This window comes from Ictalurus punctatus, chromosome 16 (assembly GCF_001660625.3).
Source record: "Ictalurus punctatus breed USDA103 chromosome 16, Coco_2.0, whole genome shotgun sequence".
Taxonomy (NCBI): Eukaryota; Metazoa; Chordata; class Actinopteri; order Siluriformes; family Ictaluridae; genus Ictalurus; species Ictalurus punctatus.
The window spans coordinates 1443547-1576243 of record NC_030431.2 but is presented as its reverse complement, the minus strand read 5'-3'; the positions used below and the strand labels follow the sequence as shown (position 1 = coordinate 1576243).

At 45.0% G+C, this 132697-nt stretch overlaps 6 protein-coding genes and 1 pseudogene across 17 annotated transcripts; 4 read left to right on the top strand and 3 right to left on the bottom strand.

Moving 5' to 3' along the window:
- The first annotated feature begins 5685 nt into the window (after positions 1-5685).
- nipblb (NIPBL cohesin loading factor b) lies at positions 5686-39324 on the top strand. Of its 6 annotated transcripts, none has more exons than XM_053687044.1 (47): positions 5686-6069; positions 16196-16344; positions 19381-19546; positions 20085-20215; positions 21364-21475; positions 21586-21734; positions 21907-22055; positions 22509-22599; positions 23044-23535; positions 23666-24919; positions 25162-25332; positions 25461-25643; positions 25750-25821; positions 25908-25997; positions 26144-26250; positions 26557-26643; positions 26731-26962; positions 27267-27418; positions 27509-27589; positions 27688-27788; positions 27875-28007; positions 28093-28175; positions 28276-28408; positions 28882-29025; positions 29125-29211; positions 29404-29624; positions 29718-29820; positions 29995-30093; positions 30246-30392; positions 30793-30927; positions 31485-31583; positions 32204-32257; positions 32377-32488; positions 32597-32733; positions 32870-33010; positions 34404-34497; positions 34721-34875; positions 34959-35049; positions 35223-35396; positions 35491-35681; positions 35801-35908; positions 35996-36196; positions 36424-36570; positions 36698-37062; positions 37155-37329; positions 37734-38006; positions 38107-38244. In XM_053687044.1, the coding sequence occupies exons 2-46, from the start codon at positions 16281-16283 to the stop codon at positions 37956-37958; spliced, it is 7638 nt and encodes a 2545-aa protein (XP_053543019.1). In that variant the 5' UTR covers positions 5686-6069; positions 16196-16280; the 3' UTR covers positions 37959-38006; positions 38107-38244. The 6 variants fall into 6 exon arrangements, with proteins under 6 accessions (XP_053543019.1, XP_053543015.1, XP_053543018.1 ...); XM_053687040.1 differs by having other exon boundaries at positions 5687-6069; positions 16199-16344; positions 37734-37910; positions 38107-39324; XM_053687043.1 differs by having other exon boundaries at positions 5687-6069; positions 20085-20185; positions 37734-37910; positions 38107-39324.
- A 2118-nt stretch (positions 39325-41442) lies between these two features.
- On the top strand, positions 41443-54989 carry nup155 (nucleoporin 155). 2 transcript variants are annotated; one of them, XM_017489154.3, is made up of 35 exons: positions 41443-41538; positions 42414-42581; positions 42734-42871; positions 43048-43144; positions 43226-43296; positions 43424-43516; positions 43701-43964; positions 44092-44165; positions 44255-44346; positions 44446-44543; positions 44643-44810; positions 45069-45169; positions 45681-45851; positions 45967-46077; positions 46197-46291; positions 46423-46508; positions 46652-46714; positions 47041-47191; positions 47286-47352; positions 47595-47710; positions 47803-47906; positions 48022-48155; positions 48780-48971; positions 49050-49188; positions 49343-49478; positions 49578-49731; positions 50482-50586; positions 51103-51257; positions 51383-51512; positions 51605-51718; positions 51816-51936; positions 52625-52735; positions 53079-53215; positions 53957-54063; positions 54153-54989. In XM_017489154.3, the coding sequence occupies exons 2-35, from the start codon at positions 42440-42442 to the stop codon at positions 54289-54291; spliced, it is 4176 nt and encodes a 1391-aa protein (XP_017344643.1). In that variant the 5' UTR covers positions 41443-41538; positions 42414-42439; the 3' UTR covers positions 54292-54989. The 2 variants fall into 2 exon arrangements, with proteins under 2 accessions (XP_017344643.1, XP_017344644.1); XM_017489155.3 differs by lacking the exon at positions 46652-46714.
- Positions 54990-55423: 434 nt separating this feature from the next.
- Positions 55424-56143, bottom strand: LOC128635228 (uncharacterized; annotated as a pseudogene).
- Positions 56144-56623: 480 nt separating this feature from the next.
- Positions 56624-60894, bottom strand: LOC108276963 (formyl peptide receptor-related sequence 7). Its single transcript, XM_047161046.2, has 2 exons — positions 60669-60894; positions 56624-59640 (listed from the first exon to the last, which is right to left on the bottom strand). Exon 2 carries the CDS (start codon positions 58084-58086, stop codon positions 57142-57144), a length of 945 nt encoding a protein of 314 aa, XP_047017002.2. The 5' UTR covers positions 58087-59640; positions 60669-60894; the 3' UTR covers positions 56624-57141.
- Positions 60895-60989: 95 nt separating this feature from the next.
- Positions 60990-81473, top strand: cplane1 (ciliogenesis and planar polarity effector 1). Of its 3 annotated transcripts, none has more exons than XM_017489153.3 (54): positions 60990-61283; positions 61582-61738; positions 61896-62031; positions 62198-62317; positions 62445-62677; positions 62799-62899; positions 62993-63149; positions 63256-63359; positions 63448-63630; positions 64290-64539; positions 64667-64819; positions 65077-65756; positions 65883-66073; positions 66252-66332; positions 66448-66588; positions 66824-67003; positions 67098-67326; positions 67468-67598; positions 67702-67919; positions 68082-68246; positions 68767-68890; positions 68979-69088; positions 69163-69309; positions 69422-69551; positions 69995-70316; positions 70510-71386; positions 72047-72204; positions 72308-72447; positions 72655-72755; positions 72853-72911; positions 73201-73263; positions 73654-73843; positions 73956-74261; positions 74347-74937; positions 75171-75340; positions 75613-75694; positions 75981-76032; positions 76284-76418; positions 76511-76582; positions 76682-76812; positions 76945-77128; positions 77577-77824; positions 77974-78067; positions 78306-78479; positions 78589-78624; positions 78731-78764; positions 78980-79108; positions 79212-79377; positions 79522-79577; positions 79740-79877; positions 79980-80131; positions 80260-80355; positions 80468-80664; positions 80907-81043. In XM_017489153.3, the coding sequence occupies exons 2-53, from the start codon at positions 61658-61660 to the stop codon at positions 80635-80637; spliced, it is 9171 nt and encodes a 3056-aa protein (XP_017344642.1). In that variant the 5' UTR covers positions 60990-61283; positions 61582-61657; the 3' UTR covers positions 80638-80664; positions 80907-81043. The 3 variants fall into 3 exon arrangements, with proteins under 3 accessions (XP_017344642.1, XP_017344641.2, XP_017344640.2); XM_017489152.3 differs by having other exon boundaries at positions 60991-61283; positions 79215-79377; positions 80468-80631; positions 80907-81473; XM_017489151.3 differs by having other exon boundaries at positions 60991-61283; positions 80468-80631; positions 80907-81473.
- A 1043-nt stretch (positions 81474-82516) lies between these two features.
- LOC108276964 (WD repeat-containing protein 70) lies at positions 82517-119194 on the top strand. Of its 4 annotated transcripts, none has more exons than XM_017489159.3 (18): positions 82518-82585; positions 83674-83718; positions 83807-83890; positions 84431-84527; positions 84644-84872; positions 85908-85967; positions 86520-86653; positions 88987-89140; positions 91807-91883; positions 97395-97569; positions 106904-107003; positions 107797-107881; positions 108014-108152; positions 112568-112668; positions 113323-113402; positions 114447-114563; positions 115227-115389; positions 118854-119194. In XM_017489159.3, the coding sequence occupies exons 1-18, from the start codon at positions 82540-82542 to the stop codon at positions 118939-118941; spliced, it is 1974 nt and encodes a 657-aa protein (XP_017344648.1). In that variant the 5' UTR covers positions 82518-82539; the 3' UTR covers positions 118942-119194. The 4 variants fall into 4 exon arrangements, with proteins under 4 accessions (XP_017344651.1, XP_017344648.1, XP_017344647.1 ...); XM_017489158.3 differs by having other exon boundaries at positions 84641-84872; XM_017489160.3 differs by having other exon boundaries at positions 82565-82623; positions 84641-84872.
- A 4561-nt stretch (positions 119195-123755) lies between these two features.
- On the bottom strand, positions 123756-130047 carry gdnfa (glial cell derived neurotrophic factor a). Its single transcript, XM_017488353.3, has 3 exons — positions 129444-130047; positions 127892-128113; positions 123756-124873 (listed from the first exon to the last, which is right to left on the bottom strand). Exons 1-3 carry the CDS (start codon positions 129580-129582, stop codon positions 124347-124349), a joined length of 888 nt encoding a protein of 295 aa, XP_017343842.2. The 5' UTR covers positions 129583-130047; the 3' UTR covers positions 123756-124346.
- Positions 130048-132697: the final 2650 nt, after the last annotated feature.

The window sequence follows — 132697 nt, the reverse complement described above, 5'->3', positions numbered from 1 at the left end:
TATGATCTGCCATTACTACAAATATTTCCCAGGATACTACGTGTAAAACACATTCATTATGTGTGGTACGTTTGAAGACACGTTTATAGACATATTTTCCAGTGCTGTGATACAGGTTTCAAAGAACAGCATCAGACATGTATTTACAGACGATGAAGATGATAAGGGAAATAACTAGACAAGTGCGAGACTAGACTCTATTGAGACCTGAGCTTCCAGTACCACTGTCGAGAGGACACCAAGAGGCAGAAAAGATTATATGATGTGCGAGAAGAAATATGACTGGGCTAGAAAGAAATCAGCCCCTTCATCACTTCTGGTATACAGTATACATTTATACCAGACATTCCTTGGTCTGTTACATACATACAATAAATATGCGAAGGATAATAATCAGGTGTGTGGATTTGTTTATTAACTGGAAAGGGTTATTGTCTAGAGGAGACGTCTGCGAACCAAATGTAGGCTTTTACTGCCACCTTGTGGACGATCTGATCCAATAGCAATAGCATTGCCAATTCATAAAACATTGAGGATGATCACAGTCATCTTCCTACACCCTAACCCCACATCAGCACATTTCTTCTGAAGGTATGCTTCAAGTTTAATAAAGCATTGAATGTTTTTGTACAAGGCAATGATCAGTAGGTTTTGGTCACTCAAAACAGTTTGGTTGATAATCTGCGTTTTCCTGAATTCATATCTGTTATAGATTCATTTATTGCCTGGTTGAGACCGGTGAAGATATTGTGTTTGGAAAAGTGTTGAAATATGATACAATATTTTAAAGAGTAATCTTGCCTCTGAGCAGAAGTCAATGAACGGTTAAGGAGATCACTATGAAGCAACCAAAGGCCAAAGGTAACTCTGAAGGAGCTGGAACGATCCACAGCTCTGATGGGAGAAGGTGTTCACAGGACAGCCATACCAAAGACAGTTCACAAAGCTGGGCTCAAGAAAGGTCCTCTGGTCTGGTGAAACCCAAGCTGAACATTGGCACAAAGCGCTAGATTTGGCAGGAATCCCTCACCATTATCTTGGTGAAGCATGATGGTGGTAGAATGGGGGTATGGTTATACTTTCAGCAGCAGAGCTTGGAAAACAAGTCAGGGTTGATGGAGCCAAATACAGTAAGAAAACCTGTTCTCGTCTGCACGAGATTTGTGATTGGGACGTTGTGAGAGTGTATACTTAAAACGGTTATATTTCATAGTACAGTTTATAATGCTACGAATTCATCAGTGCCTTCTCTTCTAATAAACAACAAACAACAATTTAGAATATTTCAATGAAGAAACTGAATAATTTAACATTGTTTGAAATGTTTATACCAGAATGTGGGATTATGATATTCCTGGTACACTTTAGGTTGCAGTTTATCAGTGGTACTTATGTATCCAATGCAAAAAAAATTAATAATAATAAGAAAAATCATCCTATAGTCAGATATATTCTATCAGACTATATTCAAGATATTTTCACCTGCTGAGATGTTTTTTTTTTGTAGGGTTCCTAAACGTAGAGCCATTTTTGGAAGCTAAGAACTTTAGTTAGTCAGTGCAAACGTCTCACGTATCTATAAGCCTGAATATCTGCGTTATTACGAACACACACCTTGAATATATCCCTCATGTTTTTTTACCTTTAAAATTCCAAATGCTACCATTTGAGTGCTTAGGAGCTTGAGAAGTGAACATTAACTCATTTAATCGCATTCACAGTTGTGACTGAAAGTTGTTTTTGTTTTACTCATGTTTAAAATGAAGTTATATAGATTATTAATATAAATTGTCCTGATTTCATATGGAAATGTTCGTGCGGATGATATCATTTATCACATGACTAAGGCCATGTGTGGTATGTCTAATCTTGTAAGGATCTATTATGAATATTTTTCTATTCGTTTTAGAATGTATTGACGCATTTATATGGGGGTGTAAACATGTAATATAAGGTTATATTATAATATCACAGAGGGATCCAAGCAAAACAGCTTTAGGTTCATTAAAAAAACCATTCAATGAACACTTGAGCAACCCATTTTCCCCTCACATTAAAAAAATGCTATTAATTCAGGAAATTCTGTTTTTAATTTTTAATTGTTGCTTGAAAAGAACCGTAGCTTATCCGCAACAATCGTGAGCTAGTCTGGGAAAATGTGCAATAAAATGGATTCATTCTCTGACTAAAGCTGTCCAAATCATCTCACAACAAAGTGTTAAAAGTTACATCTTGTAAATGTTAAATTCCTAGTAGTAGAACTTTTAAATGTCACTTTGTTCACACTGTGCATTCTCAGTAGCCCTTGATGAAGGATTTTCACCTGAATGAAGAACCAATACACTAATAAATTAGTAAATATTTTTTTGTAATTTTTAAAGTCAGATATTGTTCTGTACGTTGGTGTGCATTGTGTATTTGTTGGTCGTTAGTTCTGACGTGGACAATGTCAATCACTTCCTGATCTGTGTTTACAGTACGTTGATATGTGCTGCAATTTCAGCTTTCAACCGCAAGAGGGCGGCCGCGAGCTGTTTACAAAATAAATAAATAAATGTAAACCTAAAAAGAAATTTCAATATTTCAAAACAAAGTTACAAACTGAAGTTACTTTTAAACTCTGAAAGAGTCACACCTTTAAACTCAGGATATACCAACATCACTTTTAAACAATTTACATTTCTATACATTATTTCTAAACGTTTTTATTAATATTACACATTATTATAATGAATGTTATTGCTTATTGCGTTATTATTTAATAGTCATTTTCTATAACTTTATGATTGATGGTTTTCTTTTTAAAGAACAAACACACCAAAAGCTAAAGGTGATCCTTTTAATATATCTGTTTTAATAAATATTATAGAAGGCTTTTAGTTCAATCACAACAGTGATATTATATTGTGCTATTATTATTATTATTATTATTATAGTGAATTATACCTCAAATTATTGTAAATGTAAAGTGTCACAGGAGGGTGACGTTTGAGAAAGCTAATAAAAGTTTAAGTGATGAATTGTATGCAAACTCCATTCATCATTAGTGTGTATTATGATTATGATTATTGTGAATTATTATATAAATATGAAATATACCTGGTACTTTTTGATACTTTTAACAAATATTATAACAGGTTTGCTAATACAAATTTTTAAACCGATGTTCTTATATACATATACATATTTATATATATATATATATATATATATATATATATATATATATATATATATATATATATATATATATATATATATATATATATAAATATATAGGGTTAGTGTACATTGAATATTACACATCATTCTAATCCTGGTTACTTAATGTGTTTTATACAAGCAGAGAAAACATGGAAATGGTTAAGGGAAGCGTCACAGATGGGCGGTTTTTGCAGAAGGCTAGTAATAGTCTATGTAATAAACGATACAAAAACTGCATTTGTCATTAGTGTGTATGAATTCATTAGAAAGGATGCAGAGATCCTCTTTTTTTTTTTTTGCAATGATAGAAATATCGAATCTGTACAGTACATTCTGCAAAACATCGCAGGTAATCAAATCCAATTAGGTACCAATCCAGTGTTTCAGAGCAATACTCTGCATCTCTAGATAGACACTTTTTTAAAAATAAACTATCCAATGCAGAGTTTGTTAAAGTAACACTTTACTTGACGTAGTAACATTTATAATAATATCAAATATGTCAAAGTGTTTTGCAAAGCATCGAACTATCTGGTATGCTTAGGTTGGAAAAACTCAGAACACAAAGAATTCATAGATCGAATTCCACACTGGACGTTTTGCAAATCTTTGAAAAGCGATCAGAGAGCCACAGCTCCGTCATTGCATTGAGCGTGGACTGAATTCTGAGACATTTTTCTCTCACTCTGGACAAAAGCGTCTGCAAAAATAAATGAATGTAAAAGGTTTTGACAACATGGAAGATTTGTCCGATTATTTGTGGCAAGCGGTTAAGCTTAAGCTTGTGATTTCTAGTCTACAATCCCAAAAGCCACATCTTTAAAATGATTGAACAGCGGTGACAAAGGCCTAGACTGCTCCAGAATAAAGAATAAAAGTTGCAGACTCTTACCACATACAGATATATAGAAAATGTATTACCAATGCAGATTGAGTGATTAAAAAAAAAAGAAAAAAAAAAGTGGGCATTAAAATTTTTAAAGAGCTTTTAATGTTAGTTGTGAGTTGTATGGCAACACTTAGAGAGACATTTTCTCCATACATGAGTGTCATTATAGTAGTTTTAAATATTGAATACTTCATGAAGAAAAGCAGAAAATACTTTAATACATATGTATGGTATGTATATGATATGATTTCATTTTCATTATTTTTATGCATGAAAGGCATTCATTAATCAATGCTTGCTTCAATAATGATGCTTAAATACTTAAAGTCAGCACTTTCATCACGTTTCATCGCTCCACCAAACTGAGCAGCAAAGGAATTCACTTTTTATCATCACTTTCCAAAACTGTCTTTAAAATTTTTTTTTTTTTTATTTATTGTTGTTGCCATTTTGAACAAAAACAAAATCAGTAAGGTGTTGTTACGATCTTAAGATCGTTCTAAAAGGCAAGGCGGTGATTAGCTTGTATTTAAGACGTTATACTGGTGCACTATACCACTATGACACTATACATAATGTTCTAGTTCATTAAGTATGTCAATCTAGTAATTAATAAATGATCAATTAAGGCAAATATGCTTAAAAGTCATCGGGGATAAAACAGTGGTTGGGTGTACATCAGTTTTAATGTGTACACGAGCACATGACTGACTTAACTATTACTGATATTCCACTGAATGCCAATTTTTTTGTAAAAAAAAAATCTTCCAAGAAGTCTCCAAGAAGCGTATTTATTTATTTATTATTCTCTTTAATTGTATGATCACATAAAATGATAACTGGAAATTTGCACGAGACAAGCTGTTTGTAAATGATATCCTTTTTTTTTAAAATTATTTTTTATTTTTACTTCTTTTATCTGCAATACCAATCCTTCTCTACGCCTGATTATATTTAACAAGCAAGATTTTCATCACTGTCAACAAACAAAATCCAAAATGACAGAAGCCTTAGGTATATGAAGAAAACTCATACTTGCTGCAGAATTTTAATCTCGGTACTGATGTGGTTTGTAAAAGTTAAAAAAAAAACCAACAACAACAACAAAACAAATCAAAGTAACATTTTTATGATGAATAGAATGGAATAGAATTTAAACAGCTGCAAATAGGCATATCAGTTCTTGTAGATTTACAGATATTAAGGTAAAAAATAAATAAAACACATAATTCAACCTGTAAAAGTAGCATGTGTAAAGATAACCTGCTATGCCTAACTTTAACACTGGGAAAAAAAAGGAAAAGGATTGTCCATAGGTTTGTTACCAATAACGATTCTCTAGACCACTGTAGAATTAGTAGTAGGAAAGAAAGCATGCAGAAAAAAAACAGCGGAAGTAGAATGCGGCTGAATCCCAAATAACTCCCTGCTCCCTTTATACACGCACTATCTCTGACAGGAAGTAGTGGCCTCTACGGAGCACTCTTAGGTCCAAAATGGAGTCGTTTGGGATTCGGCCCGAGTTGCTGCTGGTCGGTTTGGCGCCGGTGGAGGGAGTCATTCCCGCAGCGGTGCTTCCGGTCGGCATTTTGTTCTGCCAGAGAGAGAGAGAGAGAAGGGGGGGGGAGAGTCTGAGTGGATCTCTTTTATCACCGCGTCAATAGTCTTTCGGGGTTTTTTTTTCCGCCGCTAAATATTTCCCTGAAATCGCTTGGAGATTTACAACCATCTTTAATCGGCGCTGGAGTGTAAAACCGTGCGAAAATCCACCGGTTGAAAGGAATGTTGTTTACCTCCCTCAAGGCTTCATGTTTGCAGTGAGAAGGAAGAAGAACGAACCCTCCCGACCCGGATTATTGTTGTTATATTACTCGGAGTAGCTGCAAAGAGCGACACAGGAACGGAGAGGGGAGCTCAAGAGGCTGATCCGAAACGTTTGCTACAATTTCTTTTTGTTAAAACACCCAAGTCCTGAGGTAAATAACCAACGCACACGATCGCTCCATTTATCCGCGGGCGATCAAAGAGAATCGCCTGAAATACCCGATAACATACCCGGGGCCGTGCGAAACTTCAATGTTATTCATCGCTCGCTCGGATTGGGTTAGCCTAAGCTAAGCTAGCTCCGCTGGCTTCTCGTTCTCTCCGGTGCACGTTGGCTTGTGTGGCCGCTCCGCGGCGACGGGGCCACGGGCAGGTGACCTTAGGCGAGTCCGCGGTTCGTGGTTTTGTTAGCTAGCTACAAGGCCACGCTGGTCAAATGAAAGCAAAAAAAAGCCCAAATTCGACCTCATGGTCAGTCTTGTTTGAAACCCGGACATGTTTTGAACGCCGTAGCAAAATAAAAGAACTTTAGCTCATTATCTTAGCAAGCTAAAACGCTGCTTAAAAACGAGAACAAGAAAAGGCCTGGTTAGCTTGGTAGTTAGCTTAGCCAGTTAGCATTGTTTACACTGACTCGCCTACAGAGCTAGCTGGCAAATTAGCTGGTTTAGCTCAGTCAGTAGGCGAGTCGCTGTAAACATTCATCTTTTTATTTTTTAGCCGTCATGTAAGTTTGCAGGCTGCATGTTTATTTCGCAAGTTTTGCTTAATCTGAGTATAGTTATAATGGCTTCAGATTTGCTTCCTAGCTAACAGTGTATTTCTTTTAGTACTGTGTTTTCTTAGACTGGCAATGTATAGCACATTTAAATGTGTTTTTTTTTCGCCCCCTCCTCGTTCTTTACCACATGAAGACTTAAATCGCTTTAACAGGTTAAAGTTATGTTTAGGATCAGGGAAGCAGTCAGAAAATATCCAAGAGACTCCAAAGTTATTGTTTTTTTTTAACGACTGGGACACACTGGTTAAGAAAACACCAGTGAAGTCCGACTATGTTTTGCTTGAGATCTGCTCAAATCCTCGAAAGCGAACGCGCTCTTTCTTTCTAGACATTTCCTGTCGTCCAGGTGGATTAAAAAATACGCCGTGAACACTTTTTTTTTATTATTTAAATTGATTTAATTCCATTTCACTTCTCCAGGCGCAGTAGTTATCTAATTACCAAACTGTGGAGTATGTAAGAAAGTCGCAGTGAAATAGAAACGAACTGGATACTTCATGAAGTCGTTTTCTTGTCGGATTTTCATGGCATTTCGGAGACTTTTCACATAAACAAGCTCCCGTTTCTAAATTTCCACAAGTCACCGGGTTTTAATTGGAAGCTTATGTGTGACACCACGAATGTCTAGTTGTTGTTATAATGTCGGTGGTGTTAATAACGCTCCGCCAAACACAGACACACACACACACACACACATACATACACGCAATGCTTGGTTGAAATAATTTAAACCGTATTGGATTATGATTAAATTCGAGAATTTCTGGGTAAATTATGCGGTTTGCGGATGCCACCGTGAGGCATAGTTTCGGTTAAAACTTGCTATAGTTAGCGTTAGCATAGACCGCGGTTCGAAAATATCATCTCAAAGTTAAAGTTGACTCCCGGAAACGACGTTGAAATGTGACTTTTTGGTATTTAATTAACTCTTATGTATAACTCTCGGGGATTTTACTCCAAAGCATCTTAGGTTAATTAATTAGTTCATTAATAGAAGCGCGTTAGCTGGCTAAAATAAAGCTCGTGCGTGTTATTAGCCTCTAACCCGCTGACTGACTCAACTGGCGAGCTAGCGAACTTTTAACTGTAATTACCGCCCCTTTTTAAGCATAATTAACACCTACTAAAGGTAATTATGCTTTTTTTGTGTGTTGGTCAGGTTTAAGTAGTGGCATTTTTTTTTAAAGCTAATGTAAACCGTGTACAGCTAAAAGGTTAGTGTTGTTAGCTGACGCTGTGTTTGTGACAGAATGAAGGCTAGCGAAAAGAAGAGGAAAATAGTTTAGATAGTTAGCATGGCGCTGCTATGAGTATAGCTGGTTAGTTAGCCGTTCCGTGGAAACAATGCAAGAAAAAGCTATCGGTATGGACAGAAATCTTTCTCGTTTTGAACTTGTTTGGAAAATCTGTTGATAGTTTTGTGGTGTTTTAATTTTGCTAGCACGATGATTAGCTGGCTAGTTGCGACGTTATTTTGAAATAAGAAATAAACTCGTGTTCGTTTGGATAATTGTTTTGAGGTTTTTTTTTGTGTGTGTGTGTGGGGGGGGGGGGGGTTCTTTGCAAATTTGGATTTTTTTTCTAAATATAGTAGTGAGTAGGGTTTTTTTCATGTACATGGCCAGAGTTAAAGCGATGGTGCGTCAAGAAATATTGGAATAAGTTTAGCCCCTGCTTTTGCTGTGTTTATGCACTCTGAATCAAGAAAGTGAATTATATTTTGCTCCAAGATAATATGTGGTGTGGTGTAGTGGAGGTAGTTGTCGCGTCACATTGTGATGCTAACACAGGAAACTAGCAAGCAGGACGACCAGTCCTGTCAGTCTGGGGTTTTGTTTTGTGCTTTTCAGTGTTGGGAAAGTGTTTATAATGGTTTTGTTGGGAAGTTGTTTATAATGGTTTTGTTGGGAAGTTGTTTATAATGGTTTTGTTGGGAAGTTGTTTATAATGGTTTTGTTGGGAAGTTGTTTATAATGGTTTGTTTTTGTTGGGAAGGTGTTTGTATTGGTTTGTTTTCGTTGCTTCAATACACACACGGAGCGTGATGTGAAATCTGGGTATGTAATGTGGTGATAAACACTCAAGTCTCCCAGCGGCCGGGCGGCTATCTTCTTCCTCCCTCGCCATCTCTCTCTGTCCCTGTCGGCCTGTCTCTCTCTGTCCCTGTCGGCCTGTCTCTCTCTGTCCCTGTCGGCCTGTCTCTCTCTGTCCCTGTCGGCCTGTCTCTCTCTGTCCCTGTCGGCCTGTCTCTCTCTGTCCCTGTCGGCCTGTCTCTCTCTGTCCCTGTCGGCCTGTCTCTCTCTGTCCCTGTCGGCCTGTCTCTCTCTGTCCCTGTCGGCCTGTCTCTCTCTGTCCCTGTCGGCCTGTCTCTCTCTGTCCCTGTCGGCCTGTCTCTCTCTGTCCCTGTCGGCCTGTCTCTCTCTGTCCCTGTCGGCCTGTCTCTCTCTGTCCCTGTCGGCCTGTCTGTCCCTGTCTCTCTCTCTCTCTCCCTCTCCCTGTCGGCCTGTCTCTCTCTCTCTACCTGTCTATCGGTCTCCCTCGGTCTGTCTTTCTGTCTGTCGGCCTCCTCTGTCCGTCTCTCTTTCTGGCGGTCTCCCTGTCGGCCTGTCTCTCCCTGTCGGCCTGTCTCTCCCTGTCGGCCTGTCTCTCCCTGTTGGCCTGTCTCTCTCTCTCTCTCTCTCTCTCTCTCTCTCTCTCTCTCTACCTGTCTATCGGTCTCCCTCAGTCTGTCTTTCTGTCTGTTGGTCTCCCTCGGTCTGTCTCTCTGTCTGTCGGTCTCCCTCTCCTTTCCTCGGTCTGTCTCTCTGTCTGTCAGCCTCCCTACTTCTGTCCGTCTCTCTGTCTGTCGGCCTCCTCTGTCCGTCTCTCTTTCTGGCGGTCTCGCTCCCTCTGTCTCTCTCCCTGTTGACCTGTCTCTCTCTCTCTCTCTCTCCTCTCTGCTCTCTGACCGGTCTCCCTCCCTCGGTCTGTCTGTCTGTCGGTCTCCCTCCCTCGGTCTGTCTGTCTGTCGGTCTCCCTCCCTCGGTCTGTCTTTGTCTGTCGGTCTCCCTCCCTCGGTCTGTCTTTGTCTGTCGGTCTCTCTCCCTCGGTCTGTCTTTGTCTGTCGTTCTCCCTCTCCCTCCCTCGGTCTGTCTTTGTCTTCGTTCTCCCTCCCTCGGTCTGTCTTTGTCTGTCGTTCTCCCTTCCTCGGTCTGTCTTTGTCTGTCGTTCTCCCTTCCTCGGTCTGTCTTTGTCTGTCGTTCTCCCTCCCTCGGTCTGTCTTTGTCTGTCGTTCTCCCTCCCTCGGTCTGTCTTTGTCTGTCATTGTCCCTCCCTCGGTCTGTCTTTGTCTGTCGTTCTCCCTCCCTCGGTCTGTCTTTGTCTGTCGTTCTCCCTCCCTCGGTCTGTCTTTGTCTGTCGTTCTCCCTCCCTCGGTCTGTCTTTGTCTGTCGTTCTCCCTCCCTCGGTCTGTCTTTGTCTGTCGTTCTCCCTCCCTTGGTCTGTCTTTGTCTGTCGTTCTCCCTCCCTTGGTCTGTCTGTCGGTCTGTCTCTCTGTCTGTCGGTCTCCCTCGGTCTGTCTCTCTGTCTGTCGGTCTCCCTCGGTCTGTCTCTCTCTGTCTGTCGGTCTCCCTCGGTCGGTCTCCCTCGGTCTGTCGGTCTCCCTCGGTCTGTCGGTCTCCCTCGGTCTGTCGGTCTCCCTCGGTCTGTCTCTCTGTCTGTCGGTCTCCCTCGGTCTGTCTCTCTGTCTGTCGGTCTCCCTCGGTCTGTCTGTCGGTCTCCCTCCCTCGGTCTGTCTCTCTGTCTGTCAGTCTCCCTCGATCTGTCTCTCTGTCTGTCGGTCTCCGTCTCCCTCCCTCGGTCTGTTGGTCTCCCTCTTTCTGTCCGTTTCTATTTCTGGCGGTCTCCCTCCCTGTCGACCTGTCTCTCTCCCTCCCTGTCGACCTGTCTCTCTCTCTCTCTCTCTCTCTCTCCCCCTCTCCCTGTCTCTCTCTCTCGACCTGCCGACCTATCATTTTCTATGTCTCTCCCTGTCGACCTGTCTTGCGCTCTCTCTCTCTCTCTCCCTCTGTCTGTGTCTCTCTGTCTGTGTCTCTCTGTCTGTGTCTCTCTGTCGGTCTCCCTCTCTTTGTCAGCCTCTCTTTGATGGTCTCCCTTTCCCTCCCTTTGTCGGTCTCCCTCCCTCCCCCTGTCTGTCTCTCTTCCTGATTGTCTCTCTCTGTCTGTCTCTCTTTCTGATGGTCTCCCTCCCTCGGGCTGTCTCTCTTTCTGATGGTCTCCATCCCTCTGTCTGTCTCTCTTTCTGATGGTCTCCCTCCCTCTGTCAGTCTCCCTCTCCCTCCCTCGGTCTGTCTCTCTCTGTCAGTCTCCCTCGCCATCCCTCGGTCTGTCTGTCGGTCTCCCTCCCTCGGTCTGTCTGTCGGTCCCCCTCCCTCGGTCTGTCTGTCGGTCTCCCTCCCTCGGTCTGTCTGTCGGTCTCCCTCCCTCGGTCTGTCTGTCGGTCTGTCTGTCGGTCTCCCTCCCTCGGTCTGTCTGTCGGTCTGTCTGTCGGTCTCCCTCCCTCGGTCTGTCTGTCGGTCTGTCTGTCGGTCTCCCTCCCTCGGTCTGTCTGTCGGTCTGTCTGTCGGTCTCCCTCCCTCGGTCTGTCTGTCGGTCTGTCTGTCGGTCTCCCTCCCTCGGTCTGTCTGTCGGTCTGTCTGTAGGTGTCCCTCCCTCGGTCTGTCTGTCGGTCTGTCTGTAGGTGTCCCTCCCTCGGTCTGTCTGTCGGTCTGTCTGTAGGTGTCCCTCCCTCGGTCTGTCTGTCGGTCTGTCTGTAGGTGTCCCTCCCTCGGTCTGTCTGTCGGTCTGTCTGTAGGTGTCCCTCCCTCGGTCTGTCTGTCGGTCTGTCTGTAGGTGTCCCTCCCTCGGTCTGTCTGTCGGTCTGTCTGTAGGTGTCCCTCCCTCGGTCTGTCTGTAGGTGTCCCTCCCTCGGTCTGTCTGTCGGTCTCCCTCCCTCGGTCTGTCTCTCCGTCTGTCGGTCTCCCTCCCTCGGTCCGTCTCTCCGTCTGTCGGTCTCCCTCCCTCGGTCCGTCTCTCCGTCTGTCGGTCTCCCTCCCTCGGTCCGTCTCTCCGTTTGTCGGTCCGTCTCTCCGTCTGTCGGTCCGTCTCTCCGTCTGTCGGTCCGTCTCTCCCTCCCTCGGTCCGTCTCTCCGTCTGTCGGTCTCCCTCCCTCGGTCCGTCTCTCCGTCTGTCGGTCTCCCTCCCTCGGTCCGTCTCTCCGTCTGTCGGTCTCCCTCCCTCGGTCCGTCTCTCCGTCTGTCGGTCTCCCTCCCTCGGTCCGTCTCTCCGTCTGTCGGTCTCCCTCCCTCGGTCCGTCTCTCCGTCTGTCGGTCTCCCTCCCTCGGTCCGTCTGTCGGTCTCTCTCTCGGTCTGGCTCTCGGTCTCCCTCTCCCTCCCTTGGTCTGGCTGTCGGTCTCCCTCCCTCTGTCCGTCTCTCTGGCTGTCGGTCTCCCTCCCTCTGTCCGTCTCTCTTTCTGGCGGGCTCCCTCTCTCTGTCTGTTTGTCTCTCTGTTTCCTTCTCCTTCCCTCGGTCTGAGTGTCTCTGTCTCACTCCTTCTGTCTCCCTTTACCTCCCTCTATCTCTCTCTCTCGCTCTCTCTCTCTCTCTCTCTCTCTCTGTGTGTGTGTCTCTGTGTGTGTGTACTTTTCACTCTCTCTATTCTATCTGCTAATCCTTTGTGCGTGTTGCGCTTCTCCCTCCCTCCCTGAGCAGTGTGGTTCTGCTGGAGGTCGCTGTGGGGGGCGTTATCTGTAATCCGAGATCTCCTGTTTATTTATTTGATCCCCACCCCTTAAAGCAATAGATTCATGAATGAGAGTGATCTGACTTTGGGATTCTTTTGGCTCTCGAATGGTGCAACCGATCGTTAGTTCTGTGTCTACTCACATTGTACCGCTGATTAAAAAAAAAAAAAAGTTAACACACAGAAAACTACGACATTGTCAAGGCACTGAAACATCTCTGCGGCTTTTCTTCTTTGCTCCAAATTCGGTCTGGTGTGGTGCCACAAAATCTACATCTTTTTTACCTTTGGCATGTCTTTTTACTTTTAATATTAATTTCTTGCATTTGTCGTAAATTTGTAAATTGCAGCTCTGGAGTCTTTACGGTGCATAAGTAGCCCTTATGAACCTTTTTATAGCGTAGTAAGAGTACACCATACACACTTTCCCAGGTAAAAGATCTCTCATAAACGTGCAAAAGCTGCCTACACCTTCATGGTGCCACCCCAGTTACAAGGAGAAGTACCTTTTATTTATTTGTGACACATTTGAGTGCAAAATTTAGCATCCCCTATGATTTATTTATTATTCTTTTTAGAGACAGCAGGGGTTCTCAAACAATTCAAGAATATGCACGTCATTTAAATGCGCGCAGTAGTATTTTGCCTGGCATGGAGCTACAGGAATAACCTGAATTCCAGGATGTTAAAAAGCGAAACAGTGCAACAGGACGAAAAGTCGAGGCAAGTGAAAGACGTTTTCTTTCCCCATGAACATCTCAGCCTTTAGATTTTATTAGAAGAAGGCAGTCCGTGGCATTTGGTAGGGTTTTAAAAGATGTGTCAAAAAGACATATTCAGTCTGCTGGAGTTAGAGCAGATGAGTCGGAGAACGAGCAGCGTATATTACAACGGAGAGGATTCAAAAGCTCCTCAGAGGATATGCCGAGAGGTTGAAGGCAGCTTTGTATATAAAGGGAGGTGAGCAAGAACTTTTTCTCTGCCAAGTGGTATGCATTTTTTAAAATTTTATTTATTTATTTGAGTAGGTTCACGTTTTAACATCAGTGTAGGCTGTTTCGTGTTTAACATCACCGTGGATTTTCTGCAGATTTGGGCCAAGACGCATCACGTGACATCAGCCGAAGCCCTCTTTGATTCACGTGTACCGAACACAAGCACAGCTAAAAAGTTTACTTGTTTCATGTAGCTGCAGTTTCTCCCATTCAAGTAGTTTTCTGCAAACAAAAAAAAGCACAATATCGAGCGTGTTTTTTTTTTTTGCGCAAAAAACTTAGCTAAATGTTGTACAGACTGATTAATAGTGTCAGTTAACTATATTTATTAGGAATGCCACCAAAAATGTTTAAAAGCAGCATATTTTTAGCCAAAAGATCTAGATGTGCCAGTCGGGGAAGACGCTGCTTTCAGACCTTTTTAGTGGTAGCAATCGGAATGCACGTGTATACGAGGTTTTACGGTGATCTGTTTTATCTAAGCGGTATACACTGGAAAAGTTTATAAACATGCATACTACAACAGACCAGCAAAAGCCCCCCCCCCCCCCCCCCCCCCCAAGTGCCTGGTGGTTACCGTAAAACCCTACATATACACACACACACACACTACTGCATAAATGATCTGATTTCCAGTTTAGTTAGAGGTTAATAGCGTTTTTTTGCGTTGTGATGACACTCAGCTGGATGGTTTCACTGAAACGTAACTTGTTGTATTGAATTTCTTTTACGCCGACATTAGAAAGGTGTATCCGATGTTCTAGAGCATTAAACGTCGCCTGAAAGGTTCTGGCACGTATACGCCATGTGATTGACACCTGTGATGTGTCATGACTCTGGAGTCCTCTTTGCTGATAGTTTTCGCATCACACTCTGCCACAGACAGATGAACCCCCTGTCACGGTGTTAGGGATGCAGACGAAGCCTATATCCGACAGAGCAGCGTTGCTTATTAGTGCACACCATGCACACTTAGCACCTGTGTCCTGCTTTTCCCTCCTGTTTTATAAGCTAGACTTATTTTGTGGACGGTTGCAAAGTTGTCATGTGATGTGTGGCTTCTTATGTCGGTTATGTAGGTCACTAGCTCTCTTAGTCCAGGGTTCACCTTTTTGCTGTGGCTGTATCTTTAATGTGTATTGACTCTAGTTTCATTGCAGATGTAAACAGATGCATTTTGCGTGTCGTATTGCGTAATCGAAATTAGTACAGACCTGATTCACTTACAAAGCATGACGCATCAGTGAATCGAGCTAGGATGTTTTTAGGGCTGTTTTTGCATACGGCGGTGGACGACGTGAATTGCTTGTGTCGTGTATGTTGGTTCAACAAAACCCCATTCTTGATGTTTCTAGTTGACGCCTTCTCACTGAGAATCCAACATGACGCCAAGGCAACTGAATAACGGCTTTCCCTAGATGCTTGTCCGAAGCGACGGACAGGAGACCGCCTGAAGTGCAGGCATGCTTTCGTCAGGTCTTAGATTTACTTCTCATTACTTTACTTCACTTTGGGACAGATTTGTAGAGCACTTCAGTGACCCGTTTAACCTGTTGAACTGTTAGAAATCGCTCGATATCATTGGTTGATGTGCACTGTTGTTTTTTTTTTTTTTTTTTTCTTTTTTTTTCCTCCCTTGAAATTCTGTGTTATGTATCGGGGATGCGTATATTTCCGAGTATTCTATTTTCAGGACACTATTTAGTAGAAGTCGACAGATGGTGGATTTTTCCGACAGCGATAGCTAAGTCGGGCGGTACGTACCTGCCAATAACCGATTAATCAACCCGATAGTTTTAAAAATCGATTCTGAACAAAAACGTAACACTCAAATTAGATTACTGCTGAACTTTATTATGAAAATAAACAGTCCTGACTGTACCATGAAAATGTACTGTACTTATTAAAATAGCTAATAAATGTACAAATATTATTTAGTAACTATTTATAGACGCAACCTAAAGCGAAAAAAGTAACGTTACAAATAGTACAACAAAATTTGTCGGTCGTAGTATTTCACTTCTTGAGGCCTCTCTCGCGTTGTATAAGGACACCGGACCCTTCTCAGCCGCTCCTGCAACTGACTCAGTCGGGAAAACTATCGGTGTGAGTTTTTGCCGATAACGACGGTTCCGGTTATCGGTGCCGAATAATCTGCAAAACCTGTTAAACAATTTAGGCATCGTAAATGCTGACGGATAAGATCAGGTCTTGCTTTTTTTGTTTAGGTACAATTTATAAAATTTTCTTCAACCCAAGTTGGATCCAGTCGACCCAAACGAGACCCACAAGAGACCGTGACGTGTATCCGCAGGGTACTGGACTGTATATAAGCTGATGCGCAGTGTTTCAGATCTACATGTACTGTAGATCCAGCTTGACTAAATTAACACCATGCTACATATTTTATCAGTAGCTCTCAAAATTCAATCCGTGCTGAGAAATCGTTTCACTCTAAGGAGTCGAAACATTTGAAAATTTTTTTTTTGCACTTATTTATATATTTTTTTGGCTCTAATAGGATGACTCCCAGCGGAAGCCGTTTGCAAAACCAGTCGATGTAATGCAGGATGAGGTTTCGAGTCGTCCTCGTGTGCTACGTGACACTTTCTGAAAGCGGGAGGCGATTTAATAATAATAATAACTGTGTAAAGTTACGCCGTTTCTGCTTTGCGAGAAAAGCATCTAATCGATGGCGCCGAGTTTGTTGAGTTCGCTCATTCCGCTTTTCTTTTTCTTTCAGCAGAAGGGAGATGTGAAGGCTGGTCGGATAGCAGCGACACTGAGCATCCTGCACATCAACACGACCCCCCACCCCCATCTTCAGCATGAATGGGGATATGCCTCATGTTCCCATTACCACTCTTGCTGGGATTGCTAGCCTCACTGACTGTAAGTAACACACTCCCACATTACGCATGTTATCGAAGTCTCTTTAACATCATGGAATTTTTTTACTCTCTAGCAGTCCTGCTCGTGTTCGCCGGGATCTTGTCGCTTTGGATAGTGAATACATGTTAAAAATTCCCACACAAGGGCGTTCCGATCTTTTTCCCGGTGCTGGTTCGTTGTTAAAGCCCGAGAGTCGAGATGAAGAAAAGGCTTCACTCGTGCAGCGATATATAAAGCCGTTTTAGTTTAATTTCGTCTCGTAGGCTCCCGCTGGTAAAATACGCACTGGTTGTGATGTGGAGGTGTGCCCTCCTGCCGTCCATGCCAGGGGATTCCAGAGGGAACGCAGTTGGCTTCAGAGTTGCAGAGACAGCGCCGACTTCCTGGCACGGACGGCAGGAGCGCTTCCTCCTCTCTTTCTTTCTCGTAAAAAGACTCTGAGCGGTTCAGCTTTAGCAACTTGCGAGACAAGCGGTTGTGGGAAAAAATAATGACAACGATGCATCACACACCTCGAGGTGTTACTGGGAGAAGAATTATCGGAGAGTCTGAGGTGATTGATCATGGGTTAAATTCAAAACGCATGGAAAATAGTGTTCGCTACCATTTGATCTCTTATCTATCAATCTATATATATATATTTATTTCATTTTTGTTTGCTTAATTATGTCATGACACTTTTATGGGCTATTGTGGATATTATCTTTTTTACATTTTTTTTTTAATTTTGTAAAAAAAAAAAAAAAAGACCACCTTACGAATTGACATGAAGCAGCTGAGTTGATTATCTGCTTAAGCTTTCTTTTTATATAAATGAAATATAATTTTCATCAGTATAGAAATTAAAGAATTTTTGTAGACATTTAAATATCAAGTATCAACCTCCCTTTTTTTTTCCTTTTTTTTTTTTTTACGCAGTGCTACAACTTTACTGGCGGTTTATTTATTTATTTAGTCTTCTAAGCAAACCCATGTATATCGTTGTACGTAGCGTATCGCAGAAACGTCTTTTGAGAATCGTTATGTTATTTTAGGCATCTCGCCCACCCTGCTTACATGCTGAACGTCGTCCCGTCATGGCGCACGTTTACGAAGTGGCGTTACCTTGGCAAACGGTGTGTGGTTCAGGGTCTAGAATTGTACCACCGGTAACATGGCATTTTCTCAGGATTCTTATAAACGTCTCTCTCGCCGACGAGGACGATTTTTAGACATGTCTGTTTCGCCCAGACTCGAACAGCCGCTTAGAGCACAGGACAACGCAACAAGTACACCGGTCTAATAACAATTAACGTGTGATGACCGTCCTCGCGTGCCGACCATCTTCGTGATCGTTTGACGAGATTCTGATGAACTTCCCGCAGCGGTAAATAATCACTCCTTCCCACTTGGGCAATTTTTACACTCGTGGATTTGCAAACTCTGTGAGCCGGTGGGACACGAAGAGAGTCGACAGACGTGCTCTCTTCCTTCTGTAAAGGAAAAGTAACAAAAACGGAGGGACGCTTTAATCGAGCGAGGACCTCATTACGATTAACGTTTTATCACTTCCTTCTGGATGTGTAGCTCCACTCGCAGAAGACATCACATACAGCATAGATTAGTTTAATAGTGTAGATTGGAAGAGAGATAGTTGTCTTCTGCTCTCTGCAGTTTAATCGGTTATAACGAATAGAAGTTTGAACGACACCATGTACACCACTCTTCTTCTTCTTCATCTACTTGTGGCAGTCTGGGTAGCGTTATTGCCTCTCAGCTCCCTGGCTCCATCTTGATCTCGGATTACCGTCTGTGTGGAGTCTCTCCATCTCTGTGTGGGTGTCCTCTGGGTTTCCTCCCACGTCCCAAAACATGATATGTGGATTGGATAGTCTAAATTGCTCTTCAGTGTGTGTGTGTGTGTGTGTGTGTGTGTGTGTGCGCACACGCGCATGGTTCCCTGCAATGTACTGACGTCTCATCTAGGGTGTTTTTCCATCCGGGATAGGCTTACTGAAGATGAATGAATGAATGAATGAATCAATGCTATAATTATTATTATTATTATTGAGTGGTTATTATTGTTGTTTATATTATTATGCTTTAATTTTAATAATGGTTTCATTATGCAACCATTTTTCTATTTAAGTGCAACTCGGTTGAAAGCAGGAAAGCGATACAAAGACAGAAACGAGGTAGTTTTGGAACGAAGACTTCTTTAAAAAAAAAAAATCAAATGAGTGCAATTTAATTGTGGTGTAAAGTGAAGAATCCATTTTATTTATTTGTTTATTTTTAGGTTTGGCTGCAACACAGATTAAAATACATTTAAACAAGCAAAACACTGGGAAATTTATGAATACTTGAGTCGATGTGATGTGTTCCTACTGCTGTATCAAGTCAGAACAAAAAAATAAATAAATAAAACAGCCCTGTCTGCACTCACACACTCGAAAATGTCTGTTAGGACAGTCGGTGGAATAAAACTGATGAGGGGCTTGCTTCTGTGTCTCTGCTCCTTTCTGTAAGTCATTTCTAAAGCTGTCGCTGGTGTTAAAACGGCGTGGCTTCTTTTTTAAAAACACCGTTGACTGACAGCGTAAGATGGCATCCTTCACGTTTTTCGATTCGAACCTACGTGATCCGAGTGAACTAATATCACTTCCAAACCAGAGTGCAGACGTTTGCCCTTCTAGGACGGCCTTCTTTCCTGAATCACGTTTTTCACTTCATGCTGGCATCGAAACAAAAGCGTTTCGGTTTATTTATTTGGTGCCAGCGTGCTGCTCGGCCACCTGCTTGGCTACCGTTCCAGCTTACTGTCACTTTTTTTTTTTAACAGCTACTTAACTAAGGCAAAACGCCAATATACTTAAAATATATATCTAAAATTAAAAGCATCACAACTTTCAGCGTCTATCCGGTCCGCTTTAAAAAAACAACCCTGTTTTGCCTATTTATTGATTTGTTGTTTAGTGTATTTTTTCCAAACCAGGCACTGTGGGAATCCATGTTGAAGAAAGTATCTCTCATGTGTTTTTATTTATTTTTTTGCAGTGTTAAACCAGCTGCCCTTGCCTTCCCCTCTCCCTGCCACCACCACTAAGAGCCTGCTGTACAATGGGAGGATCGCCGAGGAGGTCAACTGTCTCTTGGCCCGCAGGGACGACAACCTTGTCTCCCAGCTGGTCCACAGCCTTAACCAGGTCTCCACCGAGCACATGTGCGTAACTCTGCTGTCTCAACCTCTTTAAAAAAAAAAAAAAATCTATATATATATATATATTTTTTTAAACCTGCCATGATTGCGTTTGGCGCTTTTGTTTTGGGCGTAGATCAAATTTGATCGGTATAACGACTGTATAAGGTTAAAATGAGCAAACTATTTCAGCAGCTATTAACCAAGTCATTTGGAAAAAATATTCACACGATTGCTGAAAGTGACGCCAGCCTCGGACAGGTTTTGCGAATTACCAACCACCGTTATTTATTTATTTATTTATTTATTTTGTTATAAATATGAAATACACTAGAGGTGTCTGAAATAACAGTTCGTGGGCCTGGAACTGGCCCAATAAAGGTTTTAATCTGGCTCACCGAAAAATATCTAGAATTCGTATTTTTTATATATATATATATTTTAATAATTAAGAGAAAATAGAGCAGTAAAGTCAGGGCCATAAATTTTTTTCTATGCCTTTTCTACTGTATGACGGAATGAACTGCTCCACTCACTCTCACCATGTCGCTCTTCATGGCAGAGAGCTGAAGGACAACCTGGGCAGCGATGACCCGGAGGGCGACATGCCGGTGCTGCTGCAGACGGTGCTGTCCAGGAACCCCAACATCTTCAGGGAGAAAAGTATGCCCACCCGATTCGGGGTTCAGGGCGGTAAGGAGAAGACATGGAGACATTGCCCTTGACTCCGAACCCAATGGAGCACAGCGCGAGGCCTGGCGCGGCTCCGGCTGCCTTCCGCAGCCGAGCCTTTTATAGCTCCATCTGTCTTTAAAGGTTTCTCAGATCAGGAGTCTGAAACGTGGGCTTTCGTGCAGCGATGATGAACTATTAATAGTGGTGTGGTCACAGTTGCTTGATTTTTAGTGTACCGTGCGTACGGCTCGTGTTTGGCTCAGCAAGACCATTTAGTACATAAACAGTTTAGTTGGGCATGCAGTTCCAGTTCCACCATCATACTCTGGACCACGCCTCCTTGTACAGAGTGATACCAGACGATATTGTGAGGAAATAATTCAGTTTAAGATGCCTTGTTTTTATAGATAATCATCACACATTTTCAGAAACCACAAAGGGAAGCATGAGGTCATTTAAGATCTTGATGTAGGGTCGATTTAGCCATGCAGTTTGCATGGTAATAGTAAGATTCTCTCGCACGCTAGAAACATTCGACTTGTTGGTCCAGTGCAACGCTAAAGAAGCACACTTTGGACACGTGAACGTGTTTTAGCTGCATTTAATTTTAGTCATGCCGTTATTAACCCCTGCTACTCTGATCCGCTGACGAAAAGGCCGAACGAGGACGACTCATAATAAGTGGAACGCTCATCATCAGACCTACCGATTACCTTAAGCGAAGGCCCAACGAGGCGTTTCCGATCCACGGAGACGTCTCCGTCGTAGCGCGCCCGTGCAGCGCCGTGCTCCTTGTGTTCCCTTGTTGTCTTCAACAACGAATCAATAAGCAATGTGCGAATTGTACTCCGATGTACATTCTAACATATTTCATGTCCTTGTCCTAAAACCCCCTAAACTTGTCTGTCTGTCTGTCATGTTGTTAAACTTTGTGTTGTAACCAGTGGTGCTTCACCACACCCACGCGCGCTCGACGGAATGACACGAATGACCTTTCACTGCATCCTGAAGTTAGACTGACTAATGACGAATTGCTCTTTGTTTCTTGCATACGATTAAGGCTGTGTATACTAATCTCGCTGGTAAAACTAACCTGGTGGTTAAATTACACTTCTTATGACGTTCTTGTATAATAGATGATCGATGGTTTTGTTTTGTAATTGAAGGTATAATGCAACAGCCAATGATGCCGCCATACAAGATGCCTCAAAATTCCATGCACGGCAGCCCGGCATCCACAAACTACCAGCAAACCCCTGTTACTCCCAGCCCTCCTAGGTATTCTGCAAGGTTTTTTATTTATTTATTTATTTTTTAAAATGCAATTTTCATGGTATTTACTTGCAAACACCTAGTGTAGGCTGACAAGTTCTTTTCTGTGCCTCTAGTCGCTTTGTTCAGCCTCAGACGGGCTCCGGGGCCCGGTTCATACCCCAGCAAAACAGCCCTGTGCCCAGCCCGTATGCCCCTCAGAGCCCTGCCGGTTACATGCAGTACCCTCATCCACCCACCTACTCTCAGCATCAACAGATCCAAGGTGAGTTCACGTGCTGTTGTTTAAGAATCGTGTCCGAATTGTAATTTTAACGCTGCTGTAAGATTAATCTTTTTTTTTTTTTCTTTTTTTCTTTTCCTTATTTCTCACACCACCAGTTTGCCAAAACTTATCTAGAAGTTTATTCATTTTTATTTTGAAATTTTTTTTTCAGTCTCTGTGGCTAGTCCCATGGTGCCTGGTATGAGAAACATCCACGACAACAAGGTCTCCGGGCAAATGTCAAGTAACTCAGCCAATCACAACGCACGGCATTGCTCCAATGAAGAGTACATGAACATAGTCCACAGACTGGGAAATGAGGTGCGCAGATGCACCACATAATTTATGCACTTCCCAAGGGTGTCTTTTTTTCTATCATCATGCCTCCTTGGTCAAACACATTTATTTATTTATTTGTTTGTTTGTTTATTTTTAACCTCACCAGCCCCAGGATAGAAATGTGTATTTGTCATTTTTGAGTTCTTTAATTCCCAGGGGCTGTTCCTGATTTTATTAAGGCATGACATGTTTGCACATTCATTAGCAAAGTCTCTGTCAGTTAGCTGTGTGTGTGTGTGTGTGTGTGTGTGTGTGTGTGTGTCGCAAGAGTGCATCAACAAACCTCTTCATTCAATGAGTGAGTGAGTTATGAGTCGCGAGCGGTGTGAATTAAAAAGCTTACACTGCACAGGAAACGAAGATTATGACTCCACATTTATGGAATGATTCTTTTCTTTGTTTTTTTTTTTTTGTCCCCCCCCCCCTTTCTTCTAGGAGAGCGATCCTTCTATTAGAAACGCCTCCTTCCCCCTCCGATCGCCCCAATCCGTGTGCTCGCCTGCTGGAAGCGAAGGGACCCCAAAAGGTAGATACAAACCACTTGCAAGAAATATCGCATCGTAGTCAAATCGTTTGCTGTTTCGTTTACGATAAATTATACGCACCCGGTGTGTTACTTTGGTTTGAAATGCATCTGAGTAGTCTTGTGCAGGTGAAAGTTTAAAAAATAAATAAATAAAAACGTTCTTTTGCTGTTCAGACTTCAGAAAGTCTTTCTTTCTGATCATATTGGATTTGCAAAAAAATCCCATTTGAGCTATTTGACTATAGACAAGTCCCCTCCCCCTCCCATTTGAAAGCCGGTGTTGAAGGGTAATTGCGTGTGTGTGGTGGGAAATCGGGTATCTGTTGCTGTACAGTCGGACTGGGAATAGAATCACTTACTTGGGTGAACCTGAAGTAATCCTGCTGTTTTAAATGGTGCTTGTGGATATCCGCGCAACTGTTTTTGCAACGTTTTTGCTTCTAGTTGGATCACGGCCGCCTCTGATCCTCCAGTCCCCGCCCCCGTACACCTCACCGCGAGACGCCGCTCCTGACCTCCTCATGGACTCGCCTGAGCGTAAGAAAAAGCAGAAGAAAATGATCAAGGAGGAGGGTGAGAAAGGCGCCATGTACGACATAGTCAGCTCACCCTCCAAAGACTCCACCAAGCTGACGCTGAAGCTGTCGCGGGTCAAATCGGCGGAGGCGGAGCAGGCCGGCGAACTCATGTCTGGCGGCATGGAGCAAGGCTCAGACGCAGAGAACGATCTGCCCTGCAACAGCTTTCGGGAACAGTCAGGGTACCAGCAGGTCCCGGTGCTGCAGAACACAGGGGCGCTCGCTGCCAAACAGCCTGGAGCGGTCAGCGGGACGCCCTACGACGAGGCTGAGTTGGACGCCTTGGCTGAGATCGAAAGGATAGAACGCGAATCGGCAATTGAACGGGAGCGCTGCTCTAAGGAGGTTCAGGATAAAGGTAGAGCGGTTTTCCTGATTGTTAGCATTAATCATTTAAAAATTTTCTTAGTTATAAAGTCGAACTGAATCCAGGAATCCGGTTCCTTCTTACATGTTTGAATGACGTCGATTTGTTTTGCTTTGTTTAGACAAACCCCTGAAGAAGCGGAAACAGGACTCTTACCCTCAGGAGCCCGGTGCTGCTGGTACTGCTGGTACTGCTGGAGGCCCTGGCGTAGGCGGTGGGGGCAGTGCAGGGAACAAACCAACTCCTCAGGAGGCTAGTGCTGCCAGCAACGGGGCTAACCGTCCAGCACTTATGGTCAGCATAGACCTGCAGCAGGCAGGAAGAGCCGAGGGGCAGCTCGAATGCCCTGTGCCTGCCCAGGAGGCCCAGCGTTGGGCCGAGGACGGCTCTGACTCGGCCGGGGTACTGCGACTCAAGTCAAAAACGGACGAGGAGTTGCAGAGGGCGGCCGACGGACGGCCCGAGGTTATAAAGCAGCAGAAAACGGCTTCAGACGGCCGCCCCGAGACGCCGAAACACAAGCAGGACAGCCGGCGCGACTCCTCAGGAAAGGTGCAGGGCTCGGACAAGCGGCCGGACCCGTCGAAGCACAGGCACGACGGCAAGCCTGACAAAATCCGTCCCGAGACCCCCCGAAAAGACGGCCGCCCCGAGCTTTCCCGGGACGGCCACAGAGAGGAAAAACACAAAGATAGAGAGCGGGACAGGGAGCGCAGCAGCGACGGCTCCAAAATCCGAAGGCCGGAAACACCAAAATCCTCCAGCAGATTAGAGCAGGAGCGCCCCGGTCGAGACAGGGACAGAGACAAGGACCGAGATAAAGACAGAGACAAAGACCGAGATCGTGAGCGTAAACACCGGTCTGAATCCAGAGATCACCGGGACAGGCGCTCTCCCGAGCACCGCTCCCGGCCTGACAGTCCCCGCGTGAAACAGGAAAGCCGAAGCGGGCCGGATTCGGGTCGGCCCCGCACCGACCTCAAATCTCCCAACAGCAAAGAGGAGAGGCGGAGCGCTGACGGCACTAGAAAAAGTACCGATGGCTCCAAGCTGCCTCCCCCCGACAGCAGAGCTGGAGAGTTTCCCGAATTCCTTCTAAGCAGCAAGTCTAGTGCGCTGAAGAACTTCGTCATTCCCAAGCTGAAACGGGACAAGGACGGGAACGCGGAACCCAGACGACCCGGGGAGATTTGGAGCCAGCCTCGGGTGAAGCTAGAGAGGCTCGGGCTGGTAGAGGACATCAGCAAACGGTCCAAACCCGTCGTGGTGCTTCAGAAGCTCTCCCTCGACGAGGTGCAGAAAATCATCAAGGAGAGGCATGCGACCAGCTCCAAATCCAGCAAGAACAGGCCTTCGTATGGGAAGTCCTCGAAAGGTAAGACGATCGTGACGATCACTCCTGACGGTTCACTTGCGTACTTCAAAAATGTTCGGCGAACACCTGGCGTGGTTTTTTTTTTTTTTTTTTTTTTTTTCTTTTTCTTTCTTTTTTTTTTTGTAAATATAAACAAGATATACGCCGACTTAAAGCTTGAAAGTATTGTGTAAAGACTCGCTCGGAGGGTCGTGATTGAATTAAATAAAGGAGTAACGGTCTTTTTATTAACCTGTTTCAAGGGGCCATCGACGAGTCTGTGCTCAAGGAGCTTCCTCCTCATCTGCTCGCTGAAATCGAGTCCACCATGCCTCTGTGTGAGAGGGTGAAGATGAACAAACGCAAACGCAGCACAGCCAACGACAAGCCCAAGTATGCCGAGGTCAGCTCGGATGATGACAGCGTATCAGAATGTGAGTGAAAATCATCAATTTCTTCATCAACCATGTTGGGGTCAGCAAAGAGGAGAGGGAGAATTCGGTTTCCCAGATTTCAGCGTTGTGATATTTTATATTAAATTTTTTTATTTTTTTTATCGTAGCGGCCCCGAAGCGATCGAAGAAGGAGCGGGATCGGACGTGGGAGTACGAGGACAAAAAAGTTTCAGGAGAGCGCAGGCGTAGCGGAGGCTACAACGAGGGCCGCAGAGGGTCGGGCAGCCGATACCGAGAACACAGTCCAGACGACTCCGGGAACGAGACTCCTCCTCCCAGCATAAGTGACGGTAAGTTTCTAACATGCGCAAAGCGTTTTTATTTTGTTTTCCATCGTGCTTTCCATTCCAACGCGTTTGCATAGCATCCTGTAAGACATCCTCTTTTTCTTATCAGTATTCAAAAAGATGAAGATGAAGGAGAAGCAGAAAAAGAGGAAAGCCTACGAGCCGAAGCTGACTCCGGAAGGTACTCTCGAGTTTTTGAAGTCGATCGGGATGCTGCTGCTGCAATCTTCATACCGTTTACAAAAATGTGTTTTCCTCCCAAAACAGAAATGATGGACTCTTCGACATTCAAGAGGTTCTTGGCAAGTGTGGACAACATTTTAGAAAACTTGGAGGATGTGGACTTCACGTCGTTAAGTATGTAACTTTCAGCGGTCGCGCTGTCGTTTTAATCAGTTTACCGCTAAAGCCAACGTGCAGTGTTTTATTGGTTTGGCTTGTGATGTCAGAGCACGAGCGAGTTGGGGTTTTTATATACCAGAAATCTTGCGTTCCTCTCGCAGACGCAGACGATGACGAGATCCCTCAGGAGCTGCTCCTTGGGAAACACCAGCTGTCGGAGTTGGGCAGCGAATCGGCCAAAATCAAAGCAATGGGCATCACGTACAGGGTACGCTGCTTCTTGGCCTCCGGTCAGCTCGCGACCGGCGATACGCCCGTCACAGTCCGTCTCGTTACGGGCATTAACTGCAACAGCGCGACACAATTTCCCTCATATAAATGCTGATCACGCGAGACGTTTAAACGAGCGGAGTCGGTATAAACCGTGCAATGAGTACAGCGCTTACGCTGAGCGATTGTGTTTTTATTCAAGATGTTAACCTGATGGTTCTGAGCTACTTACTGTATTTGTCAGCCACTTTATTTTGCCAAACGTCGCTTCAATTACAGTCTTTTTTTTTTTTTCGCTTCACAGATTCCATCCGACAAGCTAGTAAAAGTGCTGAGCATACTGGAGAAAAACATACAGGACGGCGCCAAGCTATCCACGCTCATGAACCACGTGAGTGTAGTTTTCACACTCCCATTTACAATTCGGCTGTGGGACGGTTAATAACGGTCAAGAGCGTCGTTCTTGTTTACGCCTTAGGACACCGAGGCAGAGGACGAGGAGCGGTTATGGCGCGACCTCATCATGGAGCGGGTGACCAAATCGGCCGACTCCTGCCTGATGGCTCTCAACATCATGACCTCGTCGCGCATGCCGAAGGCCGTCTACATCGAGGACGTGATTGAGAGGGTGCTGCAGTTCACCAAGTTCCATCTGCAGAACACCTTATACCCTCAGTATGACCCCGTCTACAGAGTGGACCCACACGGAGGTCAGTGACGAGATCTCCTGCAAGAAATTTGACTTTTTTTCATGTCTCATTCATCCTGATAATAATATGGGTGATTTGTTAAATTGTCACCAAACGCTAAAACTGGATTATAGGCAACACTTTTCATAACTTTTTCTTTTTTTATTTGGTAAATTTAAGCCAACATTGCCCTCTAGTGGCATAACTGAAGTTTAGCCATAAAAAGTTGCCAGTGTATCTCATATATATTACTCTTCTCAGCAATATACTGGTGATTCACCATTCTGGGGTTTGTTTATCTATTTGTTTGTTTGTTTTTTGCCAGGTGGCATGTTGAGCTCAAAAGCAAAACGGGCCAAGTGTTCCACACACAAGCAAAGGGTTATCGTGATGCTCTACAACAAAGTGTGCGACATCGTCAGCAACATCTCGGAACTGCTGGAGATCCAGCTACTAACCGACACTACAATCCTGCAGGTGAGCTTCTGCTTCGTCCGCGTCGTCCTTTTAAAAAAAAAAAAAAAAAAAGGAAGTCCGTGCTAACCTCGGTTCCACCTCCTCTTTCAGGTCTCTTCGATGGGGATCACGCCATTCTTCGTGGAGAACGTCAGCGAGCTTCAGCTCTGCGCCATTAAGCTGGTCACCGCTGTAAGTTTCCATCACCTTTTAAGCTCGTCGTCTTAACGCCCTCGTCGGACGCGGTCTTCTTACGTTTCAACACGAACGATCGTGTCTTTCATCCTCAGGTCTTCTCCCGTTATGAGAAACACAGGCAGCTGATTCTCGAGGAGATCTTCACCTCTCTTGCAAGGCTCCCGACCAGTAAGAGAAGCTTGAGGAACTTCAGGTCAGCTGATTATTTCCTTTTCATGAATTTGACCATATTATGCCTTTCTGGTATCATCAATAACCTGTATTTGCTCCGTTTATCAGGTTGAACAGTAGCGACGTCGACGGGGAACCCATGTACATCCAGATGGTGACGGCTCTGGTGCTGCAGCTCATCCAGTGCGTGGTGCATCTTCCCAGCGGGAAGGACCACACAGATGACGAGTACGAGAAGAAAGTAAGAACGGACAGACCAAATACGGTGTAGAGTAACGATCTTACCCAGTTTAAATGTAACCGATGAATTGTGCTGTTGTTTCTAGGTGGACCAGGATGTCCTCATCACAAACTCTTATGAAACCGCAATGAGGACGGCACAGAACTTCCTCTCTGTTTTCCTCAAAAAGTAAGCGCTCGGACTCTCGGGTTTGTCACGACGCTCCAGCGCAGCCAACCTGTTTAATTTCAACCCCGCTTTCTTTTTTTTTTTTTTTCTTCTTTTTCAGATGCGGCAGCAAACAGGGAGAGGAGGACTATCGGCCTTTGTTCGAAAACTTTGTGCAGGACCTTCTCTCGACGGTCAACAAACCGGAGTGGCCCGCTGCCGAGCTGCTGCTCAGTCTCCTCGGCCGGTTACTGGTAAGTGTGTTCTGTCTTCGCGCCGGCAGATTTACGGACAAGTAGGCTTAACCAGAAAAAGAATTTTAAAAAATCCCTGTTATAGACTCTTGCACATGAAGAGTCCGTATAATAATAGAGTACTCCACACGTCGTGATGCGACTCACCTCGAAAGCAAGCGCCAGACTCTGTTAAAATCTCCTGCGTGCGATTATGAGGACGGAACACCAAATCTCATCACCGCAACGTTTTATCGAGTGCACTGACGTCGTGCGAAAATGCTTATTAAGCGCTAATTAGCTCGTCGTGCGTTTATTAATTCGTCATGTTGGCTACCACTTTTTAGCCGGGTTAATAATGGATCTAGTAAGCACACTATGTATACACTGGCGTAATTATTTTCCCAGTAAGCTGGCGAATAAATGTTAAATGTATGATTTTTATCTTTCTTTCTTTGACTGGTCCAAACCACCACCTTGTCTCTTGTGCTCAGGTGCACCAGTTCAGTAACAAACAGACTGAGATGGCACTCAGAGTGGCCTCTTTGGACTACCTGGGAACGGTCGCCGCCCGTCTGCGCAAAGACGCCGTTACTAGCAAAATGGACCAGAGATCTATAGACCGCATCCTCCGAGAGGTTAAACTGTTATTTATTCTGATCCTCGACGAACCTGCTGGATCTTTTCCTTCTTCTGTACGTTCCTTATTAATCGTTATCGCGGTGTTGGTTCTGCAGGTGTCCGGCAACGACGAGACCCAGCAGCTTCAGAAAGCCCTGTTGGATTACCTGGATGAAAACGTGGAGACCGACCCCTCTCTTGTGGTGAGGCCTACGTTCATGATGCATCTCGAATCTTTTCAGAGCGCCCTTAAGAACATACGTAACCGGTTGAGTCTTAAGGCGAGCTAACCCGATCTGAAAAACAAAAGCTCTTTCAGATCGGCTTGTGAGAGAAAATGAATTTTTTTTTTTTGCAAAGGACTGTAACTTAACGGCATTCTTGTGACCTGCCAGTTTGCGAGGAAGTTCTACATCGCGCAGTGGTTCAGAGACACCACTACAGAGACCGAGAAGGCCATGAAGTCTCAGAACCAGAAGGATGACGACACCGCGGAAGGAGCGCACCACGCCAAGGACATAGAGACCACGGGCGAGATCATGCAGAGAGCCGAGAAGCGCAAGCAGTTCCTGCGGTTGATCATCAGGACCACTCCGGCGCAGTTTGGCACGTTGAAGTAAGCTCGGGAGAACGTTTTCTTACTTGATTGTTTGTGCGTGTACGTAATCAGAGTTCAATCTCATATAAAATGCTTCGTCTTCCTCTTCAGAATGAACTCGGACACTGTGGATTACGAAGACGCCTGTTTAGTCGTGCGATATTTGGCCTCTATGAGGCCGTTTGCACAGAGCTTTGATATTTATTTAACGCAGGTAAGAAAGCGTCACCTACATTCACGCTGCACGAGGGGAAACACAGTGATGTGTAATACAGAGATAACCTTTTTAGAGTTTTAAGCTGGTCAGAAAAAAAAAAAAGGATTCCTGTGTGTCTTTCTACAAAAAAAAAAAAAAAAAAAGAGCCTCCTGCTGTTTTGTGTTTCTCAGATCTTGAGAGTGCTGGGAGAGAGTGCTATTGCTGTGAGAACGAAAGCGATGAAGTGTCTGTCAGAGGTGGTGGCTGTGGATCCCAGCATTCTGGCTCGGGTGAGTGCGTTTTCGCAAACGAGGCACAAATACAGAAAGGAAAACGCGTTAAAACGTGTCCCTGGGACAAACTCATGAGAAACGTGACCTTATTTATCAGACGCGCATGATTTTGGGGAGGATTTGACATTTTTGTGTTTGTTCATACGCAGTCGGACATGCAGCGCGGAGTCCACGGTCGACTGATGGATAACTCCACCAGCGTGCGGGAGGCCGCTGTAGAGCTGCTCGGCCGATTCGTGCTGAGTCGTCCTCAGCTGACTGAGCAGTACTACGACATGCTCATTGAAAGGATCCTGGTGCGTTAATATCTTGTCTCTCAATCCGACTGCTTTACTTGCAGATCTCAAAGATAAAGAGGTTAGCACGTGAGTTTAATTTGCTGTGTGATTAGAGCTGTCTGGTAATAGTTTTATAGAATCCTGCATCACAAAGAAATTTACCATGTTACTACCGTATACGTCGGGTATATTTAGACTGTATCGAAGCAGAGTTTATTTTCATGTCAAATAGCTTCCGCAGCAGTCCTGCACAATAAAACGGCTCTGCTGATGACATTATTTCCCCTCCAGATTAAAGTTCATTCAAAGTATGAAAGTTCACCTTGGGTAAATTCGGCTCGTGACACTCTGCTGCCACCTACAGGGTGTAGGAAAATGGTGCATCTTCAAGCGTTCATGCGCGGGTTCTTCTTTGCAGGATACGGGCATCAGTGTGAGAAAGAGGGTGATTAAGATCTTGCGAGACATCTGTCTGGAGCAACCCACCTTCAACAAGATCACCGAGATGTGTGTGAAGATGATCCGAAGGGTCAACGACGAAGAAGGCATTAAGGTATACGTCCCACCTTCTTACCTGCGAATCGCGAATTTTAATTTAGTTTATTTTTCGGTCCGTACACATCGCGTATGCTCGCTTTGGATGCGTAGGATGCTCGGAGATTTTAATGTACGCTTCCGGTCAGTTTATACACGCACGTCGTTTATAATTATTCTAAAATGTGGAAAAAGAAATAAAGTCATCAAAACTCCGGAGTGTAACAAATGGAACTATGGGAGTTATGTTGTTGGGGGGATCCAAAATAATTTAGCATTTTATCATCTTCAAAGTATTTCCAGAAATGTATTCTTGGCATCTTCTCAACCGGTTTCTTGAGGAGTTTCCCTGAGCTGCTTTTTAAACAGTGTTAAAGGAGTTCCCACATGCGCTGGACTCTTATTGAATATGTTGGCAGAATTATATTATAAATTATATTATAAATTTCAGATCAAAAGGTTTTTAAGATCATGAGAAACATTTCAGGCAAATGTCTCCGAACTTTTGACCGGTAGTGTATGTTCTGGCATATGGTCATCTTTCTTTCTTTCTTTCTTTATTTTTATTTTCCATAGAAACTGGTGAATGAAACATTCCAGAAGTTGTGGTTCACTCCGACTCCAAACCACGATAAGGAAACCATGACCAGGAAGATCATCAATATCACTGATGTGGTAAGTTGATAGCAGTGAACCCCCTTCATTTTATTTATTTATTTATTTATTTATTTATTTATTTATTTATTTATTTGGGGGATGTTTTGTTTTCTGTACCGAGAAAATGAGCGAGTAGTTAAGCACTCAAGTTCCTGAGGTGATGATAAATACAGCATTTGTGGTTTTGGTTAACGTTTTAGTTGTTCGCGTTATTCTCTGAACTCTACACGTATCACGCACGGACTCTTTGTTGTAGTCTTTTCTAGAAAGCGTTGTTTGGGTCGGTTTTGTGCGGCGTGTGTCTACACGGCACGATAGACACTGTACTGTGTTTTGCTGAAGTTTATCAGCGTGCCACAGCTCTCTGTTCGTCCTGAGACGATTGATCCGTGCGGCCTTTGTCCGAAATGCCAACGTGACCGCTTATAAAATTGAAGAATGAACTTTCTTGGTGCTAGACTTAAGTCGGTGCGAAACGGCTTTAATAGTTTAATACTTCCGTTAAAGGTTCAATCAGGCTTGTATTGCATTCTCAGTTATTACTCGCGTACTGCTCCCTGTCTGTTAATGCCTGTAGGATTTATTAGCCAGTGTCTCTGTTCGTGCCTGATAAAGCATAAGGGGATTTCTCTCGACAGGTGTCTGCATGCAGGGATTCTGGTTACGACTGGTTCGAACAGCTGCTTCAGAACGTGAGTGACGTCTTCTGTCGTTCATACCGGGATATGATGTAGAGCGGATCGGTTTTGTGTGCGCAACACCGTCCTTTTGCTAGTTTCTCGGTTTGATGTACGTGCTGATGTAATTGCAGTTGTTGAAGACGGAGGAAGACGCCTCCTACAAGCCAACCCGGAAAGCCTGCGTCCAGCTCGTCGACAATCTAGTGGAGCACATCCTCAAATACGAGGAGGAGTCGCTCAGTGGTACTGCTAACACACACACACACACACACACACACAATAAATGTCTAATTAGTGGTCAGTTTTAGTGATTGATAGACTCTGAATGTTGACACGTTTGTTACACTGCAGACTGTGAGAGTAAAGGGGTGAATTCAAACCGATTGGTGTCCTGCATCACCACCCTGTACCTGTTCAGCAAGATCCGAGCGCAGCTGATGGTGAAACACGCCATGACCATGCAGCCCTACCTGACCACCAAGTGCAACGTGAGCATCAAACTCTCCTGTGCTGTTTTGAACATTTTTAAAATCTTTTGGGTTTTTTTTTTTGCCGCCCTCTAGTGGTCGGTTCTCTCAAGTTGAAAATCTTCACGCCCCTTCTGTGCTTTTCTTCCGTTCACAGAACCAGAACGATTTCATGGTCATTTGTAACGTAGCTAAAATCTTAGAGTTGGTGGTGCCTCTGATGGACCATCCCAGCGAGACCTTTCTCACCACCATTGAGGAAGACCTGATGAAGCTCATCATCAAATACGGAATGACGGTTAGTAAAGAGCCAGGATTCATGCACAAACTCGTCTTGGCTTAACGTCCACAGTTAATGTCCGAAGATGTCTGCGCAGAAATGACACGGAATTGTCGTTTTATTGGTGTGTACACTACTGGTCAAAAGTTTGTGGACACTCGACTGATATGTTTATCACAACATAATTCCCTTAGTTCCATTTGTGTTATTCCAGAGTTTTGATGACTTTATTATTATTCTGAAATGTCGGGGAATAAAAATAAAGTATGAGTGTGTCTAAACTATTGACTGGTAGTGTAGTTAGTTCCACAGCATGTGTGTGTGTGTGTGTGTGTGTGTGTATGTGAGTGTGTATATATATATATATATAAAAAAATAAGGTCAGAGGAATTTCTGGAATTAAACTCCGAAAGGACTCGTCCCACCTCTGTCCAGCTGTACTGCTCTCCCACTGCTTTTTTGTTGTTTTTGATGGAAAAGCATGGATTGACAAACATCTCGCATGGCAATAATTGTAGGCGTAAGTACAGTATATTTCTTGTCAAATGCAGACGTGTTCTGTCACTTTTGGAAACCATTTCTGTTTCCAGTTCAGTACTCTTGTTTAAATGGGGCGATTCTCGATGACAGCTTGACCTTTACAGACCACATCTCAACAACTGCGCGGTCCTGTAGGTTCATCCTGTACATCATCAAGAAAATCAGACCGTACCTCACCGAACAGGCCACACAGATACTAGTCCAGGCTCTTGTAATCTCAAAACTGGACTACTGCAGCTCACTGCTCTCGGGCCTCCCGGCAGCTCCATCAAACGCAGAGTGCAGCAGCGCGCCTCGTCTTCAACCAGCCCAAGAGAACCCACGTCACACCGTCCTTCATCTCCCTCCACTGGCTCCCTGTAGCCGCCCGCATCAAATTCAAGGCCTTGATGCTCACCTACAAGACCTTGTCTGGAACAGCGCCCCCTACCTCAACTCTCTCCTGAAGGCTTACGCTCCCTCACGCAATCTGCCATCGATCCACGACCGACGCTTAGTAGCGCCTACTCAGCGTGGCTCAAGATCCCTTTCAAGAACCTTCACACTAACTGTCCCTCAGTGGTGGAATGAACTTCCGACCTCAATCCGGACCTCAGAATCTCTCACCATCTTCAAAAAACAGCTAAAGACCCACCTCTTCCGTCAACACCTATCTAACCCATAAAAAAAAATTGCACTTACACCTCGACTCTGCGCACTTTGCTTCTTCTGGAGCTCAATTAACGGCTCTCGTACGGTAGCACTGCTTGTATTGTTCTCCGCTTGATATATCGCTTTGCTTGTATTTTCTCATTTGTAAGTCTCTTTGGATAAAAGCGTCCGCTAAACGAATAAATATAAACGAGTGCGTTTTGTTTTTTTTCCTCCTCAGGTTGTGCAGCATTGTGTAAGCTGTCTTGGGGCAATAGTGAACAAGGTCACTCACAACTACAAGTTTGTCTGGGCTTGTTTTAACCGGTACTATGGTAAGAGTTGAGTCTTGATTCTGTGGCATGCGTTTTAATTCAATTACGATACACACCCAGTCCTTTTTTTTTTTTTCTTTTCTTATCTTTTTTCTTCTATCCATACAATAAATATGCTGATGTAGTAAAGACGGCACTAACCTGTCCAAGCTTATGTGAACGGCTAGGAGTTGAGCGCACAGTGGACGTTGTTGGATGTTAAAAATTGACTTGATGTCCTCAGGGGCTCTGAACAAGCTGAAGACCCAGCACCAGGAGGACCCGAACAGCACGGTGCTAGTGTCCAACAAGCCGGCACTGCTGCGTTCTCTCTTCACCGTAGGAGCTCTTTGCAGGCACTTTGACTTTGACCGAGAGGAGTTTAAAGGAAACAACAAGGTCTGTTATTTGAACCTTGTACTGGCCGCACGAGGTTTTTTTCAATTTAAAGAGGTCTCTGATGTCTTATCGGTTGTTCCCAGGTCGTCATAAAGGACAAGGTGTTGGAACTGCTTCTGTATTTCACTAAGAACGAAGATGAGGAGGTGCAGACGAAGGCCATCATTGGTTTGGGTAAGTGTCGGTGCTTTTTATTTGGGTTCAGTAACCTAACGACAGCGGTGGTTTTGTGCTCAAGGCTTTGCGATACTAATTGGAAGGATCGGTTCAAAGGTCAGCTCCGTCGTGCTGCCACTCCAAGTCCGAGTCCTTTTTATTCAAACAGATTCGCTTTGCTTGTTCCCCAGGTTTCCTGTTCATCCAGCACCCAGGTCTAATGTTCGTCCCCGACGTAAAGACTCTGTACAACGGCCTCCTGTCCGACAGAAAGAAGTCAGTAAACCTAAAGATCCAGGTGCTGAAGAATCTACAGACGTACTTGCAGGAAGAGGACTCCCGAATGCAGGAAGCTGACAGGGAGTGTGAGTGTCTGTCTGTCTGTCGCACGCACAGCCAGGATTCTCCTCTTGGGTCGTTAGGTACATTTTTAACCCTGACTGTTGTCCGTCTCCGCAGGGAAGAAGCTCTCCAAGCAGGAGGACCTGAAGGAGATGGGTGACATCTCGTCGGGTATGAGCAGCTCCATCATGCAATTGTACCTCAAGCAGGTCCTGGAGGCCTTCTTCCACACACAGTCCAGTGTACGTCACTTTGCCCTCAACGTCATCGCTCTGACGCTCAACCAGGGTCTCATTCACCCTGTACAGGTACACGATACAACTTTAACCTGTGTCTGTAGCGTTAAATACTTCTCAGAGTTTTGATCTAGTGAGTCTAAATAAGTGGGGTTTTTTTTTTTTTCGTTTGTCTTTTATCTTGCGCGTAGTGCGTCCCCTATTTGATTGCCATGGGAACCGATCCCGAGCCCACAATGAGGAACAAAGCGGACCAGCAGCTGGTGGAAATCGATAAGAAGTACACAGGATTTATTCACGTGAGTAACTTTCAGCGTATCACGTGTACAATCTACACAGCATCAGAATACTGAGCTTTGTCCTCTGAACTTTTGTGTGGAAATCAGATGAAGGCTGTGGCGGGGATGAAAATGTCCTACCAAGTCCAGCAGGCCATAATGGCGTCCCGGAACACGATCATCCGGGGTTTCCGTCATGACGAGTCCAGCTCGGCGCTCTGCTCGCACCTTTTCACCATGGTGCGGGGAAACCGGCAGCACCGGAGAGCCTTCCTCATCTCTCTGCTTAATCTGTTCGACGACAGCGCGGTGAGTCGGTTTGTTACGTTCAGTTGAAGCGTTTGTCGGCGATTCTTTTGTCTGCGGAGGGTTTCGGATCATTTGAAACGATCGCTCCATCTCGTCATGAAAGCCCTCCTTAAACAGAGCGGCGCGATGTTGAAATATAACAATTCTTTTATTAGATTTTCTGAAATCTAATTGCACTAGCTACTTCGACGGAACTTTCTCACTAATCTACGTCTGTTCCCTCGCAGAAGACGGAGGTGAACATGCTGCTGTTCATCGCCGACAACCTGGCGTGTTTCCCGTTCCAGACCCAGGAGGAGCCGCTCTTCATCATGCATCACATCGACATCACGCTGTCGGTGTCCGGCAGCAACCTCCTGCAGTCCTTCAAAGAGGTGAGCTCCTGTTTGGGCTTTTGTGTGTGTGTGTGTTTTACCTCGTTCTCTCTCTCTCTCTCTCTCTCTCTCTCTCTCTCTCTCTCTCTCTCTCTCTCTCTCATATGCTCATTTTCTCCCTTTTTAGTCTTTGCTAAAGGACTCTAGGCAGAGGGAAAAGAAGAAGAAAAAGAAGGAACGGGAAAAGAAATACTGCTCCGAGGAAGACGACGACGACGACTACGTGCATGAAGAGGTTCCTGAGAGCGGCAGGGGAAGCGGCAGCAGCAGCGACGAAGACGACGAGGTCGTCCGGAGGTCCAAGAAGGCTAAGCGGGCTGCGGTGAACTCCGATTCGGAGTCGGAGCTGGAGGCCGACGACGTGGACAAGGTCATGGACCGTCTGCCGGACAACCCCATGCCCCTTCTCGATTTTGCCAACGCCTCTCAAGGCATCCTGCTCCTCCTGGTGCTCAAACAGCACTTAAAGAACCTCTACGGCTTCTCCGACAGGTATCCGAAACAAAACGCATGCCGGCGCAAGTCCTACGGCCCGGTCTAAAACTACGCCGCCGGTCTAAAACCCGTGTTTCTTTTCTCCGCAGCAAAATCCAGAAGTACTCGCCCACCGAGTCGGCGAAAGTGTACGACAAAGCGGTGAACAGGAAAACCAACGTGCATTTTAACCCACGGCAGACGCTGGACTTCCTGACCAACAGTCTGTCCAACGCAGAGCTTACCTACGAAGTCAAGAGAAGGATCGTCAGGCAATACTTGGACGTAAGTAGTCCTAGTGCAGAAACAAAACGTAAAAAAAAATTTGAATTGAAGATTAGTGTTTCCTGCTTAAAACTCGCATTGTACAGTAAAAGCCTAATTCATTCTCACACACACACACACACACACACACACACACACACACACACACACACACACACACACCAGGTCGGTTTCTCATCTTATTGCCGGACCTATTTTATTTCACAACGTCAATTCGAAAGGTTAGAAGGCGAAAATGCTTTTGGGTCGCAGCATCGATAAACGAACAGCGTAGATCCCGAGATATCGAGAATGTTTGTTTGATGTTATTAGAGATTTAGCGTGGAGTTCTACTGTATATTTACCGGCCGTTGCTGGATGTACTGCTGACGACTCGAACGTACTGACTTCCTCACGCGCTGCAGTTTAAGGTACTGATGGAGCACTTGGATCCCGACGAAGAGGACGAGGAAGGCGAGGCGTCGGCTAGCGCTCACGCCAGAAACAAAGCCATCACCGCTCTGCTGGGAGGCTCCAGCCCGAAAAACAACGCCGCCGAGTCGTACGACGAGGACAGCGACGGAGACGAGAAAATGCCTGGAGTAAGTCCTTCCTGCCTGCGGTTTCGGAAACGTGCCGAATTGATTTAAGGCTGTAATCTTCAAATTACATCTACGGTGTTTCAAGTATTTCAAATGGTAGCGAATGTCCAGTATATCTTTATTAAATGAATATTTAACTTGCGATTTTTATTTATTTATTTATTTATTTATTCATTCCTTCCTTCCCTTCCTCTAGTCGTCACGGAGATCCAAAAGAGGCGGCGATTCCGCAGACGCATCAGGTCACATGAACGAAACGGTAGAAGCCATGGACGTCATCGCCATCTGTTGCCCCAAGTACAAGGACCGGCCGCAGATAGCTCGCGTTATCCAGAAGACGAGCAACGGTTACAGCGTGCACTGGATGGCCGGCTCGTACTCCGGCACTTGGGCCGAGGCCAAGAAACGGGACGGACGTAAACTGGTGCCTTGGGTGGACACTATCAAGGAATCGGACATCATTTACAAGAAAATCGCCTTGACGAGCGCGCACAAGCTGACTAACAAAATGGTGCAGACTTTACGCTCACTGTACGCAGCCAAGGAGGGGACTTCCAGCTAATCAGACTACAGTTACTCCACCAGGAACTCTCAGCAGCCAAACTTTATCGGGATCCAACATTTTCTAACTCGGACAGTGCGGCAAGAGTACTCGCGGACTCACGAAAGCTGGCGGTTGGCTGTCTAAAGAGTGAGGAGACGGAAAGGAAGGGGGACGGGGAGGGGAGGGGGGTGGAAGCGTTTTAAAAAGTGGTGAGGACCTGCAGGAAAGCATTCTGTGGACACAATTTTAAGTTAAACAGGACGAACGCATCTAGAGGGAAATGTTTGGAAAACGTGTGGGAGCTCCTTCGCTGTTGTGCAGCAACTCAGTCGTGTGATTTTTACTCCCACTGTATCATAGTTTAACAGAAAAAAACAATAAACACAAAAACAAAAATGTTTATATCTCTGACGAAAAAAATCTGTTTAAAAAAAAAAAAAATAAACTTAAAGTGAATGTTGGAAATTAGTCTGTTGATGTTCTTAATAAAGTGTTCTTGGAGTTAAACCTAGCACCGGATGGATTTCTTTAGCTTAGCTCAGTGTCCAGGGAAAGAACCTTTTAAATATTTCCTCTGCTTTATGTTTTACTCCTTTTTTTTTTTCTTTCTTTTTTTTTGGGGTTTTGTTTTGTTTACTCATGCTGTACAATGGAGTTTCCTGGACATAATTTATTCTGTTCAAAAAGCAGAGCATGCAGTATCTGTGGCCTACATGCAGGGGGAGATTGATTTTTTTTTTTTTTTTTTTTTGTAAATGTAGATTTTGATGTATTAGGTCACCCTAGAGAGAGAGAGAGAAAAAAAAAAGGGATCCCCAGCACTTCTGGCGGAACAAATACTGCAATAAATTTTTTTACTTCTCTTTGTTACTTGTCTTGTTTGCATTTGACTTTTATTATTTTTTTAATAGATGTCTGTGAAAAGACAATCGAATAGCGCGGGGGGGGGGGGGGGTCTATTGTTCTGTAAATCGTAAGGGTTTGATTTTGTTTTGTTTTTCCAACAGCGGAGGAGGAACGACGTGGCGGGATGCTGGCGGGCGTGGACCTTCTACGGCTTTTACTTTCAGACGCTCCGTTACCTCTTGCCGCCTGCGTGGTGGAAGCGCTGGTCTATTAGAGCTCGTAATGGTACTACTGCTGTATTATTTTTCTTACTGTCCCCTTGGTTTACGCCTGTGTGGGAGGCAGGATAAAAGCCCTTGGCTTGAAAAGTGACCTTTTGGCTTCTTCTATAAATTTTTACATGCAGTCAGATTAATCTTTAAGGGATGCTTGGGGTTTGTGGTATTCTGTATAAATGGGATATATTTATTATGATTCTCCTGAGTTCTTGTGAAAACTTCCTACAGGGAGAAAATCCCTTACAAACAAACAAAAACAAAAAAAGGGGACTCAGAAAACCACTGTTAGGTGCTTTTAACCCTTAAATGCTCAGCTAACTACTTGGATTGTATTCCCTTTCGTATTTGGAGTGAGTTTGAGTAAAGAAGTCATCCAAATAAGTAAATCTAATGGAAATACAAAACGACGATTAAAAATCTTCACCTGTCTACAGATACAATTTGCATAAAATTATTTCTGGGTGACCTTTTTATTTCTTTTTCTTTTCTTTTTTTTTTATTTTTATTTTTATTTTTTATAAAAAGGCCAAATCAATTACTGCAGTTTAAATGATCTTACAAGACATGGTTTTGCTTTCCCGTTGTTGGATCCGAGCCCAACCTCATAAAACTTTCCAATAAAAAAAAAAAAAGTAAAAATACCCATCGCATGAGAAATCGACTATATTAAGTGTTAAATTTTATAATGAACCAATTTCTCATGTGACGTTGAACTGAATGTTCGTAAGTTTAAAGACAGGCTTAGGGTCTGGTTCTATTCATAAATTCATAGATATGAATCCATTTTCTTTTTCACAACCACTCATTTATAGATAAACAATTATCATAGCAAAAAAAATAAATAAATTTGAAACGAATATGAAGGATGTAACGATGTCTGGGTCAAAAATATTAAGTGTGACCAAAGTTTCCTGGGTCACGTCTGAAGCTTTGGCTCATTTACCGAGTCATCACCCGGTGATCCTGAGGATAACCCCTGTGTGGATAGCCTAAAACAGTGGTCACAAACCCTCTTCCTTGAGATCTACACTACCGTCCTTCCTGCAGGTTTCATCTCCAAAAAAACATCTGTTTTAGTTGATCAAGAACTTCTTAAGACAATGATTAGATGCTCAGGTGGACGCCGTTATCTTTGAGCTAAGGTGTTTAGGAAGGTAGATCTCCAGGAACTGGGTTGGTGACCACTGGCCTAAAGCTTACCATGAAGCTGCTGTGGATGGTACCTTAACGATGGTTGTGGAAGTTCTCACTTGGACGGATTAATGATTGCACATGCTAAAAACTGAGCTTGTTATACAGTGCATCACTTCACCTGGACATTATTGCCTTAACGCTAAAAGTCTACTGAATTTTTATTTATTTATTTTTTTAAACGACCCTGATGCTTAAGGGGAGTGTATCTAGGTCATATTTCCCCAGCACATAATGAACATAAAACAAAAAAAAACCCCAACTTATTCTGGCTCTTACACTTCCACTTTGCACACTTTGCTTTCCTAGAGCTCAATTAAAGATCTTGTATAATAGCACTACTTGTATTGGGATAAATCTTAATCTAGATCTACATCCAGACATCTGTAAAGCTGCTCTGTGACAACGTCTGACGTTAAAAGTGATCAATAAAATTCTATAATAAATAAAAAAATAAAAGTCTTTATGACTACAGCATCCAAGTGAGATTAGTTGCTAGGATGAATTTGGGGTTTAAAAAGTTTTTTTTTTTTTTTATGTAAATCTTTATAGTATCCACATTTATAAACCTCAAACCACACATGCACAAATCACTGACTGTAAATACTACATCAATCTCTTACAGTCTGTGGTATTACATGACATTATTACATTACAACGGCCAATTCTGCTTTAAATATTTGACCCGGAACCGGAAGCGCGAAAGACTTTTGTTTCCAGGAGCAGAGTAGCAGCACGCGAACTTGGCGGGACAGTGTTTCAATTCTAAGTGGGTTATTGTTGCTTTATAGAATTATAAGTTAAAAACAGTTTGTTCACGAACCAACATGCGAGTTCTGTAGATATGTGTACATATGTATATATGTGTGATATGATTTTTTACACCGTTAACGTGTCCGTGTATTCCAGGTTTTAAAGAGTTAGCCGTGTGTAGCTAACTAAACTACGCTAACTGTAACTCGCTTGAATATTATGCATATAAAAACAACATTAGCATAAATAATAAATAGCACTGTTAGCTTTAAGTCAATTATTTTACTTCCACTGCTGTTGAGTAAAAACTTGTAAAGTAAACACTTGTTTTAATTTTGACGTTTGCTTTAAATATGAATATTCCGCCGCACGCTTAAGAAATGTAAGTTGTTATGAAGTATCGCGATATTACGACCTGGAGAACGTGATTATCGCGACTTCTGTGCTTAAACAAAGCTAGCAAAGTAAAGCAGTTGAATTACAAGCAGCCTGACTAGAAAGTAGCCGAGGAAAGGGTTAAATACTTAACATTTATATTGCAGGATGTTTAACCTGTCACTTAATACTAGTATTCTTTATATATATATTTTTTGGATTAAAAGGTTGCTTAATGTCCTTGGTGTCTGAGTACTCTTGTTTAAAAATAAATAAATTAATTAAAATGTTAAAGGTAATTATTGCTATGCTGTTAGGTTGGTGAAGTATTCCTACTTTTTTTTCTTTTTCTTTTGACATGTTGCGTATTATTACAACCGCATCGGTTGGCAGGAACGAGAGGAACGCCATCCCATGCCCAATTTTGCTCGCACGGAATCCTGGCAAAAGCGTTTCTTTTGTGACTTACTGATTCATATATGTGTATATATATGTGTATATGTATGTGTTTTGTAGGTGAGCACTGTGTCTTCGAGCTCGCCATGCCTTCCAGCTTGGGCCCCAGCAGTGTGGCAGCTGCGCTGCAAGAGGCTCTGGAGAATTCAGCTCGACTGATTGACCGTCACTTGCAGGAAGACCGCTGTTTTCCTGACCTGTCCGAGTTGCTCAACGTGCCCTCGCATAGTAAGTCTCCGCCTCTCCGTCACTCGTGTCGTGCGCTGTTTTCGTGATATGATGTAACCAAGGTTATGAGTTGATGAGTCGACCGGACGCTCCTGGGCTGTTTAACCTTACAAATAATGTTTATGCGATTTTTAAATAATTTTTTTTTGCAGATATGCCCTCTCTGTCTGGTGTGTCTGACATGGATTACCCTCTACAAGGCCCCGGTCTTATCAGCGTGCCAAATTTACCAGAGCTGAGCGCCGTCCGCAGGGTCCCTCTGCCTCCAGAGCTGGTGGAGCAGTTTAGCCGTATCCTCTCACATTTAAAAATTATAATAATTTTTTTTTACGTTGCTTCATTTTAATGTTAGAAAATCGCGCACACTTTTTTATTTTTGTAAAAAAAATAAATTATGTGAACTGATTTCATTTGTAAATGAATTCATTGACATAAGTTGGCACTCTTTAACTAGCGTGCTTTGCAGACATGCAGTGCAATTGCATGATGGGTGTTTTCCCCGAGATCAGCAGGGCGTGGCTTACGATCGATAACGATATATTCATGTGGAACTACGAGGACGGGTGAGTACTGAAATAAACCCGAACTAAATCTCCGCAGACGCGTCTGAGGTCTTTTTAACGTCCGGCGTTTTTGTACTGTAGTGGCGATGTGGCGTATTTCGATGGGCTCAGTGAAACTATCCTTTCGGTCGGGCTGGTCAAACCAAGAGCAGGTGAGTAGGTGCGACGAGACTCGTCGTTAAGGACCGAACCCTCCTGTGCAGCACACCGGTGCAGAGCTCTGTCTGCGAATGTGAGTTTGTCTTTAATGCGCTGTTTCTGGACGTCTCGTCACTGCAGGGATTTTTCAGCCTCACATCCACTTCCTGCTGGTGCTGGCTACACCTGTAGATGTTGTTATACTGGGACTGAGCTTCCCTAAGGCTCAGGCAGGTGAGTCTGTTTCTCTGCCTCCCTTTCTCTGTGTCTCTCACTCTTTCTCACTGTCCCCGTTTCTCTGTGTGTCTCTCTATCTCTGAGTGTCCTCCTTTATCTCTCCCCCTTGACTCTTGCTTGACTCTTGCTCCCCCCTGACTCTGCTTAGTGACTCTTGCTTGTTCTTGTGTGTCCTCTGCAGGTTTAAATGACAGCATGTCAGGAGCCATGCAGCTGCTGCCCGACCCGCTCTACTCCATCCCCACAGACAACACCTACATGCTCGCCATTACCTCTACAGACCTGGGCCGCATCTTCCTGGCCGGGAAGGACGGCTGCCTGTACGAAATCGCCTACCAGGCTGAAGCTGGGTGGTTCAGTCAGCGCTGCAGGAAGATCAACCATTCCAAGAGCAGCCTGTCCTTCCTAATTCCATCTCTGCTGCAGTTCTCCTTCTCGGAAGACGGTAAGAACGTAGCGTCTACACATCAGGTTTTTCAGAGTGCACGGTCGGTTATTTTGCCTCCTTGAGTCAAAGGTGTCACTTTTTTTGTTTGTTTGTTTTCCTTTGTTAATCTCATCGTCCGTTGTAGATCCGGTGGTTCAGATCGCCATCGACAATTCACGCAACACTCTGTACACGAGATCAGAGAAAGGTGTGCTGCAGGTCAGCGGATTCAATTATCATCATCCGTGTATCATGATGTGAAATTCTTTGATTTGACCGTGTGAGTAACCAGCTAACGTCCGCGTCAGGTTTACGATTTGGGAGCCGACGGCCAGGGAATGAGCCGGGTGGCAGCCATGTCTCAGAACGCTATCGTTTCAGCTGCCGGGAACATCGCCAGGTAAGACCACGCCTTCCGAACACGCTTATTTCTTTCTTTCACGCTTTTTAATACGTGCGTCATCCAAGCCAGCGTGTTGCTCACGTGTGCCTTTCACAGGACGATCGATCGTTCTGTCTTCAAACCCATCGTCCAGATTGCCGTCATCGATCGTTCCGAGTCGTCGGATTGCCAGCTCATGGCTGTGACGCACGCGGGTAAGGATCGACGTTGACGATAGCGTCGTCGTTAAGAATATCGTGTGCTCCATAGTCACCGTGGTGTTTTTTTATTTTTTATTTTAATGCGCTTCACAGGCGTACGTCTGTACTTCAGCACCAGTCCGTTCGCTCCACCCAACGCCAGGCAGAGCGTTTCCCGATCCAGCTTCCTGGCTCTGGTTCACGTTCGGCTGCCGCCGGGATTCTCGGCCTCGTCCACCCTGCAAAAACCCGCCAAAGTACACAAGGCTCTCTATAACAAAGGTAACGCATGAAACCGTCCATCACACACACGGATATAACTCTAGTTTTACTGTAGTATAATGCAGCTCCATATCAAGAACTTCAGGAAACGCCGATATCTCCCAGCTTCACATTTTTAAAGCTGGCCTCAGTGTTTAAATCCATTGCGCTAGCATGCTCGTCCTTGTAGTTGTAGCTATTCTAGGTAATAAATCCTGTATATCCCTAATGTTAGTGGTGTAACTGTGTAACTATAATCCGTTTTATCTTCTTTGGTAGGCGTTCTGTTGATGGCAGCATCGGAGACGGAGGACAGCGATATTCTGTGGTGTATAAACCACGACTCCTTCCCCTTTAAGAAGCCTCTTATGGAGGCTCAGGTTAGAGCTTCTCTAATTTTCCTTCCTCATAATAATCACTAAACCTAATCTGATCCCTGTCATACAATTTTTTTTTTTTTTTTTTTTTTTTTTTTTGCATTGCATTTATTTGCATGTATATTTGCATATACAAGTTTAGACACACTCATTCTTTATTTTTATTTCCCCCCACATTTTAGAACAATAGTAATGAAGTCGTGAAAACTGGAGTATCACAAATGGAATTATATTTTTTTGTAAAAATCCAGAATAAGTCAAAATAATTGAGTATTTTAGCATCTTCAATGTAGACAAGGTTTTTTTTACCATGAATTTCCAGAAATGTATTCTTGGCGTTTTTGTCAACCCGAATTCTTGAGGAATTTCCCTGAGATGATTTTTAAACAGTATTAAAGGAGTTGAAAGAAATGAAACGCGACATTTCAGACGCGTGTCCATAAACATTTGACCCGTAATGTGTATATTTTGTTTTGTTTTGTTTTAAAAAATTATTTATTTTTTTTTTAAACAGATTACCTCGAATGTAGACGGTCACTCGTGGGCACTCTGTGCCATCGAAGAGATGAAAGTGTCCAAAATTGTCACGCCGTTAAATAAGGACCTCATCCCACTGACAGATTCTCCAGTGGTGGTTCAGCAGCACAACATCCCACCTCAGAAATTTGTCCTCCTCTCTGCCCAGGTAAACATCCCCCCCCCCCCCCCCCCCCCCCCAGATCAGCACCTCTCTTAATCATCTATGCATTGATGATGATTTTTATTTATTACCCCCCCACCCCACTTTTGGGTCTCCTCAGGGAAGTCATATATTCCATAAGCTGAGACCAGTGGATCAATTGCGCCATCTGCTGGTGAGCAGCAACGGTGGGGAGAGTGATGAAATTGAGCGATTCTTCAAGCTCCATAGAGTATGAATACCACTTATTTGTTTGTTTGTTTATTTGTTTATTTATTGACTGCATTCATATACACTGATAGATATGTGTGTGTGGATCGATTTAGACTTTTTCTCTTCCTGATCCTGTAGGAGGAGCAGGCCTGTGCTACCGCTCTGATCCTGGCCTGCTCCACTGCCGCCTGTGACAGAGAAGTTTCTGTGTGGGCTACTCGAGCTTTCTTCAGGTACACTGTTGTTGTTGTTGTTGTTGTTGTTGTTGTTGTTGTTGTTGTTGTTAAATTCATTACACACAGTTCTCCTTAGTGATGTTAGTGATTTTTTTTTTTTCTTTCGTTCTCCCCCTCCCCTTGTACAGGTATGGGGGAGAGGCTCAAATGCGGTTCCCTTCTGCCATGAGTGCACCGAGCAACGTCGGACCTCTCCTCGGCTCACCTGTGCCCGGTAACTGGAGAAATCTATTCATGAATTCACCATTCACACGAATTAACGTACTAACGTGTGTGTTTAGTGTAGATTTGTGGAGATTTGGTCGCAACCTGTTTCTAACCCATAACCTAACCTGTTGCTGTCGTTGTGATTTGTAGGATCTCCTATGCCTGTTGGTAGTCCTTTTCCTAATCCCAGTTTCCTAGCTACACCAGCCCCAGGTACCTTCTTCCCTCTGTGTACCCCTTTAATGCTCTAATATACTCCTTCCAAATATCATGCTTCTACAAATCCAATTGTATTAGAAAGTTGTTTGTTTATCAAAGGAAAACGTGTTTACAAATCAGGGCAAAGTTCAAATATGTGCATTTGGTTCAAAACTGTTGTTTTGATGGTTTTCTGTAAAATTAAATATTGATGCATACAGTCCAAACATATCACTTACTTTTGCTTTCTTTGTCTCTTTCGTAGTCCTTTTATTATGTTCACATCATCTTTTTTTAAATTTATTTATTTATTTTTTTTAACATGTGCCGCTGTGGTACAGGTATGATGCCTCCTAGTGTGTCCACTCCCTTCATCCCTGCCACGCCCATGAGCCCCGGCAGCACCGTCATACCCGCGCTGTCCTCCGGTCCTGAGGTCCTTTTCTCTGGCAAACACAACGGCATTGTTATCTACTTCTCCCGCATACTCGGGTAAAGAGCTAATAACCGTGCATATGACGATACGGACGTGACTCACACGCTCCGATTCGATTGCCCGATGCTAATCTTTTTAAAATAACGACAGAAACATCTGGGACGGGAGCCTGGTGTTGGAGCAGCCGATCAGTAAAGGAATCCAAACTGTGATTGTTGTAAGTACTCTTACGTTGCACGAATTAACTTCGGGCTGTATCGTGTGAATTTTACGTCGTGCTATTTTTAAATAATGTCTGATTTTTAGTAGTTTTCACAAACCTTGCGTATTGTTAGTACTGAAACCCGTTATTGCCGCCTAAAAGTTTGCGGAATCGTAATTTCTGAAAACCCGAGCGGTTTAGTTTGGTTAAACGACTGACTTTTTTTTTTTTTTTTTTTTTTTTTTTTTCCGCCACAGATGGAGAGCACGGCAAGTTCTTCCGACCTGGAGGCGGTTCTGATGGAGCTCCAAGGCCTGAAGGAGTTCATTGACAAGAACTCGCAGTTTAGCCCCACGTCCTTGGGCGCAGCCAGGTTAGGAGCATGCGTATCGGAGTACATTTCCTCACACGCTGCACGAGTTTATGTGTCGGGTTACAGAGACGCTGACTCTTCCGCTCTTGCAGTTTCAGCTCTCCTGCCAACCTGCAGCAAAGGCTACTGGGATTCATGCGTCCAGACGGCGCCAGCTCTCAGCAAGTCCAGCAAGAGCTCCAGAGGAAATACCATAGTACGTCTCTCTCTATTCATTTATTTATTTATTTTAAAATGTGTCTGAGTGAGTGGGAGAAGGAGAGGAGAAACGATTTGCCGTAACGCTGTGCCGCTGCGCTGTTGTTCCACAGCTGAAGCCCAGGTCTATGAGAAGACGTCTCTGCAGGGCGTTCAGCAGCTGGTGCACCGCTCCTTTCAGACTCTGGCACTCTGGAAGCTCCTCTGCGACCACCAGTTCAGTCTCATCATCTCTGAACTGCCCAAGGTCTTCAACCAACACAGTCTTATATCATCTCCTTATAACAAACACAGTTTCTGATGCGTCATGCTTCTAGCCCCGCCCCTAAATATCATTAGTCTGTCAAAGTGTTAATCTTGAGCAGTTTAGGGGGGATAGAGAAAGATAGAAATGTCTGGAGAAAGATAGAGAGACTATGAAAGATAGAGGGACCATGAGAGAGAGAGAGAGAGGGGGAGGGACCATGAGAGAGAGAGGGACCATGAGAGAGAGAGAGAGAAGGACCATGAGAGAGAGAGAGAGAGAGAGAGGGAGGGACCATGAGAGAGGGGGAGAGAGAGAGAGAGAGAGAGAGAGAGGGAGGGACCATGAGAGAGAGAGAGAGAGAGAGAGGGACCATGAGAGAGAGAGAGAGAGGGACCATGAGAGAGAGAGAGAGAAGGACCATGAGAGAGAGAGAGACACCATGAGAGAAAGAGAGAGACCATGAGAGAAAAATAGAGAGACCATGAGAGAGAGACCAAAACAAACACCACTGGAATCTTTGATGCGAGCCTGATGGCCCATGAGAGGGAGTAAATGTCAAGTTTTCAGAGCCAAAATGTCTGGTGCTGTGCAGTGGCCCCTAATCGCCGTCCTTTCGCACAACAGGACTTCCTGGAGCAGCTGAAGGCCATCAGCTTTAAGGACATGGTAAACCGTGGCCGTGAGCTGACCGGTGCGCTCATCACCGCCCTCATCAACGTCTACATCAAAGACAGCGCCTCTGTGGACGCCATCAGCACCCTCCTACGAGAAATCTGTCCCCTTCTGTACAGCAGTGATGACAGCGTGTGCTCCAAGGTAATCCTGGCCCCGGTTTGTCCCTGGGTAAGAATACAGAACGTGTCCCGTACAAAACCTCTGTCGCTCTCGTCCCAGGCTAACGAGCTACTGCAGGCCTCGAGGCAGATCCAGAGCAAGGCCGAGAAGGAGCGTATGCTCAAGGAGTCACTGCGGCTGTACCAACAGATCAGCAATCACACGGACCTGCCACTCGTGTGTTCACAATATCGACAAGGTGAGCGCTCGTTTATGTCAAGGGTGGCCGACTAGTCTTTACAGAATGACAAGGATGTAATGAGAAAACTCGGATTTTGTGGGTGTGTGTTTCTCTCTCTCTCTCTCTCTCTCTCTCTCTCTCTCTCTCTCTCTCTCTCTCTCGCTCACTCTAGTGCGTTTCTACGAGGGCGTCGTGGAGCTGTGCCTTACAGCTGCTGATAAGAAAGACCCCCAGAAGTTGGGTCCTCACTTCTATAAGAACGGAGAGCCTGAGGAGGATGCTGTTGGGCAGCAAGCCTTTCAGGAAAGGTGTGTAAACACGTTTGTTTGAATTACACCTGGGAATACGAATATGTTTTGGTAAGTTTTGCACTTATTTAACACTAGCTGAATGTTTTCCCCGTCGAGGCTTTCGTGTTATAAATGCGTCACGGACACCATGCAGGAGCTGGTAAATCACAGCAAAGCGGCTCCACAGTCCCCCAGTGTGCCTAAGCAGCCGGGGCCTCCGGTTATGACCTCTGACCCCAACATGCTCAGCAACGAGGATGCTGCCACCCATGTGAGTTGTTGTTGTTCTTATTATTAATAATATTAATATCAAGGGGCCAAGCACTGAAGGTGCATAGGCACTCAGTTGTATGTTGTACCTTTTTCTTCTTCTTCTTCTGGCTAGCTTGTCTAGCACAGCCCATAGAACCATCTCGTAAAAAGTTATGAAATTTGAACCCACCCTATGTCAGTTTCCGCCCAATTAGATTCTCCGCCATCTTGGATTATGTCAAACTTTTTTCTTCTTTTTTTTTTTTTTTTTTTCGCCACTCCTCCTTCAAATATTGGCCAGTCGTCACCAAATCTGGCAAATTGCATCTTCAGAGTAAGCCTCACAAAACGACCATGCCCTGAGGCTATACGAGAAACTTGATGACGGCGCCACTTACTGGTCAAAACTTACAATAACTTGCAAAAAAATGCTTCCATCCGAGTGCCGTTTTTGCTCCTCCTCCAGATTTTGTCCAATCTTCACCAAATTTGCCTCGCGTCATCTTGAGACCTCTCTAAACCAAAAGAATATTGATCCTCAAAAGCGTTCCCCCTTAACGGTCTGGCAAATGCGTGAAACTACAAATCATCCTTGAATCCCTTAGTTAGCCTATGGATTTGGCTCTGCTTTTCTGTGATTGCTTGTGCAACAATTATAGCACCGCCTTCTTCTTCGTCTGTTTCCTTATTTGATATATATTTTGACAAGAAGAGATTTTAAATGAATTAATTTGCGCTTTTTATTTATTTGATTTGTTTCTGTTTGCAGTTTGAGCAAATGCTTGGCCTAGCACAGAGGTCGCAGGATGAGCTGTTCCACATCGCCCTGTACAACTGGCTGATCCAGGCTGACCTCACTGACAAACTCCTGGAGGTAGGACATGTATTACTATGCTGCACTCTCCCTGAGAACTCTTTGCTCTCCCTTTTTTTTTTTTTAAATATTCATTTGTTTATTTATTTTTGCATATCTACTTGAAGTAAAATCAGATGCCGACATTTTGTCTACATGGTTGCCACCGCTGGACACTTTATCACGCGTCCAGTAAAATGTATAACTTGGAACGTCCCGATGAAGCGAGCCATGGCACGTGCTTAACTAAGCGTGGCCCACAAATTTACATAAAAAGATTTGTAAACCCACTTCTGCGGCGTGTGCATTGTATAAGGTGTGTGTGTTGTGTCATTTCTAAGCCCTTTGATGTGGTGCGTGCAATTTGTTATTTCAATTTTTATTTGACTGAGCCAGGTGAACGTTCCACGTTCTTAAGAAAGCTGCACAATTAGTCAAACGGAGTCGTATTTACAAGTTTAAGGAATTAATTAATTAATCAATCCTGATTTCAGTATTGCAAGCCTTATGTTTTGTTTTTGTTTTTGTTTCGTGCAGGTCAACTCTCAATATCTCGAAGAGCATTTGATGCACATGATCAAGCAGGACCAGAGCAAAGTGCGCAACATGGACCTCCTGTGGCGATACTATGAGAAGAATCGCAGCTTTGGAAAAGCGGCTCACGTCCTGGCCCGTCTGGCCGACATGCACAGGTACACGACTACGCGCTCCTCTAGCCAACGTGCTAAGTAAGAGTGCGGTTTATTATCGATTGAGTGTATGTGAGTGTGTATATACGTGTGTGTGTGTAATATAATTTCTTTTTGTATATCTACAGCACAGAGATCTCTCTACAGCAGAGGCTGGAGTACATCTCCCGGGCCATCCTTTCAGCCAAGAGTTCGTCCTGCATCTCGTCGATGGGAGCCGACGGAGAGTTCCTGCATGAACTGGAAGAGAAGATGGAGGTCTGTAAAATCAGTGCGTCACTTCGACCGCGACTCCCGGAAGGGTTTTCGAAAACGGAGCCTCTGTACATTGAAAATCCTCCTTTCCTCAGGTGGTGCGGATTCAGGTGCAAATCCAGGAGACGTTGAGAAGGCAATACTCCCACCACCCGTCTGTACATGGAGCGATATCTCAGCTGGATTCGGAGTTAATGGACATCACTAAGGTCCAAGCCGTCGCAGAAATCGCCGTAGCCACGAATCGACGGAACGGATTTCAGTCGCGTTAAATAATCGTTGTTGTGTTTTTTTTTTATTGTACAGCTTTATGGAGAGTTTGCAGACCATTTCCGGTTGTCCGAGTGCAAGCTGGCCATCATTCACTGTGCTGGCCACTCGGACCCTATTCTGGTTCACTCTCTGTGGCAAGAGATCATGGAAAAAGGTGGGTGTGTGCTTAAAAATGCAGCTCTCAGGGTGGAGAGCTTTGACCTGGGGAGACTCTCTTATATGGTTATATTATGTCTTGTGGTGCCCGGTGTGTATGGGTATGGAGGAAGACCCACGAGGCGGGAGGAAAAAATCCAAACTGATGGAAATCAATCGCCGATCATATTTCACCTGGTTCAAGGTTGATATCGTGCTCCGTGCATTTGTGTGCGTGCGTGCGCACTATGCCACTCTCTCACGACAGTCACCGAAAGACTCTGGGACCTTGATTTCCAAATGAAACGCGGAATCGACTTTCAACTGAAAACCGGTTGTGTACTGAACCACACCGAGAGATCAAAGCCTCGGGAAACCTTTGCAGGTGTTTCGAGTTAATTTGCTGATTTAGAGATCTTCTCGGGAGTTTTGATTTCCGTCAGCCGTAATCGTCGAGATCGAAACGACAGAAGGTTTTGAAACGTTTCCCTTTATGTGTAACGAATCGAGACTATATGAAGGTTCCACTTTTCCATGATATTCGAATTTTTTGAGATGTGTAGAAGTATTCCAGCTGCCGGTCCAACCCACATCCTCCCCATCCGTAGCCGATGCTCGACCACACCCCCGCTGGCACACACTTATCGTTTAGTCGTTTTATCTGTTAGTCGTTTTTCGGCTAATCTGCGTTTCTTTTTTCATCGCAGAGCTGAGCGACAGCGTGGCCATGAGTCCAGCGGACCGCATGCGAGCCCTGAATCTGAAGCTGATCTCTTTAGGGAAGCTGTATGCAGGGACACCACGATATTTTCCACTGGGTATCGTTTATATTTTCTGTCAACACCATCTCTCTGAGGTCTCCCTTTCTGAAGTCAACACTTGTTAACTATAATTGTTTAATTATTTCCCCTGATGCGTTGCTCGTCTGAGTCAGGAAGCATTTAGTTCCCTCTGGATTTTGTTACCTTTTATTTGAAATACACTTACCTTGGTTAGCCTGTTGTTATTGTTGTTTACCCTGTAAATTTAAACTAGTTTTAAAATCTACTGCTTTGTGCTTTTAGAAGACCCAATTCAGCATTGTGTGTGTGCGCGCGTGCGTGTGTGTTTTTTTTTGTTGTTGTTTTTGTTTTGTTTATTTTAATAAAATTTTTCTTAAAGACTTCCTGGTCAAGTTTCTGGAGCAGGAAGTGTGTAAGCTGAACTGGGACGTGGGCTTCGTCACCGTCACGATGCAAGAGATCGGCGTCCAGCTTCCACGTCTGCTGGAAGTATACGATCAGCTCTTCAAAGCTCGGGTACGAGGCGCTCCTTCAGACGGATACGGTGTTTTCGTTTTAACATCACGCGTAACGGGCTAGATTAATCTTCTGCAGGTTTGTAGAACAAGTCTGAACGTACGGTCTTTTAACCAACCGTTTCAACCCGGAATATCCCCGGGATTAATGCGGTTACTGAAATCATGATTATCCCAATTAACGTATAGCATTAACACTTAAATCGCGATGACACCGGGCCAGACTGGCTACCAATATAGCGGATAAATAAACCGACAGACATTGCGCTACACTGCAAGCTAATATGTAAGTAAATAAATCCTTTTTTGCTCCACCTGGCAACCACATGTGTAACCAAACGCAAATGATTAAACGTTGCACCACGCTGCAACACTTTATGTAATCAAATGGACAAATAAAACATTACGTAAGCTTTAATAAAAGTCGATATTTAATCAGTTAAATAACTTTAGCTAAGCGGTCGATTAAAAATTTTTTTTTTTTTTGAGACCGTGTGCTCTACGCTTGATCGATCCCTGCTACTGTATGCATGACTTAAAAAAAAAAAATATATATATATATATATATATATATATATATATATATATATATATATATATATATATATATATATATATATATATGTGTGTGTGTGTGTTTTTAGATTGATGTATTGACCATTTTTAAATAAATAAATAAAATAAACACGACCAACGCAACATCTCCTGATCTAACCCGTGATTCCTCCCGACTGTTTTTCAGGACCCGTGTTGGCAGCGTCTGAAGAAACCCCTGCACCTTGTGGAGTGCATCCACGTGCTCCTGTCCGGTTACGTCGACGACCCCAGCCGAGTTCCCACTTACGACAGGTAACGACTCGGACGTCGGCACCACGTGTTCGCGTGGAATCTAATCATTCAGCCTAGTCCCGTATGAAATTCCTTGTCTCGTTTCTCAGACGGAGGTTTACCAACGTCTGCCTGGACAACATCTGCGGCTATCTGGTGGAGCTCCAGTCCCTGAGCCCCAGCGTTGCCCTGGAGGAAATCATACGCAACTTTAAATCTCTACAAGCCAAGCTGGAGAAACTCCACTGAGGCCAGTTAGGGGTGTCTTACGTTTACGTCGCGTGCGCGCACGAGCTCGGCTCACGGCCGTTCCACTCGGAGCGGAGTTAGAGGTGAGCGCTAATGACATGAAGATACGGTCGGAGAACGCCGAGGCAATAAAAGTTCACACCCTTGCCTTCGCGAATGCGACATGAAATATTTAAACACTCGGAGCTCCACAGTTCCCTCTCTTGTAGTGCATGTAGAAGTTTAGAGTGATGAAGAGGAGAATCTGCTTCTATTTGTTTACTTCAGAGGTGTCGTTTAAGAGGTTTGGACGGAGATCACTGTAAAAAGAATTGTATGCAACATTTGTTCACGACTTGAAGACTACTAAAAGGAAACAACAACAAAAATACAAATCTAATTTCTGAAAAACAAGTATTACTCCGTATTATGATTATTCTTATGATGATGATGATTATTATATAGCCAGCTTGTGTGGAAAAATGTAGAAGGTAGTCATTGCATCGTTTTTTGTTGTTGTTTATTTTTTTTTGACAGACTCTGCATACCTTTTTTTTTTTTTTAAAAAAAAAAAAAAAGTTTTTACATAAAATACTCCAGTTGGATGATGGGAATAACTGTTTGAATCTGTAATGTACATTATTAAAAAAAAAAAAAAAAGAATTAATGAGGTCTCAAACCGGGGGTTTTTGGTTTAAAAAAAAAAATAAAATAATAATGACTCAATAATAGAAATCATTTGCCCTAGTATCCTGTAGCTCCTGATGTGCCAGGTGTGTTTCCCTGCTGCTTTGTTGACGATAATTGCTCATAACAAGGTATAATTAGGCCCAGGGGGTAATTTACGATTCCGCAAGTGACATCAAAATGTAAGTAAAACACACCACTCATTTTATTTCTTGAGCGGGGGAAAATAAAGGACTTATTGCTAATAAAACAATCACTTGTACGGCGCAAATACATCACCCACACACACACACACACGCACAAAAAAAACCCTGGATTTTTCTCTTGAGGTTTTAAGTTGAAACGTGTTTAGATCTGCACTTAAAATCCACCGAAGGCGAGGTCGAGGATGCACTCCGCTTTGTATCTTAACGCTTCGTGCCTCGTTTCACACGAGCATTCGCGCGTGCTGTTTTCAGACTGTTGCTCAGCCTTCGGAAGGGCAGAACTTCTTCACGCCATGCAAGGACATAGAAGAGATTATACATGTATATGTTGCTCCTATATAGCTGATTATCTCCGCTACTACAAAGGACTCGTAAACGGTGACGGTCATTCTGAGCATGACGTGCGTTAGCCAGAAGATGAGGAAAATAGTGGCGACTGTCATCACGCTCTCGGCAGCCCTCACCTGATTACCTGAGGAGGAGCTGGTTATGTTCTGGGACCTCTGGATGCCTTGTTGTTGGCCTTGGACTTTATTAGCAGCGCTTGACGTTGCATCTTTGGACGTGGGTTCTGGAGGCTCGTTTATCTTGGCATTTCCTCCTCTAGCGGACACGTTTGTGTCGGCCTTGATCCGCTTCTCGTCCCGTACGAGCGTGACTGCAGTTCGGATGCTCGCGACAACGATGCCGATAGTCGGAACACGGTTTGCCAGTGTAAGGTACGACATCCCGTAAGCTTGCCCGGCCTCTTGGGTTGGGAATTGTTCCATGCAGTCATTGACGCTTTCGTTCGAGATGTCCTGGGAGATGAAGAAGAAATGACGAACGCCGAAGGTGATGGAGAACGCTCAGATCCCTGTCAGCAGTGTGGCGAGGAGGCGGAGGTCGTCCGTTTGCTCAGGAGCTCCTCCACGCTTCAGGGAGCCGGCGAGCTTCTGCTGCCAGTACACGGAGACGTCGGAGACATTTTCACCAAGCATTAAAAAAAAAACCTTCACTTGTACTGTTTTTACTGCTATCCTACCTCGTAACGTCCTCTCTCGAACGGGATTCATGCTTGACCGAGACGAGGGTCGTACTATTACCTACCAAGATGATGTATTTCGTTGTGGACCACTGTAAATGTAAATATGGCTTAAGATACCAAAAAAATGAAAAGGCCCTCTATAGTGCACTATACCTTCAGGGTACGTTTGCAGAATATTTTCAAGTGTCCAGACCTGGAAAGCTTCCAGTGAATCATGAGTGGTTATGAGTCCAGCGGAGTCTGGAGATGGTTTTAGCCGGGAAGCTGTATCGTCTTCCTCAAAGGTTCCCTTAAGGGTTCTTTAGATAGCTAAGGGTTCTAGCTTTCTGCTCGGGATTCCTTTGATGCGATTCCTTCAGAAAGACGACTTGAACGCTCAGAGGTGATGAATACATTTCATGGAATATGTTCTCTCTCTCTCTCTCTCTCTCTCTCTCTCTATGAATGTATACAGCACAACCATCAGGCTTATTTTGTTAATAATTTTGTTGTGGTTCTTCCGTCGACGGTGTATCTCTAGGTCCAACATGTTCTGCTCATTGTGGTTTCTTTCTTGTGTGTTTGTGGATCTGCCCTGCGGCGTTTTATTTCGTTGAAGTTAGGTTGATTTTTATTACGAGTGTCTTGGTGAAGGGAAAAACACTGCAAAAATCAGTTTTCAAAAGGAATACGTTTTCCCATTTAATTGTTCATTATGATTACACCATTTACCATTACACAGAAACTCATTTTGGTTAGCAATAGATTATTAACAGAATGCAAATGTAGATGGATATATATATATATATAGATAATATAATATAGAGTGATTTAGTTATATACTCTCAATCTCTCTTCATTCGTTCATTTATTTATCTTTAATGTTGTGTGAGGAGTCTAAATCCTTCACGTACAGCATGACATCACAGCTTGCTGAATTACTCCTCACTCATACTACCTCATGACATGTCCTTAACCTCGGGAGCAGGTCAGCTTTTGCACACCGTACAGGTAAATATAAGGGATGGTGCACGTATAGGATGCTCCTACAAAGCTTTCGATGTCCTCGATGACGGTAGAGTGCACGACGGAAATGAGGACGCTGACGATGAGATGAATCGCCCAGCACGTTAAGAATAAGACGGCCACTGCCAGCACACTCTTGGCGGCCCTCACCAGGCTCCCCGTTTTGGCTTGTGACTTGGACTTGGTAACCGCCGATCCGTCATCAGTGTCGTCTCCGCTTTTCTCGGCCGAGGCGTCTCCTACGTTTCGGACCGTCACGCTCGTTTTCTTCATCCGCTTTTCGTTCTGCAGCAGCGTGATCGCGATCTGGATGCTCGCGTAAAGGACCCAGGTAAGCGGGATCACGTTGGCGAGTGCGACGTAGACCGCCTTGTAGGCCTGCTCGGCTTCCGGCGAAGAAAACTCTTCCTGGCATTCCGCGGTAGTCGCGTTCTCACCGTTGTCGACGATGAAGAAGAAATGAGGCAGGTGCAGGACAAGCGCGAAGGTCCAGCTTCCTGTCAGCAGCATGGCGATGAGGCGGAGGTTGTCCATGCGCACGGGAGCTCCTCCGTTCTTCAGGGAGCCCACGAGCTTCTGGTGCCAGTACGCAGTGATGAAGGTGGTGCTCATGATGCTGCTGGTCTCTGAGAATTCGGGCAGGAAGAAATGAAAGCCGCAGTACACCTTTCCCAAAGTTAAATACTGATCGGTTTGGAGAATGTCCGGGATGTCCACCATGTAATTGGTGATCAGATTGGATACGGCCAAGTTTACAAACAGGACGTCGGTAGTGCGGAGCTGAGAAAGGGATTTCGGCAGGGAGGTAAAGCACAGCCAGTTGTTACCGACGATTCCGGTCAGGCACACGATGCTTCTGATCACAGTCTTGATCCAGTGTTCTGTATCCATCTCAAATTCTCTGTTCTTTCCAAATCCAGGGACGGGTGCTGTTACTTTCTAAAGCACAGTTCGGTGACGCCTGTAATTTATACTGATCTCACCAGACACCTCATCGCATCGCTGTGGTTTTGGCGTTCAGAGCTCGTCCTACCGGCTGCAAACGTAGGCAAATGTGTGTGTTCTACCGATTTGTTTCCATTGTCAACAAACAAAAATGAGCGGGCAGTCTATTTTAATTTTGCGACCGGCGTATCGATCGTACTCGGTACAGTATTACTAAAGTGCGTATGCGGACACCTGATTATCTCACACCCATACGGTATGTGATTCCTCCCCGAACTGTTACCACGACGACGGAAATACAGATCTCGGGCCGTGCTTTTTTTCCCGGGTGAGTTTTTTTAGGCAGGTTTATGACTCGGACTATGAAATAATGGTTTATGATTCTGTGCATGATTAATAAATCAGTTCTTTGCTAAGACAGCAGCAGGAAAAATGTTTAAAGGAGAATTATGGGGGAAAGAAATGATACACGTGGAATATAAGGTCACTACGAGGTATGATCATTTCATAATTAATGTTCGAGCAGCTTTATTTCCTCCAGTGGAAATACAATTCTATAATATTATAACAGCATAACAATATATAATAACATGCTTAAGTAAAACTCATATAGACCATATAGGGTAAGGGGCTATTTATTTATTTATTTATTTATTTATTTATTTATTTGCCCACAAAAATTAGCAATAAACTGAAAATAAGCTTTTGGGGTATATTTTTATTAAATGTTAAGAAGCAGAAAAAATTATTATTATTATTATTATTATTATTATTATTTTAAAGAGAAATGCATTACTGTGCAAGGAGTTCGCTAAACACTACAGTTCGACTTGGAAACCAGATGTTTTGGCTGCATGTAAACATTTTGCTGAGCCAGATCTGTCTCGCACGCACACGCACACACACGTGCACACACGGCAACCTCAGAGCACCTGTCTCTGATGGACGGAGGGGAGGGTTCTTGCGGCTTCTTTCGCAGGATCTAAACAGCCTCGGGGGTCTGCTAGCATCCTCAGGAAAGGCTACAGTTCTGTCTGATGAAGATAAAAGCAGATCATCCGTACAAATTATGAATCCTAAAACAAACCCAAACCATTGTTTGTCATCGAAACAAGCCATGTTGGTTCGCTACTCAGACCAGAGATGGTAAATAAAATGGAGAAAGAGAGGGGAAAGAAAAAAAAAAAGAAAAGTGAAAGCTTGTGAAAAAAACGAAAGGGATTTCGGCAGGGAGCGAAAGCACAGCCGGTTGTTACTGACGATTCCAGCCAGGCACACGATGCCTCTGATCACAGACTTGATCCAGCGTTCTGTACCCATCTCAAATTCTCTGTTCTTTCCAAATCCAGGGACGGGTGCAGCTGTCTGGATGATCAATCTTACTGTCCACAGCACAGCTTGGTGAAGTCTGGAAATGTATATTGAAATCACCATCTCATCACGGCGGCTGTCGTGTATAGATCTCCTGCCGGCAAAGGTGTGTTTGCAGATTCGTTTCCACTGTGAAAAGACAAAAATGACTAGGCAGTGTACTCTCATTTTCAGTTCATTTATTTTGACGGACAGACGTCCACGCAGTCAGCCTGTATTTAATAGAATATCATTGTACCTAGTTATACATAGTTATCAGATCCAAAGATCCAATATGCAAAGTATAGTGCAGTTGTTGTGTTTTTCCCCAAAGATGTTGTTCTCTTTATACTACAGATACTTTGCATGTCCTAAGATCATCATCATCATCATCATCATCATCATCATCATCGGTATTTCACATCTTTGCGAGTAACGAGTTCGTCTGAATCCCAAATCAAAATTAAAATCAAGATTAAAATACGGATTCTTTAGTATTACATGAAAGGACAGAGGACTTTGAGAAATGGCAAATGAACCCGTACTGAAGATTTGAATTCATTCATTCATATAAAATCATGCTTAAATCAAGTATTCATATAGACGACATATTGGAAACGTTTGTTTTGGGGTTGTTTTTTTGTTTGTTTGTTTGTTTTTTTAAAAGTTCTGATCTGACTTCCGAGACCAAATAAAACATTTTAGGGGAAAAAACATCTTACAAAGACACACACTTTTTTTTTTTTTTTTTTTAAATTGAACAGAATTTTAAAACTTGTATTAAAGAACACAATGCACATCTATCACACTCGTAATTATAGAGTATCAGTCAACTTATAATTACTTTTACAGCTCAAAAGCCATAGGAACAGAGCTGTAAATTATTATAACATTTTTTTTTTTTTTTTTTTTTTTTTGCGCCTCACGTGTTAAGTCTACATAACATCTTATAGACGTGTACAAACATTAACGTTCAAGAATTCTGTCTTGGTTGTGCACGTTAGTAATTCAAATATGAAAGGTGATTCAAATATTAATGAAACGTTATTATAATTCTGCTTAGAATTCGTATCCGTCCCTTTTGGTTTCCCTTCACAAACATGCCTTTTTATCCACAATATTATTACAATAATAATAATAATAATAATAATAATAAAATCTTTAAAAAGGATGCATACCCAGTTGTATCTGATTTATAACGTTCTACTTTTTTCTTTTTGTGCCTCTGATGGAAACATTTTCTTTCTCCGCTCCATGCTTGAAGTCGATGGCTCTGGACATGGCATCACACCACCTACTCTTTTAAACATGGACTCGGGTTAAACCTATAAAATAATAACATTTTGTAGTTTGCCTTTTAAGTCAAGAGAAAAAATGTGCACAATATTACAATATTAATGGGAATAATTCATATATACACACACACACACACACACACACATATATATATATATATATATATATATATATATATATATATATATATATATAGGGAATAAACAGATTCATGTGTGATTTGTTCAAGTGTAATAATCCTCGTTGACAGCTGTGAACTGTTCCTGTGCGCGGGCGCGCTGCGCGCTCTCGTGTCGGCGTGAACGCGTCTTGTTCCATGGCAACGAAACTGGGAATCTGTGTAGAACCGGAAGTGGAGGGAAATTCGAAAGAAAAGAGCAAAACAAACCCGTTATGAATTCTAAACACACATCACCTCGACTTGTTTTGTGGTATTTGGTTAATTGTTGAATTCTTTCAGAGATGGAAATTGAAGCGCTGTTGAATAAATAATCAAGGTTGGTTTGTTTATTTTGCCTGTTTAAACGTCTGCCTTCTATCATTGAACTCCATCTCATGTCGCTAAGCTAGTTTGCTAACAAACATGGCTTGGAATGTTCTCGACGCGGTGGCTTGTTTGGTTTTTTTTTTTAAAAAAAATGTGTTTATTCGTTTAGATTAATTTAAGTGCATGTTTTTTTTTGCTACCTACATGATTATTATTTTCTTACTGCGCCGCTAGACGGGAAATTCCGACCGTTATCTGGGAATTACGTAGATGTTTAGCGAGCTAGCTCCAATATGTCTTCATTTCAGACATGACCTGCAGTCAGTTAAAAAGCAGAAAACGCGGACGAGCGTGTGAAGTCTCTCTCAGATTTAGACACCGAACATGGAGGTGAAGTTCGAGGTGCTGGTGTCGTCTAGCATCAAGAGGAGAAACCCATGGCCGAGATTTTGTTGGCTGGGAAAGGTGAGGCTCACACCTTCAGTGTGATTTGACCCAGGAAGTGCTTCCTGTCACAGCATGATTAGGATTTCTCTAAATTCCATACACATCTACTTTGGCTGTTCTGTTTGTTTATTTATTTATTCATTTATTCATTCATTCATTCATTCATTCCCCCCAGGAGAAGGAAGGCCTCTTTCTTTTGGATGACCGTCGGATCAGTGAGATCAATTTACGCTCAGGACAGACCAAGAAGAAGATCCCAAAACTGCAGCGGCTGCTACCGAGAGTGCTGACGATGTCCAGCTCTCGAAACGGTGAGCGAGGATATCTCAAATGATCTTTCGAAGCATTTTGGAATGCACAAGCTCTACAAGAGGGGAGAGGGGGGGGGGGAGGGGGGTCAAATATGAAGGACTAGGATCGAGAACCTACGTTGTTATACATCCAAACATGTCATGCGTCTCTCTGTGCTGTGTGTAGGTACGTGGCTGGCTGGGATATTAGTCTCCGGAGAGGTGTTTCTGTGGGACAGAGATAAAGACTCCTTAAAGACGGTCGCATCGGTGCCTGCGGTGTATGAGCTGGCCTCTGCTGGTAAAGGTCTGTGTGTGAATTTGTATTGGAAATGAGATTTTAGCTTCATGTAAACGTCTCTCGCTGACCCAGGTCTGTCTTACACACACACACACACACACACACACACACACACACACACACACACACACAGCGACCTCCCAGCGCCTGTCTCTGCTGGTCTCAGGGGATGGACGGAGGGTTCTCGTGGCCTCTTTCACCGGACAGATTTTCCTCTGGGAATGCCTGGCTCGTCAGGATCTAGACAGTCTCCGGGACAACACCGTGAAGGGACGCTGGAGTCAGATAGCACCCTCTGAAAATTCACAGCTTCCCTCCGTTAGAGATAAGGAAGCATGTCTTCACTGCGCGTTTGTCCAGAGCCAGGTGAGAGCCGCCGTGGTCGGGCTGTTTTGTGACGCACGTTAACGTGCGTTTGTATGAACGCGTGCGGATTTCGTGTCGGTACACCTTTTCAAAATGTCCCGTGTTCTCTGCTTTTTTCCAGGCCGTAGGTGACGTCTGCCTGAGCGCTTTCGTCTTCACCGCCGGAGAACAGCTGGTTGTCACCTTCCTGAAGATTCAATGGGAAGAGGCCTGGAAAAACAGGTCGGACTCTGGAAAAGCCGGTGGGAAGCAGAATCCTCGGTAGAACTCGGAATGGCTTAAATAAATAAAGATTTTTTTTTGTCTTTCTAACAGTTTGAAAGAATACAGCGTCGATTGGGTCACCAAGTCCTACGCGCTCGGCCATCTTGTTCCTCCATGTCGGTCTGTGAAATCCAGAGGAGCCCTAGTGCCGGCATTCTCACCCGATGGACAACTGTTAGCGATAATCCTTAACCAGAAAGACCCAAGGGTAACGTGTATGAGTTGTTCAATTATTGATTGAACCATGTATCTATTTCCCTGTTATCATATTTACTGATAGAATCGTCTGTGATGCATGTCCTTATAACGAACAGGCTACTCAGGCGTTATTCATAAGCGTGCAGAACTTTGTGACTGTATCCAGCTCACTGGGAGGATGTGGCAGTAGAAAGCTCTCAATCCCACCCAAATATGTGCGGTGAGTGAAGAACTCCTTCTGAGTTATACTCATTTATACTTAAGCTTAAGACAGAAGCCATTTTTTGACGGCTCGTCGTTTCCTGCAGGTCGTACTGGGTGAGCTGCGTGAGTTGGACACCGGAAGGTCTCTATCTGGCCTGTATACTGAAGAGAGGCTCTGTCCTGATGCTGGCCCGCTTAGGAGGGCTGGTCTCTCTCTCCACAAGTGGGTGTGACATTGAGTTTGGCCCCGCACACTTCCTGCCTCTTCATCCGTTAGTCACGTACAGGTGAGCAGCGTTGTGGTATTTCGACACCGACACGAATTGTTATACCTAATAAATAAGGAATGAATCACTTTTAAGGCGCATAATTGTCTAAGTTCGTTATTTTTCCTATAACGACACGCCCCGAGGCGTTTTACTCACCCCGTTACAATCACACCACCATTCAACGAGCTGTTACTATAGAAACAATAACGTGATGGAGCGAACGCTTTCATGTAAACCTGTGATTTAAATTGTCAGAGGTTGTAGAGAATGAATCAAAAGCTTCCGACCAATCAGATTCAAGAATTCGGCTAGTATCAGAGACGACAAGCGGTCATATTCGAGTCGTATTCACGCATAAATGAATGCGTTAGTATGCGTTACATGGCGCATTATTTCTTTCGCGTTAGTGCTGATTCAGGTCATACCCGTTACTCATTTTCTTTTATTCACTGCTGTTCATCTGTTTTTTTTTTTTTTCCTTGTTCTGATCCCTGTCCTCTTTTACCATCTCTCTCTCTCTCTCCTTTTCTTTACGTCTCTAGTCATCCACTCTCTCTTTTTCCTCTTCCAACACGGTCATTTTGTGCTCATGTAAGTACCGGAGCAGTAGCACTTCCGTGATTACGTTCGGCGCTCGCGTCAGTCACGTTTAACACGTCTGTTGTCGCTCCTCGTAGACCTCCAGTGCCTTCACAGCCACCAGATGATGCCTTGTCCAGCTCCAGCGTGTCCCTGCGTGACCCGATGAGACAGCGGTACTCTGTGACCTGGCACCCGAGGCTGCCTTGTCTCATCGTGTCTGACGGCTACATGGTGACGGCGCTGAACATGTCCGGCCGGCCCGCCTCTTCCTCGCTGATGAGCAGCTTCCTGACAGAGACGGCTCAGGCGCTGGAGAGAGTGCGCGAGATCGTTCACTCGGAGCTGGTGAGTCAGGGCCGGAGCGGTCTGAACACGCCGTTGTTTACACGGGTAATTCTCTGGGTTTAAAAATAATAATAATAATAATAATCGGATCGAAACGTATCACGTCTCTATCTGCGTGGTTGTTCAGCCCCAGGTGAAGTCCAAACTGGAGTCCATGTCTACACTGAAGCTCACAGCCAGTCTGTTGGTACTGAGAGAGAGAGAGACGCCGGAATCGACACTGCCTCTATTTTTACGAGGGGGAGGAGGCACAGGAGGCTCGAGGCTGATGACGGAGAGGGTGATTCTGCTGCTTACTTGCCTGCCTTTTTTTAAAAAAATTTTTTTAAGTACTTTTGACAAGTAATTAGAATAATGTTCTCAAACAGGTTCTTCACTAATATAAGGGACGGTTAATTATTTACTGAGACAGTAAAAACATTATTCCTGAAACGGATAAAAATCCCGAGCTATACTCCAGTATTAATAAGTGTTTGAAATTTGATGCGTCCATATCCATTTCTCTGAATTAAAAAAAAAAAAAATCCGTTGCTTCAGATTGAGGACGATGATGGCGATGACTCGGACGAGGCTCGTCATGCCGGCTCGGTGCCGGAGGACGGCGGCAGGTTAGAGTTCGCCTCGATGTTCGACACCCTTCACGCCCAGTCCCAGGCTGAGTCGGAAGATTGCGCCCGAGATTCCTCAGCTCTCCTGGAGGAACTGACCAGGGCACAGCGGAGTTTGATAACCGCCTGGGCTCTCGGTGTTTCGCTCGTTCACGCTACGGATCAGAGGGAGCGCATGCTGAAATACACCGTCACCTGCGCCGTTCGTTTGGCTCGCCTTCTCCGGATTGCCGATCCACTGATACAACCTTACAGACAAAATAGTGTGTTCGAATTCCTCAGGTCTCTGCTCTCGTTTCTCCCGTGGGACTCCACCCGCAAAGGTGGCACCAGCTGCTTGGGGGTCGTTTTGGATCTCGCGCGACGTTTTGTTCATCTTTTTCTCCCTCCGTCAGTTTGTTCCTCTCAGAACTTCATAGCGGCGCTTTACGTCCTCCGGGAAGCATCGAAGATTCTGGACCAGACCTACAGTCTACCACAGAAAGCAGCGCGGCAAGTAGAGGACGATCCTTGTCCTTCGGACATCTTCTCCATCTCACTGTTACAGGATGACAAGGATACTGAAGCTGTGAGCTCTCCGATATCTCTCTCAAGCAGACCGTCGAATAGGTACCGCTGTGTTTGGTTTTTTTTTTTTGTTTGTTTTTTTTTTTAAAACGTCAAAACCGAATCGTTCGATAAAGTTCGATCCTAGAACGGTTGCTAACGTACGAACGGACGTTCTTTGGGTTTCAGATTGGTGGCGGTATGGCGAGACATCTACAGACAAGCCTTGCGGTACCGGGACGAGTTACGGAGTGGTAGAAGTTTAGGGAGTCGAAACGGGGAACTGGAGAACATGTCGAAGGTGATCTCTCAAATCCAACAATCGCTGCAGAGCGCCGGAGACCGTCTGGAGGAAAGTCCTGCACTTTACAGCGTAACAGGTTAGACTGGGTCGATGAATTTATTTCAAGATAATTAAGCCAGACTTCATCAGTGGTTTTTGAAATTATTATTATTTTTTTTTATTGTTGTTGTTTTTGGTACAAGAAGATTGTTAGGTGGCCCATAAGTGCAAAACACATCGACAAACCATGAAATCCCGTTTCTTTCTGCGTACAGGAGAGGAGCACTTCATTTCTGGTGACTACAGCGAGTGTGCCCAGGTTTGGCGAGACCAGCTGTGGGAAGAGACCGCAAAAGGTATGCGTCTTGCTATATCGTGCTATCGTCAGTGAATATCCTTTACTATGAGACGAGGTTAGGTTGCGTTGCCATGTGCTGCCGTCATAAGCACCTGTCCGTTTTTGTCGAGCAGCTGGGCCGAGGACAGTCTTCCTGGAGACGCGCTACTGTCTGGCTCTTCTGTTTGACCAGCTGTTTCAGTATAGGCTGAGGGAGGCGCAGGCCTTGTGTGACACCATGGCCAAGCAGCTACTGACTTCAGAAGATACTGTAGGTGAGTTTCAGAGAAGTTATAAGATTGCTAAAATCACACAGTGCTGTGAAAAAGTATTTGCCTCCATCCTGATTTCTTCCGTTTTTGTGTGCGTGTCATACGGAATTGTTTCAGAAATGGAAAAACAAAATCTAAGATAAAGCGGAGGCGACCTGAACAAAACGTAGCTGGATGGAAACTTTTAATCTGGTACATGTGGTTATTAAATCGAACACGTGGTATTTCTCGCCATCAGCGACGCTCGCGGACGAGGCTCAGTCTGAGCCGTGGCTCCCGCAGCGGGTGAATAGCGAGGCTGCCTGTGCTGTGGTCCAGTCTCTCGGCAGGTTCATGGCATCCTACTTCACCAATCAGCCGCTAGCCGTCTTCCCACCGCACAACGTGGACGTCCTGCCTCCTCTACATCTGCCACAGCGTGAGTAACATCTCTGTAAAGATAACCACAGACACTCCTCATATTTCACATCGAATTCGAATCCGCTCACGAACCCGCATTGTTGTCGTTATAGCGACGGGCCGGCGCACGGTTACTCTCAGTCAGTGGCGGGTGGCGGCCGCCGTGAGATCTCAGCACCTCTCGGGCATGTGGACGGTGGAGTATGCTCTGGAGCTCCTCCTGCTGGGTGGGCTGATTCCTGAAGCAGCGTGGCTGGCTCAGAGTTTGGGTGACTGGAAGATGGCTGCCTCTCTTGGTCTGGCTTACACCACATACTGCAGACTGCACTATGATTTCAGCAGGTGACTATTTGTTTACTCGGACACAAACGCGCCTATGGTCCAATCGCATTAAAGTCTACGAAAACGAGCGGAGTGTGACGTATCTCGACGCACCGGACCGTTTCAAAGGTCACAGTATAGTCTTTACGTTTCGTCGTGTAGGTTGCAGTGGAAAGAGTTGCACCTTCCTGCAGAGCTGCAGCCTGGCTTTATCTTTCAGACTCAGCTGGAGTCGTTATTGGACTGCAAAGTGTCATCTAACAGACAAGACAAGGCCTCGAAAAGCCTCCCAGGTCTGTGCTTTATTCGGTTTCTACAGAATGTAGTGTGTTCAGCAGTACAGAGTGGTACAGTGATGACTGTCGCGTTAGCCTCCTGTCCGTTTTATTTTATAAGATGTCGTTGAAGTCGAGGACGCGGAGCTGCTCCACGCGTACGCACAGGAGATCCTGAAGGCTTCAGTCATGGCAGACGTGGACGTCGTGTCACGGCCTCTCACCAAGCTGTTGGAATCAGCCAAGGAGCATGCGTCTTCGTTCACTGCTCTGGTTCCCCCTGCATTCTACCTCCCTGCACCTCCTTTGTACTGTCCACAGCCTGCTCCTGACCCACAGGTACTCCGATCAGAGCCCTCACTGGGCATAGGCGTTTGGATGTTTCGAAAGTGTGCTGGCTGGCAGGCACGCATTACCCATCACAGCATCTTCCTAACAGTAACTGGATCCTTCTTTAAAGTGCTTTTTTCTTTCCTCACTTAACTCGTCTGCTTTTGTCAGGACTCCACCGGTGACGTGTTGTCGGTCTCGGAGAGGGAGTCACGTTGTCACGTAGCTGCAGTGTTACAGCGAGCGCTGCTGCTGTTCAGAGCCGCTCGCTGCTCCCGGCCGGCTGTGCAGTGGTACGTCAGCGGCCTGCGTCGATGCCGTAAACTCTTTCGCAAGGTAAATGTTTTATCTGTGAGAAAGTATATATTCTGTTTGTCGGTGCCCCTCATACTGAATCGTTTCAGAAATTAAAACGTTATCTAAGATAAAACAAAGGCGACCTGAGTGAACGCAAGATACAGTTTTTTTTTTGTTTTTTTTTAAACGATGATGTTATTTACTGAAGCAGAAAACGTTATCCAATATCAGCTGGGCCTGTGTGAAAATGTATTTGCCCCCGTAGTTATCAATTCCCCAAGTCTCGACACTTAAATAGAACTTTTTAAACAGCATAAAGTTGGTTAAATGGTCTTACTATGGCAAAACTGAAAGAAATTCCAGAAATGATGAGGAAGAAGGTGAGTAGTTGCAGTTCTTGCTGCTGAAGGTGGCACAAACAGAATTTAAGCCGAAGGGGGCAGTTTGTTTTTCAAATAGGTGATTAGGTGTTGGATAATTATTTATTTATTTTTCTTCAATAAAAAATAAAATAATAATAATAGAGAATCAACTGCTGCGGTTTGGGGTTTGTCGACAGGTCAAGAAGGCGAACAAGCAGCCTAAAGATGACCTTCCAGAAGGGTTGAAGAAGTTCACTAATCGCCACGGGTTTTTCCGCTCCAGGTCCAGAGACACGAACAGTGTCGTCATACGAACGATAGGTGTGCACCGTACGTGCGAGATTCTACTAACGTAGCCGCGATGTGTAGAAAACCCCTTACTAACAAACCGTGTGTGTGGCAATCTCAGTGTGCTTTAGGGAATTATGTGGGCTGTGCTGGATGCTGCATGTTCGTGACCAGCTCACAGTCTTCTGTAGAAAGTACCAAGCTGCAAGGAACAAGACTCAAGACACTCGGGTAAACAAACTTCGAACAGACTTATACCTCTGTGTTTAGGGAAGGTTCTGAGCGTGTGCGTGTTTGGGTTCTAGGTGACCGGTAACGGCGTGTGTGAATTGCGCGAGGAGGTCCTGCGCTGGGCGCGTCGCCTTCTGCCTTTCTCTCGCTTCCTGAATGCAGAAGAGACGTTGCAGGACTTGGTGCTCAGCCTCGTGGCCGAGCTGCCCGCCATCCCGACGGTGAAAAACAAAAACGGCACACGCGCGACGCTCTATAGCTTTGCTGTCTTCTCGACTTACCCTTCTAAACACCCTGTTTGCGTTTGTTTCCTATATTTTCCTTCGTTTCCAGGTGGCAGAGACATTAGTCACAGTGTTTCCTGATGAGGAGGAATCCGTCCGGGTGCCTCTAAGAGAGAAGTACGCCTCGCTGCTGCAGAGGTTAAGTTCCAGCACTGCGCAGGATAATACGGCAACGCAAGGTTAAACAGCAGCTGTTGAACAGACTAATTTGTTTCTCATATAATATACCTCATCGTTCTTTGAACCCACGTTGAAGAGTGCTGTCTTTTGAGACAGCCACTTTAATTTCTGGACCAGAAAAATGTCAACAGAACGCTAAAATAAATAAACTAACCAAACCTTTCTGCATGGCAGTAATAATGTTTTTTTTGTTTGTTTTTAAAGGAATTTTTGAAACTCTGATTTTTATAGGTCTAGAACCACTTTTAGATTTGACATATTACACCTTTAAGGTGTTTGTTTATTTATTTTCAATGCAATATTGTGACACTACAGTGCTAGGGTATCTTTATTATATGGAAATGAATGTAGGCACGTTCTCACTCTTTACCGAGGTCGTTAGTTAATAATCTGTGTATTAGCAGGATGAGACACGTTGATTTACTTTCTGATTTATGTCCAGCCACACAGGCAGGTAGTACGCAAGAGGAAAAGGAGGGAGCGACAGTGATTCTGCTGATTCGGGAGCAGCGGAGGCAGCGGGTCCGAGAGGGGCGCCGTCTGGCGAGGAGCAAGATCCCACCAGAGCGGCATATCTGGGAGAGGGAGGAAGACGAGGAGAGGGGAGGAGCCAACGCCATATCTGACCGGTTCTCACGGTGCGCTAGCTTGAGTAACAGTACGCTCACAGACTCTGAGCGCCCCCCGGTGAGCAGTGAGGCTGACACTGCTGATACAATATCAGAGCCTCGTTCACCGGAACTGCACAATAGGTCTCATCCCAGGTACTCGCTGTCATCACTTTTACATCTTAATCGAATTGTATCTGTGTAAAAAGCCAAAATGCTACGTTTATTAGTAGTAAGTCTTGGAAAACACGAAGTAAACTTTTATTACTCCATGTCTTTGGCTCACCGATTTCATCTCGGAATGTTTTCAGAGCTCCGTCTTGCTTTTTTCCCATCTTTACATTTTCAGCTCCGCGTCAGCCGAACCTGAGAACACGTTCAAATCAAACGATGGAAGAAAAAGAGATGTAACGGAGCGAGAGCACAAACGTTTCACCTTACCCTCTGTGGGAACGTGGCCGTTTGAACTCGAGGACGAGGAGTATCCGTGCTTTTTGGAGCTTTTCCTAAGCTACGTGTTGGAGAAGGACAGCCCGGACACTGAGGAATCCGAGCTTCCTTTGCTGAGTAGCTTCTCGTCATGTCTGTGCGACCGAGAGCTTCGCTCTGATGCTTTCGAAGTGCTGACGGCGATCAAAAGACGGCCGGCTGGCCGGAAAAAGGGTGTGCGGCTTCCCGCGTTCCGTGCTGGCGGCTGCTTTCACGTTCTTCCTGAGACTCCCGAGCCGCTGGCCTCCATCATCGGTCCTCCTCCGTCCGTCATCAGTGAAACTCCCACAGCTCGAATCAGCACAGGTGCTCTGCCTCTTCCTGGGAAACAACCAGGATTGTTTAGCCTTCGACGACAGAACGAGACGCCGCTCAGACAGAACGTAATAACCACGGAGCCCGGTCCTATTCTGAACTTAATCCCAGGGATCCCTCAAATAGAGCGCTGGCCCTTTAAGACGATCCTCCGCCCTGACGTGGACCTACAGCTGGAGCTGGACGCCAAATCGGAGGCCCGGTTTCCCCAGCTGGCCAGGCTGCTGGAATGGATGCTGCGCTGGGCAGACAGAAGTGTCCTGCTCACGCATTCCAGCAGGAAGAAGACGGGGAATGCCGTCGAGCCAGTGGTGATTAGGGCTAAAACTTCGGCTCCCGCAGTGCTCTCCGCTCTGAGGCTGCTGGAGCAGAGATACACCAAAGCCCAACTGAGGACCGACGAACACTACACTCAGATTCGGGTGAGCTTTATATTCGAACGAGAGAGTGTGGATATACTCCTCTGTATTATTAACTGGAGTACAGTGGTGCTTGAAAGTCTTTAGAACCCTTTAGAATGTTTTTTATTTCGGCATAAGTGTGACCTAAAACATCAGATTTTCACACAAGTCCTAAAAGAAGACGAAGAGAACCCGGTTAAACAAACGAGACGAAAAGATTATACTTGGGCATTTATTTATTGAGGAAAACGATCCGATATTACATACGTGTGAGTGGTGAAAGTGTGTGAAGCTCTGGGATTAGCAGTTCGTTTGGAGGCGAAATCAGAGTCGGGTGATTTCGATCAGTATGATGACGATCAGGTGTGTGTGAACAGGGATCTGTCAGAGTCTGATCTTCACAACACACGTTTGTGGAAATGTATCACGGCACGAACGAAGGAGATTTCTGAGGACCTCAGAAAAGGAGTTGTGTGACCAAGTATAATGTTTGTGTCTCGTTTGTTTAATTGGTGTTGTATCAAAATCTGGGAACAATAAAATCCTCACGGGTTCACAAATTTTCAAGCACCACTATACAAAAGCAGCGGTCAATACAGAATACGAAATACGGCAAGGATACGTTTGAGTAAGATCACCAAGCTTCACTAAAAGCTTTATTTCACTCTCATCGTCCCGCAGGTCCCAGAAGCTCAAGCCACTGTGGCTCCTGTCCTGCCACTGGAGTTAGGCTGGAAGCGCGAGAGAGAGAGCAGCGTGGACACCGGCTATCCTTCCGCCTCAGCGGGGACTCCCGTCACCCTGCCTGATCTGGACCCTCCTCATGGACACACTTCTAAGTGAGTGCTTTTTAAATAAACACAGCAGAAACATCTTACGAGGGTTACGTATAGTTTGGCTCTGCGCTGTGGTTATCCTGTAATACCGCGTTTTATTACGCAGGGGGTGTGAGCCCGAGGGTCTTCCGGATGAGCCGAGTCTCTCTCACTCGTACGGGCACGAGGACGCGACGTCCGACGTGGAGATAAGAGAACGAAGTGTTAGAAGAGTGAAGGAACCACTCCCAGTGGGTGAATTAGACAGTAAGAGTCTTTTGCTCTCAACTTCTACTTTAAAGCTGCAGTATGTAACTGCAGAGATCTATTTATTTATTTTTTTCTCCAGTTTAAGAGCTTTTTTTTTCTCCCCTGACTGTATTATTTCTACTTTTTAAATTGGCGATAAAATACGTCACACACCGCCGCTTTAATGACGAGCGCCATTCTGAACAGTCTCATGGGGTTTCTCAGGTGACCGTAGTGTTGTGGAGAATCTGGAAGAGTCTTCAGTTGGGTCAAATACTTCAGTACCGATCGGGACAAAGGGCAAAACACGTAGACCCAGAGACCAGGTGAACACCGCTGCCTGCTAAAACAACCGTACCCATTTACAATGGTTTAATAATTCACTGGGTTTTTAAAAAAAAATTTTTTCTTTTTTCTCCACAGCCTTTAAAACTATCAGATTTAGAATACTCCAAGTCATCCGATGACCCCTGCGACTCGCGGTGAGTTTACTCCATGCTGGAAAAAAAAAAGAGCGCGTTAATATAGTAATTGAAGTAGTTTATTCCATGCACACGTTTCAAGTTTGCCAAGGAGTAGACTCTAGCGAATGTCCATGGAAGCATTGAGTCATCAAGAAGTTGCCGCGGTGACCGTATAAACACAGCTCATTGCATGTGTGCGTGTGTGTGGTGTAGTGTCTGAGTAAACGGAAAGTGAAGCATTTGGGATTGTTTTCGGTGTGTAATTATGCACTTCTGCGTTAATCTAAACGTGCTCTATGTGTTGCAGCTCAAAGGACGTTGGAACATTGGATATTGAACTTGCAGAACCAGGAAAGGAACCAGAAAATAGGCAAGTATATAGAGTGTGTGTGTATATATAGTGTATAAACTCAGTCAGGTTTATTTATTTTTTTTCTTCCCCTGAACTTTTCGACCGTATAACCCATTTTTATTGAAATTATGCAAAATGATTAATGAGCGTAATGACTGTGATGACAGAAGCAGAAAATCACAGACCCCCTGGTTATGCTTCACAGACACCTGGGGGGGAGGGGGGGGGGGATCCTTGGAGCCCATTTTGAGAACCAGGGGTGTAGTATGGGAGTTTTAGAGTGCTTTTAGGATGTTATGAAAGTAGCCAATAGTGTTTACTACCATAACTAGGCTTATAGCTAGTGTTGTACAAGAGTTCTTTTTTTTTTTTTTTACCCCCTCCCTAAAATGTACTTTTATATTTTAGTCCTGTACATGAGGCTCCTGAACCTGAGCCTGAGCCTGTTCAGCCGCGTGAGCAGCAGCTCCACTCTGTGTCAAAGCCTCCGGCTGAACCAGGGACCGTGAGTCATCCTCCGAGTGTCCAGAACGGAGAAACCATTCACCCTGAACCAGTCAGACAGCTGCTCCAGGATGAGCTTTTCCGATTAGTACAAGTACGGACTGTAACAAATACCCGCTCGCGCTCTTATTATATTATAAATCTTATGATGTATATATTATATATATTTAAATAGTTCTTTTCTTGTGTAATATTTCCATTTTTAGTTGCAGCAACTCAACTTCATGAGTCTTATGCAAGTGGTGGGAGCCTCGTTCGCCAGCGTGCCCCTCTCCCACGCCAACTCGCTGCTTTCACAGCTCAGCGTTCCTGCGTCTCAACCTGCACAACCGCAAACTCGACCCACTGTGGCTCAGTCCTCAGATCCTCCTCCCTACAACACGAGATTAGGGAAGAAGCCAGACACTGTTTCTGAGCTACACAGCAGGACTCCCAGAGCTTCTGATCAGCAGTGGATGGAAACAGATCCCGGTCTGAATACTCCTGAAGAAAGGAGAAGACTCTGCCCTGAGGTAAAACCTCTAAACAGACTACTTTTCACAACATCTGCCTTATTATCAGGTTTCTCACTTTATTCTTCTACTTGCTTGGCCGCAGGAACTCCAACGGCTGACCGTTCATCCTGGTCCGTCACAGAACAGCCGGGAAGAAGGACGTCGTTTTATTCCTCCCTCTCAAAGACTTCTTACCGCAGTAGACAGTCAAGCCCCGCTGCAAGCACCCCAGCTGAATCATCCCCCTGAAACGGTTCCGATTATACAGGGGTTCAAACTTCTCCGCTTGCCCCCTCCTCAATCTCCTCCTGCCCCTGTAAGAGAGGCCTGGGGCCCGAAGCAGCACAATCCTACCATGTACGGGAGGTCTGAGAGCTATCAGAGGCGTGCTGAGCCGACGGCACAACCCGCACACCGAAATCTGAATCAGTACAGCGTACGGACTCGAGCTTACACTTCGTCAGACAGGGGGACAGAACGAGAAGCAGTCCGTCTGCCTCCTGCCCCCAGCGTGGCAGTACCAGATATTGGGCTCCCACTGCTGCGTTTCCCCCCCAGCACCCAAGTCCGACCCATCCAGCTGCCCAGGATCGCTTCGTCTGCCCCCGTGAGGCTGCACACAGCAGGAACGGTTTCCGAGTGCGTCTTTCCCAAACCGCACTTACTGCGTGTCGAGCCTGAGCCATCTCGTACTGTAAGCACATCTTAACCTATTCAAATCATCCTCCATTCTCCACACGCTCGCTCATTATGCGTCATTTCACTAAAATATTCGGCCATGCGTATTTCCACAGACAAAATTGCAAATATTCAAAAATGAATAGCAGACACATAGAAGACTCAGCAGTTAGCACTGTGTTTGGAGCATGCAGGTGTTTACGGTTGAATGGTAATAGTTCCTGGTTGTGCGCTGTGTGGTTCGGATAGGGTCTGAGATACGGCGCACCTCCTCGGCCCACTCCTCGCTTAATCCCCCTGGAGGAGCTGATGGCCTGGGCAGCGGGAACGAAACAGGAAGTGAATTCTACGCTCCGACTTCTCAAGGCAACGACGCAAACGTCGCAGAGCAAACTCACGGACACGCCCTCCATCAAAAGGTGAGCTCTTTAAACCGTAGTCCTAATTACGTGTCTATTTATTTATTTATTTATTTTTACACCTGGGTCTGTATTCATAAATATAGCGCTCACCGATCACTCAGTTTTATATATATCGCGACGTCAATTATTCTTCTGCGAGACACTGTCGTTGTATTTCCTTACGTTAAAAGCGTCGTTCAGTCGGCATGAGTACCGTATCGGGTCAGAACACGCTCGCGGATCACGACCGTAAAGCACATTTTCTGACGCTTTCGATGCTTGTTTTTAAGGCTTGAGAGGAGAGAACGTAAAAAGAACGAGGAGAAGGCCGTGTCCTTCATACCGGATGATTCTATAATCCCTCCACCTCAGGTAAAACAACCGTTAAGAGAACACCAAAATGGAGATTTAAAAAAAAAAAAAAAAAAAAAAAGATTAAAAACATGGTTGTACATTAGAAGGATTAGAACAGATATGAATGAAATTGTATGTACTGTATAGAGTATAAAATGTGTGCATATCTTTTGAGACTGTTAACCTCTGCCTGCTAGTGAAAACATACAGCTACTCCTTTTTAAAAAAAAAAAAAAATCTTACTTGAATTGCGCTTTAAAACGAGTCAGTTTATTAATAATCAAGGTTTTATTTTTTTAACCAGGAGCCTGAAGAAGACAGATCTGCTCCAGATGATGGCTATGCCATTCCTTTAGGTCAGTATGTTAAACAATTCTGTAAAAACTCTCACACGGACCGTTTAGACCCAATATACGACACTCGGAGTTGCTTGCGAAACAAATGAGCATTATTTACGTTATATGAACGCTACGATTCCTTTGCCGATCATCATATTAGCCTTTTATTTATGTTTTAGTGACATGTTCTAAACCGTAAAGCTGTAGTTTTCCATGTAGCTGCACCACTGTCGGAGATTTCACCTTCTGCCTTCACCGTGGTTCTTCAGGTCCCTTCGAGTCGACGCTGACTGGGCAGAGACTGCTTGCTGAAGCGCAGGCCACGTCGGCGGAGCTTCATGCTTTCGCAGCCACGTGCAAACGACCTCCTGAAATCCAGGATGCCTGCACTAACACAGAGCCGGGTGAGTGGTGCTTTTCAGAGGCACCTCGCTTAATATTTTGGAGATGATTTTAAGAGAACCACGCTGATTTTTCTCATTTCTGTCTCGTTTAGCCTCGCCTCGCGTCACCACCGATAAAGCCGTCTCAGCCCAGCTTCCCGTGTCTCCTGGTTCTCCGTCTGCACGTGAGTTCTACTGTAAAAAAGCATTGTTCAACTGTTTAAAATAAATAAATAAATAAAGGCATTTGGTAGATTTTAGTTTAATTTCTGTCACTTTTCTAGGTGCTGGACATGTGGACATTAACGTTGCTCCTGCTGCTCCCCCTGAGGTCTTCCTGAACCTTCGCACCTCTGAGGAAACGGTTCCAGAGCAGCCAGAGAGCTCAGGAGACGCAGAGGGAAAATCCCGTACGGTAAAGAAGGACACTTTTTTGTCTTGAAACATCTCTTGTGACGGAACGGTATCGTTAGTGTTGCAGTTTCCATGTACAGGACGTCTCGGTCGCCGAACGCCGTTCTCTAAACGATCGCTATCTCTCTTTAAGAGCGCTCACGGCCGGGAGGATCGCCCTCTATTACAGGGCCTGCCGTCTTCCCGAACCCCTGTCCAGAGCCAGTCCTGTTCTCCACCTACATCCGCTCAGCTTCACCTTCTAGCAGCTTCCGTGGTCAACTCGACCCAGAGCAACACCGAGATCAGAACAGAAGAGCACACTGATGGATCACCAGGTGCTGACATCTTTATAGTTTAAAATGAGACCGTCTCGCTTAATGATTCGTGAATCGTGTTAAGTAACGGTATGAAGATTCGGGTATGTGTTTACACAACGAAACGTTTAAATGAGCCTCCTTGTACCATTCCTTTAATGCTCAGTCTTTTTATTGTTAATGTCATACTACTACTATTAATAATAATAACAACAATAGTAACAATAACAAAAAAAAGATCAAATAAAACCAATACCCTTGCTTATGATTTTTGCAAGTCTGTGAAAATAAAATGGGTACATTAACGGGCTTCCTGTCGGAAGGCGAGCCCCACTTTAAGTTGTTTCAAATGCAAAAGTACTTTTCTTCATTCGACAGGGTGATTCTAAGGACTCGACATTCCTCACGACGTTTCTTTTTTTTTTCTTCTTCTTCTTCTTCTGCTTTGAATGCATGTTCCATGCTCCAGGTTATTCAGTAACGTTCACTCCTCCTGCACTTGTGCTCTCGGCGCCGGACACCGGCGGAGATCCAGTCACGGTGAAGGCGCTGACTGAATTCGGGACCGAACAGGAAGCCGTGCCGGCGGGCCGCTCGGTAGACCGTGCGTTTTCTCACAGCCAGGTCTCGGCACATCTCTCCGAGATGGACGCCCGACTGGCAGCTCTCCAGAGCATCGCAGACCACATGGACAGAGAATTTGCCAACACCAGGCTGGTAAGTAAAATCGAGCACGATTTAAAATAAACTAAACTATTGATCTTGTTCTTGGTCTTTTTTTTTTTTTTATCTAGGATGAAATCCTGGACCGTATAATATTAAAGACTAATTTCAGCTCTACGTTTCTGTTGTTTCGCTTTAAACAGCTGGTAAACACCATAGACGCTCTGACGCCGGTTGCGATGGCCAGTGTGGAAGAGGAGCGTGCTCATTCCAGCATGCCGAGAGTTACGACGGAAGGTCGGAAGAACTCTTGCCTTTATTGTTGTCAAATTGCTACGGTGTAAGAGGACTAAAAGACGTCAGGATGTGCTGCTGTCGAAAATAATTAACTTCGTGAACTAAGACTGAAGAAATTACCATTTAAAAGTGATTTTCTCTGTGCTGACATCTCATTTTACTCGGCCTAAGGTTGACTTCCGTACGTATATAATGAAGAAACGGAGATTAAGAGTGTCCGATGTGTACTTGTATTCAGGAAAGAGACGCACAGCTAGCGTGAGCACGCACGAGGAGGAAGAAGAGCGGGGACGCTTTTCGTCTTCCACACCGAACGGTGGTGTTCCTCCACGTCAGAGGGGGCGCTCGTCTCTCTACCCAGCCTCGCCGTCCATACACAGCGTTGTCCACCGACGCCACATGACCCCTGCAGGTATCACGATGCGTTTCCCGTGCTCGTCTGACTGAACAGTATTCGATTTCCATCTGAATCCGAAAGCATGAGTCTGAAGCTTTTTTTTGTTTGTTTGTTTTTTTGGCAGTGAAATCGGAGCAGCCTCTCGGGGATGTGAGAGAAGGTTAGTGCACGCTCTTTCTCCTGACACACCTAGAGTAACCATATACCTGAACCGTATTCTGTGTCATGGCAGAAATCCTAATGCGTTCGTCGTTATTTTATTCCAGAATTCACTGAATCGCTGATGGAGAATTCAGACCTGTGAGTATTTCGTAATACTTACGATAAACCCTCCTGTCGTGTTTCATTCGAATTTTAACCCTAGAAAGGAAAGGAAATTCTGAACATGGTTTTAGAGAATTGGAAGGTTCTAGGTATTTGTAGCAAACAAAGGTAATAGGTAAACGCGTCACGACTAGTGGAGATGGGCCGGATTGTTTTGTATTTACGTATATTTGGTGTTGATTAATTATCAGGCTAGATAAAGACATTTTGGGTCTGACCGGACTGAGCGACGTTGCGGACATCTTGGGAGATTTGGTTGAAGAAGGGGCGCTCTCGCCCTCCGCGCTCCGTCGCTCTCCTTCGGCGACCTGGGAGAGAAGGTACGACGTCGTTCTGAAGGATGTGACGTCAGTCGAAAAAATGAGTTAACGCGAATACGTACAAGTGTGTGAAGAGCGTTTTTTCTCTCGGTGTTTTGCGGAGAAGCAAACCAGAAGAGCAGCGGAGGAGAGCCATGGTGGAGGAGGAGAGGAAGGAGCTGAGGACCTGGATGAGGAGGAAGCAGCGAGAGAGACTGGTCGAGTACAACAAACAGAGGACGGAGAAGAGAGAGAGGGAGCGCTTTCCCTTCGCTCCTCCTACTCCACTGGTCAGGCTCGGCCGTTCCTGTTCATGTTCCTTGTATTTACTGATTTTTATTTATTTTATTTTTTTTTGCACGTGTGTTTTTATTCAGTTCTTTTTGTTTGTGTCTAATTTGTATCGTTTTTTTTTTGTTTGTTTTGTTTAACAGAATTTGTCCTCTAGAGACCTGGCAATCAACAGGAAAGCTAAAGAGGAGAGAGACAAGTAGGTTTTTGGATAAATAAAGAACAAGTGCGTCTATATGATCATCTGTTCTGACCAATCACATTCGAGAATTCAGCAACACCGTGGTATAACGTGGTTTACGACCAAGTCTCGCTTATTGTAACGTATAACCATCGTCTGTTTTCATGTCTGTATTTCTAGGGCAGTTCTTCTGGAGCATCACTCCCAGAGAGCACACGAGGCCTACACGCTTATCACAGACATGCTTACCACCCCGCGCGTCCTCCCTGCTCCTTCCAACAGCACCACCGAGACCAAGGCCCACGACTCCCGGCCTGGGTCAGCATGCACCCTAGACTTCTCGAGGTCTTATCTCGGCACACGATATTTGATTGAACGTAAACGGCACCGAAACAGAGAATCGTGTTTTGTGCGTTACAGGAGTCGGACCCGGTTTAAAGGGCCTCTTGGGAAAGGCCAGAGGGGACGAGCGCGCTCTGTTTCGACGCTCGGGAAGACCGTGGTACTGCAGAAGAGAGGCGCATCAGCTCCACCCGCGACCCTGAGCAGCAAATTTGGACTTCATAGACCTGGTTCTTTTCCTTTATATCCCCTGCTAATTTCATAGATTATACCAATTTATTATGGATATAAATGATGGTATTTAATAATAATAATAACAATATAGAATACAATATTTTTTAAAATTATATTTAATCAGTGAGCGCACTTCCTGGTGACCGGCTGTCCCAGGTCACACGGCGAGGCATGCTGACCGACCTGAGAGGAAGACCGAAGGTCAAGACATCCATCCAGCGTAAGCTTTTATTCATATACGCTGACTATTCATAGTGACTAAACGACTACTAGCGCTACTGTAATATTTATTTATTTGTTTGTTTGTTTGTTTGTGTTTTGGCAAACCCTAGGCCCCAGACCCGGGTTAAATAAATCCCCAACGGAGCTGAGGACTATAAGACAGCGAGAGGCGTCACGGTTGGAGGACAAAGATGAAAGGGACGTGGTGAGTCCGTGGAGCGTTCCTCGGGAGATCCGCAGAATTCTTGGGCTCGACAGCAGTGCCGAGGAACAAGTATGAAGCAATGAATTATTTCCACAGTGGCATGTAAGATGATAAGTCAAACCGTCCAAATTAGCACAGTACTACTGTAGCCGAACAAATCATTTGCCTAATTTACACCCAAAAGTACTGGATATTTGACATTTTATCTCCTTACAACTGCCATCAGCGGCAGATATTTCATCGCTTGAAATGACCACCCTTGCTCGTGTTTCGTAAGCGTTAAACGCTCTCGATTTCCAACGTATTTCTCGACATGTCCTTGCTGTTTCTTCATGACTATCCAGGGCTTGGTGGATGACGGTGTCGACTGGAAGGACGCCCTTTCCCAAAGCACCAGCAGCATTCTGAGTAAGATGGACTGGGCGGCCATCGAGAGGATAGCGGCCGGAGAAGGAGACGTCTGACTCGATGAGATTCGAGCTAAAACTTTGAAAAGCATGAATGTGTGCGCTTTGAGGAGCTGCTACGTGCACCTATTAGAACTGCTCGTCGTGTGTAGGTTTTGCTTGTGTGTGTGGATATATGACGGACTGTGTGCACAGAATAAGCACTCTTGTAGCATTTGAATAATTTGTCAGGTGCTTTTATCAAATGCTGGATATCTTGATGATAAAATTCTAAGGTACAGGCAAAAGTGAACTAGACTGTTGTACTTTTTATATAGAACGTATTGTTATTGATGTTGGATTTCCTGTACGTTCAGCATTATCTGGTTTTAAACGCAACGGTACGTAAGTAAAAACAAAGTCCAACGGAAACGATGCAAAATGATCTGAGGCTGCGGTATAGAAATTGTAAATTGTTTTGATATGCTTTGCACTGAGTATATTTAATACAAGATTGTTTTCACATTCCTGCACGCTGTCATTATTCCTCAACATCCATATAACTTTAAAGTAATAATACACGAGATGGTGAGGCACAGTGGACTTTCCCATTTTCTCGCCATGTCCACGTGGGGTTATTCTCCTCACCTCACAAAAACATACTAATAGGTGGTTAAGGTGAGTGTGTGAGCGTGTGTTGCATGGTGCCCAGCAATGACTCGTACAATCCAGGGTGTATCCTCATTTTACACCCAGTGTTCCCTGATCCTACAATCCTGCCACGTCGATCCTGAATAGAACAAAGACGGATGAATACTTGGGCTGCCTACAGTCAGTGATCTGAGGCTATATTTGGCGATTCATCGAACGTGTTACGAGACTGTGGCTTTCTCTTTGACTAAAAAATGAGAAATTGGCCAGTTAGCAGCTATTTATAGCCTTAAAAGAGGAGAAGCTTTGTGAAGTAACAGCCAACACGACTGGGCTGGATGTTGGTGGTCCACATGGTCTTTTCTCCAGTTTACAAGCAAACACAGATGAGACACCACATTTGAGCTTTTCCTCTCAACAGATGGTTTATTGACAGATTTTTCCAAGGGTTGTATGAAAGCTTAAAAATCACTGATGCCACCTTTAATCCCTGCTAAAACGCCCAGCTGTATGAATGGACACCAGGTTGAACTGGCCACACTGGAAACCACTAATGCTGTATCTAAGAAAATAACCATTGATCATTTTTTATTATTTATTTACTTATTTTAATTTTTTTAAAAAAATCAATTTATTCAAGTAATAAGGAAGCTGGAAAACGGTCTACTAGTTTGGCAGAAGGTAGCGGATTGATTGATTTATTTTGAAGCAGGGATGAATGAGGATTTGTGGCGCCTTGGAAACTTCGGAAAGTTTCTTTTCCATCCACTTTTATTGAGGACGCGCTTTACTCAAACCGAGACAGATCTTAGAAGAGAAAAGGGAGCGTTGATTTAACAGACGGAGATTACCTAGAGTTTATCAAAGCCGTAATTTTGAATACAGATTAGCGGCTTTTATTTTGACCGCTAGCATGGATGTGACCCGGAAGTAAATTTTAATGTTGATTCTCGAGGGGAAAATGGCGGCACAGAGAGATAGTGACGGTATGCCGTTAGTCTGTTTTTCATTATTACATTCTGTGGTAAATCCTTTTTACGTATTTTTTTCTTATGTATAGACGATGTATTATTATTATTATTATTATTATTATTATTATTATTATTATTATTATTATTCGGACCGGCAATACACAGTAATTTGGTCAGCTCGGTGTTTAGTTTAATAGCCTGCTAGCAACAGTAACTCATTTGAATGTTACATTTTTAGTGTTTCTTAAGATAAAGATTAGCATTGTCTGTCTGTCTGTCTATCTGTCTGTCTGTCTTTCTATCTTTCTGTCTGTCTCTCTGTTTATCTATCTATCTTTCTAGCTGTCTCTGTCTATCTGCTTATATATATCTGTCTGTCCATCTCTCTGTTTGCCTATCTATCTATCAACTCCACAAGTATTGGCACCCTATCTATCTGTCTGTCTATCTGCTTTTATATATTTGTCTGTCTATCTGTGTGTCCATCTCTGTTTGTCTTTATATATTTATCTATCTGTCTCTATATATCTATCTGCTTTTATACATTTATCTGTCTGTCTATCTATCTGTCTATATATCTATCTATCTGCTTTTATATATTTATTTGTCTATCTATCTATCTATCTGTCTGTCTGTCTCAAGATATATGTCTATCTGTCTGTCTGCTTTTATATATTTATCTGTCTGTTTGTCTGCTTTTATATATTTATTTATCTGTTTATCTGTCTATATATCTGTCTGTCTTTATATATCTGTCTGCCTGCCTGCCTGTCTTTATCTATCTGTTTATCTGTCTTTATCTATCTGTCTATCTGTCTTTATCTATCTGTCTGTCTGCCTGCCTGCCTGTCTTTATCTATCTGTTTATCTGTCTTTATCTATCTGTCTGTTTGTCTGTCTGTCTGTCTATCTGTGTTTATATATCTGTCTGTCTGTCTATCTGTTGGACAAAACAGACTAATACCGTATGGGACTCGAATCTCAAATGGCTCCGTATATGGAAAAAACACTATATGTGCAATAGAGAGGGATTTTTTTATTTACTTATTAAATTTAGTTTGTTTGTCTGTCTATTTATTTATTTATTTATGACTGTTTTCAAGGCGGCGAAGAGGACGTGTCCTCGGTCATGGGCTTCTCGGGATTTGGTAAGTACACTTATTCCTGAATTCTCGCTCATGTAAATGATTTCCTTTCCTGTGTGAAATGTGAAATGTGTCCGTCACGTGTCCGCAGGTAGAAAAGCTCGGACGTTCGACTTGGAGGCGATTTTTGAGCAGACTCGGAGGACGGCCATTGAAAGGAGTCAGCGGGTTTTAGGTCGGCATCGGAGTCACGTCGGGTCGTGTAGTAGGCTTTCCTGTCATCACGATGATAATATAATGCAGTGATTCAGGGATGAAATATAGTTCCCAGTGACTGACGATGCAAAAGTCAATAAACACAAATACGTCTAGATAACAGACCATGAGTTATACAACATGCCGTACAGTACAGTAAAACCAACTTTACTGCGCAGTAGTCGTGCTAATATAACGTCATATTAGGTTACTAAATGTAACGGTCATGTACTAAATGTACTGAATACTTGGCTGAACAGGTTAGGGGTCTGACACTTTTTGTGTCTGGTTGCATTGGACAGCGCCACCTACAGTTGCGGTCATAAGTTTACATTAAGAACCAGGGGGGTGTAAACTTTTGAACAGGATGATCGGTGTAAATTGTTATTATTTTGTCTTCTGGGAAACTTCTGCAAGGTGTAAACATGTGACCTGGTTAAAGAAACGGGATGGGTCGAAAGATTTGAGTAGTATAGCTGTGTGTGTGTGTGTGTGTGTGTGTGTGTGTGTGTGAGAGCAGAAGACCGTCAGCAGCAGGAGTCTCAGAGTTCTGGTCCCAGTGCTGCCTCCTCCAGGACGTCTGCCTCCAGCCAAAAACAAGCAGCTTCCACTTCTAGGTGACTCTAAATCCGCTCTGAGATGTACAAACCGCCTTCTGACGTCCGCTCTTCTCGTTCCCTCCATCAGCCGCCCGACTCTGAGAGGTCATACAGTGCTCTTTTGTCCTAAGCAGGCAGAAGGAGAGCGACGACAGCAGCGACTCTGAGCTCATCGGTCCCCCTCTTCCTCCTCCACCCGCTCTGTCGGCACAGGCTGACGACGACGACGACGACGGCGACGCGATCGGACCTCCGCTTCCACCGGGCTTCAGCCGCACCACAGCCGAAGGTGGCGACGACGACGACGGCGGCAGCGACGACGACGACGATGACGACGACGACTCCATGGAGGAGGAGGATGACGTACGTGTTGGTTTTCAGTCTTTGCAAGCTGTAGAACCTTTCAGAATTCTTCATAACACGTCACCGAACTTGTTATTTTCTTAACGTAATGCCATATCTATTGTACAAACGTTCAAAAACAAATGAGATAGCATTATATTTACTTACTTGAATCATTAAATCTTTTTTTTTCATAAAAAACACGAATGATATAGCGGACCCCGGGAATCAGGCAAAATATTTGAGAAAAATCCACGATGTGGTCATGTGACACTTTTGCAACCGCTTGATGGTTACACTAGGGGGCAGCGCGTTCCCATCATGCCAGTCTTCGAGCTTCTCCGATTTCACAAGTTCTGCTTGTACGACTTCTGATTTATATGCAGCAGTAATAACATAAGCGCAGCAATCATCATAATAATAGTAATAATAATAATAATAACAATAATAATAATAATCATCAGTATCCTGTAATAATAAGCTCGACAGGAGAGGATCACTGGCACAAAGGTTCCTGAAAGTGTCTTCCCATTAACGACATGTTTAGTCATGATTAAGCGAGTGTGTCCCGTGTAATGCCTCGCGGCGCACCGAGTGTGTCTTTTGACTTCACAGCAGAGCTGACAGAGCGCAGAGACGCGCTCGGCTGGTGACGGAACCGCTTCCTGCTCGTCCTGTGTTTCGTTTGACGGTCCAGACTTTCTCGCGGTCCGTCACCCCGTGCCGTCTTCCAACAAGACCGAGCGCAGTGAAAAGGTTACGCGTGCAGTGACCTTTATCGGTTAGCGGGTAGCACCGGTCCTGACCCGAGATCTGCTCCGTAAACGATCACAGGTGCAGGACAACTAACTGCAGATGTTAGTTCAGGGATAATTTCTCAGAAGGAAGTCATAATGTACCTAATAAAAAGAGTGAAAAAACAAAACTTGCAATACACAAAGCTATTTTTATTTCATCACTTCCTGATTGTTGACTCTTGGACCTTATTGTATAAAGCTCTTATCTGTCTGTCGCTCTCTCTTCCTCTGTTCTTTTGTCTCTCGGTCTTTGCTACAGGACCCGGTAAAGAAGATTCCAGACACTCATGAGATCACGCTTCAGCATGGTACAAAGACAGTAAGTTTTTCTTTCTTTCTTCCTTCCCCTCCCTTAGCGCTGCTGACCTTTTCTCTCCACTCTGCCTGTTAGTTTTGTAAAGCCTGCAAATGTAATAAAGGTGGACTGTGTAACGCGATCCAGTTCTGAACACTCGGCCGCCGAGGGTTTTCTCGCCTAATCGTGGTTGTAAAAGCTCCTCGGGCGGACCTAGCCGAGCATCTGAGTCCTAGCAAGTCTAAATCCTCCTTAAAGCGGTAGAAAAATACCAGGGCTTTGTATAGAGCCGGTTTGCTTGTGGGCAGAAGCCCCGTCAGTCCTGTCGTCTTCAAATTTGGCTTAAGATTGATTTTTTTTTTCCCCCTCATTTGTTGATGTGAAGAATAACTTCCTCCTTCTTTTTCCTCTTAATTTTTTTTGTTGGTTTTTTCTTCCCCCCCCTCTCTTAGTCTATGAAGTGTACCTTTTTATATATATATTTGATCTATATAAATGCAAGTGTTAATAACATCCCAGTGGATGAATCCGTTCACTGCCGGTGAATAAAATCCTCCTCTTGGTGTTGTGCCGCAGGTCTCGGCGCTGGGTCTCGACACGTCCGGCGCTCGGCTGGTCACCGGTGGCTTCGACTTCGACGTCAAGTTCTGGGACTTTGCCGGAATGGATGCGGCGCTGCAGGCCTTCAGGTCCCTCCAGCCTTGTGAATGGTGAGAATGATGAGCGTGAGGGTTCAAATACAATAAACAGATATGATCCCAGATTTCATTCAAGCACGTGTGTACGTGTGCAGGTAAGGACGAAAGTTCGCCGGTGAGTCAGTAGACAAGTATGTAAGTCGGAAAATGAAAACGAAGTACGCAAGTAAGTATGAGAGTAGGCGGATGAGGCGTGTGAACAAGCGGACGAGGAAGTACAGGATACGAGCAGGAAAGCCGACAAGGAGGCGAAGTGGTACGTGGGTAAGTAAATTAGAAAGAAAGCCGGCGCGTAAGTGTGTAAATAGGCGAAGAGGCAAGTATGTAAGTAGGAAAGCAAATAAGCAAGCACACAAGGTGGCAAGTAAGCCATCAAGTTAGTAAATAGGCTAGTAAGAACGCAGGCAAGTGAAGAATACAAGTAAGTAGACGAGGGACGTGAGCCTGTAAGTTACCTTCTGCTTTTAACTGTACACCCTGACACACAGACTGCGTTTACACGGACGGCTGTAGTCTAATTATTGACCTTATTCTGAATAAGACGATATTCTGATTAAGGTGTTTACATGAGTCGCTTTTAGAATACTCCTTTTGCGTGTTATAGAACATTGTTCGATTAACGGCACACGTCATCACGTCACGTTATGGGACCGTATGCAGTAACGGGTGTTTTTATTTTAAATTATTTACGAACGCGTGCAGTGCGGTCGATTATTTGTCGCGCGACTAAAACAGGAGCACGCCACACGTCTTAATTCCATCCGTGTTTACGTCGAGTATTGACTTTAATCGGATTAAGGTCATCGATAATCTCTGTTCACGTGCTAGCGTCTTAATCGGAGTACCGTCTTAATCGGGTTCATATCGGATTATCGTCGTCCGTGCGAACGCGCTGAAAGTTTACTGCGAGAGCCAGACCATGATTAAATGTACCGCTCGAGTTTGGAACCCCGATTCCGGAATAGTCGGGACAGCATGGATAAAGGCTAATACGGACGAAGAGGAGTGACGCGTGAATGTATCCCGTCTTGTATTTGAACAACAAGAAGGAGACGTAGGCAGACGTTTGTTTTGAGATTGGTGCATGCGATATGTTCCAAAAAAGTTGGGACGGGGGCAGTTTAGAACGAATAGCGACGTGTATGATGTTTATATGAGATAATATATCCCATTGGGAAATTGGTTTTTGGATTTAAGGGCTGGTAGTCCTCCCTAAATTCCAGCTATGCCTGACCCACTGTGTGTTATTCAGTGTTGCATTTTTGACCTCTGGAATGGCTCAGCCTGGACTAACTGGGGCCAGATGCGGCGGGGCTGGGCTGGGCTGGGCTGGGCGGGGCGGGGCAGACCAGGGCGGGGCTTGCTTGTTGCTGTGTCTCAGCCTCCTAAATAGTGGGTGTCTTTAGAAAATCCGGAGTGTTGAGATATTGAAATCCCAACTGGCTGAGCCGGAGCGGGCTTTCCTGTGCGCGAAGAGAGCAGTACTACGGCACATTAAGCAGCTCATCAGCTCACAGTGCTGTTCCGCCTCTAATAAGCTCCTGGCTTTGCAGCCAAAATAAATATTGCTCATGTGGAGACTATAAAGGCTGTGAACGACTGTTGAGTAACGCTCCTGTACACGAGTCTCGGTCAGGCTTTGACATATCCTCCAAGCTAATTCCATTGTGTGTCGTAGTGGCTGTGTCTAATGCATTTCAGCTTTCAAAACGGCCCGCCGAATTTTTTTACATTGACTGAATCCAGAGAAGGTCTGCACAGAATAAGAGTGCATGTACGAGGATTGTTTTATCATCATGCCCCGGGGGTGTACAGTCAGACTTTGAAAACACTGGACTTGTTTGTTTGTTTTTTTCTTCTTCTTCTTCTCTCTTTATGATATTAAAACTTTTTTTTTTTTTTTCCTTTCTTTCTTTCTTTCCCCCTTTACTCCACCCTGAATAGTCGGCGCAAATGAAAACCAAAAAGCATCTTACGTTCAGCTGGTATTGTATTTCAGATCACCACGGCAACCATAAGTAATATTGTGTTCTGTTGGCATTTTTCACCGGCATCTTTTCACGATTAGAAGTTACGTAACGTGCTGCGAGGCCGGAAGTCTTGCACAACTGGCAGATGTCTTTGACCGTGGAGTCCGACAGATGAAATCTCTCAGAGTTTCCTGTACACAGAGAGTGTGGCCCCTCGCCGTTCAGAAACCTAGTCACGACGGTCAGAACGTCTCGCTGCGCATCTGTCGCTTAGATCGGCTGACCTTTGGCCCGAATAAGCCAAGCGTGGTCTAATGAATATAACCGATGTGAACATGTTTGATATCATTTTTTGTGTTCTTTCCTGTCTTTCAGTCACCAAATCAAATCCTTGCAGTATAGCATAACCGGTGATGTGATCCTGGTGGTGGCAGGAAACGCCCAAGCCAAAGTTCTGGATCGGGACGGCTTCCAAGTCCTAGAGTGCACCAAAGGGGACCAATACATTGTGGACATGGCCAACACCAAGGTAGAGTTCCTTTCTGTCCTTTAAACGACTACGGACGTCTGTGATAGGTCTGCATTGTAGACTCTCATGGATCTTGTTTATCCTTCAGAGATGTAGCGTCTAACCTATAAACAAAATTATAATGATTATTATTATCATCTAACCTCCCTTTTTCGGATCAGGCTATATGAAGGGAAGTGTCTTCCTTTATGGTTCTTGTAGTTGTCTGTTATTAATTAAGTAACTAAATAAATAAATTAATTAAAATCTAGTATTATTACTACTACTATTAATATTATTATTATTATTATTATTATTTTATTATTACTACTAATAATAATAATTCTTATTATTATTAGTAGTACTACGACGACTACTACTACTAATTCTTCTTATTATTATTATCATTATTACTACTATGATTACTACTAATAATAATTCTTATTCTTATTATAATTAGTACTACAACTACTATAACTACTAATTCTTCTGCTTATTATTATTATTATTAGTAGTACTACAACTACTACTACTAATAAATCTTATTATTATCATTATTACTACTACTAATAATTCTTCTTTTTCTTCTTCTTCCGCTTATTGTTATTATTATTAGTAGTAGTAGTAGTACTATCACCACTACTACTACTAATTCTTATTATTATTATTATTATTATTATTACTACTAATAATTCTTCTTCTTCTTCTTATTATTATTATTACTACTAATAATTCTTCTTCTTCTTCTTCTTATTATTATTACTAATAATAATTCTTCTTCTTATTATTATTATTAGTACTATGACCACTACTACTACTAATTCTTCTTCTTATTATTATTATTAGTAGTAGTAGTACTACAAATACTACTATTAATAATTCCTCTTCTTCTTCTTCTTCTTCTTCTTCTTATTATTATTATTATTATTATTATCATTATTACTACTACGATTACTACTACTAATAATAATTCTTCTTCTCCTACTTTTTATTATTATTATTAAGATTGCGTAGTTGGATAATATTATCCCAAAATCATTTAAAGGAAGGAGGTTATTGGGCCACTTTCTCACATTAAAAGCGTTATTAAACACTGAAAACGATCACCGCAAATATCCCTTCGATTTATTTTTTATTTATTTATTTTTTGCTGTTACTTATATTAATACATTTAACGTACAGAAATGTTTTCACTCATTTTTTAACGAATGTGCCGAACACTTGTCGCTACTTCATTTATATTGCACACACTCCGCATCCCGTAAACATAAAACGGAGTTTTTGATCCGCTTTAAACGCCAGAATGATTTCCGCTTTTCCGGGAAATTGCTGCTGATTTATTTTAAGCCAGATAAAAAATTTTTTAAAAAGCTGTCTGTCTGGATAGTTTGTCTTTTTTTTTTTTGTGTGTGTGTGCGCGCGCGGATTTCAAAGAGGTTCTTTTTAGCGATGTTTCTCTGGGCTGTGACCCGGATTGTTTATGGGTGCGTCCTGTCGTTTGTTTGCTACATCTGCAGACTGTTTGTTGAAGTCTCAATGAAGTACGGTCGGAATTCCTGCATCAGAGAGCGGAAGGGTCACTAAATCATGCACCTGGTCGGCTCTCGTTTTCTTGTTTCTCTCGCGCACACACACACACAAGCACACGGGTAAACCGACGTGCCTCTTTATAACCGTCCAGTTGTAGAATTGCTGTGCTGCTCCATTGGCGTCCAATTTGCAAGCAGTTCCGTGCGTGAGCGGTGGCCCAGTGACGGTGAACCTGGCTAATGTGCTGTATCCACATAGCATTCACGGATCTTCTCTCTTTACACACACACACAGATTTCCTAAAATCTAGAATGACGCTTCTTCCTGCTGTTGTTTCTAAATGAGCTATTTCTCCTTGTGGGGTGCTAGGTATGTTTTGCTCTGTGTGTATACGTGTGTGTGTGTGTGTATATAGATCCCAGCATCTGTCTGCTTCTATTTAGTCCCACTGCCAATTTGCTCTCCTGCGCTGTTGATCGAGTGGATCGAATGTGCATAGCAAGAACACTTCCTCCTAGCCCAACGAAGCTGTGCAGCTTTGACCGCTTTTGTTTACCTTGCCGTTCTCTTTCCGTATGGGAGAAATTAGCTTTGTCATATCATTAACGAGGTGATTAGCGTGCAGTGTTCGGAACAGTAAGGAGAACTAGCGCTTGTCCGTTTGATCTGCCTCTCGGTGAAAGGCCGAAGCGGCGGTGAGGTTACGGGTATGTACGTGTAGGTTAACGGCAGCTTCAGGCTTCTAGAGTTGGAGCAAAACCTCCACACTGTGTGATTTCAGGTTTCGGGTGTTTTGCGTTTGTTTGTATATGAGGAACTGCACGAGGAGCTTGTTTTTTATGACTAATTTTAGCGCACAGGAAATTGCTCGAAGGTGAGCGCACAGCTTGAAACATTTGAGGGCGGCTGGGATTCGGGTGCGTTTTCTGAAGAGGGCATTTGACATCGAATAGAGTCCTTTATTTTTTTTTTTTCTTTTTCTATGTAATGATTGTTTGGTTAAACTGGTTAGTCGTTTCTCTTTCCACATTTTCAGATGACTCAAGAAACGGTCGTTGCTTTGCTACACGCCTCCGTATAATATAGCCCTCGTTCGTCTTTGCCTGATTCATGGAGACGGCTGATAACGACCCGATTTGTCTGGTTTTCCCCCACAGGGCCACACGGCCATGCTGAACAGCGGCTGCTGGCACCCCAAGATCAAAGAGGAGTTCCTCACCTGTTCCAACGACGGGTGAGTAATCCTTAAAGATGAGCAGAAATCTGAGCACGGAGACCGGCCCCTTGAGGATCGATAGCCCTCCAGCTCAATATAGGATTTCTATACGCGTAGCTGGTTAAGGAGGTGCGGGTCAGCCGCGGCTGCTGCGGCGGTCTCGGTGACTCAGAGTCTGAGTAATATAACCACTCTGACTCGAGTGTTAGTTATTTGTTAGCCTTTTGATGGCTTTTTACACGTTTTCCCCTTCCAAAGCCGAGTTTGAGCCCTTGCCGAACATTCACTAGGCGAATTTACAGCACGTCGCGGTGTAGTGTCTTTTCAAAAGACCATTTGCTCTTGTGGTTTTAGTGGATATAATCCCAGATAATCTTCAGGATTTCCAAGCCTCCCTCCAGGGTTTTGTGGTTATGGAATTTTGCCATGCAACCATCATGGCTGTTATAATACTATAATATAATAATAACCCCAGTCCTGCCAGGTAAGGAGTCCACCGGTGTCGTGAGCCTGGATCCGTCCCAAGGGAACCCGGCACAAGGCGGGTCGACACCCTGGACGGGTTGCCGACCAATCGCGCACACATTCACACACCACGGACGATTCGGACATGCCGGTCAGACTACAACGCATGTCTTTGGGTTGTGAGTACCTGAAGGAAACCCTCGAAGCATGGGGAGAACATACGCACGCACCGGGTTGGGGGCAGGATTCAAACCGCCCAACCCCGGAGGTGTGAGACACAGTCCTCCATCAGACTCACTGTAAAGGTCACTCACAGATTTGGCCCTCTCCACCCTACGCGTGTCATCCTCGAACGTAGAAATGTCAGTATTGTGTTCCGCTTGGACCCGAAGCATAAAAAAACAACCTCAACAGACTGACCAACGACCGGCAGTCTGCTTTTACGCTGATATAATACTGTAATATAAAGAGAACTAGATCACACTCCATAAATATAAACACATCACACTTTATCTGTGTTTATATAAAAATATAAACACACCACGCGTTTATCTCGTGGTTATCGAAACGGGCCTGACGGGCCGAAGTGAAGAAACCAGAGATTATTGAAAACGTCCACCAGTCAGTAACGTTGGCAGATGTTTACAGACCGTCCTCCAGTTCCACATTGCGAAGCTGTTTTTCGTCCAGTCTACCTCGTGTTCTGGAAATCGTCCCGTGGTACGTTTTGATCGGTGCTGCGGGCTGTTGAAGCGCTGGGAAAATGGTGAGAAGTTTCGAGCCAAAGCAGCTGCAGATGTTCACTGTTCCTGGCTGGGCGTCGGTTTAACACCACAGGGGCTGCACTCTTTTTCAGGGGGAGTTCTGTAATCAACTCGTTTACCCTTGTATTTCTTGCCCCTTCCATCACTCTCGCTCTCGCTCTCGCTCATCCAGACTACGAGCATCTCCGAGAGAATAGAACAACACCGCTCGGTGTTAAACCTGGGAAGTGGGAAGAGCGCATCAGAGGTTATATGCACCACTCAGCTCAGTGAAGCATGTCTGTTTAGTCCAATCGGCCGTGGGTCAGCCGAGATAAAAGGTACGCCGATGTGTACCTAATGATAACTGACACGTGTGGTCATGTGCCACGTCTTATTCCCTGACCACTGGTACTTCACCACAACTCACCCCTATTTTGAAGCCCACAACGTAGTACAACACACGCCGTTAAAGCCATGTAGCACGTTTTCCAGGCCAGTCGATATTAGCTGTTTAAAAAGGAGGAGGAGCCACTCGATATGTCCCGCCCTGACTTCAGTTTTTAGACGGACGTTGTTCTGAGTCCATGACCTAGCGGACCAGCATCAGGATGTATTTATTGATAGAGACTTCAAAGTACTTCTGTAAGTCGCTTTGGATGAAGGTGTCGGCCAAAAGCGATAAATGTGGTTTAGCCTCTCCAGTGGGGTTTATTCGGCCTTTTCCTTTCATGGGGCTGCTTTTATCAGCCACGGTATGCTGCAGGCAAGCTGTAAAATCAGATCTTTGTGGAATGATTTCTCCGAGACAGTTCTCAGATTTCTTCTCTACACTTCACATCTGTAGCACCAGCTCAGGAATCCTCTGCTGTAGAAAGATCGCTTCGGATTCCCTGAATATCGTCTAGGGTGTCGGTGTTGAGATCTGGCCCGGGACTAAGCTCTGGAGATACGCCATGCGTTCCTGCTGGCATTCCGCTATACTGAAAAATTTTCCTTCCCATTTGGTGTTGAATCGGAACGTCTAAACTGGCATAGGGAGGGTAAAAAAAAAGAAAGAAAAAAAAAACAGGATTCAGCTTTCATTGAAAACACGTTTCACATTGCAGATCAATTGCAGATGGGGCGGCTGTGGATCAGGTGGTAGTGCGGGTCGTCCACTAATCGTAGGGTCGGGGGTTCGGTTCCCGCCCCACGTGACTCCACGTGCCGAAGTGTCCTTGGGCGAGACGCTGAGCCCCAAGTTGCTCCCGATGGCAAGTTAGCGCCTTGCGTGGCAGCTCTGCTACCGTCGGTGTGTGAGTGTGTGTGTGTGTGTGTGTGAATGGGTGAATAAGACACAGTGTAAAACGCTTTGGATACAAGTGCGCCATTTACCGATGTTTCTCTCCATGTAGTTTGCCTTTAAGTGAGTGGCCTGCCTCTTTAGTCTCATTTTACTCTCCTTTGTTGTAAGAACACCCTCTTCGGCAACTCTGGGACAACTTCCTATCTGTTCTTTTTTTTTTCGTTTTGCATACCAGAGTCGTCACCACGATATCTAACCCATTTTTCTATACGTAACTCTATGCGCTTCCAGCTTACCATGGCCTAATTTGGGCCTTTCACTAGTGTGAACTTCCAGAAACAAGTTGGGGCATTGGGCGGGAGACATGTCGGGTTCGTCTACAGTCCAGCGAGTCTGAAACCGTACTCCCCTTTACAGATGAAGTGTTCCATGCCTTTGTCAAATAACGTGCATACCATTCAGACTTTTCGGTTTTTACGGCTGATGCGACGCTTGTTGAGAACCCCACTCCCCAACCTCACAGATATTCCAATCCAGTTCTTCAGCGTCTGATTGAGAAGTCAGTAGTCCGCGCTTCCGGAAGCACTACTAATAAGAGGACTGATGTTGCAGCTTCAATTCAAGTCCTTAACAAGCTCTTGCTCGAAACCTCGTTAGCACTCTGATTAAAGGCTTTCTTTTCAGAATCGCTACTGTTCGCCTGACACCCCCCCCCCCCTCCTCCTCCTCCTCCTCCTCGTTCTTATCTCCTTTGGTGCAGAGAAATGAGAGAATGCAACACGGCCAGCTTCTCTTCATAATCAGCAGGGTGACAACGCATAGCCAACCTCCCAGGGCCCCAACTCTCAACTCCATTCAGCCCATCCTTCTGCTTTGATCAGCCACTATTTTATACCGACGTCCTTATCCTTCCATCTGGGGAATTTTTCCGACCACTCCAAGTGTATCCAAGGCCTAAATGCCTGCCTTTGGCAAGATAGCATCTTTGCCCGCCATAGCTCCGAGTTTATGTGTGAAAGGCTGTGTCGGGTTGTAAACTGCTATCGCTATCACAATTATCACATTCCCTCCTCATTGTGGCTAGAATTAACACATTAAAAACAGAACGTGGGGTGGGTGGGTGGGTGGGTGTGGGGGGGGTTTATTACGTGTCAGCCGGGTTCTTCAGAAGCGTCTCTTCCATTTTATAATATAAACAATTATAAGAGTACCTCATTTGCAGTTTAGTATCCACCACTTGCTGAGCGCTGGAGAAATGACCAGGTCTGTGAGACCACTGTGTCACTTGTCCTCTCAGGTTAAAGCTGGTCTTCTTGAGCTTTTACCATTGAACTCTTTTGCTGTTTGTGCTCTTGGAAAGGTCGTGTTACTGGCTAGGAAGGGTGACGTGTGCAGGAGGATCCTATGTAAACAGTGCAGAGGCAGCTCAAATGAGACAGGTGGAGCCATCTGTCACAGTAACAGTCAGCCGTTACTACCCCTGTTTTTTTTTTGTTTTTTTTATACAATTCTGGTGGTATATTAAGGGTATGTATGTATGTATGTATGTATGCATGGAGCTTTTGATTAGGGGACCGAACGGGGATCGTCCGTGGTGGACCGTAAGCACAACGCACCGTAACAAGCCCGAAACGTCATCGCAAATTTAGAAACACGACGGCGAATTCGAAAAACACATCGAGATTAACTCAGAACCGGAAAGGATGGGTCCTTATTTCACGTCGCGTGCTGATTGTACACGAAGACGTGTTTTTTCAGTGTCTCATCTAGTCAGTTTAGGTGTAGGTGTGCCGGAATCCAGTCCTGGCCTCCGCCGTGGCGATCGTCGCGTTTACAGTGCGTTCATGACCCTCGGACATCGGAGGTAGGTAAAGCAGACGGCGGGACGGAGAAGTACTCGGACACGCCTAGCCTGCCGGTCCTGTCTGCTTGGTGCGCCTCATCTTTGAACGGGTTTGATGACGTCACCATCGACCCTTTCCCCCGATGCGTCTCGTCTTTCCTCCATCAGTTCGAGTGATTTGAAGACAGTGCTGAGGTTGTCTTTGTGAGCAAACCCCCTCCCCAAAAAAAAAAAAAACAAGCAAGCCTTATAAGGTCTTCACTTCTGTTAGCAGACCGTGACCTCATGAAGTGTTGTGTTTGCGTTCGTAACTAAGGCACGAAGATATTGGTGTGTATAGCTGTAACGGCCTGTCTCTGACTCCTGAAAGACCGCAGTGAGCCATTCTACGGAGAGTGCGCTCCTCCCATCTGCCTTTGCTGTAGCTGTGTGTACCCTGTCCATCATGTCAGTAGGCAAGCTCTCCAGTGGTCTGACCTAAATAGAACCCAACTGGCACTACCCTTCCCTTTTGAACGCTGATTTTTTTTTTCTTCCTCTTCCCTTCCCTTTTTTGCTGCTTTGCGTTTTGGCCGCTGCGTGAGCCAGGCGCATCAGGTGTGTCCGCATCCTGCACAAAAACATCCAGCTATCTGGTTATCGCATTACATTGCGTTTCTTTTTTTTTTTTTCTTTCTTTCGTCTTTCTCTTAAATTCCCCAATGGTAAAGATATGCATGTGGCTGTTGTGTTTTTATTTCTTGCCCCCCCCCCCATCTCCTGTCCTCCCCTAACATCTGTAATGTGTTCAGCAGCTGTAGAGAAGAAAATTGGAATTTCATGGAACCTCCGAATATGCCTGTAACGCTGATCTACCGTACCCCTGCGTTGTCTTACTCCTCTCTCTTCTTTTATGACTCCTCTTTGTTGATGGAATATTTCAGCAATATGGACTCCGAACTGGACAGACGCGCTCACAGTAGCGGAGTTTTGTCCAACGCTAATAACGTCCATCCAATCGTGGATGCACGCATACAGCTGTTGAATTTCTGACCGGTCAAACGAGCATTTTTCAAGTGTATTTAAAATAAATAAATAAATAAATCTAGTGTGTTTACCACTGAACACGTGCGGTTATTTCCATTTACTTTTTGTGACTGCTCTTTGGGCTCTGTTTTTTTTTTTCTTTTCTTTTTTTTTTTTTCTTTCAGGACTGTGCGTACCTGGGACCTGAACAACGAAAAGAAGCACAAGTCTGTATTCAAGCCTCGATCCGTGCAGGGCAAGAGAGTCACCCCTACCTGCTGCACCTACAGTCGGGATGGCAAGCTGATCGCCGCGGGCTGCCAGGATGGCACCATCCAGATCTGGGACAGAAACTTAAGCGTGAGTCCTCCACTGTTTCTAAAGTCATGCTGGATTTCTGTAATTGGCATAGATAATTGGAAGCGGTTTTGGAGTACTTTTGTTTTTACGGCTTCACGGCGGGACGTTAACTCGGTTTGGATTCTTGCCGTAGGAGGGCCGTCCGCCCTTTTTTTTTTGAAGGGGAAATAATTTCTCTCGTGAGGTAAAATGGTTCTGGCCACAGTCGTGCCGATCCTGGCGTGCGAGAGCAGGAGGTCAGCGTGTGCCCTGACCGGGACTAAAGAGGGTCAGTGTTTAGTGCAGGCAGTGACACTGACCAGGTCTCTGCAGTGTTAGGAAGCAGGAAGGTGGAGGTTACGGAAGCACTCCTCTGTAAATAAGCTGCCTGGGTGTCCTCCTGCCTAGTCTCAGGCCTGACATGGATGAATAGAGACTGCGGTCAGAGTTGACTTGCGTTGTGTACTGGTCTCAGAGCAGATGTGGGGCCGTTTGAGGATCTGTGCCTTTTGTTCAACCCTCAGGGTGGACTGGTGGTGTGTGTTCGGTTCAGAGCATGACCTAGAGAGCAGTGGAAGGTATGCTGTTATAGAGCCAGAGCTGGTGAACTTCATTGGACCTGGGGGAATATAAAGGTTTGTGTGTGTGTGTGGGGGGGGGTGAACGATGGTTCAGGTCCACTCTGTCAGTTTATGTAACCGAGCTGCAGGCAGACTGGGTAAATGCCAATCTTTTGGCAGAAGGATTGTAGAAGCTCGTGCGTGTTTGTATTTTAAGTCATGTAGATCCCTTTGGAATGTGTGATAAAGAGCCGTCTCATGGGGGGAAAAAAATATATATATTTCATGACGTGTTTTGATCGAAGAGAGCTGTATTGAGGTAACCTGTCGGGCTAGTTATAGTTCGGGTCGCTAATTACACTCGATCAGACTGGAGGTTTCTTTTCTTTCATCCAACTTGTATGCTTTGGCGTCTGAATCCCCCGTTTCTGATAAAGAACGGTCCACGTACTAAGAGTGTCTGTATCAGGTTCTGTAAAAGCTGTGACCGGTTTCAGATCGTGACCCGGTCGGAACCAGACCACTCGATCGGACGCTCGCGTCGTCTTCACTCTTTTCTGTCCGGAGGTCATTCTGCGCTATTATCGTCTCCCAGTCTGAGAACCCTGCTCAGTGCCCGAAGCCTGGAGAAGATCACCAGGTGATACCTCTCCTCTCGAGGGATCTGAAAGATCGAGCGGAAGGGTTCGGCACTCGTGGTTCTTCGAAGACCCGTCCACAGCTGTCGGCTGGTGCGACCGAAATGTGCGATAGAAAATGTGAGTGTGTTCCTAAAGCAAGATTTTTTTTTTTTCCAGTTTTTTTTTTATTTTTATGTTTACATAAATTTTTTAGTGTCCCATATGAGTGTCTCAGAAGGTTTTCCCATCAAAAAGATAGCACAACTGATGTTCAGCTGAAACGTCTAAATGGATTATTGTTATTAAAAGACAAAGGCTTTGGCCAAATGTGGGCTTAATTGGTAGCAGAAATGTAAGGAGTAAATGCAGAGCATATGCACCAAACTGTATCCTTCCCCTTTAAAGCCCTGTCACCTCTCTCTCTCTCTCTCTCTCTCTCTCTCTCTCTCTCTCTGGAACTTGAAGTGAGTGTAAATGTATATGACAGCGCCTGCATGTGGCCAGTATTGTTAATCTATCGACCATGAGTGACAGGTCACGGTGTGTTGTTTGCAACCAGGTAGAACAAGGTAGGTAATGGACTCCAATGGAATACCAACAGACTTTGTTACATTACCTCATTATTCATGTTAAACGACGCTCTAGTGCCCTGAATGTACAGTTCCCTCCACTAATATTGGCACCCTTGGTAAATCTGAGCAAAGAAGGCTGTGAAGAATTGTCTCGTTTAACCTTTTGTTCAAAGAATTCACAAAAATCGATATCAAAGAATTAAACAAACCACAGGTTTATCAAAAAAAAAAAAAAAATCATCTTTGTTAAATATAGGTGTGCTGTAAATATCGGCACTGTATATAGGCGGTACAAGAAGTTTGAACTTTGCGTCTTGTTGTTGTTGTTTGTTTTTATGTTTTATTTCCGTTCTTTCCCCTTGTTGCACGTCGAACGACCCGGCTTGACGGGATTTTCGATTTCGCTTGAAAATTTTCTTTCCACCACCTTTTTGGCTAAAGGCTCACCCTCCCGTGTTATTTATTTAAGAAGGACTTAACAGCTCAGCTTTAACACTCAGCAGAACCCCATGTCAATGGCTGTAAGTTATTTCTATTTAGATAGCAGACGATGTCCCCAGGTGTCTTGCATTCCTGGCTGCTTGGCTTGACTCCCGCATTTTATGGACAAAGACGGAATAAGTAACTCATCAGCACGACGTGTTATTCGTCCATACTGCCACGTCCGCCCATGTCGCGGCCATACACCGACAGATTTTGGCTGATGATATTGTCCCTGCGAACCTTTTCAGTACCTTGCAGAGGTGTCACATTGAACGGTACAGGGGATGTCTGAATGACGGAGCGGAACGTGTGACCTGTCTGTTATTGCAGTACACGGTAAAATTAAAACCCTCGTAATCAGATAACCATCCATCAGAATGTGGATGCGATGGAGTTGAATACATGTATTGGTCACGACTGCCAAGCTCTGATCCCAGACCCTCAGTCGTATTTGTCCAAAAGCAGCTCAGACGTTGGGCGAAGAACGTTTAATTTATTACAGGTTGTTCTTACAAACTAAATATTTAACCGGCATTCCCCAGCAGCATACAATAACAACTTGCTTCTTTAAGGTCCAAGCTTTGGCCCATCTTCCTTGAGTATTCCTTGAAATGTGGTCTGAATTATAACTTCCCACTTTAGATGAGATCTCTTCCTTAAGCCAGTGGCTTACCTCCTCAGCCATTACTCATAAGTTGAACACGCAGACAGACAGCATTAATTTGCCAGATAACGTTGGACTCGGTCATGTACCGTTTACTGTTATTGGGATAGACGTGTATTCTCACGAGTATGGCTGCTGGACTTGATTGGCTTTTTGATGTAGATCACAATGATTCCTTTGGTGTTACTCAGGTTAAACACTGATCGCTTGTTTGTTTGTTCATGAAACATCTTTGGCCCCTGCCTGCGTCGTTCCACCTCGGCCTCTTACACGGCTCCAGATTTATAACGTCTCGTTCGTCGTCACGTTGCGTTCGGGAAATCTGGGAGTTCTTCGAGAAAAACTCGGGATGCGCCGATCCCCATTTTTGATACAATACCAGTAGTCAAGCTTTGGATACCTTCCGATACCCGATACCGATTCTCTTACGGCCTGTTTGGATTGAAATCAGGTTGCATCTCGAGATGTAATTATTACCAGAGTGTTTCTGGGATTTTAGTCAGTTCGGTTAAATTAAATTCGATCTGTGTAGCGCTTTTAACAAGAGACATTGTCTCAAAGCAGCTTTACTGAAATATATAGACACAGGATGCAGGTTTTAAGCGTGTGAATTGATCCCTATCGAGAGAGATGGTGGCGAGGAGAAGCTCCCTAAGATGATACGAGGAAGGGAAGGGACTCGGAAGGGAACGCAGGCTCATCTGGGTAACGACGGATAGTGTGAACATAAAAGGAAGTTCGTTATGGTTTGCCGTGCGACCTCAGTGTAAAACCGCATGGGGTAATTGTAATCCTAAGTCCATCGCTGCAAGTGTAGTCCTAGAAACCACAGCGAGAACGTCCACGTGGAATTGAGGTCCAGCACTATTTCCGTGGTACTTCAAGCGGTACCGTCCTCCGCGATCTCCAGGCCGTGACCTCCAGTTGACGAGAGCGCCATCTAGAGAGGTAGGGCATCATTTTGGATCAGGCAGGTCTGGAGAGCAGAAAGGGTCAGGATCACTGGCACCATCATAAAATCCAGGGATGGGGAAGATCTGGGAAGCATCTGGAAAGATTGCGCCGTAGTTTACATTCTATAAAGTGACCAACGGAAATAACCCCAGGCAATATACAGTACATCCTTTCCAACTGACATGTTGGTACCGTTGTAGCCTGTGGGAAGAGGCTTTGTCGGCGTCGTCGTCGTCCCCTTGCGTATGAATGTCCGTGCGGCGGTGTGCATTTCACACTCGCTTTCGAATCAGCAGCAATAGCTCGAATGGTGGGTTCATCATTGCTCTTAATGGAAAAACACAATAACCACAAAACAGTACAGGGACAAACTCGCCTATATTAAGCATAGAACGTTTGAAACGGAATCTTCCGAGTCGGTCACCTCGCCTCGCTCTCGTCACGTGATAAACGAAGCCTGACTCCTGCTGACTCCGACTCTCTCACGCCGAATCGAGCGGACGCGTCCGGTTTTTACCAGGAGCGTCCGTTCTCCGACCGAGCCGGATTATTTTTATCACCATGAAAAAGGCCGGAACGCCGTCCGTCGCCGCAAGTACGCGTTATGAGCGTTCCTTGTGGGAAACGACCCCTTTACACTACTTCAGAGAGAACATTGCTTCATCTCCTGTTTTCATCTTCACTAGACTTCGACTGTTTTCAGCAGAAAGGAGGTGCTGGACTTGGATGCAGCTCCGAGCCTGAGGAAGTTAAAGGTGTCGAGTCTGTTGTCGTTGAGAGAGATTGTCCGCAGAAATTCCAGCCGTAGCGTCTAGTAGAACAGAAGAGCTGGGGATCTGAGAGTTTCCCTGCTGTTCAGTACGTTTCCCAGAACCATGCACTCTACTCCCATGTTCTTTCAGGATGTTCTTTCAGGAACAGCCTCTACAAATTCAAGTCAACCAACAGGTATAAATGAGGAACCATTCATTCCATTTTTTTTTTTTTTCCCCCTTTTGTGAATCAGTCTATAATGCCCTCACCACTGACTAACTCGTGTCCAGCTCCGCCTGAAACGACCAAGTGTTTTGAATGTAAAGCCCTGAGCAGCTGCTCTTATTTCTCACTCAACAAGAATCCAAGCCACTAGATATGCACACACAGTCATTTAACAGCTTTCTGGTACGTGTGTGTGTGTGTGTGTGCGTGTGTGCTAGGCATCCAGAAGTTTCCCTTTCCATCCCATCCATACCCTATTTCATACATTCCTCTTGTTCCTAATACACCATCCATCCAGCTTGAAGGCCCAGCAGCTGATAGCAACTGTAATCGAAGGAATAAGTTGCAGGACAAAAAAAAAGAAAAGAAAAGAAAAAGTCTCGGATGTGAGCGATGGAAATGAAGCAGGGCTTTTTGACAAGCAGCAAACATCCCCGTTTCACGATTTGATTTGTGTTCCTCTTGTTGTGATTGAGGGTATCGACTGAATTCCTTTTAACAGAACATCTGGATAAGTTTGCTCACACTTGAAAAGTTTTCTCAAGGCAAAGTCATAAAAACGAAGGAGACGTTCCAACTTTGTGTCAGAGCCCGAGTTTCGGCCGGCCAACATTCACTCCGGTTTTGGATTGAGAACCACGTTCCAGTCATTGCTACATCTTAGTGTCTTTATATCTGCCTAACTCGCAGTAACGATGTGAGGATATGTCAAGTTAATTGCTTAAGTAGTTATAGCACCACTTGGCTGTAAATATTACCACTGTGCTGTTAAAAAAAATAATAATAATAATAATAATAAAAAATCAATTCTCATTTGAACCTGTACCATGACACGGGGTAGACTTGTTTACCAAATTCTGTCATTTCAGTCCGTCATTCGCAAAGAGGAATCATTTGACCTAAAGGTTATGGGTGTTCTTTTGTTGCATATGTCTCGAGATTAGTTGACCCTAATCATGGAGGTAGGAGTTCATTATCGAGGTAGAATCCTGATTATAGACTGACCGTCTAATTTTACTTAGCAAAAGGTAACCCAGCTGTCTTTTCAAAAGACGGGCCAGAGCACGAAATCTGTTCTGGCTGATTTTTGATCGGATCAGAGGGCGAAGGTTTGCTTTTGGTTCCCCGATAATTGGGGTTCTTGGTCAGGCCAAAACCTGACCCATTTCCTCAACTCTGGTACAAACAACAACCTCTCTGCCATCATGAGAGGACCTAAGGAAGGCAGCTGGATGTATCACGTCAACCCTAATCAAATCTCCTGCTTCAGGGATCTTCTGTCAAACCTTAGCCTGACCAAATGTACCTTCAAAGCTTCAGACGACCTTCAGGAGGTGCGAGGTCCGACATGCTCCGCTACCCGGCACTGAAACCGGAGCAGGTGCCAGGGGGCCGAGTGGCTAGGCCTCAGATGTCCACCCGTACTTCATCGGATCTATACGCTTTTTCTGACCACAGGCTTTAGAATCTTGAAGGCTGGCTGCAATCTGGCACACCGGGCTACATCAGTGCCACGGTCCTGTATCTGGGATCGACCTTCTTCTTTTTTTTGTTTTTTTTTTTGTTGTTTTTTTAAGAATCTTATTCGAAACAGTTACTTGCATACTACGTTTCTTGGCCATGTTTAATAGAGGTCTGGCCTGCAAAACCAAGCCCACACTGAATTTCAGGATTTTGTCCTGGCTGAATTTAGGTTCCGCGCTCGCATGTTGTGAAGTTAGGGAGTAGTATATATTGGAAGTTTAGTCCCTGAGAACATTTTTTGGGAACGCGGGGACTTGACGGAGATAAGGAGCTAACGGACCAGCCCTTTCTTAATTTAACACTCTGCGTCGTCACGAATGAATTGAAACGAAGTGGGCCTGGCAAGCTTTCAGTAATCAGCACAGCCATGCTCCATTAACACACTGAGCAGGTGGTGACAGACAGATAGTGTTTTCGGCTTGGCAGCAAGACCCCAACGGGGTGGGAGAGCAACACGGACCAATTAGACGAGAGAAAATTGGTCTGGCAAAGAGCGGCGTTGGGTGCTGGGGAACGTAATATGGAGCTTAAGGTGCGTGAAGCAGCGTTATCTCCTCCGTCCATGATAATGACTTCTTTCCTCTCCTGCGAATGTGCTGAAGGCTGCACCTCCCTCGCGGCGTACCCCAACACGCCACCCGAGCGTACCGCGTCAGTCATCGCTTCACCACTCATTTGAACCGTTGCCCATTTTAACATCTTCCGCTCTACATCTTTAGTAAAAAAAAAAAAAAGTTAAATCCAGTGGTTAATTTTTTCTGTTTGATCGTAAAACAAAAGCGCGAGGACTTCTTTTCTAACTCGCCGTTTTCCAGCATCGTTCAATCCAGCGTAGAAGTAGCGGCGACGTTGGGACGGACGTTGTGATCGGAAAGTTCCAGGATGCATTGCAGAACGTATTTAAACTGAGCTGCGCTGAGGTACCGCACACTTGGCTCGGCTAGTCAGTGAGCGCTAGTCAGCGAAATTAGCATGGAAATCGGGCTAAATCCCACTGGTGCCACTGTTAGCCGGTAGGTGAATGGCATTGTGGTTAATGTAGTAAGTCGATGAACGATGTTTAACAAATGCAACTCAGAATTTCTAATGCAACTCGAATTGCTGCACCTGACACAACCAACCGAAACGCCCCATGCTTACAGCTAGTGTTATTTTCCGTCAGGCTTTATTTCATTTCGCCTGCGCTACTATTGTTATTTTCCATCCAGTGTCTATTCATTGCCAAGCCATTTTCCTCTCTGGTCTTCTCATGGTATATATATATATACACACACACACACACGCAGCCTGGCTTGTTGCTTAGTGCATTCCGCAGACATCAAGGAGAGGCAAACTAAGACGAAGTATTTCTATATCACAAGAACATTTTCCCACACAGACTGTGCAAAAATATTTTTTATTAATCATGTGTCGTCGGATCACGTCACTTCCAGAGGCTTCCCGATGAGTCGGGGCACTTTGTCACGGGAGAATGAAATGTTAAACCGCTCAGGTGCTAAGGACGACGGTTTATGGATTTTCCGGTCCATCTTGCGAGCACCTGCTTGGACGTGCTCCTCGATCGGCGCTCCGTTGTGTGCTGAAAAGGAAAGTAGACGAAAACAGCTTATTACGCCCCTTGTTTTCAGAAGAGTGTTAATGACTAACATCTGACACGGGTTTTATATGCGTAGGCATTGGAAATGGGCTTTGATTTGGTTTCCTGGTGGTATGTGGATATGAGTTTCCTGGCTTATTCAGTCCTTTTGAAGACCATGTTTTGGATTTCAACCAAAAGCACTCTCTTGAGCATTCTACTCATGACATTGTCGTCGTGTTATAATTTATTATTATTAGTAGTATTTTTTGAAAAAAAAAAAAAAAAAAACAGGAAACTTCCTCTGAAAGGCTCACGTGCGAGCTTTTATAGATTTTTATTCTCTGGAGAAATGACGCATGTGGCGCGAGGCACGTGTCCGTCACTTCGTGTCCTTTACTCAAACACCGCTATCGATGGGTCTGAATAGAGGCTTTTACTGCCCGCTTTGGGTTAACAGTTCAGATAACGTTCATTTCCTTGCGTCGGGCTTGACGGTTCTCTCTGTGTGAAGTAAAGCCGCAGTTACGGAACGCGTGGTGACGCCTTAGCCGAGTTGCCATGGCAACGGCGCACGGTATCGATGAGATCGTTCTGGTAACTTGGCTGTTGAGCTGCGCCGGTTCAAAGCGCTTGAGGAGGTGGGGCAGTGTGTGGTAGGCAAATATCGTGCGTGGCCTATATAAAAGCGTCCTATGCTCAGCTTCGACCGAGATATAACGTGCACGTTCTACGGATTTTTGGTCTGGGACTCGGCCCTGGCAGAGCGTCGGGTTCTTCGCACCGCCGCACGAGTGGGACGTCTAACCTGCCGCCTCCTCTCTCAGGAGAACATCTGGCCTTCGGAGGGCTCGGTACTAATGATTTCCGCAGTAGAGTCACTTTGAATCGCATCGAGTAGTCCTTTGCACTCCATTCCATCATGGGACCTTTTTTTTTTTTATTAGTTTCAAATGGTTTGTTTTTAATTTTACGATTATATCGATTCCTAGTAGGTTGGTATTTTTATGAGAACGTAATGTTACAAGGGTAATGTCAACGAGATGGTGGAAATCTGGTGGTGCGAGTAAACAAGGATGCACCTTTTTTAATCAAATACTCTCGTACATCAAAACAGTGGTGAAATTGTGCAGGTCTAAACAGTCCCTGCGTGGAAAAGTCAAGTATGGTATGTTTCTTCCCTTCCAGTAAATAACAGGCTCGTGACCACTCGGAGTAACTGAGCATGAAAGAGACTCAAGTGGCAAATGCAAATTCTTCGCATAGTATAAAAGTGGCTTGGCAGGAGCCTGATAATGGAACTCGGGTCTCCGAAAGTGTGTGCACCACATGTTTTACACACACTCGTGGATGAGAAATGTGGGTGGTGGATTTTATTTACTTACAAATGTTTCTTTTTTTTTTCTTTTTTCGGGTCTATCCAGGTTCATACCAAGTTCCATTGCCGCCAAGCCCATGCTGTCGGCTCGGACACGTCCTGCCTCACCTTCTCCTACGACGGGACCACGCTCGCTTCTCGAGGAGGTAAGATATGCTCTACGTCAGGGGTGTCGAATCTGATCCGGAAAGGGTCCGGTGTGGGCGCAGGTCTTCGTCCCAGCCGAGCAGGAGGCGCACCCGATCCCACCTGTTTGATCGGTTGATCTCGGCTTTCGATAGACTCGGGTGTGGCTTCTGCTCGGTCGGAATACTCACACCGGCCCGTTCCGGATAAGATCGGACACCCCTGCTCTACATGTCCCTGCTCGAGGGGGGGGGGCAACTGCTGCTGTTTCACCCCTAACCATTCCTAACCTAGCGGTTATCACGTCTGACCCCGACCACAAAGTCTGTATTGTTCCAGAAAAATACCGATCTTTTCTTTGCTCTGAAAGCAAAGTGACATGCGACTCTGAGGACGGCCGGCAGGATTGACATGGACACACTCGCTTGAGTTTTGGCATGTGTTACAGGCCTTTCTTTGAGCATGCAATTCCCAGCTGGCTCGGGTTCATCTCATGGAGCTTTAGTCAGCGATCGGAGATCTCCACTCCAGGCGTTACTCAACCTTCAGCATGACGCATCCGAGTGAAGTCTGACCTCAGAACAGTCGGCCTAGCCACTGTCGCATACACTGACTCTGATTCAGGCGCTTACACAATCGATCTTATTCAGGGGGTCACCCCGTCCCCCTCCCCCCGCCGTCTCATTCAATTACATGGGGGAAAGAGGAACGCCTTTGATGTATTTTTTTTCACCCCTGCATTGATGTTCAAATTGCTCATCTTGGCATTCAGTACTGTTCTCAATGCGGGTACTTTCTTCTGTGTGTTTGCAGGGGACGACACTCTGAAGACATGGGACATCCGCAACTTCAAGAAACCTCTCAACGTCGCCACGGGGTTGTGCTCGTTCTTCCCGATGTAAGCCTAAATATTCAGTCGTCGCCTTCGGCCTTCACGTTATCCTTGCATGTTGATAAATCTGGACAAGCAGCTTTAAATAAAGCACTTAATCGCCGATAAAGCTGTGCGTTATCTCGTGTCCGAGCGCAGGACCGACTGCTGCTTCAGCCCCGATGATAAACTCCTGGTGACGGGTACTTCAGTGAAGCGCGACCAAGGGAACGGCAAACTGGTCTTCTTCGACAGAGAGTCCTTCAAGAAAGTATACGAGATCGAGGTGGCTAGCGCGGTGAGTGTGCCAACCGTATACACAACGCGCTGACTTATTTTTTCTTCCATAAATACAGTCGAGATGATGCATCTTCCCCGAGTCCAGAGTTCTGTAGGCGACCTTTTCATCTCCCAAAAACAACATCCTGAGTGGACAGTGGTGAAAAAGGTCATGGTTAATAGATTTAAATGTTAGTTTAGGTTCATTTTCGATTCTCTGTTTATTTCAGGGGTCGACAAATTGCTCGTTTTTCATTCGCGGCTGCCGGGCAGACGAGCGGATCGAGTAGACTGTTGATATAATGGTCACCAGCGTGGGTTTTTTTTCCCTCTTTTTTTTCTTCTTTTTTTCTTCTTCCTTCTCCCCTTTTTCACATGTCCAACAACAAGACAATGGGGGCGGGGCGGGGGGGGCAAAAAAAAAAAGTCTGATTTTCGTGAAAGAAACCTTTACATATGTTCACATAGTTCACATATTACTTGCCAGGCAACCCCCATCAGAACCCCTCAAAAATACACAAAACGAACTGACTGTCAGTAATAAATGCTTAGTGCGAGGGCTGAGATAAACCCCACTGAATTTCGCAATCTATTTAACTTTTACAAGAAAGAGAAAGGTAAGTCCTGACAGCACTTCCCAGCACTCTTCTCGAGTGTTTGTTTGAAGGCGAGTGAAACATCTCTGTCAGGCCCTCTCCGTGGGTGAAAATCTCCAAAGCTGCGCGCTGTGAATGTCTCTCGAAGGCTCCCTTGGCCATCCGTGATGGAATGCGCTTTTGAGGAGATTTGTCATGGGAGCGCTTCTTGGATTTATATTTCCCCGCCACTTCTTCTCTAGTCATAACACTGCGGCCTGAAGAGGCCCTGAAAGCTCTTCCCTCCATCTGGCGTGCCATCTTCGACATCTTCGGCCGCGATGGTGGGAACCTGTCTCGCTCTCTGGCTGTCCGAACCCGACAGCCTTAACATCGGTTTAAAAAAAAGAAAAGAAAAGAAAAGAAAAGAAAAAAGAACCGAGCGCCGAAGGGCGTTCCCTTTATGTTCTTCCTCTGAAGAATGGGCTTTGCAGTCATGTAAACGCTCGTGGATCTCTCGGAGGACTCCCGTGAGTTATTTATCGGATGATTTGCCCTGGCGCGACCCTGACGAGCTCGCTATTTATCATGTTTATCCAAGGTTCTCGGCAGGACAGCTGAAGAATTTAAGTGGCGTCTCTTTATGAAGTGGTGAGCCAGGCTCGTGAAAGGAAAGGCCACCAATCATACGGGTGTAAACATTCGACATAACCCCGCGGAGGGGTCGTGCTCTGGGTAGGGGTGTGGGTGGCAGCGAACACTTTTTCAGGATGGTTTGAGTAAACACGCTCTTGGCTGAGAAGACATTTTCCCGAGGTGTGAAATCGGAGCGAGACGTCCAATTCTTCACCAGGGTTCAAGTGTTTGCCATAAAGACAGCTAAAACAGAACCTTTCTCTTCCGCTCTCTCTCTCTCTCTCTCTCTCTCTCTCTCTCTCTCTCTCTCTTGCTCTCTCTCTCTTGCTCTCTCTCTCTCGTGCTCTCTCTCACGCTCACTCTCTCTCTCTCGTGCTCTCTCCTCTCTCTCTCTCTCTCTCTCTCTCACGCTCGCTCTCTCTCTCTCTTCCTCTCTCTCTCTCAACAGTTGATATTCAAGTACAATTAAGATTTTTGTAGATATCACCGGCCACGGAATTACACCATAAAGCCGAGTCTTCAGAACGAAAGATTTCGCAGATGCTGAAATTATATACAGTCCAGTGTAATCAAACCGCATGAACCCACTAAAAGCTTGTCCACCGCAGATTTATCCATCGGGACACGTTGCAGGTGCGTTCGCTTTTTGATGTTTGACTTCTTCACATGTCCCGAGCATGACACAACGCAGAAGGACGGAGACGGTGTGATAAAACATTTCCTCCAGCCGCCATCGGAGCGTTATTTTGAAACATTCGTCCAAACATCACTGACAGCCCCGACCCTTTATCTGGCCTGTCGCTTCATTTCTATCGTCTGGGAGTGGGGTGGGTGGATTCCTGTGGGTTTTTCAGGGGGCCCTAGGAGCTGGCGTCCACACAGACCACACGTTTGCCATTCTCACAGCGCGCATGTTTGTTGAGTTGAGTTGCGGCCGATTTTTAAAAAAAATAAATAAATAATAATTTTTTGGTGATTTTAGCAGACCTCGCTGCAGCATTAAAGCTCCTCTTAATCCTTCTCGTGTCTGAATAAACTCTCTTCATGGCACTTGTTCAGTCTGGCTCAAATCTCCAGCTAGCACGACCGATCACGCTGTTTAGGAAAGATCCAAGATCAAAGGGGATGCCTCGAAGGTCCCGCTGTAATTCCTGCCGTAATGCGTTCTGGAAAGGATCGCATTCTCAAATCAGACTCCGCACGAGAATCCTGGCGAATCCGAACCGCAGGTTCCTCGTATCGTTCCATCGTTCACTAGCGCGACGCTCTGGTGTCCGTTTACACCACAGCGCTGTTAAATTCTCCAATCCGATCGCATAGCAGCAGCTCCGACGGTAGTGCCATCTCTTACGTGCCTGGTCTAATACCTTCTCGTTTCTATAGCGACAGCTAATTCGGAGGGACTCGTACGTCACACATCTGATCACGAGTTAAGAGCAAATTGTCGTTGGGGCGGGGTTTGGGGCTGGCTTGCGACGGTCCGGACAGCCGATGCGGTAAGCACGCAGCAGCAGCGCCTCTTCCGATACGCTCCGACGTTAATCAGCGTGGCCTTTTGACGTGTGAGATGAGCAGCTCTGCCGTGTGATCTAACACGCAGACGACTTTTTCTGTTTTTAATTGGCTTAACCTTTCAGTATAGTACTGAATGTCTCTGAGCTGAACATACAGTATTCCGTACTGTAACAACAACAACGTTCCAGAGAGAGGACGGGAGAGGGGGGAAGGAAACGCAGAAGAAGTACTGCAGCTCTCGCCGTGATGATCCCGTCCACCCGTATTCATTTCGGCTTTGTACGCGCTGGTCTCCGAAGCGGAGTAGAGCGTCTGAGGAGCTCGTTGAGGCCAGTGCTCCTCCGGCTATAATTGGAGATTCAGTGCCCCGCGTTAGACCCTGGCAGAGGTGCGTTTGAGGGCCGGAACGGAATTCTCACGAGCTGCTTTTGATTAACGAGCTCGTTTAGCACCGGCTCCGGAGACGAAGCCTGTTCGACGCCGGGTTTATTCTTTACCGCGTGGTGGACGTGTGCCCGGTCATTTACACTTACGCTGCGTGAAGGTTGAGCTCGTACTGTTACTCATACACACACACACACACACACGCACACACACACACACAGAGAGAGAGAGTTTTGCTGTCGTGCACGCGGAATGCACCGAAATCAAAACACGCGTGCGACCGTGACCCATGACGCAACCGAGTCTGCGTCACACGGGGATTCCTGGCGTTTCTGCAGGGAGCAGTCCGTCATCACTGCTGACGTTTCTAAATCATGAAAACGAATCCGTAAAACGCGCAGGGGTTTAGTTTTGTGAAGGAGACAGGAGAACGCGGCGCACAGGTTGACCTGTAGCCCTGCGCACACGGCTCGCAGACGCGGCGGGATGACGATAAAGCTTAATTCTGGCTCAGGCGAGCTTAGTGGAGCCAAACAGGGCCCGAGCAGCTGGACTATAAGCAGCTTTCCCCGTCCACGCACACCCTCCGCGGCTCCTGCGGGTCTCGTCTGATCCGTACCCTTTCACTTTTCTCTCTTGCACTCTTCACCACTAGGACGTGTTTAGAGTAAAGCTGACCCCCCCCCCCCATACCCCCCCCCCCCAAACTCCCTCCGTGCCTCAAGTGTTTATTCTGCTCCTGTCTTTGTGCATTGCTGCGGTTTATTTTTGGAAGACTTGTATCTGTCCTGTGCTGTACTGTTTACTATATAAAAATGATTACACGAATTTCCCATATTGCCTAATATGCCTTTTGTAATATTTTTTTGGTATATATGTGTACATATATAAAATCCTTGGCATTGGGGTGTGTATGATTGTTCTACTTCTCCACTCAGGCGTTGTTCTTAGAAACGGGATCACTTCATGTTTGTGAAAAGTTCTCCGTAGTGCATGAAAAAACTCGCTCATGTTACAGACTGTCTATGTGTCTGTCTCGCACACACACACACACACACACACACACAAATGCACGCACAGTCACATCCTCCATCTGTCACACAGAGAATGTGAAATCCAGGCCTCTACCCAAAGCCCAAATATAGTCAACGGCAGCTTAGTGAGAAGGAGAATCCACTCCGAGTGCTCCTCCGCAGCTCGGTGCCGCTGGCTCGCGTTTTGGCGCGTTCTCGTCGCTGTTTTCTTCTGCGTCCTGTATATATTTTCCTTTTCTTGTCCCAGATGATTTTATTATTATTTTTTTTCTTCCCCCTTCCATCTCCAGAGCGTGGTCCGCTGTCTCTGGCACCCGAAGCTGAACCAGATCATGGTCGGGACGGGGAACGGCCTGGCCAAAGTCTACTACGACCCAGTCAAGAGCCAGAGGTGCAGTGAGCTCCAGAGTCCCTCTTCTTCCTTCCGACATCTTCACCACTGCGCAGGGAGACAGATATATTAGCTGTGCGCGCGTTTAGTGCGTCTCAGACCAGTAATTACTCCACACAGAGGTCAGGTCGAGTAGCGAGGACCGGGGGAGAGTCGGACGAGTCTGTTGAATTAACTACCGGCTGTCCCATCAGTTCCAGCTGGGAGGCCGTCGGATGGAAGCGTTCATTAAACTGTCCCGTTTGAGTCCATTAGCGCTGATTACCGAGGGCAAGGACAGCAGGGCCTCACACACCGCCTGTCTGGAAAATCGATGCGAGCTCGAGCGGTCATGTGATTTACTGATATTCCGTAATACGTCAAATGTTTTTTCGGTAGTCCCCCCCCCCCCCCGTTCCTGCGTCAGGTGTTGTAATATTTATCATTCCTTTATCAAGTGTCTTCACACACATGCTCATGGCATCTAATTCTGCTCGTGAAGCTCCCGCGCATTTAAATACATAAATGACTCGAAAGAAATATACATCGGGAGAAATGGAAAAAGCAGCGGTTCTTAAAAATCAGATCCATTGTCAAATCGATCCCAGGGAAAGTGGGATCGTCATTCACGTGCTGTCGTGTGGGACGCTTTGTTGTTTTGTTTTTGTTTTTAAGGGGCGCCAAGCTTTGTGTGGTGAAGAGCAAGAGGAAAGAGAAGCAGGCCGAGACGCTGACGCAGGACTACATCATCACCCGTGAGTACCTAAACCACACGCGCGCACACACGCGCACACACACACACACGCACACGCGGTAATAGATGAATGTACAGCTTTCAACACGGTTTTGTGTACATACACGATCGTGACGAACAGAATACTCAGAGGAGTTTGTGTGGAGAATAAGCGCTGCCCTTGGAGATGTTCATCTCTATTCACTGCTGTCACAAGCCCATTAGTGCAGCAGTATCGTGTGTGTGTGTGTGTGTGTGTGTGTGAGAGAGAGTGAGTGCTTTCCATCGGATTGCTATCTCACGCGGCCCTTAACCCGCAAGCCATGATGCCATTAGCGCCCATCACTACATGCGCCACGCGCCTGGCATGAGGGCTCCAGTCAGGTCAGCGCGTGCCACACACACACACACACACACACACCCTAAACGCATCCCGACCCTCCACCCACACAACACACACCTCACCGTCAAAACTCCCCTTTCCCTCGGTATACCATTAAGCACATCCTCCAGTGGCGGTAGTAGCACTGATGCACCGCGCCGTAAGCCGATAGGCCGAGCCGAGTGACGCATCGCCGGACAGCCATGGAAAATTCAAAGGAGGAGAGCGGAACGACGGCCCGCCGAGGGAGAGGGAGGCAGAGCGATTGAACGTGTCGCCACTAACCTCTTTGCTTAATGTAGCATGCAGGAGAGGAATTAACACTGCGCAGTGACAACAGGGCTCCCGAATGGAAAATCGCTTCATCTTTCCTACTCCCGATCGATTTATTTATTTATTTATTTATTTACTCTCCCCCACCTCCCGTGATCCTCGTCTGTCCACGCTTTCCCGCCCACGCAAACAGACCCGAGAGTCACGTGACCGTGTTGGAGTCACTGTGAAATCACGTTAATCAAAAAGTAAATAAAACACACAGTGAGCTTCGCATAGCGTGGTTGCTGTGACGGAGCTCGAGGGGTGTAGTACTCTGTTTACGCTTTCGTTTCTTTTTCTTGATCTTTGTTGTGCTCATGTTACTGAGTTGGTTAATACATCATTTTTTTTCTCTTCCCCCCTCCCCAGCCCACGCGTTGCCAATGTTCCGCGAGGCCAGACAGCGCAGCACCAAGAAGCAGCTGGAGAAAGATCGACTCGACCCTGTGAAGTCGCACAAGCCCGAGCCGCCCGTGTCCGGCCCAGGTGATGTAAAAAAAAAAAAAAAAAAAACCCCAAACAAAACAACCCCGGTGAAGCTGCAGCAGCTCCCATGCTTCCGTCTGCGGTTCTTAAGATCCTGGCTGCCGCGGGGATCTAGACTGCGGCTCTGAGTAAAACACACTGTGAGATTACATGAAAGACTTGGCGGAGGACCAGGTGCGACAGGCTTTGGCTCCTTTCCTCATTTCGGGTCGAGGCAGAGGCGCGGAAAGCACGGCGCTGAGCGGCGTTCCCTTCCCTCCGCCTCTGTCGCTCTGCTAAACCTGTCAATCATACAGGACGGGTCTCCTTCCTCACGTCCATGCGCCGTCGATTTAACACGTTCTCCCGCAACCTATCAATCTCTGGGAGATCCCCGCCGGCCGCCGAGCCTACAGCAGGTCTCCGTGTCTCCCCTGTTTAAACATAACGTAAATATACTTTCACCGAGCGGAGGATGTTTTTCTTAACGTTCAGCATGTGTGTACATGCGCCGGAGGAAAGGAGGCCCAGGGGTTTTTTTTTCTTTTTCTTTTTTCTTTTCCCCCCCTGACCCAGCTCGCGTCGCAAAGGGCGTCTACGCTGTAATCTGTACTTATACAAATGAATTCGACTTGTATGTTTTGCATCACGTTGCCTTTTCCTCTCTGTGGGTTTTTCAAACAGGCAGGGGGGGTCGCGTGGCAGCCCACGGAGGCACCCTGTCGTCCTACATCGTGAAGAACATCGCTCTGGACAAGACGGACGACAGCAACCCCCGCGAGGCCATCCTGCGCCACGCCAAAGAGGCGGCAGAGAACCCCTTCTGGGTCGCTCCTGCGTACAAAGTGTAAGCAACAAGTCGTTTCGTGACCGAGAGGTAAAAGCAGAGAGCGTAGGATGAAAGATTAGATTAGATTAGATTAGATAGGAAATGTTCCATAGGAAAACAGGAGGGGGGGGGGGGGGGGGGGGGAACAAAAACGCTGCAGCCGTTTGACAGGCGCGAGGACAACATGGAGCGCCTCACACACACACACAAGGCTATTGTCAGCGACAGGTCCTGATGTAACCAGTGGCCTGTGTTTGTGTACGAGGGAAAGATGTGTGCGCGCACGTGTGCGTGACTCGGCTCAGGTTGCACCTGCGTATCGCATCCTCGTCGTCACGCCTCGGCCGACGGACGCATGAATGATTTAAAAAGCCGTGCGTGCGTTTGAGGGACTACCTGAGACAGCTCATGTCCTCGAGAGGAAACGGAATAAACGTTTTATCAGATGATGAGTACGTCTAGCAGTTTATCTCGCCTTAAATGGTTTCTTAAAACTCATCCCCGATCTAAGTGCGTTAACGGAAACTGTCCATGTACTTTCGGGGGGGGGGGGGGGGGGGGACTTCCTCCTAACCAATCAGATTTGAGGATTCAACCGCGCTGTGCTATAGATAAATCACATTTAAAGTATCTCATCATGTATCACATCTATTTTATTTATTTATTTATTTTTAAAGCCGAGCAATGCACTTTGGTCTGTTTTTTTATTTATATATATATATATATATATATATATATATCTCTCTCTATAACAGTGGCAGAAACCACATAAAAAGGTTACTGAGGTCACTGAACTCAATGCCGTTTGAGCCAAGTGTGTAATTTAGGCCTAAATTAGGTCTAGTTATAAACTTCCCACGCTTGTTAAGAGCATTAAGGAAACGAATGCAGGACATCTAGTATGTGTTAGCGGACTGACTGACACTTTAGAATTTAATTGCGCTGGAATTAGAAAACCAGTGGGCCCTGTTGGTGATTTCCTTGTCGCCTCAGGTCGACATAAAAACGAGCGTCTGAGCGAGTCTCCGGCTTTACGGAATTTTAATGGACGTCGGAGCCCTAATTTCATGTTCCGTTCATGAGTAGTTTAAGGAAATAAAATAGAAAGCGGGATGGAGGACTATTAAGCGGAGACGTTTATCTCGGGTTTCGCGTTGCCGTTTTCCGCGTTACGGAGACGTGGCTTTTAGTTGGGCTGAAAACGCTTTCTCTCCGAGCGTCGGCTGATGAGAAGCCGTCAGCCTGCTGTCTCGCTATCTCTCCATCTCTCTGTCTGTCCTCCGCCGTCTTTCCCACCACGGGATGTTTACCCCCGGACCGGAGCAGATGGATGAACCGGCTTTCGCAGGTGGTCCGTTCTGAACACGGAGCCCACCCCGACGAGGCCTGATCAGAAACAGATAGGATCACTACATCGGAGTGTTAGCGAGGAGATTTACACTTCCGTGCTGTTGATAAACGATCTCTTTTTTTTTTCTTCTTCACCCTGCGGGCCGGCTCCATGTGGAGTGTTTTTTGACGAAGGTTGAACCTTGCGTACACGTAAGTTTAAAGACGGTTCATTGAAAGAATAATAAATGACCCGAATTAGTTGTGAGAACTCGTGTAACACCTGGGCCTGTGTTGTTCTATTATAATCATCGTTATATTACAATGATTCTAATATCATAGTATAATTATACCGCGTTCCTCGATTCTGATTGGCTGGACGGTGTGCGTTAAAGTTAAAGCGCCGGTCAGTGCAATCACCGTTCTAAACGAACGTGCCGCCTCTACACTGGTAACCACGGTAACGTCCAGTTAAACTCACAACGTCGTTATTAGTAGACGGATGCCGCAACTCACACACCCATCTCCCCCTCTCTCTCTCTCTCTCTCTCTCTCTCTCTCTCTCTCTCTCTCTCTCTCTCTCTCTCTCTCTCTCGCATTCATTCACTCGCTTGCTCTCTCTTTCTCTAATAACTATTTACTATAATTCATTCAAATAAATGTTGCCCTGCTTTATCTCTGTGTATGATTTTAGATTCTATACGAAACAACTGACGGTCGGATTTTGCGCCGCAAACATCAGCGACAGATTTAAACCTGCCAGCGCTGGCCTGCGACCACGGTATGAGCGGAACGATCCACGGCTAGGTGCGCGTGACACCTCGCCGTGGATCATCCCTTACGGAATCGGCGTTAGGCCGATGTGAGTCCGACCTTCAAGTCCGCCGTGAAGTCGATCACGTTCCAAAGTGTTTTGTTCCGCTTATCCCACAGCGACTTGCACGTACATGTACGTTGAGCGGTCTAGACTCGCGTGGCGATGCGTGCTCGGGCGTCGGCTTGCAACTTAATCCCCGTCGTTACGCCGGAGCGCAGCCTTTTAGAGCGAGTAGCGTTAACGACCCTGTCGACACCAACGAGCGCTATTGTAGCACTTCCATGCACAAATGATCCTGTTTCTTCCTTTGTTGGCCCGCCCTTTATCGCTTTCCTCAGGTACCGTGCTCACACACACACTCACCTGACCTCAGTAACCTCACACAGAAACACTACCCAGCTGATACTCGAGAACCCGGAGACCGATCGCACATCGAACACATAACTCGTCGTCTCTCGTGTCGTCCATCACCACCGTCTTTGTGTTGTGCTGTTAGCTACGGCGTATCTGTCTGCTAATGAACCCTCGGTTCCGTTTCCACGGTAATAATTCCTCGGTGGTCTCGGTGAACTCATCGGGGAATTCTCCAGGCCCCGGCGACGGGGTGTACGGCGACGGGTCTCTGTCAGGGGTTTATCAAGTGACGCGCATGCATGAGACGTAATTTGCTTGAGATATACTGAGCCGGTCGTGAGGTCAGCGTTGCCCTTTAGAGCAGAAACAGTACTCCTAGATTAGGGAATAGTGGGAACACAACATCGTGCCTTGTGAGAGCTAGAGATTTCTCCGAATCACTGGAGTTGTAGTTATCTGCGTGTGATTATCCCCCCCCCCTTTCCCCCCCTCCTTTTCTTTTTCATCCTCTCTGGCCAAACCTCGTCCATGCTATGACTCACCGAGGACCAGATGTTGCATTTTAATCACTGTACGGAATTGAGTGATGAAAGTAGGGGAATGGTTTAATCCCTTTCGCTCGCTAGGACTCTCGCTCTCTCAATCATTACCGCTTTCCCTTTTTTTTTTTTCTCTCCTCTCTTCTCGGTCTCATTTGCTCCTGCTCTGTCCCTCCTAGCCTTCATTCTTAATCTGTCTCTCCGGGGACCTCATTCAGACTCTTGTTTCTCAGCCTCGGCAGGCCAGGAGTAACAGTAGCTCGAGCAGATTTTCAGCACGCGGCCTCTATTCCGGCACGATTCGTCACCGTTAATCAAAGCACCTACTTTGTTTAGTTTTTGTCCCTCGTAACTCTGCTAATAAAAGCAAAACGCTTTGCCAGATGTGGACGTGCAGCTGTCATCGCTACATGTCTAATTCTTGACGCTCCTCTCTCGTGCAGGACTCAGCCGAACCCCTTGTTTGCGGAGGAAGAGTCGGAGGATGAAGAAGCCGACAAGGAGCCAGAGTGGAAGAAACGCAAGATCTGAAATGAGCGTGTGTGTGAAGGAGAGAGAGAAATTGAGAGAGAGACGGCGTCGGCATCATGCGGTGCTCACGTGTCTACTGATTTTCATATCGGGCAGACGTGCACGTACTGAATGTACAGAATGTCGGTGTGGATACTTTGGGGTCTGTTTTTGTTTTGTTTTTTGTACTAGAGTTCCACGTTGTATTTTTGTGTCATGTTACAAAATAAACACGCAGCGTGTGTGGTCAGTGCACGCGGTTCTATTGGGAAAAGTGTGGCCTCATACAACCCCCACCCCCACCCCCAAACTCCAGTTCAGAATCCTTCACCATTTTTGGTTAAGCACAGTCCAGCTCTTTCCAAATGATGCGTGACTGTCCATTCATTTCTCTAATAACGGAACGCGGCGTTCTCTCTTTCTTTTCCTCGCGCTCCGAACACGCTCCGCGTTTTTAATGACGGGACGGCGAGCTCGGAGGTTTGTGCCGGGGCGACTCCCGGCCCGTACACAAACAGGAGACCGCTGTGTCACAGCAGATTCCAATCCGCTGAATCTCAAGAGCTCCGATCCATCTTTCTGTCCCTGAACCCCCCCCCCCCCCCCCCCCCCCCCGCGCTTCAGATTTGGACTTTTCCATCAAATCTTAGGCAGTCTTAGTCAGTCTAGAGGTGTTTGGTTAGCTCCTGGTGACTCACCGTGTTCGGTAAATATTTATTTTGAAATCATTTTTAGCTACTTTTCTTTTCCAGCTCGTCGGAAGCTACTTGTGCGGAGAGAAATTTATTTATTTATTTATTTACTTGCTTATTTGCTGGCTGAGAAACAAAATAATGTCAGACGTCGATTCTTTTAAAAGCTGCGATTCAAAATCCGACGTCTGAAGTTTGACCCCCGAGTGATCGAAACGTACCCGTCTACACACACTTCAAACTATACGTGTTTATTTATTTATTTATTTATTTATTTAGCTTATAACGGCATGGTGGTGTTATGTGAAATTATGGCAGTGCAATTCTGATCATCTCGCTTGGCCCCGGTGTTGTTCCTATAAATACTTCATCTCTAATGCTCTAATGTTCCTCTGTGCCTACTTTTAGGCCTGTTGCATAATAGAGACCCGATAATAAGTGATGGATGGGGTGGGAGGGGCTTGTTGGATGCACGGATTGCATATTTCTGCTCGTTACCACTCTGAGGAATTTACCCTCTGGCTAACCTAGCAGAACTTCAGAGGGGATTTTTATTTTCATTTAAGACGTATGACATTGCCGTACTATCAGTTTCAAAGTCTGTTTGTTTTTTTTGACCCACCAACTCACCCGAGCACTTTCTTGAGAGCAGTACATCGATAAACCCTCTCCGCTCCTTCTTCTAGCTTCTGTTCGATTCATAATACTGAATAAACCTTTCAATTATCCCGATTTGTCCGGCGTCGAATCGCGTGACCAGAGCGTGTACTAACCGCAGAAACCCTCAAGAGCAGATCCCAGAACTACAAGGAGAAAGAGTTCACTCATGAGCGTGTAGAAGAAGCAGCCCTGCGGCCCAATCCGTCAGCGCCTATTCTGAGTGCTGATGTCAGCAGCTGTCCGGTCCACTCCAGTATCCGTTTCTATCCGTGGAATGTCGGAATGCCTCACTGGGTGATGTCACGGCATAACCATGCCCACTGGGCTCACCACGCCACTTTAGTTTTGGCCTGAAGGGTGTGTTGCGGGTTTGGCAGGCCTTCCAGGAGCTCTATATATCAATGGGAGCCTGTCATCGGATTTGACCGCCTCCTACTTTTCGCGCCGAGGCTCAAATGGCAGGCCGTAGTATTTCTCCGACCCGCTACACCGGAGCCTCGGCTTCTAGCGATCATTCCGAATGGGATGTTTTCTCGTGTCGCTAGACTTCGTGGAATTCACAGATGTTTCCTCTTCTTGTTCAGTCACAAAATATTAAAACAAGATTTGTATTTATTTATTTATTTATTTATTTTCCCCGCTCCTGTTGCCTCGTTCTTGCTACAACGGCATTCCTTGGACTGGCTGTTCACGCGGATTGCTCTAAAGCTTGCATCGACTTGTTCTTGTCTTCAATTCGCCACGCGGGTGAAACGTGCGGTTCTGAAGTAGGACGCGTCCCTGAGTCGCTCCGTTTCAGACAAAGACGAAACGTTCCTTTTAAACGGTCGCCGTCGTCTGAAAATTCTCTCCAGAGCTCCCTAGTTGGCTTACGGACCGGAAAATCGTGCGTTTCGCTAACAGTTTGCGAAATCGAAACTTTTTTTTTTTTTTTTTTCGTTTGTACCGGGAAGTTGAAGAGGAAATCGAAAGGTCATGATTGGTTAAGAGGAACGTTGTTCCTGAAACAGTGAAAAGACCCACTTGGAGAAATCGGGTTCGCTACCTGGTCAGCGATTTTCCCGCGGATCGATGCTAATTAAGCGACGCTTTTTAAAAACTGGACCACTTGTTTGTAAACCAAGCCATTGTGTAATCAGATTATAACAGCACCAACGCTAGCACCATGTCTGTGGAAAAGCGCCAATGGAGGCCAGCTGTAAGCTCGAGGAGACTCGTTCGGTGCACCGTTTAAGCTCCGCGCCGGAGCACGTCTTTTTACTCCGAGCCAAATCCTCTCAGCTTGGTGGAAACAGTTCCTCCGAGTGCCCAGATTTACTGCGTGTCTTTACAACCCATGAGTGTTTACTGTACAATCCTGGGCCCGTGTTTAGGAATGTAGAACAGATTTCTTCTTCCTGATCTGTCCGAACGGCCCCGATTCGCTCCGCAGCTCCAAACCCACCGCCGGGACCGCACCGAGACCCTTCCTTTCGTCTTCTCCGCACGGTCCTGACTGCGTTTACATTCGTCCCGTCCTAGAAATGACCATAAATCATCTGCGAGCATGATCTCAGTGATTTCTTCCAACATTTAAGTGATAGAAACAAGTTTTATTCTGTAAAAAGTTATAAAATGAATATTGTACAAAAATAAAGTCTGTAGAGAGCTTTGGTTTACTAACACAAAACAAGTAAGACAAATTGTTGTTTGTTTGTTTGTTTTTTTTTTCTTTTTCTTCACAGGACTGACAATACACTGCGTTGTGGAATTGTTACAGTCAGCTTTCCTCATATTCTTACTGGAAATGGTTTTCACCTCATCGTTTAACAGTTAATTTGCATGTATACACTTTTTTTTTTTTTTTTTTTTTTTTTTTTTTTCTTTCTTTTTCAGAGTTTGTAAAAAGCTTCCACAAACATAGTCACGACAATAGGATGTTCGACGGTTGAACAAAGCGTCGTACACCAGGGCAGAGGACTACGGGACACGACGTAGACACGGGTGTGTGTTCGAGGATGGAGCCGCAGGGCTGAGCTATTTTAAACGCGCCGCACCGCTCGACCTCATCCGAAAACGCTTCACGTATAATCTATCCGATCGAGATCGAGCGGTTAAACGGAGGCGACGTGTGATTTGAGGAGGAGCGCGTGCTGAATAGGACGTCCGAATTGTACGTGTTTTTCGAGCGCCGTGTGTGCCGCGAGACCTGGTTTTGCTCTGCGATCCATGGAAACGTCGTGCCGTTCCCACGGGAGCTTTCCGTGTGGCAGTGAGCTACAGTATCGTGGACAAAATCAGCCTTCTCATCCCATGACTTGCATACACATCCCCAGCTGTTTCTAGTAGTGGGTGTGACTCTTTCATGAAAGCCCTGTTTCAGTGTTTGTGTCTAAGTTAGGATCTGGACTTTGTACTAGGCATGTCGTGGGATCCAGAGTGGCTCAACTTTTCTTCGAATGAGGTTTGTTTCTGTTTACCTGAGAAATCCAGACGAAAAAGAAGACAAATAAATCTTGGTTTGAAACGCTACGGGGACTTGCTAGATGCTATTTAAATTGTTGTGGAACGTTTAGAGCACATAAGAAGAAAAAAAAAACCTACTGCAAGATTTGGCGAGGCAGTTTGTGAGGGAACCTCAAGGACCACCACCATCACATCAACACCTTCCTGTCTCACGGGACGTGGATTTTAACTTTCGACTAGGAAGGATGTTTTCTATTTGTGATGATGCGTCTCCATGGGGCACAGCATAGTTGTGCTAGAAACCTTCGCTGTAGTGACTTTATTATGGTTGAAAATAAACACTGGGCAAGGTCTGTATTTTCTCTAGCAAACAGATAATTGCTTGAGAGAGCAGTTGGAGGACTGATGTTAACGTTTTTCCCCCCAAACTGCTCTGATTGAGTAAACACGATACTGGTCTACCACAGACCTAGCATTTTTTTTCTCTCCCCCCCTCCCAATGGTGCCAGATATAGCGAGGTGTTAGACGTGTCTGTCTTTCAAACTAAGATGTCAGCTTGTCTGTGGTTATGGGTTTTTTGTTGTTGTTGTTGTTGTTGTTGTTGTTGTTTCGAAGCATAATTGGTCCACTTGCCTTTAAGTTATTTCAGTTTTCTTTCCCTAAACTGTACAGTATCTCTGAACCAATAAAGCGAGTCGAGAGATTAATGCACTAATGTTCTAAAATGAGTAAGTGATTGTTTTCCAGCCCGGGTAAACGGTGATCCTAGATTATCGCATCATCTGCTTTTTCTTAAAAACACACGCTCCACTTTGGCACCATCCAAGGTGAAGACGGGGGGGGGGGGGGGGGGGGGGGTAGGAAGCTTCACAAATAAATAAGGAAACACACTCTAATACAATGGATTGCAATAAATAACAATAAGTTAATTAAATTTCAATAAATACATTTTTTCCATATAGACCATATATATATATATATATATATATATATATATATATATATATATATATATATATATATATATATAACTTTCTGAATGTTAAACATTTTTGTGATGAGTCTGTTCCGGTTGATGCGGGGTGAGTCTGGGTTGTGAGATGGACGCTCTGACTAGTCCGCATAGGCGTATTCAGCTATTTCTTCACAAGGACTTTGTGTATAAAGATCCACAATTCTGTGCTGTCCACAGCCTCCTTCATGCAGACACCCGTCGCACCCATCTCTCGCACTTCCCCTCAGCCGAAGTTATAGTTTGTGTATACCCAGACTGTCGGGTCGACTTGCTGATTGAGTATGTTATTGTTGCCATTTAGACAGCATTTACATTTCAATCCCTGCTTAGAATACTCTGACATGGTTTTGTAACAGTGAATACTGAGGTGTTGCTCCTGCCGCTGAAGTACTTTTCCTGAAGTTTTTGTGGTGGTGGTTGTTTTTTTTTTTTTTTGTTTTACATGAAATCTTACTCCTTCGTTTCTAACGTGCAGAATAAACAACGACGCACTCGAGACCTGCACTTTTCCCTCCGAGAAGCAGCATTTGTCTCTGCACTGGCTTTAAGCCCTGTGGGGTGCGAGACTTCTGTATTTTGTCCAAGTGTCTTTTCGCTTGCCCGAGCGCACAAATCAGACACAGGCGCACTTCTTGGCGGAATGCTTCTTGAGAGTGTGGTACTCCAAGCTGTCATCCAAGAACGAGAGGTCGTCGTCGAATGCTATGGGTCGACAGCAGGTCTGGGAAGGTGACTCTTTGCCCAGCTTCTTATTTTGGGTGAGGTTGTTCAGGATCTTGTCGTAGTTGGTCTCCGAATCGTAACAGGGACCACTGCAGTACCTAAATATCAACTCCTCTTTGGTCCGGTAACCTAACCCCAGGTCCGTCACGTTGAGGTGGATCTCTTTAAGAAGGCACCCGCGCCCTTGACCTTTGATCAGTTCATCCCGATTCCCTTTACCGCCTCGTCCTCGACCTCTCTTCTTTTCTCCTCGTCCTCTCGCTCCTCTCTCTGTGTTTGCTGCTCCTCTACGCCTCCCGTTTTCTTTCCCCCTGCCCTCAGAGTCCATCTCAGGAGACCGCCGCAGTCTGCCAATGGTCGCTGCAATGAAGTCCATTACGTCATCAAACTGGTCTGGGTGTAGTCCATTGATGTCATCTTTTAACAGATAAAACAAGAGAAATCATTGTAAGTCATGCCCTGGACTTGGGTGTGTTTATACAGTGTCTACAACGGTGCAATGTGATAAGCAGTTCCTCATTTTACTGATCGTCTTTTCTATATTCTGTTCTCCTCAAATATATGGAAAATGCATTTGGGTTATGACATTGAGGTACAGCAGAATACATCTGTTCAAGCACAAACTCAAAACATATGCACTGTCCTGCACTTGAACAGAGAGGAGAAAAATGTAGCATCCTTTGATCTACATGTAATACACAATGATTTCATTATAGAAGGAACTCCGTGAAGTTCCCTCTCTCACATGCCTGCCAAACAGACTGCATCATGGCATCTGGAAAAGCTCTCCTGAGACTATAATAGGTATTTTTGAAGCTAATTTTATTATGATTCAACAAGTAATGAAATCAAAAGAAATCGACAGCCCTTTAAATTCCAGTCAGGTAAGAGTCAGGTAAGAGTCAGGTAAGTCGAGGTAAGGAAGGTTTTATTGGAAACAGGCAGGTCAGGGTACGGAAGGGTTCACTGGAGACAGGTAGGTCAAGGTAAGGAAGAGTTTACTAGAGCCAGGTAAGTCAAGTTATGTTGGAGAAGGGTTTACTGGAGTCAGGTAAGTCGGGCTAGGAAGAGTTTACTGGGGCCACGTAAGTCAAGTTAAGTTGGGCATGTGTTTACTGGAGCCAGGTAGGTCAAGGTAAGGAAGCGTTTAATGGAGCCAGGTAGGTCAAGGTAAGGAAGAATTTACTAGAGCCAGGTAAGTCAAGTTATGTTGGAGAAGGGTTTACTGGGGCCAGATAGGTCAAGGTAAGGAAGGGCTTACTGGAGCCAGGTAAGTCAAGATAAGAAAGGGTTTACTAGACTCAGGTAGGTCAAGATAAGAAAGGGTTTACTAGACTCAGGTAGGTCAAGGTAAGGAAGGGTTTACTGGGGCCAGATAGGTCAAGGTAAGGAAGGGCTTACTGGAGCCAGATAGGTCAAGGTAAGGAAGGGTTTACTGGAGCCAGGTAAGTCAAGATAAGGAAGGGTTTACTGGACTCAGGTAGGTCAAGGTAAGGAAGGGTTTACTGGACTCAGGTAGGTCAAGGTAAGGAAGGGTTTACTGGACTCAGGTAGGTCAAGGTAAGGAAGGGTTTACTGGACTCAGGTAGGTCAAGGTAAGGAAGGGTTTACTGGAGCCAGATAGGTCAAGGTAAGGAAGGGTTTACTGGACTCAGGTAGGTCAAGGTAAGGAAGGGTTTACTGGAGCCAGATAGGTCAAGGTAAGGAAGGGTTTACTGGAGCCAGGTAAGTCAAGATAAGGAAGGGTTTACTGGACTCGGGTAGGTCAAGGTAAGGAAGGGTTTACTGGACTCGGGTAGGTCAAGGTAAGGAAGGGTTTACTGGACTCGGGTAGGTCAAGGTAAGGAAGGGTTTACTGGAGCCAGATAGGTCAAGGTAAGGAAGGGTTTACTCGAGCAGGGTAAGTCAAGGTATTGAAGTAAAGATTTACAGTTGCATGCTGTGTGGTAGGTGTGATAAGACTTGTAATTTTCGATGTGCTGGGATTATCCTTTTACTTTTCTTCTTTATGTAGTGAGGAGACTGGCTTTGCCCACAGACAGGTGGAGCTGTCTGAATTTCATTAACTGTCACCTGTAGATCCTGCAGCCAGGAGTGTTATACAATCCATGTTAATGCCTGGCTGACTGGCCCTGTACAACAGTATCAGGTGTAATCATGAACGCTGTTTGTATACACACTGCCCTTTGACAAAAAGGACTGTCTTTCGTTGGCCAGGATGACAGGGCTACGATGCCCAGGGAAATGCAAAAGCCGAGCTGTTTACAACTGCCGTTCTCGAGTCGCACACTAATTCTGAGGCACTGTAACATGGTCGGCTGTGCATCAAACCACTGAATTGATTTAGTTAACCTACTTTAGCAAGAAATTTGGTTTCGATGTATTGGCATATGGTGAAATCCAAACAGGATAACCAGACATTTCATAATGGCATTTAAACGGACACGGATCCTGACTCGGATGCCGTTGTGCGTCACTAAACACTGGAACGGCACTAACAGGTGCTGGTCTTAAGATAAGAGGTGGAGCGCTTAGCAAGACATGTCTCGCTTTCCATACCTTATCTAGAAAATTTGCAGGTTTACTACTGTGTAAAGACAAGCCGGTGTCATCTTGAGTTAAACAAATGGAGATGCCTCCCACGCAACTGTCGAAATGGACATAAACACAATGAAAGTACTGTAGAGTCTGTTGCCTAAAACGTCCGACGTCTACAAAACCTTTCCCCACGGATGCACGTTTATCTAGATTCTCAGCAGTACTGTGGTTATGGACATGGGTATTTTATAGTAAACACATTCTCATTTACTGAACAAAGCACTAATGAGGACCAAGCATTCAAAGAAGGAATGTCTTTCTGGCTGTTACTGTGTCTCCTGACCTCTCCCGTTGTCTTCGGAAAGTCATTATCGTGTCGCGGAAAGTCAGATACTAATTAAACCGTCTCTGACCATTGTGTACAGAGCAGGGCTTCACAGAATGCTGGAAAATACGATTACATACCTCTACTGAGAGAAATCTTTTCTAAGTGGTTTCTGCTAAATAGTTGCTAACCATAGTGGTTTACAAGCTCTTGTTTCCCTGCAACCACATTTGGACAGCTGTCTGTTGGCAGTTGTGTGATTGTGGGACAATTTTGCATGATCATCTGTGGCACAACAAGAATGGCTTAATATAATTTTTGCTTGGGAAAATAAACTGTTTGACAAACACGTACTGACGGAACAATCCGATCCAGTGCTGGAACAAGATATCAAATGGATCTCTGTATTATTTATTAAATTTCGTTTTGCCCAGCTGATAAACAAAGGACTGTTTCACGATAATACATAAGTACATTTGTCATCACATTAAGCACGATTCAGTGTGTTTTTGATTGGGGGAAGAGAAAAAAAAGAAAAAAAAAAGCAGAGCTCTTTTAGGGCATTGACTTACATTGTTCTTCCATAGAGGCTTGTGTCAAACTGGCTGTGTCGAGACGGGCGTTTATGACTGGGTCCAGGACGAGCAGCTCACTGCGACGCTCTGCTCGAGGTGCTCTCTTGGAAGGCTGCAGCTTGTTGAAGAGAGGGCGAGCGGATACGGAGCTCAGGAGCAACAAACACGTAGCTAGAACGTCCCATAACTTCATTTTAGACTCAGTTCCTATGGAAGGAGCTGCAACGAAACAGAGATAGTTCTGAAGGTGATACAGTTGCTTACCTGCACGAATGCACACGCTTCAGTAAGGAATTCTTTCCATTCTTCTTCTGATGCTAAAGCAACCAATAAGTACCGTTTAAATTGTAATTGTACATTTCTGCACCCTGGGGTTGGGGAACAGTAACCACGATATTCTGGAGCATGTTTTGAACCATGTGTTTAGCAATGTTTAAAAAAAAAAGAAACGGGACAGAAGGGAAAACGCTAAGATACTATAACACAAATATTATTTTGGAGTTTTCCCTTCTGTCCCGTTGCTTTTTTAAAAAAATATTTATTTATTTTATTTTATTTTATTATAAAAACATTGCTTCAAACATTGCTAAATACATGCGTCAAAACACGTTCCAGAATCTTCGCACTAAATCGAATTAGTGAGTGAGTGAGTGAGTGAGTGAGTGAGTTCATGGCCCAAATCCCAAACATTCTTAAAAATGTTATGGGATTTAAAGCATCTTCGTTCCAGATGCATTATTTATAAACTTCTCAGATAAACACAGTACAGTTTCTGCACAATTTCAGTTCATGCTAAACAGATTTATTTTATTTATTTATTTTTTATTCTTTTTTTTTTTCTTTTTTTTCTTGGTCAATATTTCCAGAGGAGAAAATGCTCTGTGGCAAAGCAACTCCTGTTCCGTATTTACGGTCCCAGCCTTCAGCAGGAGCACACTTCATACAGCTTTATAGAGACTGATCTATTGATATATAACCATGATATTGATGATGCAATGCTTTGTCGATAAATGAATGACCGGATTGTGCTGGGTATAAATGTGTAGAGTTTTGGGGGAAAGCACTCGTGTGACAGTTTTAGGTTATTTCTTTAGTGTGCAAGAGAAATATCAGATGAAAAAATATATATATTTTCAAGTATGAGATTGGATTGCATTTATTTATATATATATATATATATATTATAGGCCAATCATTTGAAGATATTACACTGAGAATCAGACTTATGTGAGAAGTTAAATGCACATAGGGTTGAACAGGATGCATAACAAAAGCCTGGGCTTGCACGTGAGGTTATGACCCAAAGTCCCAGCAGGGACTGGGGATGTTTTCAAATGTAGAGAAGCATGCAGCGCTGGTGCCACGAACGCAAATAACACCGCACAACTTTTGCACTCAAAACACCACCAACACCTCCACCACCACCCCCACCGCGCGCGTCATGCACGAGCCTGGTGATCTGGGTTTCTGTGCATTCATCTAAACTAAGCTCTAAAATCGGATCCATATATTTATCGTAATTGTTTCCATTATAGCTGTTCGGACTCACCCTTAAATTGGGCCCATGCAGACCTGCAGTGCACATATAAACGCAGTTCCAGATGGTTCGGGTGGCATCGAAGGACCCAAAATGCTTTAAAGGGAGTGTATCCGTGAGGGGTCCCCCCAAAAATATTGCCGTTCCTCATCCATTCACGCAGAGTATCCAAGTGAAGTCGGTCGTGTTTGTGTGTTTCTGTCTCTACAGAGAAGCCTCGTCTGTGCGCACGGAGTCGCGCGATAACCGGATGCTGCTGAGCTCCGTGCCGGTAATCTGAGTGAAATCCACCATCACCGAGTTCCAAAAGCCAAATGAAGACATCAGGGCTCTCCGAGCTGGCGTCGGATCTGTCTGCTGTTTACTTCTGAGCGCCGCACGTCTTTCCGCCGACGCAGCGAAACGGGCATCCTGCGCTCAGGCTCACAAACACACAGAGTACATTCCCTCGTGTGAACTTGAGACGCACAACCTCAGCGCGTTTCATTTCTTCCGTCGCACTTCTGTCGAGATAATGTCCCGCGTTAATCAGATCCGGCCGCGTCTCTCGATCTCTCCGATGCGCCTTTACGCGTGAAGCTGTGCCACTGATCTCACGCGCTTTAAATAGATTCATGGCTCTGACGTGTCTGTAAGTCCGGCCTCCCGGCGCCTAGAGCAGCGCGATATCTTGTTCGTGCATCGATATCGCGATTTTTAATAATAATAATAATAATAATAATAATAATAATAATAACGCTGTAATATCCAAAAATGAATAAACCTTCACGCTCAGAAATCGTGGTCCCAAGCTGTACTCTTCCCTTGTTTGTGGACTGGAACCATCAAGGTGCAAGGTTTGTTCCTCTAATACACCTTTGTACCTTTAATTAGACTTTACAGTAAAGGCAAGGCAAATTTATTTCCAAAGCACTTTCCAAACACCAGATTTGACATTAATAATTAAACCTTAAAAGGTAATTAAAGGTACACAACAATGTCTTGCAATGTCTCAGGTAAAAGATGAACACCAGTTTTTTTAAATCTGTTTTCATAGATAGAAAAAAAAAAAAAAAAAAAAAGGAACAATGCTGTATTTTGGTCTTAAAGCCTTCTGCCAAGATCTCAACCAAAGGAATCATTTATTTATATATATATATATATATATATATATATATATATATATATATATATATATATATATATATATATATATATACACACACACACACAATATAGGCTACTGTATATACAGACAGCTCTTTGATAAGAAGAAAACACACACACACAACATAACCAAGATTTCCCCTCACACTTGGTGTTTTTGATGACGGTGGTGCAGGAAGATAGGTGTTCAGTTCAGTTGGGTTGTGGTGAGTGTGAAGGCCATGGCATATGATTTATTTCATTGTCACACTCATCAAACCATTCAGTGAACCTTTGGATGGCCTGTGGATGGGGCGGAGTCTATCTGGAAGAGACCACGCCCATCGAGATAGAAGTGTCTTGTCATGGGATAGAGGTTTTATTTGATCTAATTGATTTGCAGTGATGAGTACCTGTAAGGGGACGAGTGGACACCAATGCTGCCAGCAAATAAACACACACATCCCCCCCCCCCCCCCCCCCCGCACACACACACACAGCATAATGGAGCCATTATTTTGTCCCCCTGTCTGTGTGGTGTGAATTAATTGAACTGCAGTTCAATTAATAAATATAACATGAGCCAGGCCATAACTTTTAACTCTACATGAATTACGCCTTTATCATCGGTGAACTGCGGCGTTCGACTGCAAGGTGTTTAGTGTCACAAATAGCTGTTGGGGATTACACTGATGACAAGAGCCAGTAAGGCAACACTGCTCCTTCTGTTACTGCTGTTTGGCACCTGAGGAGCTCCGACCATTCTGTAGGTAATGTCACACCGCCGGCTGCCTTTTGATCTTCCCCTGAAGTTTTGTACTTAACCATTTATATTCTGGACCACTTAGTTATATATAAATTAGGGGTGTAATCCAATGCCACTATCAAAGTGGGTGTGGCCTAAACTGGAAGGGCATTTCTTTATTGTCTCTTATCGACCAAATACCATGTGAACGTTTCTGCCAAACGTTCTTGTCGCCTCCCGTTTGTATCTGTATTCGTTTATAACACATTATCTGTTAAATCCAAAGAATGTATACTGTTTCCCCCCCCCGGTTACATCCCTAATCTAAACTTGCCCCGACAGAATTTCAACAAGACAGAATGAAAACACACCGCTCACTAAACTGGTTTCATTGTGGTTGCTGGATGGATGGTTCACTATTCATCTATGAAACGGTCTCGAATGCTCAAAGACGAGGCCCGGCTTGTTCGGCTTTCAGTAGGAATTAAGGCGTACGTTTCTAAAGCACGTAAACTGGGACTGCATTCTCATGCAGGTCTTTATTTAGTCTTTCAGTCTGGGGGTGAGTCTGTGGCCTGGGCTTACAGCGATTATTCTGTGCATTCATGTCGCGTATGTTTCTTTGCTCGATGTAAAATAGGCCTTTATAATGACCTCGCATAAATACGCGAGGGAAAAAGTTTGTAGAGCCTTTGGAATTATTTGGATTTCTGACTGAACGGCTCTTCACCTTTTGATCCAGTGTTCTTTAAGAACTTCCGTCATTTCTGTCAAACCGATGATTTAAACTGTCGACGTTTGCTAGTGTGTAGAACCTGATTTATTGACAATACCCTTCCATTTCTTTCTGGACCTTTCTTTACAGGACTGCTTTTTCTTTACAGGACTGCTTTTCGTTCATTTATGTTTTGGGGTTCTCTCGTTTGAGATCCAGTTATAGCTTTTCGACAGCATCGAGGTTCGTTGGCCAAACTATCTTCTGTTTGAGTAAATAGCCGCTCGTGTTTACTCTTGGTGTTTTGGATTATTGTCACACTGAATAAGTTGTAGATCGTAGACAGATGCCGTGACGCGATGCCGTGGAGTTTCCTGATATGACTCGCCGGTGTTTATCGGTGACTCACTGAGGCAAGCCTTCCAGATACTGACGAATCAAAGCAGTCGCACAAGGTTTTACTCCCGTTTGCCAGGTTTTGGTGTTGCTATGTATGTTTTGTTTAGTTCAGATATGTACGCCGTGGCAGCCTGAGAAAACCCTTCACATGGTGGAATCTGGACTCTTTCCTGAATTGAAATAGCTCACTTCTGCATGCATCTCGACCACAAGTAGATGTATTCCGATCAGTAAAAGTATCCAGTCAGCCAATTACGTGGCAGCAGAGCAACACCAGATTAA

What these genes read in the sequence shown, in the direction of transcription:
- nipblb (XM_053687040.1), top strand. Translation starts at nt 16,281, where the DNA reads ATGAATGGGGATATGCCTCATGTTCCCATTACCACTCTTGCTGGGATT. An exon ending in CCATTAAGCTGGTCACCGCT is followed by an intron (nt 27,590 to 27,687) that starts GTAAGTTTCCAT and finishes TTTCATCCTCAG; the next exon opens with GTCTTCTCCCGTTATGAGAA. An exon ending in ATCCCAGCATTCTGGCTCGG is followed by an intron (nt 30,094 to 30,245) that starts GTGAGTGCGTTT and finishes GTTCATACGCAG; the next exon opens with TCGGACATGCAGCGCGGAGT.
- nup155 (XM_017489154.3), top strand. Translation starts at nt 42,440, where the DNA reads ATGCCTTCCAGCTTGGGCCCCAGCAGTGTGGCAGCTGCGCTGCAAGAG. An exon ending in AGCCTCTTATGGAGGCTCAG is followed by an intron (nt 45,170 to 45,680) that starts GTTAGAGCTTCT and finishes TTTTTTAAACAG; the next exon opens with ATTACCTCGAATGTAGACGG. An exon ending in TACTTCTCCCGCATACTCGG is followed by an intron (nt 47,192 to 47,285) that starts GTAAAGAGCTAA and finishes AAATAACGACAG; the next exon opens with AAACATCTGGGACGGGAGCC.
- LOC108276963 (XM_047161046.2), bottom strand. Translation starts at nt 58,086, where the DNA reads ATGGATACAGAACACTGGATCAAGACTGTGATCAGAAGCATCGTGTGC.
- cplane1 (XM_017489151.3), top strand. Translation starts at nt 61,658, where the DNA reads ATGGAGGTGAAGTTCGAGGTGCTGGTGTCGTCTAGCATCAAGAGGAGA. An exon ending in CCTCATGGACACACTTCTAA is followed by an intron (nt 72,205 to 72,307) that starts GTGAGTGCTTTT and finishes TTTATTACGCAG; the next exon opens with GGGGTGTGAGCCCGAGGGTC. An exon ending in TCGGCGACCTGGGAGAGAAG is followed by an intron (nt 79,109 to 79,211) that starts GTACGACGTCGT and finishes TGTTTTGCGGAG; the next exon opens with AAGCAAACCAGAAGAGCAGC.
- LOC108276964 (XM_017489158.3), top strand. Translation starts at nt 82,540, where the DNA reads ATGTTGATTCTCGAGGGGAAAATGGCGGCACAGAGAGATAGTGACG. An exon ending in TCTGGGACAGAAACTTAAGC is followed by an intron (nt 97,570 to 106,903) that starts GTGAGTCCTCCA and finishes GGGTCTATCCAG; the next exon opens with GTTCATACCAAGTTCCATTG. An exon ending in AGATCGAGGTGGCTAGCGCG is followed by an intron (nt 108,153 to 112,567) that starts GTGAGTGTGCCA and finishes TTCCATCTCCAG; the next exon opens with AGCGTGGTCCGCTGTCTCTG.
- gdnfa (XM_017488353.3), bottom strand. Translation starts at nt 129,582, where the DNA reads ATGAGGAACGGCAATATTTTTGGGGGGACCCCTCACGGATACACTCCC. An exon ending in TGCATGGGCCCAATTTAAGG is followed by an intron (nt 128,114 to 129,443) that starts GTGAGTCCGAAC and finishes GTTTCGTTGCAG; the next exon opens with CTCCTTCCATAGGAACTGAG. An exon ending in AGCCTCTATGGAAGAACAAT is followed by an intron (nt 124,874 to 127,891) that starts GTAAGTCAATGC and finishes ATCTGTTAAAAG; the next exon opens with ATGACATCAATGGACTACAC.